This window comes from Xiphias gladius, chromosome 16, assembly GCF_016859285.1.
Source record: "Xiphias gladius isolate SHS-SW01 ecotype Sanya breed wild chromosome 16, ASM1685928v1, whole genome shotgun sequence".
In the NCBI taxonomy this organism is placed as follows: domain Eukaryota; kingdom Metazoa; phylum Chordata; class Actinopteri; order Istiophoriformes; family Xiphiidae; genus Xiphias; species Xiphias gladius.
The window spans coordinates 24309083-24424495 of record NC_053415.1 but is presented as its reverse complement, the minus strand read 5'-3'; the positions used below and the strand labels follow the sequence as shown (position 1 = coordinate 24424495).

At 42.5% G+C, this 115413-nt stretch overlaps 2 protein-coding genes across 4 annotated transcripts; one reads left to right on the top strand and one right to left on the bottom strand.

The window, feature by feature from the left end:
• Positions 1-1239: 1239 nt before the first annotated feature.
• Positions 1240-8727, top strand: ndufa10 (NADH:ubiquinone oxidoreductase subunit A10). Its single transcript, XM_040149431.1, has 10 exons — positions 1240-1411; positions 2673-2841; positions 3116-3331; positions 3609-3695; positions 3849-3970; positions 4233-4312; positions 4439-4493; positions 4582-4667; positions 4974-5082; positions 8507-8727. The coding sequence occupies exons 1-10, from the start codon at positions 1337-1339 to the stop codon at positions 8573-8575; spliced, it is 1068 nt and encodes a 355-aa protein (XP_040005365.1). The 5' UTR covers positions 1240-1336; the 3' UTR covers positions 8576-8727.
• Positions 8728-30153: 21426 nt separating this feature from the next.
• LOC120801996 (contactin-associated protein-like 5) lies at positions 30154-113058 on the bottom strand. 3 transcript variants are annotated; one of them, XM_040149398.1, is made up of 24 exons: positions 113011-113058; positions 91439-91549; positions 90130-90323; positions 82781-82931; positions 78381-78584; positions 77491-77675; positions 73962-74105; positions 70757-71024; positions 66645-66788; positions 66336-66495; positions 63596-63702; positions 61322-61441; positions 57480-57680; positions 52196-52352; positions 51107-51234; positions 49314-49484; positions 48195-48413; positions 46149-46388; positions 44012-44239; positions 41254-41387; positions 39181-39268; positions 38771-38971; positions 35822-35896; positions 30154-32467 (listed from the first exon to the last, which is right to left on the bottom strand). In XM_040149398.1, the coding sequence occupies exons 3-24, from the start codon at positions 90301-90303 to the stop codon at positions 32268-32270; spliced, it is 3699 nt and encodes a 1232-aa protein (XP_040005332.1). In that variant the 5' UTR covers positions 90304-90323; positions 91439-91549; positions 113011-113058; the 3' UTR covers positions 30154-32267. The 3 variants fall into 3 exon arrangements, with proteins under 3 accessions (XP_040005332.1, XP_040005333.1, XP_040005334.1); XM_040149399.1 differs by having other exon boundaries at positions 82781-82928; XM_040149400.1 differs by lacking the exon at positions 38771-38971.
• Positions 113059-115413: the final 2355 nt, after the last annotated feature.

The following is a 115413-nucleotide window of genomic DNA, read 5'->3' as shown; positions in this document are numbered from 1 at the left end:
ATTACTTTCTTGTATTTTCAAGTCTCTGGCGATTGCTCAAAGGCTCTGAATCTAAAGGCAGTGATTTTCTGCCAACAGCGAATCCACATTATGACAGTATCATTTTCTGCTGGCCAGTAGTGTTGCAATGACAGCCATCTTATGCGGGTTTAATGAACAGCATCTCCACCACACCTCTTAAACTACCTGTTCCATTGGTGAGTCATTACCGCACTAGCATTGTTTCAGCCATTGTTTAGACCCATCTTATGTAAATTCCAGTCCTGACATTAAAAACCTATTTCCATGCTGAAACAGAAACAATTGTAAAAATTAGTCTCGGGGTATTTAGGGTTTTCCCTTTGATGCAGAAAGAAAAGAAACTGAGATCATGCAGGTTGGGGTTCCACAAAGGGTGGCATCAGGGGACTTTGCCTCCAGGGTAACGCAGTTTAAATCCTGCTGTTCACACTAGCTCACAATAAAAACTCAGAGATACTTTAAAAAAAAATTTCAGCAAGAAATGCTGCCTCACCTTTTTGAGCAGCATTTCTATATATTTCTGTATAGTCCCGGTATATATACTGGGACTATATAGCCTATACTAGATCCAGGCCGGGTGTATGTCTGTATTTTCCCCGTGAGGTCCCCCACAAGGATAGATGGAGATGTATAGATAGACGTTCTTATGGGGAAAAGCATTTAGCACACAAGTATTATTATATAGATTATAGAGGACAAAAGATTAGGGAATGAATCGATTCGTCGATCAACATACATTTATTAGTAACATAACTATTAAGATAGGCTTCGTGTTTTCAAGCAAAATATGCCATTAGCTGGTTCCACCTTGTCAAATACGAGTATTTAAAGATTTTCTTTGTCACAGACTGAGTATATTTGAGTTTTGAATTACAGGTCAGGAAAAAAACGAGCTTGAACATGTCACCTTGGGCTCTGGGAAATGATCGTAATGATCATGATAGGCTTTTTCCACTATTTTCCAACATTTCATGGGGAAAACAAATCCCCATAAAATCCACGATCCAATTTTATTCAAACAGTGTAGGAGGGTTTTTAAATCAAAAAGGGTTGTTTTGTTAAAAAAAAAATCAGCTCGACTTATCTTTTAATGCCCTTTCATCGGCTATGTATTGTTATTTTATTTTTGGAGTTTAAAACAAGTTTTTTGGCTCATCAAAAATTGAAATATATTCAGGCAAATAACGCGACTCGTTCAAACGTATATTGTATGAGACAGGACTAGCCCAAGGCCCGATCTCTGACGTATAATTCAGGCGCTCGGTATCGGTAATTTCTCGGGTCAGGTCGGAGGGTTTCTGGAGGACGGTTAATCATGGCCCTGAGGGTGATCCAGCTGGTCATCCCGTCGGGAGCAGCCGCTTTCAAAGCGGTGAATGCCGTACAGAAGGTGAGGACAGAAAAGACACGGAGTGGGGCCCTTGTCTGGCCTGCCGCACGGTTCCAGTTCACAAGGGCAAGCTAAGTTAGCCAGCTAGCTTCCCATCCCAACAACATGTCGCTTACCCATTGGTTTGTTTATAATGTTCTTGGCAGGCCACAGCCAAGAAATCGACACAACAAGCGGTCAGTATATCGAGGCAGTTAACGGTTATATTAGTGAGTATACGGGTAATAATTTTCACCGCCGAGTAGGTCGAGATAACACCTTGTAGCTAGTCCAGAAATGTTGCTAGCGAGATTCATCCAGGAATTCGTCAGTTTTAAATTGTTTCTGGCCCAATTGTTTACCACAGCACTCCGGAGCTTAGTCAGTAAATTATTTCGTTAATCGCGTATTTAGTTGTTATTCGGCGCTGTGCTGCATCTTCAAGTGTGTTTTTCATGTTTCATGAAAGATCAAATGTTTGGTCCAAACCAACGTTCAACCATTACATGGAGTGAGTTCATAATTGGGGCTAGCTTGTCGTTGCTGACAAGTGTACACTTAGTGCCTAATGAAGTGACAACTGGTTGTCTACCCTCATTGATGTCAGAGGGGTGGAGAAAATATTAGTAAAATCTGTCATTATAGCGCAATACAACAACAGCCTGCAAAATGACCATAGAGTTGAAACACCACCTCTCTTTTACAAAGTTTCGATAAAGATCCTTCTAATCTTCGTGAAGGTAGGATTTGTTACAGCGCTGTAGGATAGACTGAATGAGTTGTTGAATGAGTAATGAGTTTTATTTACCGACTGCTGCAACTCTGCGATTTCTCTTTGGGATTAATATTTATCTATCTATCTATCTATCTATCTATCTATCTAGCTATCTAAATAATTAGACAATTAGCCACGTAGTACATCTCATATTAGTACATCTTATTAAGTGGGCAAGTGTGCCAGGGCCCCAGGTTGTCTGTGTGGATATTACTTTTTGCTAATTTTCATTAATTGCATTTTTTTTGGTACTATGTATCAGTAAAACACAATAAGCACTGAAACGTTAAGGGCCTAATTTTTTTGTCTTGTAACGGGTCTCTGTATCATATCTAGTTTTAATACTGTAATACTTCATTTGAGATGATGTTTACATAGTTCAATTCTCAAACAAATTTGAATTAAATCAAATTATCGAGGAATTAATTTACTAATAGTAAACTTGGGGCAGGTTGGTGTTCTGTGTTAACCCCATGTTTTCATTAAAGTGTGTTTTTTGTCATCCAGGCAGGTGTTCACACAAGCTCAGTGAGAAGCCTACGGTATGGGTGGTGGGCCTACGCACTGGGCGAAAGGACGACACCACGGTTAAAGCAGTACAGCAAAATCATCTCTGTGGATGGCAACTTGGCCTCAGGGAAAGGAGCACTGGCCCAGAAGCTGGCTGACAAGCTGGGTAAGTATCTGACTGCAGGGATCCTTAACGGGATTTTACACCACTATCGATATACAGTATCTGCGATCATCTAATATTGGCTGATGATATAGGCCAGCCAGTTTACTTGTCTGGCTCTACTATGAAAATAAGGTTAACTGACATAACATTAAATGAAATATGCTGCTTGTTGTCTTGGTGGCAGATATACAAGTGGGTTATTGGTGTATATAAAGGCTGACAATGTGGACAGCATTTGAACTGCATCCCGTCACTTATAATTCTGTATCTACAGGGATGCTCTACATGCCTGAGCCTGACACTTTCTACTTGGACAAGATGACAGGAGAGAAGGAGCCACTCTCTGTCGACTTCAATGGGATGTGCAGCCTGGAGAAGTTCTACACAGACCCCAAAGCCGCTGACGGAAACAGCTACAGGCTGCAGCTGTGGATGTACACCATGAGGCTGCTTCAGTACGCCGACGCCATCGAACACCTGCTCACCACAGGTATCGGGCACTCGGCGGTTCAGTGTAGTTTCCTGTGCTCAGCTGACAAAGGAGTCAGACCTGGAATTAGGTTGTTTACATGGCAAACGGTGCATTTGTACATATTTTTAATATCCTAATTCTGATTGTCCTATGCAATTATACAAATAAGTTTGCAGCATTTGTGATATTGGTAGATTTATTTCAGTAATAACATTTACTAAACAGTGTATGTTTGAAAGGATTTACACTGTATTAAGAGAATCACTCCTCTTCATCCTGATCTTCTGCGTTTTAGGCCAAGGAGTGATCCTGGAGCGTTCCCCCTTCAGTGACCTTGTCTTCATGGAGGCCATGTTCAAACAGGGCTACATCAGGAAGGAGTGTGAGTATGGCAGTGTCGTTGACCAAAAAGATGCAGACAAATGGTCTTGGTTTAACCTCCCATTAAAAATACAGCAGCACATTTCAAGCACAGCCATTAGCACAAAACAAACTGTGGACCACATATTTCAAACTAATGTCCCGTGGCTTGCAGGTGTGCAGCACTACAATGAGATCAAGGGCAATAGCATTTGTGAGTTCCTGCCTCCACACCTCGTCATCTACGTAGACCTGCCGGCTGAGGAGGTGCAGAAGAAGCTGAAAGAGAGTGGCAAGGTAGTGAGACACACTCACTGAGGCCACAGGACACTGTCATCTCTGTAGGAGACTGTAAATATGTGTTTCTCATTAACTTTCAGTAGAGGGCATTATATTCCATTTTCAGCTGGAACAACAGTCTCATCCAAATAAAAACAACCTCGGAGGATTGCATACACTTATTGGAGATGGATGGTGTGAAGAGCGATGTTTTAATCAGGAATTTTAGGCGTAGCTTTAATCACTCATACTGATTAAAACGGAATCTCTTTATTCTCAGTCCTATCTTCAGAATGTGCCCCTGACGTATTTGAAGAGCATTGAGGATGGCTACAAGAAGTCTTTTCTGCCCAAAATCAGGTAAGGTAAACTTATGAATGACAAATGTTAGAAATCAGGAATCAGCCATGGTTCATATTTGATATTTGGAAAACACTTCCTAGCCAAACCTAGTGTGTCTGCCTGAGGTTTGTGTGTTTCTTTTAGCGAAACGTCCGAAATGCTCGCTTACGATGCAACCCAAGCCCAGGACGTTGAAAGGGTAAGAGTGGAGTTTTTCGGATATTATTTTGACCCCTAAAATCTTTCAACTATTTCTGTAGACCGTATTTATTGTGTGCTGTCCACAGGTGGCAGAGGACATTGAGTATTTGAAGTTTGAAAAAGGACCGTGGGTGGAGCAGGATGACGTCACCTACCACCACATGAGGATGCTGTGAGTTCTTGATGAGCGTTACACATTTTCGCACTGAAATGCAAATTACACAGAGCGAAGATTTTCTACAGGTGACCTTGGATTCACACAGACGTATCACAATCTCAGCCTGTTTGTCATGCTCATTATGGATAAATGTGCAAAGAACCTGAAGTGAATTATGTAGAAAACTGAAAATGCAGATTTCTTCCGATTGCCTTTTGTGTGCTGTGCTCAATTCATCCATACTGACATGCGGATTTTCAGCACTTTGCCAAAGGCTGATTTATTGTTTTTGTTTTCTGTCTTGTTCTCTTTATTTTACAGCGTGGAAGACAAACAGCAGGTGGCAACCCTGACACACATACCGAGGTTCCTGCCAGAGATAACCATTGGGGCCCATGACTATGATGAAAAATACTATGCCTATAAATCGGTATGTAGAGAGAGTGTTCGTTCTCACTAACTACTCTGGCCTGGTAGCTTTCCTCAATGTCATTCCACGTCTTTCTCTCGTCTTCATTTTATGTATACCGAGGCTTGAGAAAGTATTCAGGGCCCTTCATTTTATCATGTTGTAGATAAACATTTAAATCGATTAAAATTTCATTTTTGCCCATCATTTTACACTGGTTGGCTCAAGTGAAAACATGTTCTTAGACATTTTTGCAAACTTATTAAAAATCAAAAGTATTCAGACTTTTAATTCAGTACTTTGTAGAAGCACCTTTGGCAGTGATTACAGCTTCGAGTCTTCTTGGGTAAGTCTCTCCAAGCTGTGCCACATGGATTTGGGCAGTTTATCCCATTCTTCCTGGCAGATCCCCTCAAGCTCTGTCAGACTGGATGAGACGTGTCTGTGAACTGCCATCCTCAGGTCTCTCCGCGGATGTCCTGTGGGGTTGAAGTCTGGGCTTTGGCTGGGCCACTCAAGGACAGTCAGAGACTTGTCCTGTAGCCGCTCAAGCATTTTCTTGGCTGTATGCTTTGGGTCATTGTTGTGGTATGGTATTAGCCAGGAAATGAGCAGTGAATGGTGTCCATCAGACATTGTTGTCTCATCAGACCAGAGTATGTTTTTCCTCATGCTCTCAGAGTCCTTTAAATACTTTTTGGCAAACTCCAAGCAGGCTGTCATATGCCTTGGCTTCCGTCTCGCCACTCTGCCATAAAGGCCTGATTGATGTAGTGCTGCAGAGACGGTCGTCCTTCCAGCAGGTTCTCAGATTTCTGCAGACGACTTCTGAAGCTCTGTTAGAGTGGCCCCTTGGGTTCTCGGTCACCTCCCTGACCAAGGCCCTTCCTGCCCGGTTACTCAGTTTGGCACAACTCTAGGAAGAGTCCTGGTGGTTCCAAACTTCTTCCATTTATCAATTATTGAAGCCACTGTGCTCCTGCGAACACTCACAGCTTTAGAAATGGGTTTTATACCTTTGCTCTAATTTGTACCTTGCCACAGTTTTATCACAGAGGTCTATAGAGAGTTCCTTGGAGTTCATGTCTTGATTTTTGTCCTGATATGCAGAGTGATTTGTAAGACCTTTTTATATACAGAGGTGTGTGCCTTTCCAAACTATGTCCAGTCAAGTTCTACGCACATCTCAAGGTCAATTAAAGCAAACACGATCTGACCACAATGTGAAGCGCCACAGCAAAGGGTCTGAATACTTTTGTAAATGAGAGATTTCAGTTCTTGATTTTTAATACATTTTTTAATAAATTTGCAAAATTAAAGAAAAAATGTTTTGCCATTATGGGTACTGGCAAAAATGGCAATTTGATCAATTTAAAAATAATTTTTAAAAAAATTCTACAACAATATGCAAAAGATGAATGGTTCTGAATACTTTCTGAAGCCACTGTATATATGTAAAATATTTATATGGAACCCCCTTACCAGTATTTAGCAGAACATCACTGGTTAGACTGAAAATCCCAAACCATTGACCTGCATTAAAATTCTGCAGCTCAGCACAACAGTTAATATCACATTGCCTGGCATTACAATATGGATCACTATTGTCGTTGAAGTAGCTTCATTTATTTATTTACTGTATTTGGTATAAACTAAGATTCCATTGCAACAAAAAGAAAGGCACTTCGTTATTGCAATGGATCGCGCTACCTCATGTCTCAAATGAATCAAAATGCTACAATATGCTTCAATGAGGGATTTATTTATTTATTTTTGCCATTTTTGCATAGAATAATTCCAAGTACACGAAATGATACTGAAGTATTTCCAACAATAAAGTACAAAACTATATATATTCACTGTACTATGTATGAGAGCACTTGTCACTCATACAGTCATCCAAGCAGCCAGTCATGAGGCGGCAGTGCAATGCATGAAATCCTGCAGATACAGGGCAGGAGCTTCGGTTTAATGTTCACATCAAATATCAGAATGGAGAGAAAAATGTGATCTCAGTGACTTTGACCGGGGCGGGGATGTTGGTGCCGGACGGGCTGGTTGTAGTGTCTCTGAAACTGCTGATCTCCCGGGATTGTCAAGCACAACTGTCTAGAGTTTTTACTCAGAGTGGTGCAAGAACCAAAAAAACATAATATTGTATCAACATTAAGCCCTAAACCGAGGATGGTCACACCATAGATGGACAAAAACCGACCCACACATTATAACAAATCCTTATCATTGAGCCTATATACATATACATACATATTCTGTATCTGCAATATGAAGCCTTACCACATCAATTAAAAAAAAAAAAAACACAAAAATGAAAAAGAAAAGGAAAATAATTAATTCGGTACATATTATTTTATTATTTTGTTTCTAATTTTACACTGTCATAGCAATACCGCTATGGATTATGGGTGACTTCCTGAGTGAAGTCCGCTGAGGTCTGCACCCCAAGTGGACTCTGGAAGTCTGCTGGAAGGAGACCCAGGTGGACTCGATGATTTGGACAGTTGTCAGCACTCGTGGACTTCCTGGGCTCGCGCCCATTAAGTCCACGAGTGTGCAAGAGCGTGAAGCACGGACTTTACAGGTGGATGAGTTGCCCTTTTGTTTTGCAGTTTTGTTATTATCTGGTGATTAGTCACGGTATCTTATGTTGAGCACTTTATTAAAACCCACAAAAACATATTTTTGAGGAACCCTGCCTTTGTGTAAATCCTCACCGTTCTTTTTATAACGAATATCTTCATGCCTTCTCTGACGTGAATCCTGTGCAGTACTGTCAGCATGATTGAACTCATTTTCTTCTGCTGAAATATTGAGCGACTCGTAGTTACAAGAAGGCAAATGTCAGACGCGGAAGATTCTACGGGGCTTTTGGTATCATCAGTCTTGCAGGGAAACATTTGGGTCTGACCTTTTCTTTTTATTGACTGGAGACTTTTTTTTTGTCTCCCCTGCTGCAAAAATCAAGCTGCATTATGCTACAGGAGGCTGTGACCCGACATTTTGTCGTGAGCCTGGATCTCGATGGAGAGAATGAGAAACTGTGACACGTGGCGGCATAATCTCCCTCAGCACATTTGAGTTGACAGAGTAAAGTCGGGGAAGGACATTTGCAATACTGATGTATTGCAGTTTCCATTGTAAATTTTATGGAAAAATACAGTCTGAGAGTTAAAAAACCTCGAGATATTCCATTTAAAAATCATCTGAGACAAATCTAACATCTCACACGTTGTAACAAGGAAATCTTTTACTCACTGATTACCTGATTATTCGGTTGAGTGATTTTCTGCTGATAAAATAAAACTTGTAAATTAAATGTCTTTGAATTCAGTATAAAAGTAAAGCATGTGATTCTGCTGGTTTTAATGTTCACTCTTGTTTCTCTACTTTAATTATTATTATCATTATCTTTTTTTAACCCTTGTAGCTCCCTGGGAAAAGGTATGCCCCTGGTTATAATGCGGACGTTGGAGACAAATACATCTGGCTGAAGTGAATGAGTTCACAGGCCCGTCACAATTTCACACCTTGTCACTGGCTGATCAGCTCCGTGGGTGAGCCGCACCACTCGTCCATTATTGCTCCAGTTGTCCTCTGTTGTACATCCTAAGTAATATGTATGTATTAAAATTATAAATTTGGAATCTAGTAAATGTCTTGTCTTTTGTTCTGACTGTGCACTCCAGAGATGATGGAGAGACAGAAAACGGTTATAAACGTACAGTATTTATCAATAATTATGACTCCTTTGAAGACATTATTTCTATATTGTCATTCATTATCCGTTTATATACCAGCCTGTAATTATGGGTCACCACAGGCGGAGTTGTAGTTATTAACCAGTAAATGAATAAACACAAATGCATTAGTGTGATTATAAACCGTTTAATAAATGTTTATATAGTGCTTATAAAAGCTAAATAAGGGCACTTAAAGTGTTCCCAATGTAGTAGAAGTCTGAAGTTTGGTTCTACCAAAAGTTTGTAACTCAAAAATGACCAATATCAAATTAGCAAGACAAATAAATTAATATACATAAATCTGATCCAATAAAGTCCAAAATACTCAACTCATTATGAAATATTTTATAATTTTTTTCCCCCTTTGATTACCAATTAAGACATATTTTTCCTAAGACACGGTTATTTCCCAATATCACCTCCCCTTTCCTGTCAGTGCTGTTGTCACCAGCCACTGCCCCCTTATCACTCATCGAGTTACGAGCTCCCAGCCTCTCGAAGCTCAACGATGTGTCGCTTCTGTTTAGTCTATTTATTTGGCCTTGAGTTTTATTTTGAAGGACTGGGCCCGAGCACTCGTCTTTGAAAAGGGTTGATTAGTTTGTGTTCCTATTTGCTGGAGGAGGCTCTTGTTGTAATCGGGAATTGATCACCAGCACAGATAAAAAGGATAAACTGGGCTCAACGGCGTGTGCTGGAGAGACGTGGATAAATCTCCAATGACTTACTTCCTGCTGCCAGATCTTAGCAAAGATCTCACAGTACGCCTTCATCTTCTGGCTCAGCTCTCTCTTGCCCAAAACAGACCAGTACAGGGCTCAGACTATAAAATCTAATCTAGCTGGACTAGATTGATCACAGGCAGATAGAGAACAGGTTGCAACACATCCAAGACACCACACATCAACGGCCTTGGGGACTCTGGGACACAAGACAACCTCTGAACCCCTGAGGATGATGGAATAGCAGAATATAATGTTAAGTGTTGAGGACCAAGAATAAATCAGGATGCACAGGATCACACTATATCACCAGATGTGAATTGCAATGTTAAATTCAACTTGGATGTATGGAAGAATTATACAACATTTGAGGCAAGGGCTGAATTGTGATGCCTTGCTTGGCTTTGGCTGGAATGGCCGAACGATGGTGGATTAGTTTGACCCCAAAAGGCTCATTCTCAGGACATCAAAAGCCCTGAGGACGTACAGAGAGACAGAGAGAAGCATTGGAGCTCAGTTTTCATGTGCAATTTGCAAGCGAGCAATTTGCATAATCCTTTCATTAAAGAGTGTTGCGTATGGCTCGTTATGTTACCAAAAGCAAAGAAGGAGAACGATCAAAGCTATACAGTTGTACTGGCACAAACCCGAGACAGTGTCTCCTTGTCTCTCCATCATCAGGACAACGGGAGTTTTTTTTCTAGCATTTCCAACATCTCTAGCATCATGAAGACAAGACATGGATGACCCCGATGAACCGTCCTCATTGATACATTTTCGCCATGGCACCATTTTACTCTGAATCCCTTTATGACGCAGCGTCAGGACCCGTTGACCAGAATGCTGTGCTGATTGCGATGATCGCAGTATTAAACAAAACCGCAACCTGTAGTTAATTGAAAATTATAATAATTATCTCACCACAAATGAGCCTCGAACATGCAAAAGAAAAAAGGATCTGCTATTTGCAATTAAATTCATAGGCCTAAAAGTATTCAAAGTGCAGTGATGGATTCTGAAAAGAAGTGGTGATTAACTTCAAACCCGTCATTATCCTGTCTTATAAATGAGCGACTCCTAATTAGCTTCAAGCTCCAGACTCTCCTCTGGTGCAAAACAGGCCTCTCAGAGCTCTGCACTTGACATGCTGAATGACAAAGGTGATTAAGTCATGCTTCGCAAGATGGTCCATGTTCTCAGAAGAAGTTCTGCTTTCCAGGACAGCGAGGTTGTTGTGAGCCAGGACAAGCTTTGTGACGGAGTCCATGCCCAGAGAGAAGTCTCCCTCCAGGACAGAGAGCTGGTTGAGACTCTGTAAACAAGTTGGGAGTTGGTGAAAGTTCAACCATCTGCAGAAGCGATGTTCTTCCCTTTCCAACACTTCAGACCTAAAGTGCCCCAAACAAGCCCAAGGGGAGTTCTGTCAGCGTGCTCCGTGAGAGATCCAAATACCTTGCGTTGAATGGCCAATCGCTGAGGGCAGCGGAGAAATTTCTGCCTGAGGATTCACTATATTTCAGGTGTGGAAGACAGTTACATCCCTCATAACAAGCTCAATCCACCCTAGGATTGATCTAGAATCTGCGAAATTATAGGGAAGGAAAAGAAATAAATAAATGCTGTCAGATACCATACAGTAAATACACTACCTCATTTTTAAAAAGCCACATGTAGTTACAGACCTAAATTACTGTACATCCCATGCAGACTGACTGATTACTGTAACACGAAAAGTGTGAGTAAAAGTACTTTCACAGGTCACTCGAAGTGCAACAGGGTAGGACATCAACCCCATACTTGGCCTGTACAGTCAGCAGAAAGCGGAGGCCAGATGCCTGCAAGGAGCTGAAAAGATGTCTACTTGCACTCCCGGAGCATCGGGCCTGCTCAGACAAAGTGAGTGTGAATAATTGACAGTACAGCGGCCTGGTGCAGTCACATTCAGCTAATGGAGGATGGAAAACATGAGCTCTGGAAAATTAAGGCTGGCACAGTATCCTGTTTGGTATAATGTAACACAGAGGTCTTATCAGCAGGGAGACTAGGCAGGGGAAAAGGTGGGAATTTTGGCAGGACAGATTTGTAAGTCTACAGACATTTCGGAAGGTGAACTAGGCGAGTGTTTTGGAGGCAGAGACGCCTTATCGGTTGAGGGAGACCCAGAAACTGTGTGGGAATTAAATGCAGCATTGATTGCGTCAGTCATACGTTTGACAGGGCACGTTGCCTCGAGGCCCGGAGTTTGGCGTAGCGTAAAAATCCGGACCCTGCACATATGCAGCCTCAGTGGGCCCACCTTCCCCTTTAAAACGCATCGATTGTCCTGCCTGTGTAAATAACTGAGTCAACAAGTAAACACATACTGTACATCTGTAGTGGTTATAGGGTGATCGGTAATGAAGCGCATTTAAGAAGGTCACATCCTTAAGTACTTGTATATTTGAGACCTTTCTTCACAAGATAGTGTAAGTGAAGTGCGAGTCTTTTTCCCTTTGAGGTTTCAGAATATTACAGAGCATTTTTTGTGTCATAGTTTTTTGGTCCTCATTACACCCTGAGTGTAGGACAGCGGTGGAAAGTCCTTTACTGAGGGGCGCCAAGGATTGCCGCGGTACTGCGTTTCATAACAAATGAGACTTCACTGGAATTATGTTGTACGTGCAGACTCACGGCCGTCGGCTCGAACATGTGCAGCCCGGTCTGTGGCAACATAGGAGTAGCATATTAAAACTTTGGAAACTTAAAGGCAGAATCCATATCTATATAAAGAAGAAAAAAAAAAAAAAAAGTTAGCCCAAGTGTTAAAACTGAGAAGACAGGATTAGACACTAGTACTCCCGGCAGCCCAACGTCTCACGGATTAAGACAGGCATACATGAACTTCAACAACCCCGGTTCAAATCTTCCCGGGGCAACCTTTGTTGGACCTCTCCCCCTCATTTCCTCTCATCTCTCCACTGTCGCTGTATAATAAAGACAGAACGTCTGAGCAGCCTTGAACTGGCGAGTCAAGAGTTTAAACGGTCCCCATTAGCCACCTAGATTTTTAAGCAAACGTTCGCTACCTTGCTAAGCTCATGGGATCGTGAATGTCCCACGCTTAAAGGAATAGTTCTTCCTTCTGGGAAACATGCTTGTTCACTTTCCGGCAGAGAGTTGAATGAGAAGAGGATCAATACTACTCTCATAACGTTCATACAGTAAGATAAAAATACTTGTATTATTTGTACAATTTAATACCCACTTTGGTATTTATATCAGCCAATTTTGCAACTAGTGCTCCAAATAAATCTGATTCTTTAGCTCCATCTGTTGAGATTCATGACTCTCTGACCCCGTAGAAGTTCACTGGTTAAATTTATAATGGCAATCTGATCATTTTCCCAATTATTTTACACTCTGTGCATGTATGTTGTTCCATTTTGACCAATTAATACCATCCTGTCGGTATTCATTTACTATCACTTCACTTTTTCAACATGGGCCGTTTATACTGTACTTCATCTAATCCCACCCTGCCCTGCTTTGGCTCAGGAGATTCAGAAACATACAGTTCAGTATAAATGACTATGAAAGGCTAGAATTTACGTGATTTAAATCACGTCATTAATCAGTGGCCTAAGTTTGCACCATGAAACTGAATGGGTTTCTAGGTTTTAGAGGTAAATGATGGCTGCAGGAGCTTTGTCATGTGTTAGGGATTTGGGAATTGACATCCCCGCGGAGCACTTCACCAAAAGCCGACTTTAAACTCTCATCTAAAACTCACAGCCTTCTGGATTAAAACCAATTTAACGCTATACAGCAGACCGATATTGAACATGTTGCACCAGAAAGCAAATTCTGTTCCATAGAAACGCCTTGGGAAGCCTCGCAGTGACTGGGTGATGAAGCTGAGGGAAGATTTACTGGTGCCGGGGGTTTATTTCTCAGCTGCGGTGAACTATGGCTGCCGCTCAGCATCATGGGAGTCCCTGAGCCCGAGAAAAGAAAACAAGCGCGAGAGGGAGGAGGAAGGGAAAGACACTTCAATCAATGAGGCTATTCACCCTTAATTAATCACCGTAACATAACTGCTTAATAAAATAATTTCCCCCCTCTTTTATTTAGAGCGTCTGCCTATATGTGGGAGGCTAAAAAGGAAGCTGGTCTGAGGGCATCCCGTCAGGCCTCAGCGTGGAGGCAGCAGAGGGCAGTGTTGCTATCTGGATGCGTGCAGTCTGAGTGTATTGTCTAGGAGAAGGTATTGTTTTGACAGTATGTATGTAGCTCTGGGCATTTGTGCCTCAGGGTAACACGACTGAAATACAAAATACACACTGCCGGATACCTGAGTTATTGTGTGAAATGGCAACACTTTATTTCAAGTCCCCTTGTTTAGCATCTATAAAACCTATATGGGCATTTTAAAATACATGTTGTGGCAAGCAGATTTAAATGTTTATTGATGTATTTGTTAATAACTATAACTCCTATAACTATAAAGCTGTATAAACAGATAATGCACGACAACACAGTAAAACACAGCTGTAATAATACAAAATATGTCTTCAGAGGAGACGTTCTAATTGTAGACATATACTGTACATTATTGTAGTTCTACTACATTCAGGGTGTTATAAACCATTTGTTCAACAATTGTCTTGAAGTAAAGTGTTGCCTGTGAGCTCCTGTGAAGACCTCTCTCTCTTCATTTCTGCTGTTTTGCGAGTTGACAGGAGCCGCTGGCTACTGAAATATTTTCCCCTCCTGCAGATTTCCATTGTACATCAATGTGGGAACACAGGATAAGTTGGTGTAGGGAGTGGATGGACGGATGGAAGCACAGGGGGGTGTCCAGGATGATTAACTGTACCACAGATGCATGTAGACTGTTCTGTCCGTCAGTCTAAATTATTCCAGTTTAGGTTCTGAGAAAATCATCTTTTTTTTTTTTTTTTCAACAGTTTCTTTTGGCAAATGGCTCTAAATGCCACAGTACCCATGAACCTTAGCAGCTGTTGCTGTAGACAAGCAGCCTGTCATTATTGAAAAGCTTTGCTTCGATGTTTCAGTTGTTAACGTTGCATCATAGTGGCTGACTTCAAAATTGACCCAATAGGCTCTATTAAAGTTGATTGATTTAAACTGCTGAATGCTGTGTCTGGTTCCTACAAAGCCCAAGCTTTAGCGTCCAGGGTGGTATCAGCAGGGTGTCCAGTTAAAAAAAAAAGAAAAAGAAAAGCCACAGAAAGTTTGGTGACTGGTTGTGTCTTAGAAAAATGCTCCTTGCAATCGTAGTTTATTTCTCTTCGTGAAGGATAAGGCCGGTGTTGTCCTATATTTTTCTTATAGTCAACAAATCTCGAGAAAAAGAACAAAACCAACTGTGTGTTGGTCCATTTCTCCAGTCTACGAGCTGTGTGATGCTAATTTATACTATGTATGACACTACATGTCATACAATGCTATTCATGGTACTTAGCCAAAAGCTCATTCCTTCTTATAGAGAAAATCTATCTTTAAAAAAAGGGGTCACAAAGATGGATTTTCATTTTTAAACAAGGCTAAGCTATTTCCTGAAGCAGCTGGGCATTGTAGTAATTAACTGAACCGCAACAGCAACTATGTTTTGAGGGGAACATAATCACTGGCCGGATTACTGTATTCGAGACTGAGTGACCGAATGAAGTGCTTCATTTATTAACAACAGCGGAGTCGCCAGGAGGTGGATGGTGGGCGTTTGCCAAGTTCGGGCAGCGAAAGCACTTTGGTTAGGGTCAGGGAAAGATTGCAATTTGGGTTAAGTGTACATAAACGTGGGGTGTCTGAAGTCGCCGTGAACTTTTTCTGTGTTAAGCCAGACCACGATCTTCTTTCTGACGTTAACCAAGTGGTGTGAGAGTCTTTAACATGACCATAAAAAAAAGCCTTGGTCACTGCAAGTGAATATTGTTCTGCGAGGTTGGATATTTTGGTGGAAGACAAAGACGCTGTCTGTGAACATTTTACTGATATCTTTTGGTATCAACTTATTTGTGACTTGCCAAATACGTGAACGAACAACATTTCCTCACCATGTTTCCCACCAAACGTATTTGCTGTTGCAGTTGGAGGAGACAGGGTTGATTTTTTTTTTTTTATACCTTTTGACCTTCAATGTCCATCCGAGCCTCGGGAGTTGTCTGACCGTAAAAAGCACCTACCATTGTCTACCCAGAAGATGAATGCAAGTTTTATTTCCGGAACCCTGATGCTCAAAAATAACGCCTCCATTTTTTACATCTCCACGTGGGCTCTGTTCTTGGCATATCAATGTGGTGAAGGCATCAGGGCTTCTCCCTGTTTACAGAGTTCCTTTTCACTGATCACACGGGCACCCAACACAGACTGAATGTAACAACATGAGCCATCTGATTGGATTAATATGTGTAAAAGAAGTGACAATAATCGATGTTTTCGGGCTGTTGTGATGTGACACGGTGGCAGAGTTCTCTGTCATATCCCTTGACAAGTCATATAATAGGGTTATTGATAATCTGTCACCTCCGGTACTTTGTGTTTTGTTGCCGTGGTTCGAGTGTGATATTTGAGTGAAAGCGCCTCCGGTTCTCATGGACGTCTGCGGCATTCTACTGCAGACTTTTCTCGCTGCAACGCACCATTAATCCGACCTGTTATTTTCACCCTTTCCGAGCCCACAAAGTGCTACTAAAATCTCCCCCTGAAACGTGTGTGCTGGAAGAGCTGTGTCTGATTAGTTTTGATACCTAAAAAGCTGCTCGGCCATCGTTCATCGGTGAAATACATCGTGTGATCGGAGCAAAGTTTCACCTTAACCGGATAACCATTGATCAGGGAAGATGAGACAGAGCAGCACAGCCGACAGCCTCGAGTTTAAAGCGAGTTTCTTTGCTGTTCAATGTGAAAAAAAAAAATGAAAAAAAAAGTGGAGTAGCTGTGTGTATGCTGGATTTCATATGTCCATGTCAAAACTTGCAAAGCTGGAAGGATTGTATTTTTCCCAAGCCATTGTTTTCTCCTGCGGGCATCTGCTGCTGGTTCACGGGGAAAATCAAATTACAGTGTGTTACGACACTTTTTCTTTCCGTACGCTGACTTCCTGCCTGCTATGCAGCAGTGGACATGTGGCGGCAGGAGAGAAAACAGAGTGCCCGGGAGGCCCTGCGGGATGTGCGGCACATGGGATGAAGACTAGGCTAATTTCAGCCAGTCCTTTGTGCAAAAAACCACCCTGGGTGCCCGTTTCAAAGTGTAATTGCGTTTCCTCCAGTCTCCTGAGCTGTCTGTTCCCGAGCTGCTTCAGTCAATTCGTGGCGACACTTCTTTCGACGTTTTAAAAAGATAACATCGATATGCCAGATGGGAGTATTGGGCTCAACTGAAGATTTCCTCATGATTTTCTAGAGGCGCGAAGAGTGAAGGTAGAGGAAATTGTATTGTATTAGTTGCATGGCAAATATCTGAGAAATGGTCCTATATACACGCACTCCATGTCACAGAGTCTTCTGCTAATTAATGTGTGTGATATAGGCTCGCAGGATAAATTGGCAGTCGGTTCATGATAAGTGTGCAGAGGACGATAATGTGAATAGAAATTTACTTCGTTATCTTGTGGCTGATACAAATGGTTGTATAGCAAATGTAATTTCCAAGCTATTTCCTTATCTTTGCCTTGCTCTCCCATATAAAATCATTGCTTCTCATGCTTGAGGAGCAATAAGATCGTGAGAAGAATGACAACTATCCCTTTCTTTCATCTTAAAATTGTGTGGGGTTTTTTTTTTTTTTCCCCCCCTCCTTCCGGATTCTTTCTCTTGGAGCACTTTAGCAAAAGGATATTCTGAAATAGTTGTAAGTGATGGACACGAGTAGGTGCCCTTTGCATCAGCTCACAGAACAAAGCAGTGAGTTGCCTGATTGAAAAGCTACAGCCGAGCCCTCTGAGGGGTTGTTAATCTCCCCCTGTGAGTGCTAGAATTATCGTGCTGGACCTCCTGCCCTTTCACTAAGAATAAGAAGTCAAGTTTGGGAATTAGACAGCACAAAGACATGCCTCTCCATTTAAGCTGCACAAGGGAAGAATTTTAGGTGAAATCTCATCTGCAAAGAACAAAGTTGGGCTGAATTTACCTACTATTTCATTTAATCTGGGTTTAAACCCAAATATTAGGGACGCCGGCTTTCCGGGGGAGATTGGGGTGGGAAGTAGAGGTTTTTCAAGCAGACGTGACTCCCAACCTGAAAGCCGGAGGAACGAACTGGTGTCTGTGTAGAATTCTGTTTGCACTAGAAGTCAAAAAGAGGCCGATAAACACATGCACGTATTTAAAAATCACGCTTGCTTGTTTGTTTAGCCCGTATTACATTTTTTAAATCTGTGACATTGCAAACACTCACTAACATTTTGCCGTTTACCTGTTTTAGGCGCTGAGAGAAAAACGGCACGGCTCTTGACGAAGACCACGTCGGCTAAAAATATCTAATTTTGTCGATATCCCCCAGCTCTAGCCCGTTCAGGTCACATTTCGATTCTGGTCATGAGCCCGAGCAAACAGTCAGATTTTGAGTTAACAAAATAGTTATTTCAAAAATCACAGATAAAGACTTAACAGCTTGTTATGTTGATCACAGAATAATCATTTTCTTATCACAAGCCAGCAACCTTGCTGTGAAAAAACAAACTCTCTTTCTTGTGGACGTAGTACGGCTTCACACAGAAATGGAGTAAACAGCTCTACCTACACATCTCCAGCATAGATGTGGGATTGATCTACCTGCTAGGCATGATTAGATGCTAATTAATGTTTCCAATGAACACAGTGGGCTCAGTAAGTTAATAAAGGCAAAGATTTCAAAGTTTTTTTCCTGGCAATGAAAATGAGAGGAAAACAGGTAGCACGAATAATCCCAACAAACTGATTCTGATCTTAAAAGATCATTTTTGAAGTGTCGGTGCTGTAGGAGCAGCATCCTTTAAAAGGATGACTACATGTCTGGTTCTCTCTGGCTAATTGATATCGACTCAGGCATTTTGTGATATAAATACAGGCTGTGCTTTCACCCGCTCAATCAAACACCTTGAGCATTCTGTGCTGAAATGTGCTGACTGAACAGAACCTCCCAATTGTTTTGGTTACTGTTTCCTAGTCATTTTGACGGCCGAAAAAGTATCAAATTAATAAATAAGTAAGAATAAATAAAACATAATGGAAACAAACGAAAATGAGAAAGACTCCAAGAGCAAATATCTCCAATGAAACTGCCTCATCCTTAGCCCTGATGGTCAGATGTGATTCGCCATTTCGTCTCACGTCATTGTTCCGTTCACAATGGTACGTTTGTGGCAGCTGGTCTCGGTTTTGGTGGTGGCGTTATTTTGCCGCAACCAATCAATAGTGACTTCCCGTGTTTGTCCCGTTGACGTCACTTACAGTTGATACGGAACCTGCAGAACGGTTGGTAGGAGCAGACACTTAACGTTTCCAATGCCGACTTAAGAAACTTAAGAGTCGTTATTTCCAAATAGTAAGTTGACTTAAAACAGCACTTCAGCTGCATCGATGTGATCCAGGCTTGTTGCCATTTTTTTTGCGGCCGTTGGGACCCTATTTTTTGTTTGGCTCTGGATATCTAGCTGCTCTCTCATGTGCGTGCTCATGACGACACCATGCTCGGTCAGGAAGTGGAACTCTTAGGAAGCAATGGTTACAAAAACGAGAAACCCAAGAAACAAATAAGCGAATAAAATTATATCCTAAATAAAGAAAATTAATCAAACAACCAGCTAAACTGGATCCAGAATTTTATACTCTAAATACGTGTTGCATAACTAAAAAAACAGATGTCGAACTACACAAAAGGAATAGAAAGGCTTGACTTAGATCAACCTTTATTTGGAGTTGTGTTTCGCGATATCCGACCAGTGTCAACATAGTCAAATATCCACTCTCCTTTTAGCTCTGTTTTGGTCTTCACCAGCTACCAAGGGAAACATCTGGCACTTCGGTGGCTAACTGGCACAAAATGTTCACCAGCGAGTTGCTAACTTCGCCTATCTGCCGTTTGGTGTTTGCTAGGTGCAAGTTTTGACTCTGAAAACTGCTGAGTTCTGCTGTGAGAAACAGACTGATGAGAGAGGTGAGTGTGAACCAAACAGTGAACTTGTGGGCCTTAAAATCACAACAAGCCGAAAGATGCTAATATGCTTCAATAGATTTTCCCATTGTTAATATAAAAATATTAATTAGTTCAGCTTCACTGATTATATTCTGATGATTATGCACATGTAGACGTAGCCATTTTGAGTGCAGTTTATTTTTAGTTCATCCAGGATAAACAGTGTTGTATGAAATGTGTTGTATCTCCTACAATGATCTGTATTGTTATTCCAGTCTGTTCTGTGCCTGTGCTTTTGTCTAAGCTTCTCAATTTCTCACTTCCACTTGAGAGCAAGCTGTTGGTTAATTGGATTTTTTTTTTTCCTTGGCAAGCAAGAGGAGACATGCAGGCTAGTAGGGGGTAGGGGGGGTGGGGTAGGACACACACACACACACACACACACACACACACACACACACACACACACACACACACACACACACACACACACACACACAGTAGCTACCCTTGTTAGGACATTGCATTGACTTCCATTCACTGTGGACGGCCTATCCCAAACCTTAACCCCAACCTTAACAAGGACCTTAGAAATGACGTTTTGCCTCATTAGGACCAGGCTTTGGTCCCCATGAGGACTACTGGTCCTGGCAAGGTCGATGTTTATGTCCTACAAGGTCCAAGAGAGGTCACAAAAACGCACACAGACACACACACCCCAAAATCAAAATGCATTAGTATTTGGCCTTGATACTATGCTACTCATGAAATTTGTCCACTCCGTACTTGTTATTTTCTATCATTATTGTTAAATTATTATTGATGGGAGGTTGATGTGAAAGTGAGCGTGAAAAGAAGCAGGTTACAGAGCCATTAACAGTATTTACAGATTTTACTGTTCTGACTCAGACTGCTTAGCCGACTCTGGACTACCTTGTAGCGAAATCTAGAAATCGCGTCTACGGGGAGGGACAGACTGAGGAAGGACTCTGCAGACTGATCATGACCTCCGTCTGTTTGTGTTTGTTGAAGAGACATGATCGCTGGCTACGATATGTGAGCCCGCGGAAGTCGAGTGAACAGCGCGTGGATTCTACTTTATTCAGTCTGTCGCCGACGGGGGAACGGACGGTAGCTAACAGCTGTCTGCAGATCGCAGACTGACGTCTTGTCAACACAAACGCTGCAGATGGACCAGTGAGCAGACTTTCAGTTTCTGTCCTGTCTGTTCTCTCAGTAATCATTAAAAGTGGATGTGCTGTGCTTAGTTGAAGCATCCTCTTCTGACAGTCCATGTGTAGTATGGGATAGCATTTAGCCTATTCTTTAAAATATGAATAATAATGATGCCCCTGTAAGTGAAACAGGCTTTTTATTATTCTTGCTCAACTGTTTTGCCCATGTTGGCGTAAAAAGAAAAAAAAAAAATAGATATACCATGAATTTGTTTTTTTTTTGCATTTGCCAGGGAAAATGAATTCTCGGTCCACAGTTTTATAACTGGGAAATGTGTTTACAGTTTAGCCTGTAATGTGCTCTTTAAACATTTTGTATTCAAGGAAACAACGGTGTTGCTCACTTGTTGAATGCGGAAGAAACATATGCTAGGATGAGGTCTGAGAAACGCTTCACGCAGCACTGGTATTTATCTGATGCGACCGAATGGTCAAGGCTCAAAATCGCATCGAATCGAATCCAAACCTCTGTTGCTGGCGGTTAGCAACGCGGCGATACACCCAGCCTTCGTTTTACCACAGCTGCGCCGGTTACTGTACGCCTTACTCTTCCCGAGCCTGGCCTCTGAAGTCATCCTTCTTCCTAAGGACAAGCGAGATAAGAGGCTGTTCCAGATAAATAAAAAACACAGTGGGTACGGTGCCAGGTGGGGAGTATTCTGTCGCCAGCAGCGGGTTACAGCTGGGTGGTCTGTTGTTAGAAAACAACCTGCCACTGTCACAGTTCCAGCAGTTTAAAGCCCCATTCAGATTGGGCTTATTCATCTTGTGGAGGTCGGGTGATTTCACCATTACCTCCCCTGGTCAGTGATTTTGATCCCATCGAGTGAATGAGGGTCATTTTTCACTCCCTCTCCAATACTAATTACAGCTGCAATTATTTATAGTTTTTTTTTTTTTTTTTGAACTCGCTGGTCCTCCTGCTGTAATTTAAATTCCACCTGGAGAGAGGTCCTTGTATTTTAAAGTGGATCTGATTTTTGTCTGCATTAGGAGTTGCTTGTCCTTCTATTTTTTTTTTTTAAAATCAGCTCAGTGTACTTTTGTGTGAAAGTGGATTAAGTCAAAAATGTTTTTGGTAATCTGATAGATGTAAAAACATGCTAACATCACATTTTAGCCATGTTTGCAATGTACCCATGGGTGTACAGACAACTATCACTTGATTACTTTGACACTGAAGAAAATGCGATGATTCCCAGGCAAGTTCCGAACTGTCGGGGTTTCTGTGATTCCTAAGCAGATGTATAAACAATGGACATCAGAGATCACGATATGCTCTGGAAGTGTAAATCACACTGAATGATATCGATGTGTAATTTCGATTTAAATTCACCTCACGCAGTATCTTTAGCTTCCTCTTTTTCCGGACCACGTCCGGCTGAATGTCCATGTCTATTACAGACCACACCCTGTAATTTTCAGATGGATAGAATCCCACCCAGAATGACGAATTACTAGTTTGACATCTAGTATATTGTGTAAATCCAATGCATTTTTACAATACCTTTGGTCTAACTCTTGTTGGTACCTGATTTTTTGTATTTCAGAATTGCTTTCGGTAAAAAACTACGAAGAACAAGTCCCGTATTCAAAACTTAAATTGGAGTCTGTTTAGCTCGCTGCATAGCTGTGCACCTACACACAAAATGAGGGCATAAGACTCATATTTTAGAATAAATGAGTGTAATTTTGCAGCTTAGTATTTTACTCCTTAAGTCATTATAAACAGAAGCAGGTTCTGCATTATTCTGTGGTACCGTGAGCTGAAAAAAACAACAGTGGAAGTAGCGCTAAATTGTATTTGGACCGACAGCTCAATGGATCTGCCCACAGGCAGCCAAGTGTGGGAGTTGTCGGAGGCTCGCAGTGGCCTTGCAGTGTCTGCCCTGATGTCGGGGCCTTCAAATGAAGCATTTCATTAGCTGAAACTTTCACACTCTCATTTGGCTCGACTTAGTTCCAGCCGTATCAGTGTATAAAGGCTCTCTTTTGTCACTCTTTCTGAAAAGCTGAAATATGTTCCTGTCGTTTTCGGCCCGTCCGTGTCCAGGATCTGATGTTCTACCAGCCTAAATAAGCTCGAATTAGCTTCGCTTGCCGTTGCTCACTTTTAATGTGCCGTGATTAGTTTCAAAAGTCTGGCTCACCCTCAAACCTGCTGGTTCAGTATCTGCAGGCTGTCATTAAACGTACAATGAGTACCTGAAATAAATTTGTTTGCAAGCTCAGTCAGGCACCTCGCGTACAGGAAGTTAAGTGTATCCTGTACACCACAGATCAATAAGAAGTTTGTTGGAAAGAAACTGTGTCTCCAACTTTTCTTCAGGCTATAAACAGTAACTGTGCTCCTTGGAGTTTGTGTAGGGGGGGCCCCCGAAGTCAAAATAAAAAGTCTGAATCTAATGAATAGGTAGTGCAGGTGATTCCAACAACTTCATCTCATTTTCTGGTTTGTTAGACAAATGTGTGTGTGTGTGTGAGAATGTGTTCTTATCTCGGGACAAAAAGGAGAGAGAAATTCAAGCACATGGAGGGCAACAGTTGGTGAATGGGACACATGTGAATCCATCTGGGCTAATTTAAAATGAGTACCAGCTGTGAGGCTGTTACCAATATGGAGTCATTACTTTATTACATTAATATTTCATTACATCAAACTGACAGAGATTCACTTATCACAACTTGTGTCTGGTACTGTATATTTTCTGCCCAATTTAACATGATTGGTATGGATAATTATGCATACTAACCTCATAAACACACAAATAGAGCCCCCTCATACAGCTCCATAGCCACTCAGCTCCTCTTTGCATAGAGCAATGCTGAAATTAACACACATACACCAGGTTCAATTACCAGCACCCCCCTCCGGTGCGCGGCCTGAGTGGCCAGGCCACACAAACTGACCCCTTCCTAGACCCAAACGATTGTCCGGTCTTAATCAAGCGCGCAGGTAAAGTTTCGGAGTTTCCAAGTAAGAGTGATGGCAGGTATCTGTCAAGGCTGGTGGTAAGAGCACGGGCAGGGGGGGCCGAAGAGCAGACAACATCAGATACTTTAATAGAACAGATGATGAAGACCAGGCTTAGAGGCAGACAACGGGTAGGAAAAAAAAAAAATACAGGCAGCAGGCAAGGAGACAGTCCACAGCATGAGCGGCACAAAGGGAGCCACACTGAGACATGTGCAACAGTCTGGAAAATAAGCTGGGAAAAAGGGGCTGGTGTAAATATAGTGGGGAGAGAGCGAGGGAAACGAGGAACAGGTGTACGTAGGCGGGGGAAGGCGGAATTGGAAACAGGTGAGCAGCTGGAACACGGGGAAAGTCCAAAGACATCTGGTGGGTGGGTGGACTATGGCAGGTACAGGGGCAGAATGGCCAACACAAACAGGATGAAAAGAAGTCTTGAAAACGGTGTGTTTCACTGTAACCCACTAATATCAATGTGCCTGGCTAACTAGCTTAGCCTGCAGTAGGAACCTAGCGTTACTTCCAATCAGCTAACTACATTATTTTTGGTGGATAAGTTCAGGGCTGGAACATTCATGATGTGGGAGCCGGTCTTAAAGGCGTCTATTTCTGAGTTTAAAGTAACGTCAGTGGCTCTGCCCTGCTCTCGGTCGAATTTGAGAAGCGTTTCTGAGATACATTGGCAGAAAACGTACTGTAGGTAGGCCTTCATCCGCTGCTGTAAAAGTGAAACGTGTTTTAACCGAAGAACATGAGTCGAACATGTTAAACCTGCCATAACTGATTTGTTTGTTTATTTTTTAGGGGGCAGTGGAAACACGCCTTGAAATCAACATGGTCGTATCATCGCCTGTTAGGTTGATATGGTTGGTGACCTTGTTAGCAAACGGTTGCTTATTTACATAACCAGCAGTTGTGGAGCAAAATTAGCATTCGCCAGTTTGTGGCCAACTGAAGACCGTCGCTCTCCTTCAGCTCTGCTCTTGGTCTCACTGACTGTGTCTGTCTGCTGTCCGGTGCTGAGCAGGGTCATGTACGGTGGCTTTTTAGAGCCGTTTTGCTCAAAACACCTGCCTGCTGCAGCCAAAAGTGACACTATGGGAGCAGCGAGTGAACCAAAGTACAGTAAAGCTGTGGGGCCACAGAGCTAAACAAGTACCTGGAAGTCAGCGCAATAGCTCTACGGCCACTTTAAGCATCCAAAGTTATGCTAAAAAGAAAATATATGTGGTCATCCTTCATTTTGTTCCCTTTTATTCATGGTTGGGAAAGATAAGGGTCCAGGTTAGATGAAATTAAAAAAAAGCGACTGGATGTTAACCTGTTGTTGAAGCGTGGGACGCAAACACGAGCTGCATATAAACATAATTCATAGGACAACGGGGTTGTTCTGTTTCCACAGCGCTTCAATTAACCAGAACGGAAAAAACCCCAAACACAACCGGTTAGACGGAAGGAGAGCGACCGACGCTCGACGATACGGCCACCAGAGCATGAAGTCATGGGCAGAACAGAACCACACAGCAAATCTCTCACACCTACAGGTACCAGCCTGTTGACACTGAGCTCTTATAGAGGTAAAGTGTAAGAGCTGAAATGTATAAACATGGGCTGTAGATTTTAGCAACTTTAGCATATCTATAGTGCGAACACACGCCTGTGTCTCTGTATATACATCCGCCTATATGCATGCATACGTACGCAGGTGCACTCACATTAGTGCTGGTCTGATGCGACTGTGTGTGCGCTTCAAATTGTTATCCCTTAGCGCTCGCTGTGACGCAGCGCTGTAGACCTGAGACTTGGGACTTGCACTTGAGTTGCACTTGAGCTGAGAAAACGAGACTCGTCTGCCCCGAAACTCGAAGACTAAACCTGACCTGAGGGCGAAAAGCCGCGGAGACGTGACCTCGGGTGAAGAAATGTTGAGAAATTCCTCCTGCGGCTCGGCCGAACCGCCATGAACAATTCATAATGCGGCGGGCACGCACGTGCACTGTGTCCACAATGTTTTATTTGATGCCTTTGAGAGTTCCGTCGTGTTGAAAGATGCCGCACACTTAATCCAGGGACCCTGCATCTCACTGTGGGCCCTTGCTGGGTTGTCCCTGGAGCTCAGAGAAACAACGAACCTGCAACAACGATGGGGATGGGGGGGCAGCCATCAGGGACAGGCCCTCTACCTCTACCTTCTGGACCTGACCTGACTTCAGTCTCAAGTTTAAACCGTTAAACTACCATCCTCTCAATTTTTTCAGAAATTGAATTCCCACTGGTTTTGTCCCCCATTACGTTACACCCTTGAAAAAACTGTAATGAGAGGTAATTTCCAAAAGGCCATTAAAGTATTTGTCGGTCTCTTGTGTACACTCAGACGCTAATTGTATAAGCCAGTGAATTATATAGCAAGCAAGGAGCATATGCGTAGCAACTATTAGCCCTGCTGGATAATACCTGCTTACTACTAGCAGCAATAATATGCAAGGGCAGTGTGTGGAATCATAACACCACGTCCAGTGGCTGCAGGACACGAGCTTGGGTTTGTGCACCGCAACTCAAAATGTAAACTGCATTTACTGACACCAAGGATGCATTTCAAAGCTCCTCCAACCCGACCGCTACTCAGAGCCAGACGACGGTCTGGAAAACAGGAGCAACACACGCTTCATCTTTACTCAATCAGTCAAAGTGCGGCGATTCACCGACTTGAACGTGGCTTTGTCATGTTGGGGGGCTGCGTCGCGATTTACTGCGCTGTGAAATCAGGTCCAATTATAACCTCATACATGATCTCGGAGACGGGAGGCAAGTATAAATTGCCAACGCCGCAGTGATTCACATATCCTCTGGAGGTATTAAAATAGTATGTTGTACTTGAACTGTGCAGATATCTGGTAAAATAGTTTGGACAGTGCCCTGCAAGATTTTGCTACGAATTAAAAAAAGAAAAAGAAAAAAAGGAAAAGTGAAGCCTTTGAAGGCAAAAAAGTGGGACATTTTATTTGCTTTTGTTTGTGCTCACATCGCAGGCACTCAGAGGCACACATAAGAAGAAAAAGGAGCACCACATGCCAAAAAGTTTTCTTCTGAATTATACGTACAGGCAGTTTTGAATAGATAAGCAGCACGAAATATCACATAAGCTACAAATCGTGCACGGTTTAGTCTGTCGGACGCTCTCCGGAGTCCCCCTGCACCTTGCGACCCCTCACATCCGGCGCGAGCAGGAGACGTAGCAGAACGTGGAGACAATGTTTGTGAGAGCTGCTTTTAAAAGGCCATTAGGTTATCGGCCAGTCCCTCATGTGCACTCAGGGGGCACCGGCTGGTATAAGCTACTGGCCGTAGCTGCTTTTACTATTGCTGGGGAAAAGTGCACATCCCTTTTCGGAGTCACTGAAAACATAAATCCTTATTAATTACTTCAAGAGGGGCCAATGGAATTATGTATAGAATTGCGGTCGTGCTGTAATTCAGTAAGTTCGTAAGCGCTGAAAGGAAGCAATTGCAAATGGCATCGCACAGAATAGAGAAGAGAAAAATCGTCCGCACCAGGGATCTCAAGCTGTGGGGCGAGACCTCACCTCTTGCCCCGCCAGGAGACACCCGCCACGTGGCGCTCAGCCCATGCGGCCAGTTGCGGCCGCGCACACGAACCTCTCGATCGGACATGTGGCGTTCATGTTTTTGTTTACTGTAACTCAAAAAATGGAAAAAAATGAATCACTGATTTCAGTTCTGCAATTCGTAACGATACATAGTGTTGAGACTGACACATTACTTTGTATGAAAATATCCAAATGGACCATTTTTTAGTGTATTATTATTTGATTTATCTTTCAGTGCAGCAGCTCCCCAATGAGGTTTTTATTGATATGATCACAACTACTTTTGCCTGTTAGCTATATTGTCATTTGGAGGAAAGCTTGGCCATGTGACTGAGTATAAAGACATGTAAAGTTATTAGGTTTTCACCGCTCCTCTTACAAAGTAAGGTGCAGTATTAATCAAAATTAGAACAGGGCGTATTTGGATGAAGTGAAATCAGTCAATGCGTTTTAAATGAGACAAAACTGTTTCCGGTTTTCCATTTAATTGCTAAAGTAGCACAGGCGTGGAGCAAGTCGTATATCCCCCGATCGTAAAAAGCATTAAAAAGCAGTTACCGCTTTTACTGTTGTGGCTGATCGGTATAAACTGCCATAAAGTGCCAGAATTCTCGAACCTAATTACCACTAAATTCATCACCAAGCCATCCCACAAAGTGTAATGGCCTTTCACCCATGGTGACACGATAAACACGAAGGCCCTTAAGTCACTGGTCAGGAGTGTTACTAGCTTATTATTATAAAAAGCCCCTTTTATTGCTGGACAAGATTTAGGTCAGCTACACGGTGTAGCTGTCTGTCCAGCCCGCTCTCACTCCCAACGCTTGTGAGTGTGTAAACATGACCAGAAAAAGGTTTAATAACGCTGTAGTCACTACAAATTGGTATGGTACTGCGGGATCGGATATTTTGATGGACAAACAAATACGTTGTCTGTGGCCATTTTTACTAATAGATTCAGCATCAATGTATTTTCAAATTGTAAATTAACAACGAATCCTCGTTATGTTAATGAAAACCGTAACCCAGTCGCAATAACGTTTTCTGTTGCAGTTTGGAAATGGAACTTTAAGGAGACAGCTCTCCCATCGGGCTGCCCAGCGTGTTAAAAAGTGACTCCCCACCAAGCGTCCGTATGTGGAGTGTTTAAAGGCTGTTTACATTTCAACAATTAGATGCAACGATAAGAAATAACACTGCAAATAGTCCTTTTTAAAAAAAAAAAAAGGAATTACAGCTCTAGAGCTAAATATTTAAAAAAAAACAAAAAAAAAACAAAACGCCAAACAATAAATCTTTTCACCTGCCAGCAAGGACCTTTGCCAAGAGGGCACTTTACGAAAGGTTCGTGCTTTTCCCCTCCAGATCTCAGCCCTACCGGTGCGTGTGCCCCATCCAAACAACAGGAGGCACTAGTGTGGCCACATTGTTCCCCCTCAGTTGATTCCCACCTGCAACCATAACGATTCAGTGTTCAAGCTGCTGATTCGGGGTTCCTGCTGCCACAGGAAAAAAAGACTCAGAGGTCAAAGTTTCGGAGCCTTTTCGTCTGACTCACCAGATGTAGGCTGTGGGTACAGGCCTGCCGTTGGCCACGCTTTCTCCTCCCCTTCCGCCTCCGGCCTTTTACCGTTTTTCCCAATCCCCTTCGCATTGGGAAACACCTACAGGATGAAAACGGCATGTTTGGACAAAGATCGGGACCGTGCAGTCACACGGTCGACGTACGCCTCTCACTGCTTTTGTGTGGCATTTTCTTTTCGCGGGCGAATGAGCCGTGTCAACGGCAGTGAGCGGCTCTCCACGTGCACTCGTTCCGCCAAAACGAGGTCCCCCCCTGCGACACTGCTTTGCAGGGGCACTGCCGCTGCATCCTGGGCTTGGCTCCGCCCGAGACGACGGCGATCGGTTTAAAGGAATACAAACAAGCCAGAGACCACCCACCAGCACTGACACCGCGCTGTGGAGACAGGTCTGGCTACTCGAGACTACACAGCCTTGAAACATCTCAATAACAGGTGAAGCCCCTTTTTAGAAGTTGAAGTCAAGTCATTTTACAACAGAGGATTAACAATATATTCACTTTTATTATTAAATTATACATCTATACAATAGATCCTTAATAAAACTGCAGCTATACAAATCATTATGAAGAAGTATCCACGTGATATTACCCATTGTAATATAACCTAAACACTCTGAGAGGTATGTTTTCATTCTCTGATACTGGAGATCTGCAGACTATCAGATCTTGAGACATATTTAGATTATAAGGACATGCACGGATAAGGTCCAGAGGCTCAGGACCCTATCTCTCCACCAGGCCACTCTCGTGTCACTTCCAGTCACGTGATCTTTAGCCATGGCGGCGGTGGGGCTCCTGGAAGGGCGATAGAGTTTGTCAGTCTTTTCGTCCATCCGTTCATCGGCGCGTTGGTCCGCAAATTGGAATCAAGAGTAAAGTGTCTTCACAATCGTCGGGTTGCTCTCCGTGAAATTTTATACAGACATTTAGGATCCCAAGAGGACGAATTATAATGACTCGTCCGACACTTTAGTTCATGACAGAATACTTAAAAAAAAAAAAAAAAACGAATGCCGCACTCCTGTCATCCTCAGATGCAGTTTTTTTTTTTTTTGGGGGGGGGGGCTTAACCCTTATGCTTAGCGCGTTAAGCTTGAAGTACAAATGATGTTGACAGAGACGGCTAACCTGCCTAAGAGCAGCTGAAGCCAGTGGTTAATGAGCTAAATCTGATAATACAGAGCTGAGCCCGACAAGCTGATTTGGAAATTTAGGCAAAGTCGCTCTTTCCTCTGGCGCCACCTTCAGGTCAAACTTAGTTTAACTTATTTTTTTGCCACAGTAGTGGTAAGGATCTAAAAAAAGTCGTCCATGCTTTAAATTTGGTTTTGGGGTGTGAAAGGTGCCCTCAAGAACTCTAGGTTGCTCTAGACTTTTTGTCTTAGGTGTGTACGGTTTTGTTCTTATGATCAACCAGTGTAAGATGTATATAAAAAGTATTCTGCTTGAAATATATAGAAAACGCTTCTTATCCCTGTAATCCAAATCGTAAATAAATAAACAAATTACGTCAGGTAACATAGTGGCCTTTTTTCGGTTGCAAAGAGCCCTAAGCACAGCTGACTAGCGCTGTAGAAATAATGGTCAAACTAAACTTTTTGTACCAGCGCTTTCTGATTTATAGAAAGATTGCAGCCTCACAGTCTAAGTCTGCACAAAAGGCCTCCCTTTCTCCTGCCATATCACCGAGCTCGCAGCTGCAATAAAGGAATCGTGACCTTTAACAGTGGCACAAATTCACTCAAGTACTGTGACAAAGTGTAGTAGAGGAGGTTGTGAGTCACACATTTTGCCCCCCGGAGCTTACCGCAGATGTAGAAGCTGCAAAAAAAAAACCAACTTGCTGCTGGGATTGTTTCTTACTACTGCAAACTTCACACGCCGGTTAAATTTGTTTCTGTGAGCACTAGCGGCACCAAACACTTTCTGCACATACAACACCGAACCGCTGCCTGTATGCCACGGGACACCAAAGATACCGACGGGGAGCTCCATGGCTCGCCAGATTGGTTCACACACACCGGTATCAGACATTTTATACGCAGGGTTTCTCAGCCCGTCCATGCTATCCCTGGCTGCCTGCAGAGTTTAGCGACGCTCATGAAGGCAGTCCGGCTGATAAACCCCTCACTGTACGTATCTGTGTCAATTACTTTTTAAAATTGAACTCTTATAACCCTCTAGAGTCATTTCTCGTGTCTGCTACTCTCATGGTACAGTATACACAGGTGTTTATTCTAGATTTTCCTGTACGGGAAAACTAATACACAAAGAATCAGCGCAATTAAATCAACATTAAAATCCGTGATTTCACAAATCGTCAGATAAATATCGCCAATCACGAAATATATGTGGCCCAAACGGTGCACAACGCTCGACTGGACCTTGAAACACTTGAAAGTGTTGCGCTGGAGAGGGATTAGACCTTCCCGGATCTATTGGACTTTTTAAAGTTCGTAAGTCTTCATGCTACTTCGAACAGTGCAGTGAAGAACAGCTCAGTGAATGAAACATTACTTGACTAATTGTCAAGTGGCAGATGTTGTGCATGGCTGTGAAATTCCAATTTCCTTTTATTCTGTGTGGCGTGGGTTGCAGAGCTGAATGACAATAAGGTCCCCTCTATGTAAATGCGACTGCCTTTGTGCAAATCAAACGAAACAACATCTAAAATGTTAAAATAAAAACTCGTATGCAAATTAGGCACTCATACAGTATAGGCAGTATTGTCCCATTTTCTTCTTCTACAACTTTCACCACCACTGAAAAAACAAACAGCAGCTAACGCACGCATAACTTACAGGCCTGGCCTACATTTCCTGACTTGCGAGTACAATTGAGTGAGTCCCACTGAAATGTGGAAATATTCAGCATTTGAGGGTTTTAAACAAAATGTTGTAAGTTGTGCGCATTGGGGATGGACGGCAGCTTCTGCTCGCTGCGCTCACGGTGTCCCTCTGTCCACCCCTGCAGAACATTCATCTTTTTGCTTTACACATTTTGCAATGACAGAAACCACAGCAGCTCGATTTGGACAGTTTCACCAACATCAAATACACTAATAGCTGTAAAGATTCAGCCACTTGCTTGTACTTGTACAGAGATGAGTTGTTGTAAGAAAATGCCGTAGCAGCACGTCCACCTGTTAATCCTTTGAAAGAGAGAGGTAAGTTTGCAACTTGGGGCCCGAGAGTGCACACTGCGGTCAGATGTAGTACTCCTTCATGCTGTCCCTGACTGAGTTGTGGAGGTGCATCTCTGTCCTGTAGTCTGTGTACATGCTGTTTCTGTGCTCCTCTTTGATGCCGCTGCCGCCGCTCCCCTGGGCCCGCCGCTGCTGGTAGACGAGGCGGCTCATCACGGCCAGGGCACACGCGGCGATGAAGACCACGGCTGTGACCACACCTGAGGACACAGCGGGGAGGTTGCGTGAGTGGGTCTCGGCGGACAATGCCCCAGTGTCCCCGTCGAGTCTCTTTCTCTGACCTCCGACCACTGATCTAAACCGCCGCCCAGTTACAGCTGTCACAGCAGTCTGATCGTTCAAAATTCTTCCCCTTTAAACCCAAAACCCCGCACTGCATGCTCAATCTTCAGAATACAGCAACCTCAAGACGCGCAGCGCTCAGATGTTAATTACTGGACAAAGATCATTAAATCAATGTCGGCATGTGCTTGCGAACACGTCTTGTCACTTTGACAACACTACCAAGCTGAGAAGCGTAACTGGCAGTCACGTGACCACACATGTGCTGAGGCTCTGTTACTTGATTCAAATTGTAGTTTATTACCAATTGTAGCTTATTCAGATACCAATGTAATCGCAGTGCTCTTGACTGTTTTTGCGCAGTATTTATCGTTCCTCTTAAGTCGATTACAGCAGAAGTGATTCAAATATGTAACGTTCGATATGAAAACACAAACGTTGTCACAGATGCAGAGCAAAATTTGATGGATTGAAGCGCCACGGAAATCATTATTTCAAGAAAGGGTGGTGTGTAGGATTTACTGCAGGAAAGCCATCAGGTATGAATAATTACCATAAGACAATAAAAATTACGAGAAGGAAGAAATCATTAAACAACAAAACGTGAAAGGATTAATTCTCCACAAGTTTTAAATATCTAATTGCTCTTTATATTACCAAAACATCAAGAAAAACTCTGCTTTGATCATAATACGTTTCCAGAGTCCATGACATGATAATGCATCAGTGGTGAAAATGTACGATGTTCTGATGATCTGATAAACATTGAATATTCATGCATTACCTCATTTGATGTAACTGTTTATTTTTTTCCATGCGAAATTAGTTTCTCTGACCAAAATAAGTCTATGCTTTTGCATTTTAAAATAGAAAGCTTTTTGGATTATTCAAACATACACGTTTACGCAGTGCTAACATACTGGGATATTGTTCGTGTCGCAAGAACGTGTCGCACAGTCATTTGCACCACGCATTTTGACGATAACACAATATAGAGATAAGATCCAGATTATTTGTAGGTTTTTTTTTTTAAATTAAATGGTACAGAAATGAAAGAAGCTTTATAGAGCTGATATTGATAATTTAAAAAAAAAAAAGCCTTCATCTGATCCTTGATCCTAAAGAAATAACTCTGGAGTCTCCACTGGTTGCCTGGAAACTGGACCCAGCCAAGAAATATTCCTGCACACAACCCCCCATAAGACAGGAGATTGATGGTTTTTTGCACTTTGGTTTTTGTAAGTAAATGAACAAATTGTAACGAACATGTTAATTAGTGAACTTTAGAGGTGCTGGAAGGCTGAATTTCTTACCTTTGAGCAGAGCCAAGCTAGCTGTTTCCCACTGTCTGCAGTCTCTATGCTATGCTAGGCTATGCTAACCATCCCCTGGCTCCAGCTTCTTATTTACTGTGCATGTACGAGAGTGGAATAAACAGTCTCAGCTAAGTTTTGGCAAGAAACCAAATAAGTTTTTTCCTAAAATGAAAATGTAAACTCACTGTGCACTTTATTAGGAACACCGTACTAATACTGGGTAGGGCCTCCCTTTGCTCTCAAAACAGCCTCAGGTCTTTGAGTCCTGGATTACTCAAAACTTTCCTTTGAAATTCTGGTCCATGTTGACACGACTGCATCGCATCATTTCTGCAGATTTGTCAGCTGCACATTCATGCTGCCAATCTCCTGTTCTACCACATCCCAAAGGTGTTCTGTTGGATTCAGATCTGGTGACTGGGGTCTGTTGACTGGTTTGAGACGACTTTTGCTTTGTGACATGGTGCATTATCCTGCTGGAAGTAGCCATTAGAAGATGGTAAATTATGGCTATAAAGGGACGCACATGGTCAGCAACAATACTCAGACAGGCTGTGGCATTCAAACCATGACTGACTGGTTTTGAGGGGCCCTTAAGTGTGCCAAGAAAACATTCCCCAAACCATTACACCACCACCAGCCTGGGCTGTTGACACAAGGCAGGTTGGGTCCATGGATTCATGCTGTTTATGCCAAATTCCGACCCGACCATCTGCTGCCTCGCCATAAATTCAGATTCATCAGACCAGGCTATGTTTTTCCAGTCTTCAACTGTCCAGTTTCGGTGAGCCTGTGCCCACTGCAGCCTCAGATTTCTGTTCTTGGCTGACAGGAGTGGAGCCCGACGTGGTCTCCTGCTATTGCAGCCCATCCGTCCCAAGGTTGGACGTGCTGTGCATCCTGAGATGCTCCTCTGCTCACCGCGGTTGTAAGGAGCGGTTATCTGAGTTACCGTAGCCTTTCTGTCGGCTCCAACCAGTCTGGCCTTTCTCCTTCTGACCATTTTGGCACCATTCTGACTAAACTCTGAAGACTGCTGTGTGTGAAAAATCCCACGAGATCAGCAGTTTTCAGAAACACTCAAACCAGCCCGTCTGGCACCAACAGTCATGCCACAGTCAAAGTCACTGCGATCGCATTTTTGCTGCTGACCGGAATCTGCATGATTTTGTTCCTTGCACTGCCGGCACGCGATTGGCTGGATGGATAAGCACATGAATAAGCAGGTGTACAGGTGTTCCTAATAAAGTGCTCGGTGAGTGTACTGCTTTTATCTACAGGCAGATGTTACATTAATCAAAATTCCATACTACGTCTAGTCAAAGTACCACAATAGTGGATGCCATCTTTTAACGTGTCGAAGTTCAACTTATGCGTTGTGTTTTGATTTGCTGACATAAAATGCAGTGTGTGTGGATCAGCCTATTTTGGGTCCTTGTCCAAACAAAATTCAGCTCATTCGTCAGGGCCTTACGTTGGGTGCCATGTCTGCCTGAAGACTTCTGACTTTCACCACCAAACTCCCCCAGAAAGCTAGTACCCCTTCTCCCTTTACCTAACTGCTATCTTTTATTTGAGGTTAGATCTGAAGTGTTTTTACCCAAATTGTCGAATTATTTCCTCAAAACGACTTGATTTGGTTTTGTGCTGCTCTCTCAGATCAGCTTGGGACGTCTCTATTGTCAACAACAATAAACCCTTTAATCCCTTAACATTGCCATCTTCAACGTAAATCAAATTTCAAACAAAACAAACCAACAAACAAAAAAAAAAAACTGCCTAAGTGGCAATGAAGTGATGAAAATGAGCTTGATCTAAGACTGAGTTATCAGGAGAACAGAAAAAAGTATTCAGACAGGGGCAGATGGAGAGAATGACAAATAACTAACAGCTGGGACTCATTTTCAATTAACCAAAAAAATAAAATAAACCAGCGCAGAAGAGAGGAAAACAGACCTGCTATCACAGCCAAATCCTTCTGGCTGCCATTGCCACGCTGCTCCTTATCTTTATTGGCTGTTACTGCTTGATCTGGAAAAGCAGAAACGAGAAAGAGGGAATTCATTAATGGCCCCATTATACAGGAGTGTAATGTTAAGATCTCTGGAATCTATGGTGGTCTTGTGTAGTGTGGCTCAATACACTTCACTGCTAAGCCCCTAGAATTACAGAGAATTATATTACGTGATAACCAAAGTAAGTTTAGTTTCAGTTTCATTTCTCTCCTCCTCTACTCGCAACATATTTGTTTTTTGTTGCTCCACCTCTCTGGTTGGTTAAATGACATCTAAATGTCGTCAACATCACGTCATCTCGACATCACCGATTTAAGTTTTCATCCCTAATAGAGATGCTCGGCCTTTACAGCCTGCGTTAGACCTTGGTCGGACGGAGGGTTAGCTGATGTACCGAGTGCTGATCCTCCCAACCCATGTCAAAATGTCAGACTGAATGGGGTATGAGAGTGGTCGGAAGTTGTGGCTCCGCAAGACGAGCTGTTTCGTGTAACTGCCAAAACAATTTCCATTATCCTGCGGATGAGAGAACTTCAGCCAACTCTGAGCTCCACCTGGTGCCTCAACAGACAGGACAATTAGGGCAGCATCTTAAAATTATATTTTATCATGTCACATTATAAAATATTACGGTTTTCTGATATGTTTCTGATGTATATTTATACAGCGATCAGCCACCACATTAAAGCCAGTCACCGGTTTTAATGTGGTGGCTGATACGCCGGGAGAACACGGCATTGGCTAGACTTAGGCAGAACCGCTCCATCCTGTGAGAGTCACTGGTACCGCCTTTTTCTCACCATGTTGAAGACTTTATGCTTTATGTCAAAGCATTAGCTGCCGCACCTTATTAAAAAGCTCTGACCATGACAGTGTGCTCCATTATGATTAATTAGTTGTAACAAAACAAATGCAAAATTGTGTTCTTACAATGAAAAAAAACCCGAACATCTGAAGTGTGAAGACATTTGTGTTGCTGTTATGGGGCTGGTGACAGCTTCATCAATGAAAATAGAAGTGCATCTGTTCCGTCAGGCAGACGACCGAAAAACACAGCTGACGTGTGTCTGGTTTGGACAGACTGTAATGTGCCCAATTCGCAAGTCAGTAGTTGCAAGCAGGTTCTCTCAGCTGCGACACTTAAATAAGAAGCCAAGCAGACTGATCGTTATGCGTCGAGATGATAGGTTCATTTTCCATTTCCATTTCCAGATACTTTCGAGGGCTTAACTCAGACAGGCCCACCATCCAGGGGGTCAAAGGGTGCAGACATATTTACATATAAATATGTGAATAATAACATAAATATGTGTTCAAACCACATCCCAACTTTTCATCTGATATCTGACCCCCCCCCCACTCTTACTGTGAAAATGGTCATTTGTCGCTGTCTCTCTTTCGCTCTCTCTCCATCCCTCTCTCGCAAACGGGCCCGTCGGTAAATAACCCCTCCTCCCCGTGCCCCCTCGGAATCGAAACCTGATCATGCGCAGGAGGAGGGATCGTTGTGCCCCCGAAAAATTTGTTAATCAAAACGTGTAAACAGTAGGGTCGGGGTTTGATCGCATTTCTCCAAATCCCAATCCTTTCAAATCTCATTAGGTTTAGCTTTCATGTTATAAATAACTACATGTCAAAGATTCAGTTTAGATCTGTGAGCAGCTGTTGTTGGACCGGAAGCCAGGAATACTATAGTTTTTTAGACCTAGCTACTACATTGATCTACATTAACATTAGTTAAGCTGGACAAATTAATTTTCACAACCTAAAAATGAGCTGGAGCGATTGGTATTGATTGTTCTGACACACTGATATAACAGCTGGGACATACCGGCTTGTACACCTGACCCCTCACACACTACTTGATCCAAATGATGGACCTTCTGATTCAGAATTATAAAATTAATGAGGTAAGAAAATATTGATTTTCATCAGCATAAAAAGCTGAACTGGGGCTCTCCTCTATTTAATGTGCTGCGATCAGCAGATCTTTTCTCTGGAGAGCCTCCGCTCGTTTGCATTGTCAAGCTACTTAAAAAAAAAAAAAACGGTTCCCTCGCGGACGTAGACTGATGTTACAGAGAGATCAGCCCCACAAGCAAAGAGTCAGCAGCTTGGAGAGAGGACATTAACCGACAGACAAAAGGTTTTAGTGTGGCTGTGACCGAATTAACATTCATTAGCTACAGCTGATGTTATCTACAGCAGGTGACGTTGGTCATTTTAACCAGCGAAAGCAGCGGTCAGCGTTTTCTATAAATGAGAAGCTGCTAACGTTACCTTCATGTTTGCAAAACCGGTCTTTGCAAATCAGGAGAGACAAAAGGTTTGATTAGAGATTTGTTAGCTCCGCTAACCCGGGTATTTTGCCAAACAGGAACCAGGTCCAAAATGGACTGTCAGAACCCGACCCTAGTAAACGGATTAACTGAATCATTTCTACGGGACCCTGACATGGACAGACAAGTGATTCCTTAAGCAGCAGTCCCAAGAGTGTAAAATTCTGTCTGTGTAGTACGTCCGATGTCTGCTAAGAAACAAAGAATTGACTCATACAAAAGTAACCCCTATTATGACCCACTAGAATCAAATCCAAAAAAATCCACATCCTGGATAGTATACCTTTAAGTGCAGCAGAGGGAAGGAGAGTTCAGGCAGGACAGCTTTAGACAAAAAGACAATTTTAAAAATTGCAGGAAGTTATATTTCGGCGATATGGCTCTGTTCTGGGACCTCCCTGCCCTTCTGCGTGCTTACAAGGAAAACCTGAGGCCGGGCGAGGCAGAGCAGCAGCAAGTGTTTATTTCTTAGAATGAAACTCAACCTGGAAATCACCCTTGTTTCGGCGCCGAATGGGCCAATTTAACAGCAGAGTGCGTGAGCGTTTTACCTTGCAGAGTGTGCGAGGTGGACTCCGCCAGCGCTCCACAGTTTGACTGGACCAATGGGCCCCGGATGGTGACCAGTGAGCTTCCTCGATTCGTGAGCGCTGCCTTCAGCGGTGCCACATGATTGAACTGGACCGAGGAGAGGCAGCCAATGAAACCTTTAGAGGCCGCCTGCGTTACGTCCTCATTGAGATTCTCCCTCCCTACAGAGATACAGTTAGGTGAAAGTATACGTTGTTACCGATGGTGACGAGTTCGATTTATTGAATTACGGTGATTTCTGAGTAACCAAGTCACAGATGGAGAAGGAACGGCAACAGGAAATGAAGAACGGGTAGGACGATACGACCACAATAAGGGGGGTGACGTCAGAGTTTTTCAGCAATCCTCTGGAAATCATGGGGGCACTTACTGGTGACTTTGCCCAATGTCAAGGATCTGATTAAGATCAGCTCTGCATCAGATGACAGCATGTACTTTCTGTGGATGTCCTGGTCGATCTGGTTGAGTGGAGAGAAATCAAATAACAAGCCGGTTACAAGAAATCTGAACCGAGGTAACACCAGCAGCAGCAGCACATTTCAATACATTATAGATCGAGAATTTTCTCTGCAGCCTCACACAGCTCCATATCCGCCCACAGTTAGCTTTGAAGTGATTTAGACCTTTTGCTTCTGCTCTACCATGCTGATTCTGATGCATCACTTAACTTGATGATCTGCAGTTGTTTGTGCAGGATTTCGATTATGTCTACTGCCGTTTATAAAATGCCTGAAGGAGGTACATCTGTAGAGCAGCTGTAGACCCTCGCTGCCGTTAAATGTGGCAAGTACAAGGTTCACTTGTAAGACCTCGTCGATGTGATTAGTTGTTTCATTGTGCAGAATTCGATCAATTAATATGTGTTGCACATCGTTTGTTGGACCTTTTTTGTTGCACTGTAACTGGTTCATTAGCCTATCATATAGTAGGCCTATGTATTATTTTATTGCAGTTATGTCAGTGACGTTTTTGTGGCAATTTCACATAAAATATTTTCGTTTTTAATGTTGACCAAGATGCTCATAGCTGGCAAACTCAAGTCTAATATGAATGCAATCTGGCTTTGAGATTAACAACATAATATTTACCCACTTCGTAGCCTTTTAGGGAAACAGTATCTAATGGTCTTCATCGGCAGGTGGTGCTTGCTCAGTTGACATCACCGAGTAAATGAAGTAAATGTGGAAATGTGGCCGTATAATAACAGGGGGTCGTAGATGAGGGGGGCGATTATAACCCCTGCCAGTGCACAATACTGTTCTGTGGCGCTGGGCAAATTCCACCAGCTAATGAAGACTGTTAGGTGAGACTGAAAAGGCCATGAAAGGCTTGTAAATGGACCCTAAGTTCAGATCGCGTTTTTTTTTTTTTTTCTTCAAACTGCAGATTCCAAGTTCAAGAGCTGAACGTTTCACTTTAATGGTTCTGAGATGTTTGTCTACTGAGAAAGCACTGGTTTTGGTGATTTTACGGGTTTAATCACGTCCAGATTTTCAGCTCAGTGAGCTGAATCTGAATAAAAAAGGGAAGGTTTCGTAGACATCTCGTTTAAATTTAATTATGCTTCAACAGCATATTGAAGTAGGTCCAAACTACCATTTGAGTGTGGATCTCCTTCACACTGAAATACAGTCATTTAAATACTGTTGAAACATCAATATATTGAACATAGACCTCTAAAAAAGTTTCACTTTTCAACCAAAGTTAGCCTGGTCAAGACATCTACATGTCCTTTGACCAGTAAATCACCAAATCAATGCTTACTGTTTTTCTTTCTCGACTCAAGGCTGACAGAACTATAACTATTTTGTTTTCCAAACGTTACATTTTGGGGAAAGCATAGCGCCTTACAGTTTCCCATCAACATTTCAGAAAGACTGCTTACATTGAACACAACTGCAAAATGTTGTCTTACGGTGTCTCGAAATTTGGATTCCTACAACATCCGGACGTCTGGCTAATGTTAGCCCACTGAAACCCCTTTGGTAAAGATTAGGGGGGGAATTTGATCATGGTTAAAGAGCAACTTAACACCCCTTGGAAATCTTCTGCTGACCCTCAGTGGTTGCACTTCTCACCCTGCTGCAGTAAAAGTAAAAGCGTACTCCGGGGTGCATCAGTCTACTCCCTGCTGGTTGTGGAAAACGGACTAGAAACCTTCACCCAGAAGTGCAGTGAACTGCTTTTTAGCCTGATGTTAAGTTATTCTCTAAATGGTACAAATGTGGACACTGCCCGCTGATATGAAACAGATTGTGGACACGGAGGGCCGGCACTGAAAGCAAACCCGCCTCCCTATCTTTATTTTACACTGCACTGTTTGAACTGCGTATCGCCTCCTGCATTGGCAGGAAGCGATACTGGTGCTGAATGAACTCACTTCTGCAGAACGGGACATCATCTCTAATCCTCCCGGGGGAGACTTTGTGTGCCCGCGACCCACCTGAACGTAGAGGTTTTTGCCCACTCTGTGGATTCTGATTCGATGAAGACGTCCGTCTGCCAGGTTGCTGAGAGCGGGGCTGAACACGTCCGGACTCCTGTCTGTCTGAAGGTGATACCAGATCTGCAGACTCCCTGGATACAGAGCATGAAAAGACGTGCAGCGCTCTCCTTTAACCAGGTCCCCATCTGAGCACTTTAGGATGATCACTTCCCTATTGTGTTCGATGCTCAAGTCCGATCCACTACACGAAAACTGTACTTTACATTAAAAGATCTTCTACTTTGCTTTCAAGTATGTGTGCATTGCATTATAATGAAACAATGGGAGATGAGAATACACCTACTGACTGAAATGCTGTCGCTGCCTGTTTATAAATGGATCGCTATATCTAAACTTCTTCAATTGCCTTTTGATATACAAATATTTATCTCCTAGCTCTTCACTCCCACACTGAATATGTCAATATGTGCCCACTGTTTCTCCCACACACACACACACACACACACACACACGCACAGTTGCCGCCAGATCAAAGATTCAGAGAGCTCTGCTTTGTCAAGTGGAGCTGGGTCAATATTATAATTCCCAGTCTGTAGGTGAAGAGCTTTGTGTTGTGATTCATTTCAAATCCTGCAAGTGCTTCTATAGATGAAGGTCAGTGTGGATGAAGTGTCTTCTCTGCCCTTCAGTGTTTACAGAGACCTGCGGAACATGGGCGTCCAGATTTAACACAAAAAGGTGAAATAGATCCTGACTCTGGCTAACAACTGCACACAGGTGTCACTCAATACGATGCCCTAAATTTTTGCTACAGCTGAGGGGCCGGCTCTCGGCTCAAAGCTTTGGGGCCTTTCTTGCTTTGAGGGCAGGAAATGCCCCGAAACAAGTGTTGGACACGTGAGGGCCTCCTCTGAAAATGTCCCCAGACTTTAAGCGAGACAGTTTAGTCCGAGCACAATCGGGTCTTTTTGTTGTTATTCTTTTACCGTCTGGTTTGCTGACATGAGGACTGTCAAACGTTTTCCCTCAGACAAATGAGAACTTTTTTTTAGCATAAGGGCTGACTGAAGTTCATTGCTCTGTAAGACTTCCAATGAAGAGAGAGTCTTTTCAAAGATGCGGTGGAGGACGAGAACTGTCTGTGAAGAGTCTCAGTCATGCAGGTCATGGTTTTTCTAAGTGCTTTACAAACCCATAGGTGGAAAGAACTGCAGAGGTTAAATCTGTTCATTAGCCCATTTTCATTTTGCACAAAGGTGTGGGGGCCGCTCCACTGTTAAATTATTGCTAGCTGTGGCGTACATTAGCTGCCTGCTCACTGTAAACTTCATTTTCTGTTCTGATCCTCACCTGTGAACATTATAACATGCAAATAAACCTGAAAAATAGAGAAAATATATATATATATATATATATATATATATATATAAAAAAAATGTGCTCAGGATTTTGAGGTGGCAGTCCAGACCCCCCGAGGCACCCATATTTGCAGACTGTTTGAAGGGCGTATCATATCTGCACACGTCCTAGCAATCGGGGATTAAAAAAAACAAAACAAAACACTACTATGGTAACTGGAGTGCATCGGGTTTATGATTGGATCTAATTTAAGTGGATTCAATTTTTCTGCCTAAACAGGATGATCCGTCCCCGCTTCCAATTGAACTCTGGTGTATCTCATTTCAAAGTGGGCCAACCCACTGTCAAGGAAGCAATCTCCTGTGTAATATTGTAAGATTATTTGGTAACCCTGTCAGACTGTGAGTGCAGGGACCGTTTCTACCCGTCTAACATACAGATAATATGTAGGTGCTGCCGATGCAGGACGATAATCACCACAGCTGTCCGACAAAACTGAGTGAGTTACATGACTGTTGGTGTGGTTTCACTTTTACCTCGTGGTTTGTTTTTAGTAAGTCAGTGGGGCCGGCATGAAAAAGAACTAAAAGGCAACGATATAAGATACAATATGAGACGATATTGAGTTTTTTTCTTTGGTTTGAAACCAGGGGAACCAAACCACAGGTGGGACCGTGTCTTTAAGCCCCGGTCACGACAGAAATTGGCACAGGGAAATTGATCCACTGTGCAAAACATCTGATCAACAGCGCAACTTTGCAGGTCAAAGTCCACCAAAGTTGAATTCAACGTGAAAAATTTGCACGGATTCCAATCAAGACAAAACTAAAGAAATATAATTCAAAATCACTGAGCCTCATTGACCTCTGGTTTTAGTTACTGAAAAAAAAAATGTAAAAAAAGATTTCATGACTGCTCACCCCATGCAACCGGATAACAACCTTCAAAATAAAGCCACATTTTGACCTCACAGTCATCATGTTGAATCACATCACTGTCATTTCAACTGAGGACTGAAGACCTGAGGGCAACATTGAGAGCCTCATATGTCAAAGAGTGTGTCTCCATCTCTGCACGGCGTTTCATCTGGCTGAACGTGAGATGGTTTCAAAGGCCTGTGGCTAGAGAACTGATGATTTCGTAGGAAATCAGAATATAAACATATGACAGGACCTGTTCGTTCTGGAACTGTTTAGCAGCGTTGCTTCTGTGGATGTAATTCGGCGGGAGATGCATTTGCTAACAGTGCTGTTGCTGATTTAGGCTAAGTTGCCGTTTTTTTCCAGCTCTGTGATGAAGGCTGGAGATCACATTCAAAGAAGTCTACAATCACTTTACCGTGCACTGGAGTCTTTATTCTTTGAGATACAGGCATAAATGGAAAATCTGTATGTACCGTTTTTGGCCAGGATGACAGCGATGTACTGATGGCTGAAGGTGCTGACAGTCAACAGCATGGCCGGCCTCTGGGAGGTCACGAAGCTGAAGGCGACGTCCTCTCTGGCCCTGCTGCTGCTCTCTGTGGAAACGCTGGTGGCCTGTGAGCTCCTGTTCTGCATCACTGAGAAGGGCTCCTGGAAGGTGTAGGTCACCGAGGACTCTCTGTCAAAGGACACTGACACCTCTGCAGAGGAAAAAGGTTTCAGTGCAGGAAGCTCTGTTAAAACTCTTTTTGAAACAGGATTTAAAAAAAAACAACAACTAAAACCCAGCTCACGGCCCTTGGAGGATGCCATTTTAATTACACCTCTTTATATGAAAATAATAGAACAGTCCACATAACGTTATCAATATGGGGCTTAGAAATGTAGTTTGTTTGTAGTTTTGATATTAACATTGAACAAAACCACTAGGTTTGATGGAAATCTGGCCAAATCAATGTCTTTCGTCGGCGATGTAGCGGAGCATATTTGCAGACCCGCAAGGACTCAGGTGGATTTACAAAAAAAGTAGCCAGAGACACTCACTAGTGTCCCTCCTTAAAAGGAAGCCTTACGTCCCCCCCCGATCGCACCGTCATAAAACAGTCACCAAGCCCGGGAAGCAGCGCTTTCCTGCGGATAAACTCCATCCCCCTGGCTGTTGTTACGTAGCCACGTAGTGCAGGGGTGTGAAATAACTGGGTATATTTAAAACACTAGTGGCAAGTTAAATCGTGATGTGAACGCACGATACTACAAACACACCAAAGCCCATGATTAAACAAAACAAAACAAAAAAAACCAACTCTGAACACAATGACACTGAGGTCAGTCACTAGCTAGTGAGAGACGCATCCCCACAAGGAGACGACGATGAGGGCTCGACTCGAACACGGCAGCGATTCACCTCTGGTACCTCAACAGGCGCTGAGACTTCAAACTCCCTTCACAAGCAACCTGGTCATCTGAGTTTTGATGGGAGAAAATGATTGTTCTTTTTTTTTTAAACTTTCAGATTAAAACCCGTATTTCCTGGGGTTAACGGAGAGCCGAAGGGATGGAAGCCACAGCATATGCCTATATACCGAGACGCCATGGCACCGCTGTCTCGCCTCACGCTGCCGCAGCGACACATTCACAACGAGAGTGCCTCGGTAGTAGATGCTAGCACATCCACCGAAGCAGATGATCTCTGCTGCTCAGCTGCGTATCATCGCTGGGTGGCTCGGTTCAACACAAGCGCTGGGCTTGAAGACTGTACCCTTGGTTTGCTTCAATTCCGTCAACAGCCTACGAATAATGCACTTTTTCCACTTTTACAGACAAAAGCACACAGATTCAAACCAAAATAAAAACACGTACACGCAGAAACACGGGATAAAACAGCCTATTTATCCCAGGCAGTTTTTGTCTTTCAGGATGCAACATTCGTTGTTCATGTAATTGCTTTGAATGTGGAGCACTTTCAGCACCATGTCAAAACTTCGGCGACACGGAGCTTTGAAAATCTGCCACCATACGACCGCACAACTGCGAGCATTCGTCTGAGAGGTTTCGTGACCTTTCGCTCCCAGAGAGACGTGGAGCAAAGGGCGACTCCGTCACCCGCAACCTACGGTGACTCTGTGGACGGATCCAAGTTGTTTTAAACCGGAAATATCTTTGAACTGAAGTTCGGATTCGCTGCATCCCGGAACGTGCGCCAATAGTGCAGCGGGGTTAGCCACGTTGGCAGCCCGGATTTGCATCTCCTGTCCTTCAGAATGCGTCTTCAGACTGTCTCTCCCTACTGTATCTACATTGCTGGTAGCTCAGCCTTCTGCTCTTGTCTCGGCGCTGGGTGCTGGTGGGATTCAGCGTTGCTGTCTGTGTTCTGTTCTGTGCTCCCATATTGCAGGAGATAATTTGGTCTAATGCATTTCAAATGTTCTCCGAGCCTGTGGTCAGGACAAGTATTAATTGTCCCTTGCATTACCCGCATTTTTATTGGTGCGCTGTAATGGAATAACCTTGGCAACGATCGATTTTTTGTTTGTTATAATCAACATTAATCTAATTAAGGAATGAAACAACGCGCGCAGCTTTTGTTTAAGCAAGCTGGCCAGGACTCACCTTGGTTACAGGTGGTTCCTCCGTAGGCAGACTGGGAGCAGTCGCAGATGTAGCCGTTGCTCTTCTCGACGCACCTCCCTCTGTTGTGGCAAAGGCTGCTGGAGCCGCTGCAGTAGCCGGGACAACCGGAGCTCACCCCCGGCGTCATCCTGGCGCGCTCCTCCAGGTCCAAGCTGATGCCGTTGATGGTCAGAGTCCTGATGCAGCCCAGGAAGCCTCTCTGCTGGGACGCCGTCCCCCCTTGGGAAGAGGACGGGCGTTAGCCACATCTCATGCTCGCTGGCTGCGCTAAGAAGCAACTATTATAGCTTTATAATCATGGTTCCCTTTAAGGCTGATGAGGATTTACGACAGGCATTTACTTAATTCCAGTGTGCATCTAGGGCGACTCTGTAGGCACTTAAGCACGTGACACTTCATTAAGACTAACTATTCAATGTAATGCATTAGGCGAGCTGCCAAAAAACGTCACCGTGAGATGCGCATGGAAAACAAATGTTTGGGACTTTGTGACAGCTCCTTGTATACAGTACGTTTCACAGGGGTGGGAGAATTTGGATGGAAAAGGTGTCGCACCGTTACGCCTATAACTTATCTGACAAAAAAAAGGAAAAAAGAAGCGGGTATAATCTCCTTTCATACGCAAAGTCTCCCCGCTTTTTTTCTGGTATCTCTGTCTCTTCCAAAGGGGGGGTTGGCATATCGGTAAGGGCTCACATTAAAATGTCAGAGGGGAAAGGCTGCTGGAGAAATGTGACAGGGGAAAGAGAGCAGCCACAGTCCTTGACCAGAGAGTGAATGGAAGAAAAACAATAAAATAAATGATCTCTGCACAGCAGTTTATAGGATAGGTGCTCACATTTTCAAGTCTATATTAATGCAACAGTCATGGGACATTTAAAGAGTTATTGTTAGCTGTAATCATTTCTCCTCCCCACGCTGGCCGATGAAGAGAGACCTTTTCAGTGTGACCATGTTCTTCGTTAAAAATGCATCAGTACAGCTATAATGCTATTATGAGACTTCAGCGGTCTGAACTCGACGTCCCAATCGGGCGTCTTCGTCCCTGGTTGTGTCCCTCGCACACAAGCGGGACACAAGAGGGGAAAGTTCGCACGCGTGAACCGACAGCTGGGGCCTCACGTCAGCTTCCGCTGTACCTCAGAGTGAATTTCGCCACAAAACGAGCACCGTGGACTCGGTCCGCCACTTCCTTAAAAGAATCGCTTCAACGGGGCGACCTGGAGAGCGCGAGCACTCGATTACAGCAGCCTGCAGAGGTGGGGGGAGCCGCTGGTTCTGGAAGTGCTTTTCCCATTTTGTGTCCCCAGTTCAATCATCGCTTTAACGATATCCTTGATGTTACTTAACATGGAAGCTAAGGACTCTCCTGGGTGATGTGACAATCCTATAGGTTTAATGTTATGGCCACTGGTTTGAATTATTTCACCTGCATTTCCGAGGAATCGTGTTTTGTCTGTCTTTCTGTCTTAGTGGACGGCTCTTAATACTACAATACCCATGTGTAGGCACGGAGAACCATTTCCACACCATTTACCTTGATTTACATGTTTTTTTTTTTTTTTTTTTACATCAAAGAGGCAGATATTTCTTAATGCAGTTGTTAATCAACTGGTCTGATGATTTAATGGGGAGAGTTTCGTGCCGATCTAATCTGTCGAAGCGCTCTAACTGTGAGCGACATAACATTGTCTGTGAGAAAATGAATGGGGCTTTTACTTTCAGCAACGGGGGCTCCCAAAATAGCTGAATTTTGGACTTTAATTCATCAGGGGGACCAGAAACATGACTGGGAATGAATGCTAATGTTGCTCTGCATCTACTACATGTGTAAATAGGCAACTGTTTGGCAACACTATGTCAGTGTTGTGTTTACAGCTTGCTGCACAGCCCCGCAGAAATGAGGAGGGAAAAAAAAAAAACTAAACAAACAACCTAAAAAAAACCCCAAAACAAACAATTAATGCAGCTTTAATTAAAGCCTTGTTTCTGGTGGTGGTACACTGTGCCCGATGAGGAGCCTACCTATGAATAGCTGGCTGCTGAGCCGCAGGCGGAGGTGTCCATCAGCCGGAGCGTCCAGGAAGCGGAGGGGAAGCTGGTCGACCTGCAGGGAGGCCTCCCTGGCGTTGCGCTCCGCCCTCACGTAGTGCCACTGTCTGTCATTCAGGGGGAGGTGGGACTTCACGGACAGGACCGCCGGACCGTTTCCCACATCAAAGGAGAAAGTCACCACTGAGGGAGCTGGGGGGGTACACGCACGGACACAGGCACGCACGCACACACACACACACACACACACACACAACAGACAGGCAGACTGAATGTGATATTAGAATTTTTTATGTTCTTCTCTGTCCTCCTTTTCTGATGCAATGTGGTACAATGCTGCTGGGAAAACTTGATGACCTGAATAGATTTATGAGGGGGCTCGGCTGACAGCTTGTCAATATTTCACAATGCCTCTGATGCAGCAGCAATACATAATGGCTACAAATATCCGGAGACCTCCTCCCGGAGGTTTGGTGGACAAAACACACTGTAATCAACAATTTCACATCTTTTTAACACCTGCGACACATAAACTCAACCGGTGCTGCTTTAACTGCCACTCCTGTCGGAGCTAACCGAATGTGCTGTGGGGTAAGCACAGGTTCATGTCCCTGAATTCTTTCATGCAATCCCAAAAAACCAAAGGATTACAACGCGATCCCTTACTGGTTCGGTTATTTAAAAAAAAAATCTAAATAAATCTTATTTGCAGCTTTTTATCTGATTTTTCTAAAATAGTAACAAGGTATTTTGATTACGTCCTGCCTCTTTATCCATCTGGTGTGTGCATTAAGGATTTCAGCTTCACCGGGTGGGATATAACGTCTCCCGTGACAGCTTGACATTGCCGGTGACTGTGTCATTAGGATTACATCAAGCTGTGCAGACCTGACAGCCTGCTTTCTGTGGGAAATTTAAATGTCAGCTACAGTACAGCTAACATTTCCACCTGAGAAAAAGCCGGAAATATCAAAGACGGCTTTGAAGCCGTTGTTCTGCACGGTGGCGTTTTCATGCGGGCTCTTTGCATGCCCTCGTCCTGCACTGTGTGCCCACTGCACGTCTCTTATTCCGGTCCGAACGTCCACTCACAGCTGAGCTCCACTCGGATGAAGGCTTTGAGGCCCAGGTTCTCGAGAAACACTCCTGAAGGAGCACTGGTCTTGAAGTAGAAGGAGATATCGGAGGCGAGCTCTGCCTGCAGGGTGGGGAAGTAGAGGTACGATAACTCCTGGTAGAAAGAGGCTGCATTCCATATAGACTCTGAAAGAAAGAGATAAAGAAAGGGGGGAGTTGTAAAAGGAAAGTAGAAGGAATGGAGGTAGGAGAGAGCAGGTGTAGCAAATGGGGTGAGTCTCGTTTGTCTAAAATGTCTCGTTTTTTCCCCCTCACTCACATCCGCAGCAATGAAATACAGGAAAGGAGGTATTTAGTGAAGCGAGACATCAGATCCGTCACCAATATTTCCAGTGTTGCATTCTGGGGTAGGAAGCAAACAGGAAGCACGCCGCGATTTCTGACGTCAACCTCCGCACACTTTGCACACGCCAGCGAGGAGGAGGCCGAGACTTTCCCTTCCTACCGGAGCACAGCCACCATACATGGAACCGCAGGAAGGCCACTGTCGGGAAAGCGTCGAAACAGATGATTTCTCGTACATGAACCAGCAGCCGCCGCTGCTCTTTTGGTGGCGAGACAAGACACGGTATCTCACATGATGATTTCTACCAGGAGCCAGCTTCGCAACGAGCTCTTGTATTGGAGCGCACAGAGAGATTCAATAGCTTTTGTTTGGACAGCTCATTGCTGCGGGATAATGTGAAACCAGGGTTATGATGATATAAAAAATATAAATTACCATAAAAGTATATCTGTTTCTCTAAAAAAAAAAAAAAGTCTGAAAACTTCTTATTAAAAAGGAACCAAGGACTGTTTCAAGGTAATAATATTGTCTATAGTTCTGTGGCGTTACTAGATATGCACATTACCTATGCTACTTCTGCCGTCGGAAATATTTTGCCAGGCAAAATATTCTTCTTCTTCTGCCAAGAAGGTTATTTTCTCACCCGTGTCTGTGTTTGTTTGTTTGTTTGCTTCTCTTTCAGCAGGATTACACAAAAACGACTTAAGCCATTTGTCCCAAACTTGTTGTGGGAGGGACCCGTAACCTGTTACATGTTAGTGCAGATCCAGTTAAAGGGGCGGTTACAGCAATGATTCCTTTTTTTTCCCACTTTTTTTGGTCTTGGCGGAAGTATGCGTTCCACTGAGGGCCACTCTAGTTGACATCTGCTCCAGTTATTTTTTCATTTACGGTGGATCTTCATACATTGATTATAAAACCAGTCCAGATTAGGATGATAATGTCTCATAATATGTAAAAAATGTTTAGTGGCCCGACCAAATAAAACTCAAATATCTCACATCCCAGGTACATCGTTTCTGGAAATATTGGTGATGTCTTCTACACACGTTTTGTGCATATTATCCGTTATTCAGCCTGACTTACTTGATGTCTTTAGGAAACTTTTGGTATCTCCACTTTAATTTAATATAAAACCACGGGGTTTGAACTACATTTGACTACGGATGAGCTACTAAAAATTCCCTGCCCCGTGTTCACAGCTCACTGTGGGACATGAAGCAGTAAATATCTACGATCTCTTTCATGTTCCAGAACTGACATCCGGCCAACCCCCCTCCATGAGTTTGTAAATACAGACCCACTGGTAGGTTTAGCAGATTTCTAGTGGTTGCATTCTGCACAGGCAGTGTGTAAACACCAGAGCACGAGGCATAAAGACCTCGTCTAATCATGGTTTGCCTCTGATCGGCACTAAGCCTCCATCTGCAACACTAGCTCCAGCACTGAGGTGATCACCTACTGTCTCCATAACAACGCAGAGGGCCAATGCGGTAAATGGCTTGCGAGCCCGTTCTGTTGGCGTCTCCAATGACTATCTGGCTGACTGGTAGGTGGTCTTTATAGGAGAGGATTCCTGTGTCATTAGCCCTGTGACAGACAAAAAAAGAAACAATTAACTAGGAACACAGAGCCCTCGAGGGCTGGATGACTTTATGGGGGTCTAGATAAAATCATCCAGTCTTCTGCATTAGCACAGAGTGCAGAGTAAACACATTAAAATGGGAGAAATCTATCACAATGCAGACAACTGCCTCTGGATATATACAAACTGAGCTGCATCCAGAGAAGCTTTGGAGTGGATTAACAAACAGAATGCAAAGACGTGCCTTTGTTTCTTCATTCAGTGCTTAGAAGTTATGATTAGTTGGATCATAATTGTAATATTATGAATCTGCCGTAATTAATCGCTTTGGAGCAAACACTGGTATGTGATACTGCTCGCACACATGCGATGCCACGGATAATGAGCTCAAAAAACTGGAGTGAGTAAATGACATATTGGAGTATAGATTTAATTCATTTTCAGGAAATGCATTCTGTAGATGTGGATAGGTGCAGTAGAAAAACACTGAACCAGGTCTGGGTTCTCTGTGGATTATCTCAGGGTGGTAGTTCACGGCTAAACCACAGAGCGGTTTTGAGAGCTCGCTCATCTTTTTTCTTTTTTTTTTTTTGTGGTCTAGTATTCATTAGTTGTCCCCTTTTTCTTTTCATTTTAATGTTTGTTAAATCATATTTGGGACCCCGTATCGATATCAGGACGCGCATCCCATAAGTGTGGGTTACATAGAGACTCGGTTGCCAGTCTATTACAGTACAGTAATGCAGTGAAATAAATCCTCCCTTCATGAGGGTTATAATTTTCAGTTTATGTTGAAACTGTTTTAGCGAGGATGTAGTTTGTGGTGTTTGTACACACAGACATATAATATATATACATTGTTGACGATCGGTGTACAGAGAGGCGCTTGTTATTTATCCTACTCTCAATCATATAAATGGGAATCTTGACTAGAAATGCCAAGTGTCGTGTGTCTGCTTTATGTACCATGCATCTGTATCAGCGTCACAGTTGCAGAAGTAGTTCATGTCCACGCAGTTCTCCTCCAGGCTGCAGGAGCACTGCTGGACCCCAGGCAGGAAGCCTCCCCAGTAGCTCCTCCTCTCTCCTTCGCGGTCCAGCCACCAGGACAGTGGGCTGCCGTCTGCAACAACACACCGGTCCCCACAGTCAGTCGCCACAGTGGCAGAGCTCCAGCTCAAGTAGGGCAAGGTCAGGTTTTGTATTTGGAGTTTGCATTGCATTGTTTTGCTTCGTAAAATATTATATACGTACAAACAAATACACCAAACCAGAAATCATATACAAAAAGATTTATCGATAAGACATTCGGAAATCCTGCTCTGTTAGAAGCAGCTGTGCCCAAGAAGCTTGCATAATATGAGACATGAGCAAATAAAACGGGAAATAGGTAAGTAAAGAAAAATAAAGAAAATAAGAGTAAATAAAGACATATAAGTCAACAGATCAAGTATTATTCAAGAGAGCAGTGGGAAAGACAAAAAACATTAATATCGGTAAAATTTTTCCCGTAAAAATACAGCAATACACAAAAAAAATAGTTAAACGGAGATACTCTCACATACAAGGACAGCTATGAATAGACATGTAGAAAGAAAAGCCTGTGCTCGAAGATGAAGGCTCACAGAAAGACCTTTCGCCAAACTCAAACACTTTACGTCAAATATGAATAAATAGAATAAGGTACAGAAAGTCAAGGAAAAGGAGAGAAAAAAGAGTGAACAATTGAAAACAACAAAAAAACTACAATTATCGGCAACCAGTCAAGTCGCAGTTTACATGCACTTCTGTCCAGACTCATAACATACAGTATGTAGTGAAGACTTTGAAGGAATGGAATCAAAGGTATTACGTGTATTTTGTCAAAACTAGTGAATGAATCCCTGAGTTGTGGACAAAAACATGCTTCGTGACGTTCGACCTCCAAAACCTAACGAGTTCGTCCCTTGAGTCCAAGCGAACGTTTGTGTCAAATTAGAAGAAATTCCCTCTCAGTGTTTCTGAGATGTCGCGTTCACGAAACTGCAATATGTCAACCCCGAAGAAAAAACGGTATGCCTCCGGCCACGGCTGCCGCCGGTGCGGCGCCATAATTATTCACAGAAAAGATCCGGTTACGGAGTTTTCAAGTCCAAACAGTTAATTTCTGATCAATCTTTTAAGTGGACCTATTCCCTCATGAATTATGCACTTTGAACTTCGACCAAATGGGCTCTTTTCCTCATTGCATAAAATGGATTTGTTTTGATTCTCTGCTCGCATTTCGTGATAACATTTCCGTGAGCGTCAATGAGGCTACGGCGAAGCCGTAAAGGCACAATTCATTACCTCCACTGTGAGGTTAAGTGGTCCAGCTTCAGTCATCTGTCACACAACGTGACCCTGCATTAGAGATGAGGCCAGCGAGCAAGGAAAAGCCCATTAAGCTAAGTGTCAGAATATATAATCAGGTGTCACATGCTATGCTGCTTTCTCCCTACCCATACATTTCTGCGGCATTAGGCAGGGCTTTTATGTATGGATACGTCCGCCATATTAGTCTAAGTCACAGAACGGGGGCTGGGACAGCGAACAATGCGAGTTGCCGTCAGTTCGTCAGTCTGAACAACAGTTTAATGCCACAGTCGGATCGAAATTGAAAAGATAAAAAGTTGCTTGTGTGCCATAGTGGAGCACGCGCAGGAGGGGAGAAATATGGGCGAGAACAACCCTGGCCAGCAAGCCGGCATTTGCATTACAAAGGCTGAAAATAATACACGCTTTATTGTCTTTACCCTCTGTCCCTGTCCTTGCACCCACTGCAGACACACCACTTCCCGTCTATTCTGCTGCCTGTTTTAAACTGCTATTCAGACACTGAACAGGTACACAAATAAGAAAAGGCAACAATCAATACTTCCTGAAGGAGAGGTCAGTCTCACTCTCTCCCTCAAATTGGCTGGATATTGACAGGACTTATTCACGGCAAGAAAGCAAATGCATCCCACTCCCGCCTTTTATTTTATCTTATAACCGCTGCACAAAGCCCCGTGAGCAGCCACGGTTCAAAAGAGTTGGGGAACAAGCGGCAGGGGCGGCGCTGGAGGAATACCCAGAGAGTCCGAATTTGAAATGCCGGCAAAAACTAAAAGTAGCAGTTTGTCCAACGTGATTTACAGTAAGGGCATTTAAACTCCATGGGAACATTTTTCTTTTTTTTTAGACAAGATACATCTCAACAGCTACTGGTTGGATAGGCCAACATCATCCTTCTTCTGCTGCGGCCCATCTCTAGCGAAGGACTTTAGTCAAACATGCGCGTCAAAAAGGGCCCCCTCCTTCCGTCGGCGTCACGTTGTATAAAACCGCGGCCGCGTCGGACCCGTCAGGCGGATAATGATGAGTGCGTTGTGGGTTTTAATGACGGCGGTCGAAATGCCGGGTCGCCTCGCGCAGCGTCAAGGGCTTCACACGGAAACGGCAGGATTCGTGTGGACACCGGAAACAAATGCCTAAACAAACGTGCTGCTGGATCGAAATAGAAATGTGAAAATAACAAGCGAGGCTGAAGAATAGGACGCCATGTGGAGCAGTCATTAAATTGCTGTTGTGAACATTTGTTACTTCACTTTAATGTTAAAAGCCACAGAGTTATCCATGAGCAAACTTAATTCATTATGGCTATTAAATAAGGAAAAAACACAAACAAGTGTTTAACAACGCAAATCAAATGTCAGTTGAACACCGTTACAAGGACATTAAGTGACTGAACATCTGTGTTTTAAGCTGTGTTTTAACAGCGGAGACTGATTTCAGCCATTCTTGGCACATACTTGCGTCTGCAAGGCCTGAGTAGGCTGCTTTGAACAGCTGCTGCTGCTGCTGTTTTGTTTTTTTTTACCCCTCCTGTAAATTAGCATGATAAGTGCAATTTTGTCCAATAATTAATTCGAATATGCCGTGATGTTCACAGTGATGTTCAAAGACACATTTGACCCTTTTCCACAGGAGATGTCTGTTCTCAGACAACAAAGGTAACCACGGAAAAAAAGTCAGTCTGTTTCCTGAAAGTGCTCATGCAGCTATGAAATAAAAGCTTGTATAAAAGCTTGTTTTCTGTCTCTCTTTGAAGTCTGGTGTGATAATGAACTTGTTTGTTTACACACACATGGCACCCAGGGAATAGCGGAAACTGGGACATCATGAATGTTTCATGATTTAAGAGCTAATGTTTGGATGTTTGGGACAGCATAGGTGCCAGAGCAGTTCAAGACGAATGCGCAGAGAAAGAGACTGCGAACCGCCTTTCCAGTTATTTTCTGAAAAAAAAGGAACAAGGAGAGCGAGGCGGGAGGGAGGGCACCGAAAGGGGAAGCAGCTCCCTATTTGACAAAACGCAAACCGCCTGACATCCAAATCACAGAGTAACAATGAACACTGCTCTGATGCGGCAAAGTAACGAACCGTAAACTCACACAACCTCCACACTAAGGCCACGTGAAGAAAACGAACCCCCCCCTCGTTCATTTGAACGAACTAGTGCAGTGCCCGGTCAGCACCTGCTTGTTATCTCATTAATAGTTCCATATTTTACTCAGTCATCTGATCATCATCAGCCCATTCCCACGCCGCCGCCGTGTTATGATATCGTACCAATAGATGGAGAAATCTCTGTCAACCGACGGAGCCAGACAAGCGGTGCTGCCAGACAAACGCTCATCCGACCGACTCCGAACTTCACCTGTGTTTTGCTCAGGACCCAAGGTGCAAGTGCAGTGTCGACTGTGCAGGTTTTTGGATGAGCTGTTCCCCAGAAACATAAAAAGAGAAAGGACTAAACAACAGTCGGTTAAGGGCCGGGGCGGCTGGACCCCGCGGTGGATGCTGTGGTGGTGGTGGTGTTGTTGAACCGTACTGGGTTATAACCGAGAGGTGTTCCTAATATTTTGTCTACCTTGATTCATATAAATGGGAGGGGAAAAATATTAGGAACACCTGTCGGTATAACCCAGCAGAGTTCAACAGCACCCCAAATAGCTGCCTCCAAAATGACCATAAAAATAAGTCAGCATCCTCTTCAACAGACTCAATAAAAAAACTGCACATTATTATCCTCATGAAGGGAAGATTTATTGCAAGGCTGCTGTATTATACAGCATTGGTTTTTATATTAGTGTACCTAATAAATTGGCGAGTGAGTGTAGATTAATTCAATCACTGTGTATCATAGCAACCCTTTCCCTGAACTGGAGAATCGGTATTTGAATCAGTAACTCGACTTAAAACTTAAAATGGGTCTGATGGGGATTTATTTCATCACTGGAGTAAAATGCAGTGAAGAAAATCACTGGCAAATGCATTTTTGCATCAGCAGGGAATATATTTGAAGCGATTTGCTGACCGTAACGACAGTCAGTAACAGCAGTTTAAGCCACTTTCTCACTCATTCATGGCCGTTAAAGGAAACAGAAAGTATACAACGGCAGAATAACAACGCTAGATGACATAGCGTGTAACTTTACATTACCATAACGGCAGCGGTGCATAAATTACTTGTTCCCCCTTTTAATAATCCTAACATATCGTGGTTGGGTGGGAATAAAAAGTAAACATAACGGTGCTGCCTTGCTGTCGCTGCGTCTTAAAGAAAGCCTCGCTCCAAGTGACCGTGCATATCAGTTGTACTGCTGTGATAAGCCATTTCCAATTTGCAGAGCTTAGGTCTCTGTCTAAAATAGTCTAAACACTTTGGATGATCCTGTGTTGGGTTTTTGTAGCTGCAGCTTGTTTTCCCTGGAATCCATGCTTTGACCGGGCGCAGCCATCTTTGTGACGGGCCGTCGATGTAATCGATAACGTCGGTGGCATGGATGAGCCGCTCCAGCCCTAAGTCCTCAGCAATGCACCCGGCAAGGTCGAAGTCGATCGGATGAGCGGTTGTCGAGAAGATCGAAGGACGGACGGACGGACGGAGATTCCTCCGTTTAGAGTTAGATAATAAGTGTGGCGATGCAGTGAGGTGGAGAAGGCTTCAAAGAAAAAAAAGTGTTGGAGGCACAACTTTTCCCCATCACAAGCTGACTTCTGGCATGCATTAATGTGGCCAAAACAAATACACGCAAGTGCATACTCCCGGTAGACTCCTTCGTCGCACGAATGCAATGTTTCTGCTGTCCACTTCGCGAATGTCGTGACCGAAGAAAGATGCGATTTCCGAGTCGTAAATACTACAGCTCAGCTTAGAGTTTGACATAAAGAGTAAAATAAATACCTTTTCTATTAAAGAGACGGGACTTCCTGCAGTTGTACACCACTTCCTGTTGGCACTGCTCTGACCCTGATACGATGGCGCGCAGTTGTTCAGCCGAGGCGCTGTAGTTGAAATTCATGACGTGAGGTTTCTGAGGAGAGGCGCTCAGGACCGTGACCGGAGCTGTGATGTTGTGGGTCACAACTGTCCACACCTTCTCCTCTAAAAGAAAAAAAAAAAAAAAAAAGTTCATCTGTTAGCAAGAAGCCACTATAAACACCCGCCCAGTTCACACATTTTACTCTGAATACAAAACGCAGTTTGTTGGCAGAAACCCACAGCATCAGATATCTGTAAAGGCAAAAAACGTGTCACTCAGTTAGCATTCTGTCCATGCCTCAGACAGAAAATCAGCGATAACCTTTTTCGCATTAATACATCATCTGCACATTTTTTGCATTTCCTAGAGCCAACGCTCAATTGTCACGGAGGGAAAACACATGATTTGTGTTTTTCAAAATTCATTGTTATATCAAACCATTAAAACTCACATCCAGGGGCCACAGAAATACAGCATTTCTAAATTCAGGTGTTAGCTACATTGTGCCGCCATCACAGAAGATGTTTTTTGTGTGTATCAATTTGGGTGAGACAGGACCATTGTGCAAAGTGTGTTGGACTGTCTTTCATGGAAAGGCCCTCTTTTAAAAGATGAAAACAAATATGTAATTTAAAGACTGAATGCAAAATGTCGCTAAATGTATATATATTATGTAATATATATACATACATACATACATACATATATTTATATATACAGTTAGGTACATAAGTATTTGGACAGCACAGTGACACAATTTTTGTTATTTTGCCTCTGTACACCACCACAATGGATTTGAAACAAAGCCATCAAGACTTTCAGCTTTAAATGAAAGGGTTTAACCGTTTAGAAATTACAGCCATTTTCAGAGGCTCAGAAGTAATTGGACAATTGACCGATAATCAGTTTCAGGGCCAGGTGTGGCCCGTTCCCTCATTATTTCATGACAAATTAAGCAGATAAAAAGTCTGGAATGGATTCCCAGTGTTGAATTTTCATTTGGTTAGTGTTCATGGGAACTCTGAATATGTGGTCCAAAGAGGTGCCGATGCAAATGAAGGAGGTCGTCATGAGGCTGAAAGAAACAAAACAAAGCTATCAAACAGATGGCAGAAACTTTACCAGTGGCCAAACACTCCTCCCTCACAACATCTAGCCAGGTCAAGAACACTCTGGAGGAGGTAGGAGTAACATTGTCAAAGTCTTTAATCAAGAGAAGCCTTCATGAATGTAAATACTGAGGGTTTACCACAAAGTGCAAACCAATGGTAACACTCCAGAACAGAAAAACTAGATTAATCTTTGCCAGAAAACCTCTAAGAAAGGCCTTTCCAGTTCTGGGACAGGATTCTTTGGATATATGAAACCAAGAATAACTTGTACCAGAATGATGGAAGAGAAGAGTCTGGAGAGGGAAAGGTACAGCTCATTATCCAAAGCCACCACATCATCTGTCAAACATGGTGGGGGCAGTGTTATGGCATGGCCATGTATTGCTGCCAATGGAACTGAGTCACCGGTGTTTATTGATGATGTGACTGCTGACAGAAGTAGCAGGATGAGTTCTGAAGTGTACAGGGCTTTACTATCTGCTCACATTCAGCAAAATGCTGCAAAACTGACAGGACGGTGCCTCACAGTACAGATGGATAATGACCCAAAAACACACTGCGAAAGCAACCCGAGAGCGTCCCAAGGCAAAGAATGGAGTATTCTTTATATCCAGGACTGGTTTTAATGTTGTGGGTTATGTAATTTCTTTGACTCATTTGTGTGTCATATTTACTAGAAATCAGTATTTGCCCAAATGAGGCGTTCTGTGTTCTTGGCTGAACCTTCTGTGTTGCTGGTGATATTTTCACCAATCTTTGCAGTTTTGCATCGGTGAAGAACGAATAAACGTACCTGTTCCCATGCATCAATTTTACTCCCTTCTCTATTCCCGATCTGTGAAGTTAAAAACCTTAACCATTCCAAAGATAAACCTTGAGACAATTCAATTTGAGTTTCCAATTCTCTCTGACAGATTTTATATGCATTTACTTTCAAACAAGAGTCAACAGTTTACATGATAAAATCAGATGAGGACTCCATCTTATTTCCATCCCCACTCAATTTTCATTGTGTGGACTTCATGTTTGCCTTAGAGGAAATCCCTCTCTGCTCTGTGATTATTCACTTTAGGTTGCGAGGCTTAGAGTTATTTACATCTCTAATAGATTCTTTAATTGAGGTCAAGTTGAGGCATCGCTGCTGCCGAACCATTCCGATTTGTGATTGGAAGACTGAAAACATAAAATGCTGGTACCATACAGCAATAGATGAGAGCGCTCTCCTCTGTAATGACATCACCGGTACATTAACCTTGCAAAGGACAAAGTAGCTTCGTGAAGTTGTGACAGCTAGCTGATGAATTCTGTCTCCAGAGTGCCAAAACTTAACTGAGTATGTTTTGTCCTATGTGTCAAGAGGACTGCGGCTCAGGTTGCGTCCCTCTCCTTGTCTGTCAAATGTCACATCTCAGATACGGAGCACATTGTGTACTTGCATTCAAAAGATTACACAGAGACAGAAGGTCTGATGGGGCGATAAAATGAAAGACCCAAGTTTCCAAATTCAAAAGCCCTTGGCTTCTGCACCGGTACCATGAAACTGATTACAGAGCCAAATTGCCAAATTACACTAATTGTATACTGTAGATAATTAACAGTCCGATGGGAATGTCAGTGCATCTCCGAGAACTCAACAAATTGCCATGAGGTTTAGTACGGATATTTGACTTTTTAATAGTTTTATTGACTCCTTACCTTTAACTTTCCTCTTCCTTTAGCAAGAGGTCAATGATTTCTCCTTAATCAACACGTAAATATCGGGACATGGTACTCCTAAAATCAACGGACACATTTCTGTGCAGTTTTATTCACATATTCCTGTTCACTACATGATGAATACTTATGTTTTTTGGTAGAACCATGACTTTGGCACCGCAATCAGGTCATAATCACCGATTGTACACAGGGACATCCGAATAGGTGAAATCCTGTCAAATTTATTGCACACCTTAAAGCTTTCCTGAGGATGAAAAATTTCCATGTCGGTCACTTTTCCATAGCACCAGTACTACTTCAAAATGTCAGCCACGAAATGAACTAAGCAGATGTTAATGTTTCCCAGGGGATTTCACCTTTTGACATTAATGACCACATGCTCTAATGAAAACTGTAGCCTCCGGAGGCCACTAGCGGAGCTTTGGACTAAGTTTGTTAAACTGTAATCTTGTCAGGACACTTTTTAAGCTGAGAAGTCGTAGCCTTTGCATGGCTAATTTCAGTGGAACTTGAAAAGCGGCAAGATCCTTCTCATGGCTTACGCAGCCAAGCGGTGCGTGCATTATTTGCTTAGGGCGCTATGATAACTTCATAATACATCATGTTATATAAACGTAATAAGTTTGTTTCCACCTGTTTTAGGAAAATAAGAGTTTATAACCCAATAACAGATTAAATGACTATTTAAGACACTGAATGGTGCAATGTAAGTAGATGGACTTTTACAAAAGATATTGAGTTCCCACAGATAAACTCTCAGGAACTGCTCGGAGTGACCGTAATGATTGCTTACTGGACGGTACACTTTCAGACAGCTGTTGTGGTATGGATCAATGCCGAGTGATCTTTAAGTGAGTGGACTCTGAACTTCCTGCCAGTCTCAGTGAAACTCGAAAAGAGTAAAGGTGACAACATGTGGACTAAAGTGATCTCACCTGTCATGTTGCAGTATACCTGTGTGGGCCCCAGGGGACCACTCCCATCTGGATCAATGGAGTAGAAGCCCGAGGAGCTGCCAATCAGCTTGTAAGCCTCACAGGACGACTCGTAAATAGCTGGAAGAAGCAGAGTGGGGACTGAAATCAGTTATTCCTCCACCAATCAGCCCACGCTCCGACAGCTTTCTCCTGGCTGAGTCATCTGACTGTGCACATATTTATTATGTATTTATTGTTTTCATATCTTTAAAAGAGTGAAGCGTTGGCTGTTGGTGGCATATGTTGCCGTTCTATCTGTAGCCACGTTTTAGCAGTTTTTGCTCTGATGCAGACAAGATATCGGCACAGCAACGATTCCTATCTGGATACTACAGCTATATAAATGACTACTGAAATGCCTGATCAGAATTTATTTACTGTAAAGTTCTGAGGTGTATTCACTGTCCAGTCCTTGTACGTCTAATAGTTACGGACGTGAATGGGATGTATGAACCAATTTCTTTCATTGATTAAAGGACATGAAATCCTTCACGTTAAAGTATCTACGACCAATCACCAAACGGGTTTAGACCGCCGCCTCGGCTCCTGCACAGCACATATACAGTTATAACGGTGGCAGATTTACCTCACAAAATTCTTACTAATGTTTGAAACAGTGGGTCCTTGATTTAAGACAGAGGAAGACAAAAGCAGGCCTCTGATTTCTAGCCCGTTACCGTTGTTTGTTTTTGTTGTTGGCTAAAATTTTAACGGTAGCTTACAGATTTTATGAGGTGTAGCCACCTGCATAATTAAACCAATGTTAGCGCCATGATTTGGTATAAAAATTCTGTCTCCGGTGGATTTATTAAGGTTTCCAGCTGACTCGATCTAAAACGAGAACTCTTGCATATGTTCTCGATGCGACATACACCGCGCTGCAAGGCTACGGGTAAAAGGTTCGAATGCACAAAGCCAGTATTCCCACCGGCTGAGGCTCCATGTAGAAGACATGGAAAAAAAGACACAGTAGTAGTAGTAGTTCTTCTTTTGCAGTGTGGAGCTAGTTAGTAACAGTATCATAAGTGTGATGATGAAAAATGTAAGCTCAGAGTCATATTTCATTACAACATAACCCTGTTATTAAACCGGTTACATTTGGGGACAAACAAGTTTTGATTTACGCTTAATTGTTTGTATTTTCACCCCCAAAAAAAAGAAAAAAATTGTTTCACTTTTAGTCGGAGTTTTAGTCGGAGTTACACAACATTGACATTCAGGTCAATGTTGTGTACTTGCCAAAATCCAATAAAGAGCAGGACAAAGCCAATAACTCTTTTACAGTATAGTACAGGTCCAGGCTGGCTTCCATGGGAAATAATACATACTCTAGGGCACCTGCTATTGTGGAGGTTCTTCTGAACATAGCTTGTAGCCCAGCAAAAATATTTTAAGTATGAAATCCTCCTTGGCTTTGGAAGAAAAGCTGGATTAGGTTAGTTCTGTGGGTAGTTCATTGGCCTGACGTGCTAAATTATGCATCTTACATTAGCACAGAAAAACACATTTTTCCTTTCACATTCGCCCTTGTATTTGCTGTTTTGGAAAGGCAAAAAAAAGACACTACCTTCCAAACTATGTCCAAACTGTGTCACTCATACTACAGCCAAACAGTTGATTGGTGATTAGTTCGAAATACTCAGGTTTCAGATATTAAATTCTGAGATGTGGTTGGAAAATGTGTTTCCGAGGAAGCTGATGACAGTTGAGTAGAAAAAAAGGGCCTATTTTTAATTCAGCAGCTGTTCTTTTCTGTCATGTTCCCTCCGATGTGCAAAGAACACTGCATTTGCCTGCATATAAACAAGAAATCAGATTTCTGGGGCAGGGGAATTTCACACATAGTTTCCAACATCACTCCCCACAGCCAATATCAAGGCGATGTTGGGGGATGTCAAAAAAATGACAAAAAACTTCTACATCTCGAGTGAGTGCAAATTCAGTCAGTCTAAAGCTATTTAAGGATATAGCAGAAAAGAGATTCTCAGAAAACTTGAAAGTGAGAAATAGCAGCGCTGAGCGTTAGGTCATGTCGGGTTGAAGCAGGGCACGTTTTGGCTTTGCCTCGTAAGGTGCACGAAGCGAAGAAAGCTATGCGCGAGACCGATGAAGACGTGTGGGCTGAACCAAATGACACAGCTCAGTAGGCCTAGAATAAATAGGGCGGTAAAGAGGCTGTAATAGCAGGTTTCGACCTAAGGTGAAGAAATGAACGTGGGACCAACTGCTCACAGTTGTGACATGTCGCTCCAGAGTATCCCGTTCCCGAGCAGTCGCAGGCGAAGGAGCTCCACGTCTGAGAGCAGTGGCCTCCGTGTTCACACAGGTTAGGAAGGCATCTGAAAAGACAAGTGTTTTTACAGTTCTGTTACTCTCATTATGGATAACTCTGATCATCACTCCCTTTGTTAATCAGTTGTCAGAGAAATATAAATATTAAAAAACAATAGAAATGTTTTTTTATTGTCTGACCAACGGTCCAAAACTGGACTGGATGCTGCTTAATTTTCCTGTCGGTTGACTAATTGTTTATTGTTTCAGCTCCAGTTTACTCCTAATACACCTTTATCTCCAAAATTTGCCAATTTTCCAGCACTTTGACCCATAGAAGAGCTGAAGCTAATAGAAGCAGCGAAAATGACAGTAATTTCTTGGCAGCAAAACAAAAGATCACGCAAAGCTCTGAGGGATTTGTATTCGGTATCAGTAGAGGTACTCCTTTTGTTACTGTTTAGAAAGCAGATCTTTTATTTATTAGGTAAGCAAGACCCCTGTTCATTGTTCTCTGCATTCTTTTGTCTGCTGTTATGAAAACCGGCTTTTGAACCCACCCGAAATAATAATTTGCTGTTTTTTCATGTTTTGTGAAGCTGCATTAAAAATCCCAAATCACCGTGAAATGATGGTGTCTCATGTTGTGCCCTTGTCTCAGTTTGAAAAAGCTCAGACATTGCTGCGTTTTTTTCTAAAATAAAGCATTACTGTCACCTTCAGACTGGAATGCCTGTTAATGGGGTTTTACCACAATGAGCGCTTCACAGAATTTTTTAAACCGCACTATTCTGATTAATAGTCCTTTCCTCAGGCCTCCTCCAGTTTCACGTAATTGCCAGCCTTTCGAGCGTGCATCTATAATTTCATACACTTTCATCTCTCACCTATTAACTGCAGCGGAGTGGGCCAGCCGCAACACAGATAAGGTTGCACCCATTGGTTTAATTACCATCAAGCTATTTTCTCTTCTTGTGTTCACGAGTGCCCTTACAGGTCATGAAATTACAGTAGCCAGCACACCTAAGTGCACACTGACCACAAATTGAGTCACAGGATTGAATTAGACACAGAGAAACGGAAATTAACACTGATAAAAGTTAATTTTCTCATACTCTAGGATCATTAATATGCCACAGTGAGTGAAATGACAGTAACCATCAACGCAATAAACAGCACATCAGCCTCACATCACATATCATGTCCCCATAAAAAGATTGCAGCGCAGAGGCATCAACTATATATCAAAAAGAACAAGGAAAAGTGTGGCTAATGCTACCCGCTTACAAATTTCTGTCACAGCAGGTTTTCCTAACTCTTAAATCTCCATAGATAATATTGTTTTCCTCTCCTTCTGAGAAGGAGCAAAACCACCTTTTGCTCATTAGATTGTGTTTTATGACGCAGCGTTTTGCCGCGCAGGCCTCACCGTCCTCAACAACCTTGTTTCCAGCAGCAGCAAAAGCACTCTAATAAACCCACTGTACACTACCTGCCCGTCACCAACGTTAGCATGTAGCTGATGCGGAAAGTAGAACATTTAATGTCGAAAGAGCCGGGTATTTCCCTCAGGAGTTGGACTAAAAAAAGGAGAGAATAATGGAGCATAACACAACTCCAAGTAATTACTGTCAGTATGTCAGTGCTGTGTTTACACCTTGTTGTGCTACCCCACCAAAAATAGCCAGAAAAATCAATTAATGCAGGTTTAAACCCTTGTCTCTTATGTAGGTACTAAGTGGGAAACTGTTCCTACAATGCTGGCCATTACAATTTTATATAAGATATAATATTTTAGGGATTTGTGTCCATCAGCTTGTTGGGGAAGGTCCTCTACCACCCTAGCAGCCAAAAAGTGATCACTGTCGGCTTAAGGATTTTTCTTTATATGATACGAATGGTTAGAAATCTGCGTTCATATCCACCTGAAAGAATTCACCAAGAGCTGTTTATGATATATAAACTATCTCAGCCCAATGTCCACACCACTTTTGCGCTCATCCATCAATATGAGTTTTATGCGTTTTTAGGGGAAAAAACAAGTCACTTAAACACATACACATAAAAGATGGGGAAAAAAACCATCTCATTCCATCGTCATCTGTCATTTCCTACAGTGCATCCCTTCGCCCACTGACATACACAGACTGGCAGTGCTGCTGTGTTTACATATCCTCAGACATCGAACGATCTGACAAAGGGGAGATTCTTCTCAGGCCAAATACAAGGGGAAGATGGCAGTTTGCATGTTTGTCTCATTCCTCTAAATGTTCCACGCCACATGCAGACATTCGCTGAGCTCATAGGTCTGCCGATCCCATTCACAGGGCCCGCAGCTGTGCAGGGTAATGAAGGATAGCATGCCACACAGGACAGTAGGGAGCAGCTTGTTAGCATAGCCCTCTGCTAGAGAAGGTGTTACTGAGTTTCTGTTGCAATTTAATTGGATGATCCTGTCAGCATGTTTGTCTCCATGGGACAAGATGTCAGTGACTTTCGGGCTGCTCTGCAGACAACATATTGCCATCCACAAATTAACAATGTGGGCATGAATAAGTCTGCTGCCAACTTGGAAAACGTTTCTCAGATTTTCGTGTCTGACAGATTTTGTCGTTTGGATGTCAAAGTTTTTCGGAAGATCTCTGTGAGATCTGTCCTCTAATTAAACGAAAGTGTGATTGAGAAATGCAGGCTACTTTACCTGTCTCGTATATTGCACGTGTCAAACTGAAGCTCGTTATAATGTCCCAGCAATCCTTGCTGTACATGACTGAGATTCATTGGCTGGCTGCTGATGAATATGAGCCGCATACACCCCTGGAAGGTCGGCGTCGGGAGCTGACAGTCCATGGTGGGACAGCCTGGACGGAAAGGACACATGAGGCTACCTTTAGTTTTACTGTACAAGCAGTATCCCCCCTTTTCAAGAAACATCTTGTTACAGTGCGTTTTAAAGAGAAGAAAAATCAGGTATCTTAATATCGCAAACACATTGTAAAAATCCACTAACCTCCAAAGTAAAAGTTGCCTCTTGGTTCCACTTGTTCCCACAGTTCAGTTGTGGAGCACGGCTCACCATCCACAGTCAAAGTGATCTGTAGATTCTTCGTGTCGAGACTTACAGAGTGCCACAGTCCATCACTTACTCTGTGACCTAAAGAGGAACATTTCACATTCGCAAAAACTGTTCAGTCGGCTGTGGCGCAGAAAGTTATTTGCCGTGGACCTGGAGGCTGTGTAGAGTTTCTGCCACTGCATTCTGTTTCATCTGAATGGGATACAGCGATAGTGGCTGTGTTTTTTTTTTTTCGGCAGCCACCAGCATTGGTGTTGTCAGGGCGGCATGCAGCTGTGGCCACAGGAGGACGTGACTTTTAATGACTCACTTCACCGGCGTTTTGGTCTAATTAAAGATACACTTTTGACACTTTTGAGGCTGATATCTTTGCAATACCTGCCTGAAATCCCCATGTTTCCGCCACGCACAGCTCCTTTTGCACAGTCGTTTTTGCATCGCAGAAACTGGAGACAGTCGAAAGAGCTTCCAGCCTCCTCAAAGACTCTGAGCCTCAAAGAAAAATCTCTCCCTCCTCCACTCCGCCACTTGTCAACCAAATTCTTGCTGCATATTTTATCATGTAGATTAGGTTAATGTGTAAATGAGGAAGTGTGACTCTAACGTGAGCTTCTCGGTGTTTATTATCTATTATTAGCAAATACTGTAGGTGCATACTACCAGTGGCATAAAGTAACTAAGTACTGCACTCAGCTACTGTATTTTATACGTCTACATTCTACATTTCAGATGGGATTATTGTACCTTATACGTCATTGCAGTTGTTTGACAGCTATAGTTACCAGTGTCATACCAGATTAAGCTTCTGAAAACCTATAATGAGCATATAAAATATGATGTATTGGTATGCAGGAAAAAGATTAACTCAACATTGTATAAAGTTGTTTAAATTAACTCAACCTTGATCAGGTGCTCATCACACAAATTTTCTGCCTGATGTTAGAAAAATGCATTTCAGAAAAACTGGATTTTTTTTTTATTGGACTCTTTCATCCAATTTGTTTCCTTCCTTCAAATGCCATAATTTCCCCTTCTGATAAAAAAAGGTCAAACCTGGTTCTCATTTTGTCAAACAATTGATCCCTTGCTAAATCTAATATTTGGATACCTAGGAACCAAAATCAAGCGGAAAATCTGTTTAAACCCAAAGAGATGAGCAATAAGCCAACTCAGCTTGATCCGCAAAGTATTTCTTTTAAATTGACAGTGACAGCTCATCTTCACAGAGCTGTAGCTTTCACAAGGACAATGCCACAGCAGCAGATGTGACTTGAAATTACCGAGCCACACTTGTGTTCCGACTGCACTGGTCCCAGACTAAATTTGCATCCAGATTGAGCTGTGCTGTGGCTTGCGAGCTCAGAGGGGACCAGACGGTCATGCAGAATAAACCATCTGAGTTATTTTAGTTAGGCTAAAATCAGATATGTTCGAGCTCTCGGGAAAACTTGAGACTTTCACACAGAGTCCATTGATGCCTGTCGCCTACAGCAGAACCTTTTATCGTGGAGTACTGTGAGCGCCATGGGCCATTTTTCTCCACTCCATTGACTGTTTCATGGAATAAACAGTGTAGTCACGAGGGATTGCTGGCAGGGCATCAGTGGGAGTTTCCTTTCCCCCCTTTCAGCTCATATACAGTATATCATGAGCTCCTTGCTGTCCTGCTGCTGGCCAAGCTCGGAGTGTAACAGCACTATCCAGGACACAGATCTAAAGGGTTTTATATCATGTCGGTGATCTGCATGGCTATTGCACTAAAAAAAAATAAAACGATCGCTTACTCCTCCTATGCATGAGACTACATCTTCGAGCCCCACTGCTGCCTCCCGGACACATGCAGTTTCATGTGACAGTTTCACGCCATTACTGCACCGAGCTGCCATGGCAGGTGCCTGACGCCTTTGACAGCATAACTGACAGCAGATGCAGCATAAGCTAAGTGAAACAAAAGCTCATTTTGAATGTCGTTACTCGTCGTAGACACTGGTGTATCCCTTGGTCTGACTTTAAGACAAAGATGTTTGCTTGTGTGAACACTAAACCTATGTTGTCGATGCAGATCATTTCTGGGATGAACAGAGGAGGATACAGATCAATATTCATTCCGCACTAACGCTCTTTTGCATTTGTCAAACATCTGCAATTACAGTGACCCTTAAGCTATCCTATCGTCCACGTGTCAGGCTGAAAAAGAAACAGTTTTAAACAACTATTTAATAAAACTGAAAAAATGAAACGAACAGGGGGTTAAATATAGAAAGGTTATCTGATTTGCAGCAACCTTGGCAGAGACCCGCAGCACAGTTTAATGATTGCACTGAGACACTTCTGCTGTGCTACATTTGACATTGCTATGAGGTATGTGATACTGTTGTACCTTTGGAGGAGGCACCTCCCAGCACTAAAGAGTCAGCGGCAGACAGCTCTTTTGACTTAAAAATGACCCTAACTCTACACAGCATGCAATAAAGATCTAGCGGCAGTGAGTCCAGTTTTCTCTGCTTGGATCTCACTGTTCTAAGGGAGACGTCCAGCTGCTCCCAGTATCATACACCCTTTGCCCACTGGACTCGGATCATTTCAGTACCCTGGTGTAATTAGGGAATTTACCCCCCCTGCCCCATGCCCGGGGTTGATTCAGTACGTTCACAGAGGACAAGTCTTCTTTTTATACACATTTGCAGACTAGATCCCGGGGATTATCTCTCAGTACGTTTAAAATGTTAATGGTCTCCGTGCTGAGTAGCTACATTAGCCCCCTGTAACCAACCATTTGTAACCAAGATGCTATCTTCGTGCTTGCTCAATAATCATTTTAGCTGTGACCTCCAAAAATGTACTTAAGAGGAAGCAAGACAAACAATCCTGATGAAAATAAGTGAGTGAATAAATAGATAAATCCCCAAAATGACTGCGAAGTCAATTCATGTCAAAACTAATATAAGATTACCTCTTTACTCTGATAAATTAATTTGCAGTGAAACTTGTCCCTTAGCTGTGGTTGTGTTCTCCATCTATATTTCCCTGCAGCCCGCCATCTGCTGAAAGTCTGGCTTACGCAACCAATCATAGTAATCAGTGTTATCTCTGCTGAGCAACCCCATGCTGAGGATTGGACAACAAATTTGAGAAATTCTTAGAAAATAATTATTTTTCGGGTTTATTAAAGACAAAGTAAGAAAGATGAAATGACTTGCACCTCTAATTTTGGATTAAGGTGCCTCTTTGTATGCCTCAGCTGAGCGAAGCACAAAAACAAGCAGCCTGGTGGACTTTATGCACTTGATTGTGTAAATAGGGCACTTCGGGGTCAGCGTGCCCACGTGGACGTGTGTGTCTCAAGTTCCCCACAAATAAGAAGGAAAAAATGCACCAGCATACTCTTCTCGAAGGTCAAGTTTGAGGTTAGGTCTTGGGTTGTGTTTCCTTTGCAAGATTTCTACTCCACTCTTCTTCCTCCCAGGGTTATTTAGTTAATGCAGAAAATATTGTCAGTGATTCACTTAGAGGTGCACTGTGGAGTTTTCTTGTAAATTAAATGAAGTTATATTCACATTCGGTGTTTGTCACCCAAACGCATCGCGTGTATCCTTGAGCTCTATGCAACGTGTCGAATGCCTTTCCGTCCACATAAAACAAGAATTTCGAACCCAGCATTTTGGACATGTTTTCATCTTCTCCTTCCCTGTCTTTGCTGTCGCACTGTAGCGTTCCCTGGCATGTTACCACCACGTACATGTAAGCGAGACAAACAAAAGAGCGAACCAATCATAAAAAAATAGCTACAAAGCACCACTAGTAAAATACTCCACAAGGAACCTTTAAGCAAAAAAAAAAATGCATTAGTTTCATCCTACTGTACAACATCAGATTATCTTAATTATATATTGACAATGGAGCTTCTCTTTTCTTTTTAACCAAAAACAAAAGGAAAAACCTTAAATATTCAATACTTCAAATATACTTTAGGTATGACCCAGAGAAGGTTTATGTTTTGTAAATGTTTTTGTATATGTGTGTGTGTGTGTGGGCTGTGGACTCACCAGTGGAGACCTCTGATTTCTGTTGTCCTGAGCTGTGTAGGGTCAGATACAGTCCAGTGTTGCTGATCAGCAGCTCCAGTCTCTGGGGCTCCGGGTTCATCTGCACAGAAAGCAGCAGCCCATCTGGGTTCCACGTCCTGAACTGGAAGCGAACAGAGAAGCCCCCTGTGGCAGACACTGCTGATGGAAGCGACAGGAAGCTGCTGCCGGAGCTCAGAAAGGTGCAAGCCACCAGCTGGGGCTGCGAGCACGAGAAGGTCACGTTGCCCTGGAGGACGACAAAGCCAAGGAGGCAGATTTGCATGTATCCGCAGCTATGTTAGGAAAGGCTTGTCTCATGTGAAATTCATTGTGATATGTTCGGAAATAAATGCCGTGGTGATATGCGCAAAAAGGGGCCAGATGGCTAAAGAACCATGAGCAAACCCTTAGCCTAACCCCAACCAGAATCATTAGATGAAACCTTTGACCAGTTGAACTGGATTATTTGTCATCAATTGTAAAATACAAATTCATAATAATGATACGGCTCTCAGAATTTATCGTGTATGATATGAAAAAAATTCAACCAATTTTAATTTACAAAAAAAAAAACATGTTGATTTAAGGAAGAGTTTGACATTTTGGGAATTATGTTTATTTGTTTACCACTGAGAGTTAGATGAAAATTGATTGATGAGCGCATCTGAAGCTCCCCAATTAACACGTTATATCTCCTTTATTTAGTCTTTTCATTTTACAGGGTGTTATGTGGTGGAAGTTACCCTGCCTGGCTAGTTGGGTACATAACCCCCTGTAAAACCACAACTTGTCATTTTTACTTTTCAGTTGTTGTACAGATTTAAAAAAAAAAAAAAAATAATAATAATTAAAAAAAAAATATATATATATATATATATATATAAGTTATTTGTGAGATTTAAACCTTGGACAGGGTCAGGCCAGCCAGTTACCCCTGATTCCAGTCTTTATGCTAAGCTAAGCTAAACAGCTGCTGCCTGACGTTCATATTTTCCATACAGGCAACAGAGTGGAATTGATCTTCCAATCTAACTCTTGGCAGGAAAGCGAATGAGCCTACATATTTCCCAAAATGTCGAACCATTCTTTTAAGAATGTCACATCCAGCCAACAACAAATGACAACGCTTTTCGTTTTCCTGTTGTTTCTCCTGTACAATCAAGACAAATTTTCCTTGCATAGTGAAGAAATCCACAATGCTCAGACGCTCTGTAAACATAAAAAGAAATTCCGGAAAGGTTAGAGCCAGTGTGAATCCATGGATTTATCTGAAATTTGTTTGCTCTAAACCAATATCGTAGAGCAGCCCAGATAAAAAACCATTTCAGTTTAATTCCATGCCATGCAGAGGTTGTGTTGGGAACATTCAAACTCAGACTGGTCATGTCTTTTGAGGTCAGAGTCCTATCAGTCCTGGTGCCTGCAGGGCAGCACAGAGCAATCACAGCTCTTTGACTCTCAATGTGATTCCTCCATCAACCTCAGGGAGATTGTCCCATTGAAATTCCATTACAGCTTCCATCACGACAGGCTCTCTCTCCACCTCTCTGCTTCTGTTGTCAGTAAAGGCTTTTTAACGCAGCAATCAGACATTAAATGGAGGGGGTGTCTTAGATGAGATGTAGCTTTTGGCTCTTTGGCTGACCAGTCTAATTCGCGTAGGAGGTTGACTCTCTAAATGAATCCACTCACACACTTGTGACTTAATGATATAGTAGTTAGGATTGCAACGGATGTAATGATTGTTTTCAAGTTATCCTGTCCGTCCAGTTTTTGACCAGATTACTTTAAATCCGACTAATCAAATATAATCGGATCACAAATCAGCTGAGAGAAAAACAACAAAGAGAAAAGAAAAAAAAAACCAAACGAAAAAAACCTGAAGCATCAGTCTAACCTCACGAACCTCATATGGCTCTGGGGATGGTGATATTGGTCTGTCGGTGGGTTTGATAGACAGAAATATCTCAGTAGCTATTTAGATGGATTGCTATGACATTTCGAGTGGACATTCATAGTTCCCAGATGATGCATCATAATAACTCCCTCCGTGCTTTTCCTCTGGCGCCACCGCGGTTTGCGGTTTTGAGTGAAGTACCTATCCGGCAGATTGTCATGGAGGTCCTGACTTTTTATTGAGCACCATCGTCAGGTCAAAATTTTAAGTCGTCCAATACTTTGGTTTATGACAAAAGACCCGTGAAATGGATGACATTCCCATCACCCTAAACTGTACTTCGCGTTTAGTGCTAATTAGCAACCGTTTGCATGCTAATTGGCGAACCTAAGAGGACACACATAGTAAACATTCTACCTAAACACCATTATGGTAGCAGTATCACTGCGAGCATGTTAAGCATGCCGATGTTAGCATTTAGTTCAAATCACTGCTGTGCCTAGCTGCATGTGGATATTTACAGTGTATTACTCTTTTATTCATATACCGTTGTCTTTTTTATTGTAAAAATCACCCTCTTATTAATCATTGCCTGATGAGACTGCCTGTCTTACAGGACACATTTTTACATGAAAGTACATTCAACCCACATATATTTATACCGGACAGCTGTCATCAGTTAATTTCTGGCTGTCACTCTAAGCAGAGACTCCAGTCCGCACTGTAGCTCTGTACACTTTACTGCTAAACCGTAGAATTCCAGTGAATTCCAATATATGATTATCAAATTAAGCTACATTACACTCTGACTTTTGTCCTCTCAGTGTGCTCACCCACTTTCTCTTACTCACCCACACTCGTGCCCTTTCTGTTTCCCTCCCTCTCGCTTTAAAATATTTTGGCTTGTAAATGGCAAAGTGCTTGTCCACATTCCTAAGCTTTAAAGGCAGTAAATCTGTGCTTGTAAGAGCAACACTGGAACCACACCGTGATCCAGGAAATCATTTGGACAGACTCAACCTGGATCTACAGGGCAAGCCGAGGATTTTTCCCGATCTGTTACAAAAGTGTCCGTCTTTGTCAACAACTGAGCCAACCAACAGGCTGATTTTGGCTGATTTTAGCTTATCATGGATGTATCTGCAAATATGTCCTGTGAAGTTAAAAAAAAAAAAAAAGTGTCTTATAGAAATGCAAAATATATGTTTGAAGTAATTTAGAAACAGTGTCGCAATTACATAATTTTTCACCAGCTCCGGCGGAACTCCGAAAATCTCTCAAACTTACCACACTGTGTATCTGTGGCTTGCGTCTCTTTGCCAGGTCTATGATATTGATCCCGTTGTAGTAGAGGTTTTCCATGCAGCCGCGGAAGTTCTTCCTCAGGAAGGTGCCAGGTTTACCAGGCAGCGGGATGCCTCCGAAACTCAGCTTTGACGAAAAGAAAACAGAAGGGGGTAGACCACTTATCACTGGTTACAGACAACTGATCCAATATAATCAAGTATAAAAATACCTACTCATGGATGCTATTTTCGTAAAAAATGATAGAAATAGATAGAAAATGTACATTCTTTCAGTATTTTACTGACCATCACCAGTGTAGACATGAGGCCCACACACGTATTCTCACCAGTTACTGCATAAACAGCTGAGCCAGTGATTCAGCAAGTGAGAAGACAACACCCACTCACTGGATCCAAACATACAGTGCTTTCAGGGACTATTCAGACCCCTTCACTTTTTTCATATTTTGTTACGTTGCAGCCTTATGCTAAAATTGTTTAAATTAATTTTTTTCCCCCCATCAATCTACACTCAATGCCCCATAACGACAAAGCAAAAAAGAGGACTTTTAGAAATTTTTGCAACTTTATTAAAAAGGAACAACCGAAATATGACACTGACATAAGTATTCAGACACATTATTATGACAGTTGAAATTTAGCTCGGGTGCCTCCCATTTTTCTTGATCATCTTTGACATGTTTCCTTGCCTTGACTGGAGTCCACCAGTGGTAAATTCAATTGATTGGACATGATTTTGAAATGCACACAGATTTTTATTATAGGATCTCACAGCTGACAATGCATATCAGAGCAAAAACCAAGCAACGGGGTCGAAGGAACTGCCCGCCGAGCTCAGAGACAGGATTGTGTCGAGGCACAGATTTAGGGAAGCCTATGAAAAAAATTCTACTGCATTGAAGGTTTCCAAGAGCACAGTGGCCACCATGGTTCTTAAATGGAAGACATCTGGAACAACCAGGACTCTTCCTAGAGCCGGCTGCCCGGCCGAACTGAACAATCGGGGGAGAAGGGCCTTAAGAGAGGTGACCAAGAACCCAATGACCACTGGTCACTCTGGCTGAGCTCAAGACATCCTGTGTGGAGATGGGAGAAACTTTCAGAAGGGCCACCATCACTGCAGCACTCCACCGATCATGTGTGATCCAGTGGCCAGACGGAAGCCAATCCTCGGTGGAAGAAACATGAAACCCGCTTGGAGTTTGCAAAAAAGCACCCCAAGTACTGTCAGACTGTGAGAGACAAGATTCTCTGGCCTAATGAAACTGAGATTGAACTGTATGGCCTCAATAATAAGCGTCATGTCTGGAGGAAACCAGACACCGCTTTTCACCTGCCCAATATCTTCCCACGCATGGTGGTGGCAGCATCATGCTGTGGGGGTGTTTTTCAGCCGCAGACACGGGGAGACTGGTCGGGGATGAGGGAAAGCTGGACAAAGCAAAGTAGAGAGATATCCTTCATTAAAACCTGGTCCACAGCGATCAGGACCTCAGACTGGGCACTCAGCCAAGACAACACAGGAATAGTTTAGGGACAACTCTGTGAATGTCCTTGAGTGGCCCAGCCAGAGCCCTGACTTGAACCCAATCATTCATCTCTGGAGAGACCTGAAAAGGGCTGTCCACGAAGGGTCCCCATCCAACCTCACAGAGTTGGGGGGGAATCTGTAGAGAAGAATGGCAGATAATCCCCAAATCCCCATATCAATGTCATATTTCAGTTTTTCCTTTTTAATAAATTTGCAAAAATTTCTAAAATTCTATTTACACGTTTTCCTTATGGGACATTGAGTGTAGATTGATGAGGGAAAAAATTAATTTAAACGATTTTAGCATAAGTCTGCATCATAACAAAATGTGAATAAAGTAGAGGGGTCTGAAGACTTTCTGAATGCACTGTACACTCTACAGTGCCTGTATGAATGCAGTATGTGTACTTCTGGTCAGGGGCTGTTTTTCATGGTTTGGTGTTTGTCCTTTGTTCCTACAAAGGGAAATCTTGATGCTACAGCAATTTGGGGAAGATCTTTTCCTTTTTCAACATGTCAAAGCCCTCATGCACAATGTGCAATCCATAAATTAATGGGGTTTTTTTTTTTTTTCAATTTTGGTGTGGCAGAACTTGGCTGGCCTGCACATAACCCTGAAATCAACCCCATCTAACGCCTCTGGGATGAACTGGAACACCAACTGTGAGCTAGGCCTTATCACCCAACATACAGCAAGTGCCCGACCTCACTAATGCTCTTGTGGCTGAATGTGAGCAAATCCCTGCAGCCAGATGCCAAAATATTTCTGAAAGCCCTCCCGGAAGAGTTTAGGCTTTCATAGCAGCAGAAGAAAGGCAATAGTTTTAGTCTGACATTTTTATGTTTGGGAGTCCACATGCCTTTGGTCAAGGTCCAGGAGTAAGTATGTATGTTGTATTTCAACACTTTTTTCAATTGCAAACTGCATCTTTGATGGTGACATTTCAGGAATTTACCCCTATTAACCCCTACCCCCTTAATTACCGTTGCTATGCCTGTTAAATTCAAAGCCATTTTTTACACAATGGTTTCACACTGATTTCAGACAGTGGCAGACAAAAGCAACTGGCATCTCATTTCTAGCCAGTAATTGGGAATTTTGCTGGCTGAAATGACAACTTTCACTAGAATATTTCGTCAGCTCTGGCTAATTAACCTTAACTAATTAACCTAATTGAAAACACTGTCTCAAGCTGATTCATTTTTAAAGAAGAACCCTGTAAAAGTGTTAAATATGCAATTGATTGCTGCATGCATGATATGATGCTAAAAGGCTTTGGCTAAAACTAACATTTGTGTTTTTGGTATTGGTTTTGGTAAAAAAAAAAACACACGCCATATTTCAAACTCTTTATACACAGTATACACAGTGTACAGTCTGCTCTTAGAACCCCATGCACACCATTACGTCTTCTGGAGAAATGGATTGGAATTTTCTAAACTACGATTGGACAATTGCTGTCAATGAATTGATGTGGGTCTAAATTACCTAAAGAGTGCATTCCTCATAATCACTTTTGTTAGAAAATGGTTTAATTATGTTTGGAGCAGTTAAACTGGAATAAAAAGAAAAAAAAAAATGCAAATTGCGTGTAATTACTGTTTTCAGTGGCTTAAAGCAAAACGTTTCCGAAGCATTCGGTGTGGAGTGAATTTAAAACGCTTTGCAAAAGTTATTAGATGTTGACAGTTCACTTGGTAGTCTGTTATTCCTTTAAGATCATTATGCATTATGGACATGTCAATTCAAAGCATGTCCCCTCTCCAAGGCTTACACAGACTAGACTCTGTACCATCGAGCTCCAAGGCTCATTACTAACTGGCTAATTAGTAACTCCACAGCTCATCGTTGTGTTATCAATGATGGGTTTGTCTGTCCCTCACTGGATAAATTCATTAAGGGGTACACTCACATTTAAAAAGCTGTTCTCGCTATCTTACTTCCAGTTTATGTAATTTAATCAACCCATGGACTCACCTCATAGTCCACCTCCAGCGAGTGGCCTTCTCCTTTGGTTTGGAAGTGCTGTGTGTGGGAGTCCACCGTGAGGTTAACTTGCTTGTTGAAGCGCTCTATATGAACAGAGTGCCAATGCTGGTCGTCCAACAGACTGCCCACGGTGACAGCAACTCGACCACTGCTGAACCTCAGCCTGCTGTCGTCTGGAGATACACAGGGGAGAGAGCAGGAGCACAGGGAGAAGCTTTACGTCTTCCACGGTGAAGCTGCATGTGCGCGAGGGCAGACAGGCAGAGCTCGGGTGTAAAACAAGGGCAAAAAAACCCATATTCACATACAATTATTCCCGATCCATTCATCCAGATGATATATACTAGTACAGAAACAGATAAATTGTTAGGAAGGTAGGTATATACTGCTTAAATGGTTATTTGGACAATGAATAGTCAGCGGAATGAGTAACTGTTCAAGTCATTTATCAACTAAGACTCCCAAACATTTGCTTGTTTAAAGTTTTCAATGTGACCATTTTCTTTTGTTTTGAATCAAATGCATTTGCTTTGAAAACAGCAATCTGACTTAAAGATACTTTCGCTTCTACAGACTTTAAAAAAATTTTTTTTTTTAATGTCTCACCTGACAGATTTATCAATTTGAGGACATAACTTTGGTCTTCGGTATGTTGTAGAAAAACTCTTTTGTCATTTCTAGGTGGAAATGAGGTGAGATGTACACACGACAACCATCACATTGCTATGAGAATGCATCTAAAATACACCCATTTTAAAGGCTTCATAGCTTCTCACTCTAGCAATGACTCCAAAGTCACCACAAAGACATTCACGTTTAAGATCAAGTTCATCTGTAAATGAAACATTCAAGGGAGAGGTCTGGGAAGCACAGCTCACCTAAGTTGAGGTAGAGGTCCAGCCGTCCTCGGTGAAGCTCCAGGGTGATGTAATCTCCTCTCTGCCCCTCTCCATGCAGTAAAACACCCTCGGCCTGATGACTCTTGAACCGCAGAGAGATCACGTCCTTCACCGTTGACATTGACTTCTGGTTGAACCGATACAGCAGCGAGCTCCTGCCGTCAAAGTCCGCCATATATGACTCTAAAAGACAATCAGAGTCACTCTTGAATTAGCATTAGATACCGTAAAAACTTTTGGTTTATGATAAAAAAAAAAAAAAAAAGTTCTACATGATTGGGAAGATGGCACGAAAATGTAATTACTGTAGTGTCACCCCTACAAGTCTGTTTCACTTTTAATGAGACGGGGCCATTCTGAAAATTTGGTGTATTTTAATTAATGGGAAGACAGCCATATTGCTTTGCTTGCTCTGAAAATAAGCCCATACATTGACTTGGCTTGATTGGCTTCATTTTTTCTTTGCATGTTACAGGCTCAAAATTGGATTCGTCTTAAAATCAAATCAAAAATAATTACAGTACCAACATGGGTGTGAAGCTATTATACTACCACTACTCTTGCTACTACTGCTACGAATACAAATACTGTTGGTGCTAAGACTGTTCTTGTTTTCCTCAATAAATGCTCTTTTTCTTGAATTTCGTGAAGAATTTGTTGAACCAAAATTAACAGAACGAGCATCCTAAATGGGCAACGTGTTGTGTTTAGATGGTGCCAAAACTGATGGCGTGGGAGTTTGGGAAGCAGGAAGAGGACGGATAGTAAGTATTTTAGCACGCAGGATGGTGAGAGCGTGGTTGTGGCATGCGGCAGCAAACACTGCGAAGAGGAGCGAGGACAAGTAACACGACAGAAAAAACGAACGCGAGAATCATACAAAATGATAAAGCAGGTGAGAATGAGACATCTTCGGCAGAAATTTCGCTTCTCGTTGTGAGAAGACAGTGAATTTACGGCATAGTCACTGCCCCCGGCTTTTCTGTTCAGTAATGCAAGGGGCTATGAATCTCAGCTCGGTGCACCGTGATAATCCAGTCAGTACTGTACCGGTTTCCTGTAAACGTATTTAAGTAAGATTCTCTAACAATCTGCACATCCTGTCCACAGTGGTGTCAGTAGACCCTCTTTCCCTTGGAACATTGATCTTGGCTCCATTCCATTTAGGTGAGCCAGCTCCAGGGCTCCGGCACTGTGCACGCTCACTCCGTGACATGGCTTAGCTTGCCACTTAATGAAATCGAGCCGTTGATACACTTTTGCTTTGCCTGCCATTTGGACAAGTCAAAAATGTCTGCGGCGCAAGGTGTCCGCACCGGCTTAATGCACAGACCTCGTAAGGTCTATCAGTTCTCATACAGCCCGCCGTGAGACGTGCAGCTCTGTTAATCACTGTGTGAATGTGATCTAGCTCTGTGCTGTCGCACTGCAGTGGTGCTGACAGCCAGGCCATTACAGCAATCTGAATGAATAAGGCAGAGTATTTTCCACAGTGATGAGGACCTTTCTGTTTACAAACCTTTTTGCTCTACTCAGGGAGCCCACACCGACCGACTCCCTGCCAAACTAATCCGGGAATCTAAATCTCAATGATCGTGTCTCTGTTTCACTCTCCTCATTCATATACAATGGAATCCAGGGAGTCCCGGGGAACGGAGCCGAGATCAGTTAATAGTGTCACCTCTAAATAATGCTGCTTCAGAGAAACATGCGTAGCGCACTACTGCGCGGTCTTCAACGCAGAAAGGATGAGTGGCGTAGAAATGTTACCTGCCCGCGTCCCTTTTTCTGAGCCTGTCTCGGCGGATCAGGTCATCCATCAGTTATACCGTAATTCACACGGTATTTTCAGGGGTTTATATAAACACAGGCAGACACGTGAATCCAAAACGATAATGAACAATGAGGGAGCGTATGAGTCCACATTAGTTTTATACCTGCTTATCTAGCATTAATATATCTCACAAAGTGTGGTGGTTGGTCATCATAAAACTGCTCACTGGGATATTCTGACGGTGTTTCACGGTGCAGTAATTCACCAGCTCATCTAGTTAGTGCTGCTTCACAACGCGTGGGAGAGGTGAATCCCCATTACATCTATTTTTATTGAGGACTGCTCAGGTTATTACATACTGTGTATGTGAATAATTTTTCCTTTTATCGCATACTGTACACTGACAGAGGTCCGCTCTGTTTTTACTATTAAATGTTTTAGGACAGCTGTTCCAAAATAACGGTGTAAGAATGTTATTTTGAGAATCCTAACAACTTTTCTCAACTGATGGTCAGCCGGGCACTAACGGCGACGCACGTCAGCGGCGCCAGCATGTGACTTTAAAACGCATGCACCTGTTCTGTCCTGCAAAGGCGGAGCGCAGTGACCGCGGAAGCAGTGAAGCTGAGGAAACAGGGTTTCAGAGAAAAAAGTGTTTTGTGCTTGGCTGAGTTTCAATAGGCCCGAGTAGTATTCAAATGTATACTGAAATCAATAAAACACCTTGATTTCTCATTTAATACATTTACCTATGTGATTTACAGGGGAGCTTAATCAGAAATTCACATAAAATTCACTACATTCAAAAAAATGAGATGGCTGCGACTGAGATCTCCTAAAATGGCTGCATTAAGCAGCAGCTAAGCAGTTTAGTTTTTTTTTTGTTTTTTTTTTCTTCTCCATCATGAGTTAATTTAGCTACTGGCTTATCTAATTATGTGGAATAACAGACCGAATATCCAAAATCTCAGTTCATCAACATTGTTGTATTTCTTTTTACGGATAACAACTAGGGGAAAATCTCTGACTAAACTTAGACTTTAGCTTGATATAGCCCTGTGAGCCTCTTTTTATGGCAGAGGGTGCAGTAGGTGTGGCGATGAGTCCTACAGTAGACAGATTACCGGGCCAAAGTGCTCTAACTGCAGCCTGGGCACAAAGCCAGAATCCACTAGTATATAACTACGGAGCCAAAGAATAAATACTGCGTTGTAGTTTTTAGGTCCATTTTGTATTTACTGCAAATTTAAAAAGCCGTTTTTCACGGAAAATACACATTCCTAAGGTAGATATTTTCTTTTAAATAGTAAAACAGGTGTCAGAAAGTCAGCTACAGGCGACCAAACATGTAGTTGCAGTGTTTTGCCTTTGTAGAGCAGCGTTGTTTTGCATGGAAACCCACACACCGGTGGTGTCATCACGGGCTGATGCTCCGGAAAAGCTTTGGCACATCCCGTCTACTGTGCTCTGGCCATCGCATCCGTGCGTAAGGCACATCCGGAGCGTATCACGCGTCAGGTGGCACAGCACTAGCTGAAGCTAGCCACTCCGAGCTGCACTTCATGAGATGGCCCACTTAGTTACTACTCTGGCCTTTTTTTGTGTCGGTTATGCGGGACACCTTTTTTTTCTGTCATAACTGAGCAATGACTCAGTGAAGAGAACCACATGAATAGACTCTGAAGTATAAAGCCTTTTATACTGATATATAGGCATTTAAGCTGTGACAACCACAAAACATTTGAGATCTCAACATTTTTTTCCAATTAAATTGGTATCTTGTTATATGCTTTAAGACGACAAGGTAAAAAAGTAATGATGGGAAAGATGAACAAGCAAACAAAATGTGATTGATTTCGGTGTTTATCGACCCACGTGTGCTAGTGAGAGTGTTAGCATTAACACTGGCATCAATATTAGCACCTGCATTGTTTTTATACCAACTGTCTGCACTTTGTGCTTTTGAAGGTCATCGTAGTTCTTCCGAATCATACTGTGCTTTGCAGCAATATTTAGTAAGAAAATCAGCTCCACTTTGGTTTCCTGCTATCTTAATTTACACAGGGCCTGTCAGACATCTTGTAAGAAAAACAAAAAGGGTTTGACAGATTATAAAAAATGGGGAAAGTGTTTGTTTTGGAATACTTTTGTTTTTTTGCAGTGTTTTTACCCTCCGTGTATAAAACAATATTCCCTGGCACTGTGAGGATGATACTGAAGTTTATCATCCTAGCATTTTTTCTAACAGCCGAAACCCAGAGCAAAAGTATGACCAGGGTTTCCAACATTGTGTTAAGCTGCTAGCACAGTGCTTTTAATTTAGACTTCTATTCTGGAAGTGCTGAATGCGAGGAGATCACTCTGCATTCGTTTCCCACCCTGGCTGTGTTTAGATTAGTCATGTCACTGCCGGTCTGGAGTATTAAACAGTGGGTTAAAAGCAGGTGGAGAGAAAACAGTCCCCATTACTCTCCGTCAAGAGTCTGGCTGCAAAGATGGATGTATAAATGAACAAATCCTTCAAGGTGGTGTAACTGCGGAGGTTTGCTGTGTAGAATAAGTACTTTCTTAGTATGGTATTAACTGCAGGCCGGATGTTACTCACTGTAGGAGCAGCCGTACACCTCCACCCTGAGGCCCATCCAGCCACTGGGGTTCCACTCGAGAGGGACGAAACGCAGGAAACGCGTTCTCACCGGGTGGGACAGCTTGTTCTGGACAATGGCCTCGGAATTCACGTTCCCGACAAATGTCTGCTGGAACAGAGAGGGAGAAAGAGCGTGGTTGTGATGGCACCGTAAAACTGATACAGAGCAAGTGGCCAGTGCTCCGCTGAGGGAAACGGCAAATGACCTCAGATCTGAAGTGAATAGTAATATTATCACCAGGGAGTAGAAAAGTCTGTTTTTAGCTGAATACATGAAATATAAGCAGAATAAGAATCTACATCCTTGAATAGCACCCACAACAACAAAGTGCTTACGTGGCTAACCCAAGGGCAATATCTTCTTCCTAGCCCTGAACATACTGTTTAATGTGGAGTGGTAAGAATCATCATGTGGTGGAGAGATATGAATATTTTCGTTCAAACAGGTCCAAGTGAGACGGAGGAAAAATGACCACTGAGGCAGCCAGGGGCAAAATAAGCGTCTTGTATTGTGTTTTCTCCCTGCGGAGCTACAAACAAAAACCTCTGAGTCCAGTTGTGATAAGTCATTCTTCCCTTTTCTTTTCCAACCCTCTGCCACTTCCTGTCTGCGCCGAAAAACACCAGGGGACATGAATAGAGAAACAGAGACAGAATGAGAGATGGAGACGGGCAACCTCACTCTCAAATGACTGATTACCAGCTTCTTCATAACCGATTCGAGGCAGGTGACACATCAGATCAATAGGTACTCGTACTTTTAAGAACAAAAAAGATAGATCATTGACGGCGGAGCTCCGGGCTTCCATGAATAGCTCAACGCAGTCAGACAAGGACAATAATTCAGCTTTCTACAACAACAAAAACACAGTGACCAGCGGTACAAATGACCGTCCGAAGCTTGGGAGACGCCGCAAAACAGAGGCATCATTAAATACACCGGGATGCTGCTTCTTGGTAGATAATCAAGGCAACGGTGTGACTGTTGTGGCTGTTATTGTGATTTATTTCACCGCTTTCCCATTTTGAGCCATTTACTGAGTGGAGCCTTGTGGCTGAGTCTTAAAACATGTACAAGCTAGGCTAATTTATACATGCACAGTAATTCACAGGAGGGATTAACAAATTGCACTGGGGCTTACACGTTTGGTTGAGGAAAATGTATTACTCTAGCACTACGAACAGCATTTAGAGCAAATGAAATAAGAGAAACATGTTGGCCTTGAAAAAACAAGGCATACATATTCACGCCATTAAGGTCTTCTAAATGCTTTCAGCCAGAAAAATCAAATGTAGTCATTAGTGTTTTACTGGGAATCGGGATGACGAAAAAACCTGCTGCTGTGTTTGTCATACAGGGGCCTGGCCATGGCCTTGTTATTTTCAGGCTTTATGTAAGACACACTGCAGTAGAAGACAACAGTCTTCTAGTGTATCTTGCATGAAAGCTGTCATTTAAAGCCCCTGATTAATCAAAAGCAGTCAAAAACTTGCACGACCTTCTTCATCAGGACTCTACGGACGTTGTTTGATCTGATTTGACTGACAGTGTGGGCAACAAGCTACCGACTGTCATCAAACTCCGATTCAAATGTTGTTAAACTTGGCTCTCGGGATACACGACATCACTTTTTTCCTCATGAGCCCTGCCCACCTCAAACCAGTGAGAAAAGCAAGAAATCTCTTGTGAAAGACCCAAAACCGTTGTAACTTTGACAAGGAAAAATGTGATGCCCACGTAGGACAACATTGCACATGGGAAGAGAAACCAGAAACAACGCCCTGCGGTTGTACGCCTCCGCCCACCAGTCAAGCTCCGGTTTACATCCACGTCTGTCCAGACTCACATAATATGTGTAGTGAAGGCTTGGAAGGAGTTTAGTAAAAGGTATCAAATGTATTTCGTCATGATTAGCGTATGAATTCCTGAGTTATGGCCAACAACATGTTTTGTGAGGTCACAGTGACCTTGACCTTTGACCATCACATTAGTAATAATTAGTTCATCGTGTCAAGAAATTTTAAGAAATTCACAGAAGGCATTCCTGAGATACTGCGTTCACGAGAATGGCACAGACGGCGGGCGGACAGCCCCGGAAACATAATGACTCCGGTTATGGCTGTCGCTTTGATTTTCTTGGAATACGAGAGCATGCTGTCGAAGTCAAGGTATAGAAAAATATTTTCGTGTAGGGTAGTGTAGAGCTTGTGAAACTCTTCTTGCTCTTTCTATCATAGTTATTAACCCGCTCTTTACACTTGAACTCCCAGCTGAACTTCTGGAAAACCTAATGAACCAAGTGAACTCTGATTGAGGCTGCAGCGCAGTCATTCTAACCATTCACCGGCTAACAACGCTCACACATGACAGCATGAGTCATTAGTATTCGAGGGTGATACCGCCACAAGAACACCACTGAGGCTGTCCTGAGCTATGACGTTTGTGTTTCTTTCCTCTTTGGAAAAACTTACAACAGAACATCCTGTGTGCTCCAGCTGGGAGATGAGGCAAAGTCTCTGAATAAAAGCCTGGGGGTGCAGAAGATTTTCCAGGGGGCCAGAGGACCGAGATTGGTCCTTATCCGCATAAACAATCCCAAACCCTTGCTGACTTCATTATTTCTATTTATGTTTCTGTCACTGTGGAACAGTCTCCCTCCCTGTTCATTAAGACTCTTTACTCTTCCTCTCCAGTGATGAGCTCCCTTGTGTCAGTTTTCCTTTATGATGCATACAGCCAAGGCAAATAAGTTTATTTTAATCAATTCACTCGGGGATAAATCCTGCTGCTGGAGATAAAGATGCGGCAATATGTTCCAGGAGGTCAGTGGCCAGTTAAACAGCCTTAGCGTACACATAGTGAAAGCTATGAGTAGTTACGAGTAATGACCTTGCCATTTGTGAGAATACTACTTCAATCCCTGATCTCCAGTTGATCAGCCACATGTCCCCTGACCAGGATCAACACAAGGTCTCATATATTTCTTCAGTATCTTCGCTAGAAATGACTCAGGTCTGATATCGCTAATGCGGTGTGCTCTCCGCACGTGGGTCTCGCCTGTAGCGACATTAAAGGCAACACGTTCACAACGACAACGTTAAGATGATGATCTGTAGCGGGTATAATATTATAATATAAATACCATGTTCACAGTCTTAGTTTAAGGTGTAAGTGTGCTAACATTAGCTAATTTGCTAATTAGCAGTAGTAGCAAAATATTGAAAAACTACATGTAGCACAAAGTGAAAAGTCCCTAAAGTCAGCAGGATCCATTCTCCGGGGGCCATCAGTGTCTGTGCAAAATTCAATAGCAATCCATCCAACTGTTGAGAGATCGGGCTGTATATTACAAGCACTATCAACATGCAAGGCCAATCTTAACTGTTATTGCTTTTGTTCTGTAAAGAGAGATCTAATTGGGAGCACCTCGTTAGAGCCCCATCTACCTGAACCCCTAACGCGCAAGACAATTAATGTTTAAATTTCCCCCTTACAGAGGAATTTTTTTCACACGTTCACACGCAGCCATATTTCGAAGAGATTTCTAAATAAGGCCTTCTGAGGATAATGATGTTAGTCTGCGCCCACCCCACCCCAGGCCCCCTCCTCGCCAACCCACATGCACACTCCCCCCACCCCCTGCTAGCGTACATTCATCTTCCCTGCTATGAATATTTGCAAAGACCATCATGCTAATTTACCATGAAGTTAACTGAACACAGCATACAGGGAACTAGATGAACATTGGCTCGGCCATTTTTTGAGAGTTTACTTTCAGAATATCGTCAAGCACAAGCCTATTTTTTAACATAAGGAGAGACATTCAAGGGTAAGTCTTTATAAGTCAGTCGTTCTTTGTGTCTGACAGCACATAAGGTGATAAAAGTCCACATTTCATCTAATCAAAGCTTCAAGAGACAGAAGTCATTTTCACAGATTTTCTCCCCTGGTTTGGACTAATTAGGTTATTATCAGCTTGTAAGAGAGTGCCATCCTGTTGTTTCACATGTTCCTCTTGTACTTAATAAGGCTTTTGCTCAAAACACTCCTACAGACGGAGGACTGACAGGAACAGGAAATTTTCAATGTTTGCGCAGGGAGAAGAGGTTACATGCATGTATGTCTTCCTGTATGTCAAAGCCTATGTCTGATTTGATTACCGTTTCTAGCGTCTTTACTTGTTTTTGGACGTCTTAATACCCAGCGGAGGAGCTTAAGGATGACGATGTCGGTGGGTCATTAATTTCCTCCAACGCTTTAGTTGAGAGCAGGAGGACTATTTCTCTAGAGCTCTGCTTTACCACCAACAACTGGCCAAAGTTTTGGCTTGGCAAACATCAGATTTAATGATCTATCGAGAAGAATGTTAGTCATGCTCGCAGAAAAAAAAAAAAAACAACTTAGATTTTAATGATCCTCTAGCACCATCCTCAGGACCAACGTTATCATATATTACATCATGTTACATGTTACTACGTATTTTAATGCAGACTACTGGAGCAAATTTAAAAATATCAAAATGATCAGTATTTGTTTGTTCCATACCATTTTGTTTTGAAAAATCGCAGCGGCTGAGGCATGCTAGTAGGATTGTTGACCCCTAGCCCAGTTTTTTTAATGTACTTTCTATGGAGGTAATTTGGCTCAGCATTGGCTCAGAATGGCTGAGAGCTAGCAGTCATATCAGCAGCTGCTGCTCTCTCATTAGTCCCCCCGTTCAGTTCGGTTTCTGACAGTGAGCTGTTACCTTTGAGCTTCACTTGTTAAAATGCCAGGCGGATGTGGGATAGATCAGCCAAAGGCCTCGGTGAAAGCTGTAGTTAGTCAGCTCGGGTGTGTGTTTCATTAGAGAATGCAGACTAATTGGTTGCTATTCATCCTGCATCCTGCATCTCAACAGCCAAGTTAACGTGCAAACCAAAGAAGAACGGGGAGGTGTGGGGTTTAAATTTTCCGTGTGAGTGTGCATTTAATACACATCAGTAAATGTGTCAAGCGTCACATCCAGTCACGCCCGGCTGTAATGTTTGCCAGGTTTCAGAGGATGGTCCCTGTTTTGACTGGTATGGTACAGCACTGTATACTCTGTCTGAGTGCTGCATGGATTTTAATATTTGAAAGAAATCTGGCGTCTTTCTTTTGTCTCTCTCGCGAGTCAGTTACATAGGACAATAGCTGCAGGTCATGTTGACAATATCGATACAAACTGCCTCATCTTCTCACTGCACAGCAGCCTTAGTTCCCTTTGCAGACCTAATGATATGAGGACTGACAGTGTGTGGAAGAAACTGTGAGCTGTTTAACACAATATTTCAAAAAAGTCAGTCACTGGATAACACACACATTAATGTCTCGGTGAACTTCACCACATACATATATCCTATTATTTTTGAGGAGCTGTACACCTCTATATTTTTTTTTGCCGCTAATTCAAGACGGAGTTGTGTTATTTTGTTTTTGTTTACATAAACAAATCAACCTTGGGTAAAAAAAAACAAACTATTGGTGGATATATTTAAAACCTCCTAACCGAAGAAGGAACTATTGTTTTAGTTATTCATTGTAATTTATTTGTTTAAGCAATTTCTATCAATTTCTATCGAAGTTGAAGTTTGCGCAGTGCAAACTCTAAAACCTGTTAATTTAGTTGTTTTGGGGAGTATAGACTTCAGAACTACCCATCTTAAACTGATTGTATGCTAACTTGTTTAAAATGGCTGGGTCATTTTCTAAAAAAGCTGGGGCACTGAGCTTTTAGTCAGAATTACTCAAACAGGAGTAAATGGCTTATTTGTTGGGGACTACTTTCAAATGCGGATTAATACACATTTGTCGCGTTAGTGACATTCACATATGATTTAATACAGTTTGTTATACGTATATTGTTACACAGCTTGTGGAGGAAGGTTCTGACTTGGCTTCAACTTGGCTCAGAGTTAAAACCCTGTTACTCAGCCTCGTGATGTTTGGTTTCATTTCCAATTCCTGCGTTCTAGTGTGCTTTACAAAATGCATTTTTAAATATGGAGGAACATAAATAATTCAAAACAACACACAGCACTAGACAGAATGTTCACCCTCACATATTTGCGCTCTTTTAATTTCAACACAATGAAAAAAGATCACTTTGCAGCAGTGACATGCCAGTGGGCAGCTCCACACTATGCTAATTTGACTGCGGAGTAGAAAACACGCTGAAAAACAATTTAACATCTTGTTAGAAGCCTTTGACATTACTGGGGCAAACACAATTAAGAATTAATGACATGTGCCAACACCATGCTTTTTTTTTTTTTTTGGACTGTGAGTCCTTGCACAGGCTGGCGTAACATGTTGTGACATTACATGAAGGATAAAAAAAAAGAATTTAAAGAAAAAAAAGCAGTTATTGCGTTGACACCGAATACTTGCAACACTTTGAAAAAGCGTCTCAAAAAGTGAGAGGATATGTTGCCTGACAATGGACTGCGTCGTCATCAATACAGTAAATTGGTCCACAGAGCACAGCACATGAAAAAGAGTTATATCGTGTGACAGAAGGCTACGTCTGATTGTTACTGCCAGCTTTTATGATCTGAGTCTGACCATAAAAATCCTGCAAAAAGGTTACATAAATACAAATACAACAGTGTCCAAGCCCTCTTACGTTATTCACTGATTGTTTGACGGTTTTAATTACTAGTTCAACATTTTGGGAAATATACTTATTCGCTGTCTTGCAGGAGAATTAGACAAGATCGATGTTACCTCTCCCATGTCCGCGCGTTAAATATGGAGCTACAGCCGGGAGTTGATTAGCCACTGGAAGCAGTTAGCATGGTTTGAACTGAGAAGTTCCAAAAGTTTCCCGTAAAAAAAACGAAACTTGATGTTTTTACATTTCAGTTTGTGCAGGGATTAAACGATAAAGTTATTCAGGGAGGTTTAGCCGTCCTTTAAATAGAGTCATGCTGCCTGTTGTTGGGATACTAAGCTAGGCTAATCAACTCCGGGCAGTAGCACCATACGCACCGCTCCGTGCACTCGTATGAAGGCGGTATCAAGCTTCTCTTTAAACGGTCGACAAGAAAGAATAGAAACAAATTCCTTTGACCATAAATAGCCAAGAATAACCTTTAGACATTGCTTCTTCTACCCTAAATTTCTGTCCATCCCAAATTGTTGACTCTCTTTTCATGAGCGAAATACAGTAAAACAAAAAATGATACTAATTTTAGTTGGATTCAGTTGCAAACAGCAGAAACCAGCGATGAAACCAAAGTTATGCAGAATGCTGATCAAGTGAAACATCCACGTGTAGACTCACCCCTACACCATCCTCATGCCTGTACTGTTTCCAGGCCCGGGCCGTGTCACTGTAGAGCAGTAGGTAACTGCTGACCCAGTCCCAACTGTCATAACGTCCCTGTGTGGCCACAGCCGTCACCTCCATCTGCTCCCTGAGGTCCACCTGGAGCCAGGGCTCTTGGTCAGTCACCATGGGGGACCAGCCTCCTGCTCCTGAAGGACAGCAGAGAAATACAGCCAGAGCGGATCCATTAAATATGAATTCTGTCGATGAACAGCGGATTGTTGTGGTTCATGCTCCGTCGCCACTGGGCTCAGATTGCAAAAATGTATAAAGTCCTGATGCATACACAGGGAATGTTTGTACATAAAAGGCTTTAAGGTGAAGTTACACTCCAGCTGCCGCAGTTGAGGTCCTCAGTGCTTGGAAAATAGCTGAATCATTTTTGAAATGTATACAGCATCTACGAATGTGCCTGCAAGAAAAAGTTTCGTATTTTCCCTAAATTCTAAAGAGTATTATCTCGTTAGCATCCCCCAACTGTAGCTCTGATTAGGTTCTGATGGCATATGCAGGATGCTCACGGGAGCTGTAGTTGTTGAATGCTATTTATTCCCTTTTACTTGAGGGGCTTCAAATTGTACCAGAGGAGTGACTGAGGACAGGAGATGATGACAAGACAGTTTACCGTGTCACAATACATTTATAATCAAATCAAAGCAATATGGCTGTTTTCTTTTCCTTATGACTGATTTGAGATTTGGAAAGAGCCACAGTAAAACTATTTTTATTGGCATCTGTCTTTTATTAGTTCTATATTTCCTGCCTGGACCCCCTTGCGGCCCTGAATTTTCTCTGACTCCGACTTTTCTAGGACTCGGTGAAAGCCAGGACTCCCTTACTAGCCATGAATCATTTAAATAAAAAGATTAAGTCACTTTCTTTGCTATATAACTGCCACTACATCTGTATTGCGTTTTTTTTTAAATTTGAAATTTTGTTTGAAACTTATCTTACTTCACTCGTTGAGTAAACACACACAGCTATCTCTTTCTCATCTCTTTAGAATAGAGAAGCTGTCTCCATCAGAACTGAAACCTGTGATAAATGCACCAAGTTCTCATACTTCATAGCTCATTTGCCACCGCCTTCGAAAACAACCCATATGACCATTACAAAAACGTTTCATATGAGTGTTTTCTGGTCCGCTAACTTGACGTGTATTGTGCATGTTCGTTGGTAACCGCTGCTACAGCAGGTGGGTGATGCGTAACTGGAGCGTTTAGAAATACTGACTCTAAGCAGGGACATTGGCTCTTGTACTCACCATCTCTTCTGTTGAGCTTGGCATTGTAAGCGGCATAACTGACTGAGGACTGAGAGGAGCTCTGAAAGGATGAATGGGGTAGCGCTGATACTAGAGGACCATTGCAATTATCTGTGAAAGAAAATGAAAAAAAAAAAGAACAATTCAGATGCCATTAATGTCAAAACGTTCATAATTCTTGTATAATTACATATACTGTAGTTTATACAATGCACTTCACATGCAAATCTGACTATATAAAGGATGGTCCTGAAGGGGTCGCATTGCTTGCCATGCTTGGAATTATTCGGCCGACAGTAATAATAGAAAACGCATCCTGGAGTAGTTAAATACGTTGGTTCAAAGTGCACCTTTCCCTATTGGCGGAGGAGTTTTAAAGCAAAAAACTGGGGAAATAACAGAGCTGCCTCACTTATCCAGTTCTCAGATGCCTCAAACAGTCTATTAACCCATGCGGTGACCCTTGAAAACCACACAGAAAACACTATGACTCCTTTTGTGTGTATGTGTGTGTTCTTTTTAATCCTGCAGTGTGAGATTACACCACGTCCAACAGGCAGGAGCAGATTAAGAGTCCAGCGATCTAAAGCTGTCAGCCTCATCTTCCTCTGACCCACCCTGCCTGCCATAAAAGCAGTGAGTCGTACAACAACACCCTCTTTGCTTTTTGGGTAGACTTGAGTGCAGCACTGCATTAAGGCCCGTGTCTGAGGACATAGAGAAAACTGGCACCAGCCTGATTATAATTATCCTTGTGTTCTCTCCATCACCGTGTAGTTCACTCTTTTGAGTGTGAGAGGCTTTTTGTTTTTGGATGCCACACTAGTTTGGGTTCAGATGGATTCTGAGCACATCTGGAGTGGCAATTGGCCATCCATCTGGCCGACAAGAGCACAGCAGAAATGACAGCATGAGCTCGTTCTCCTTTTGGGTGTCCCTGTGAATTTCAACTGACCTGATTTGACTGCTCTTGGATTGCTTGCCAAGAGATTCTTCTAATCCTGATTTCAAGTGTGACTAAAGTGGATCAAGCTGTTTTGTCCAAGACTCAAATTATGGCTGAGCTGTAATGCAGTTGCAGATTTTCACTGGGGAAATGAGAACATTGGCATGACATCTTAACGCACCACTACAAGAACTGGGGTTATTATGCAAGCAAAGCACTTTTAATCTGTCAAAAGTCTCAAAGATCCTACTTTTGATCTCTAAAGGGGAGCTCTCACTCCTCTCATCTCCCATTCAATCTGTATCTATCCATCCTTTCTTTAACGATTCAAATCCAGTTGAAAAAAAAAAAGCTGAAAAAAATCTCATTGATGTGAGATTGCACCTCAAAAGTGTGTTCGATTGCTTTGCGCCTCAATTCCATCTACGCTTGACACCACCACATACAACAAATGAGAGCGTGACAGCTTAAAACAGGCTAAACAAGCCAACGATATTTTGATGGTGTAACACATGTTCTCTAATTGACAGGTTAACCTTAACTCTCCTAGCTGGCTGTGTGAGTGCAGAGAAAGTTGTTGTTTTTTTTTCTTCCATGTGCAAAATGATCGTCTTACAGGTCCCGTTGTTGTTTACAGACTTGGCCTGGAGCCAAACGCCTGACTGTCAGTCAGGAAGACTTATGGATGGAGGCTCGCCTGTCTGCGAGTCTCGGGGGCTTGAAACTCATAGTCAAATAAAACCCCCAGACATCAGAATGCATGTACATAACTGTTAGCTGTACGTCCGACTGCTAGGATGATGGGGTTTTTTTCTAGTACAACAGAGTGGCCCCCTGCTGGTCTAGAAAAACAGGAAATGTCATGTTGACAGTTCCCTTATCCCTCAAAAAGACCATAATCAACAAGGTGTTTGTCAGTTTATCGTATCACTTCTTGACATCCCTACCCCCTGCTTATTGGTTACTACTGAACAGGTGAGGCGAAGTAATTTCCAACAACAGCTGGGCACTCCGGTTTTTTTAGCGAATGTTACTCTGACAGGAGTAGGTAGTGCTTTTGTTGGGGACTACTGTCAGCGGCTGATTAATAGACATCCGGCGCTCTAGCGAGTATTTCCAGCACTAGAACGGGGTATGCGGGATCAACTCAAAATAAACTGCAGCGCCGGTTTCTGCCATAATGAAAGGGCATGTCACAGTGTGGCACACTGATGTGTTTTCAATAGTTTTTGGACGACAAGGAAGTTCAGAGGGATGAGAAACAGTACATCAGGCTTGGTTACACAGACAGTACTTATTAGTAGGCTCAATTCTTTGTTGGCTTTGGTCTTTTCATAGGATTTACAGAATATTGCCACCCTTATCCTTTAGCGCTTCTTTCAATATCTTTGGAACATTTACTATCCTTTCATTTTAAAAAATAAAGGATGTCCTCTTTTTAACCATTTATTCCCCAATGAATCTCTGCCAACATGCTTAGATTCAGGGCGGGCTTTCATTCGGCTCTTTGGCCTGTTAGATGTTCATCATTTTTATCAAAATCTCTGACATATGGCACAGAAATTTGTTTCCCATAAAATGATCTTTTGAATTCAAGAACATCATCTATTGGAAAAATGAATGTTAAACAGAAATACTGTCTGTCTACAGGTTAAATTTTTAATTGGTATAACATGAAATCCTTGAAACCACCCACTCTTCATGGTCAAGTTTACGACAGATTCAGTGTTTGAGAGTGGACTCGACTCAGCCATACTGTACATACAGCTGTTTTCCAAATCCGCTCCTCTGCTCATTAGCAAGCCCGCCTTAATCTGAGTGCACAAAACAGATGCTGTTCCACAAAGGAATCAATTACCACAACAAAGTGCTTTTTGTACCACACACGGGCAGGATATTTTAAGGCCCACTAGCAGAGGCATCGCTGCACCTGATGATGACTACACGCCCAAATCAAATAAACATGGCTCACGAGATACAGTATGAGGAAGCCTGAGTCTCCTCTCGGATATAGAGTCTCAGGAAATGTACAAACAGTTAGATACGCAAAAAAGCCAAAGGGATTTTGTGAAAATAGAACATGCGATAGAGAGAGGCAAACAGTAGAGCAGAGTAGAGCAGGCTTCCCACTTTGACCTGATCCTCTTCACTGGGTGGCTCAAAACCCATGTGATTAAAAACAGTTAGAGTGCAGATCACATACATAGCTTAAAGGGGCATTCAGTACTCTACACATTTGTCTGAACTCTTCAACAAATCAACTGTGACATGGCCTTCACTACACTTCAGAGGGAAATATTGTACTTTTTACTCCATTAAATGTCTCTGACAGCTGGAGGTAACCGTTACTTTGTACATTATATAGAATAAATAAGATCAAATATAACATATATACACACACATACACATATACATACACACATATATAAATATATATACATATATATATATATATAAATATATATACATATACACATATATCTGAAACACACCAATATGAAATAAATCATTAGTGCCTGTTGCAAGTTACCACAGCTCATCTTTTCAAGTGGCTTGATTTTTCTGACACATTTCCACAAAACGTACGGCCTTAGCTATGAAACAGGCTGTTTGTATTTTGTACTCGAAAATTTAGTTTTGCAATTTGTCAAGGTTGTTGCCGATTAATATTTTGTGATAGATTATTGTGACTAAATGTGTCAGCAACACAGAGCAAAGTCTACAGGGCCATTAGAGAGAGAGTATTAAAAACAAGAAATTTGTTACCTAGCCAGTCTCCACTTCAGGAGTTGTTTCAACTGTTTCTTCACTGGTTTTGATCAACAATATGAGATACAGTATGCTGCTAAAAGTTTGCTTTGATTTTATCCTGTCATAACAGAAGAAAAAAAAAAAAACCTTAACATCCATAACAAAAATCAAATAAAGAAAAAGATACACATTCAATTCAATGTGAAACATGGACATTATAACTTCGGGGCGCTAATAAAACCATTAAAACCATATGTATAGCACCCTTATAACGGTGATAAACCCCACAAGAGCAAAGGCAGACTGCTGGAGGGTGCATAAGTTCAGTTAACACACACCACAGCGTCAATGATATCAAAGGGTACAGCGATAGTATCTGGTAACAAAGCGGCCTCACACCCCTGTGAGGTATTGATAAAGCTACATATGATACCCCGCATGGCCTAACGGGCTTTGGCGCTCGGTGACCTCTTGCTCAGCGGTAGCCTGAGATGAGCTGAGGTATTGGCTGACAATTAGTTCCAAACACTGGCCGAATTCAAGGAAGCACTAGTCAATACAAATGATTGAGAAACACTGTACTGTAGCACTTCATTTCTCTGAACGCTGCATACAATCTGGAGGGACCAATAAGCATTTACAGGCAGCCTGCAGGATGTTTTACTGGACTATCGACAGCTTTAGTGATTATACACATCTCATCTGCCAAACATGAATTATTCAACCCTCATTCAGGAATGTAGTGAGATGGGGTTTGGGTTAATTTTCTGTTGGCTTATAGGATTTCTGGGAGCATATTATACATAGCATGTATACATCTTGGTAAAGATAAGAGAACAGAGGGATAATATCTTGTTAAAAATGGGGTAATAATGGGCAACAGTGAGTAATGCCGTGGTTATTACAAAGGTAGTAACTATTGGGGACTAATGTCTTGGTTGGAAGATTGATGATAAATTTGATAAAATTAGGTAACGGGAGGGGGGGCTTAGTAAGAACATAATAATAATAATAATAATAATGTTTGACAACAGACTAATTACCTCTGCCAAGGAGTTTATGTTTTCACCCGTGTCTATTTGTGGGTTTTTTTTATTTGTCAGCAGGATTATGCAAAAAGTACTGAAGAGATTTGCAGCAAACTGGGTGGAGGGATGGGGCACGGGCCAGGGAAAAACCCATTACATTTTGGAGCGGATCCGGATCATTTACTATGAATTGGAATTTTTGTCTCTGAAGTGTATGTTGTTTGACATTGGCCTTGGCCGAGGTGTGTGCTCTCTACTGAGCACCATTCTAGTCCTTTTACTGTGTGTATTGCATGATTTGATTGTTCATGCCTCCGTCCAAAAGTGAGCGGTGTGCTTTTTAACTGGCCGTAAACTCGCATGACGTTTAATACAAATCGTATCCATCCAGCATCATTTGATTATAAAGATAGCTATAAAAGGGCCTTCAAGTAAAAAGGTCCAGTATTGATTTAGTAGTTTGACTTTGGTTGAGACTAAAGGAAAACATCTTTGGAGACAGTAGTTCCTCTGAACAAAAACAGAGAGACTGCCTTAAATACCAGTTATGTCTAGAAGGAACGGTTCAAGGAGGGGAGTTTCACTCCAGTGCTTTACATAACGTCGGGTGGGCAGTCACTCAAGACGAGACACATTTATAGATAGGATGCCTGTGTCACAGTGCAGCCCTAAGTCTGCTCTGAAATATTTTTCTTCTTCCAAGCTGCTGCAACAGGCCGATTAAGGGCTGAATAAGCCCAACCGCGACACACAGCATAAGCGTATGCAGACAATGTGACAATATACGCCACACTGTCGGTTATTTATAAGTAGCAAGAAATCCTCCAAATTAAATTACTTGATACATCGTTGGTCCAGGCGATCTAGATGTTGGTAACTGATTAAAACGGGCTTAAGTGGTTACTTCTTGATGGTCAATGTTCGAACAGTGAAGACAACCTATTAGGGACGTCCTGAGCCAGAGGATTGGTAGCCAATAATAATAATAAGCCAATAATAATCCGATCCTTTCTTCACTTCACAGTGAATAATTCTGCTCTGACAAACGAGGCTTATACATGGGTTCACTAATGCTGCCTTCATTTCATATCATTTAAACCGTGATCATGAGCCGCCGAGTGGGAAAAACGGTTCACGTCAACCTTGTAATGCGAGTCGGTGACGTCGGCCATTTCTGACACTGACAATATCTCCAGGCGGAATGGCTGCCTGTGAAGTGCCACTGGCAGTCACATCAAAATAAAATCCAATATTAACACGTATACTATTGATTCAGCTCATTTTATAGGAGCTTTACTATATACAGTTGTATCCGGTTTCACTTGGTAATGAACTGCCACACATACAAAACCTAAACAAAGGTATCTAATTTAGGCGGTTTATCTTGTGTTACTACGGCGTTACTACTTGGAATAATGTGTAAACACTAACACTTTTTTGTTTTTCCCCCATTCTGCCGCCACTGCATGAATGCAGCAGCAGCTCCAGCAGTAACAAAGCTCTCATCCCCTCTCTTACCAGAAAAGGGCTTCTCATTCATTAACCATCGCTTTCCGCGTTACAGTTATGGTTTTGAACCAGAACCTTGAGTATTTGGATCAAGGAGTTCAGGAAAAGTAAGGCGGGCAACATTTAGAAGACCACACTTGCTATTTCAAATCAACATTTAGGTAAATTTAAGTATTGGATCGGACTAGGTATGGCGACATACCCAATGTTATAGGACTTTGATTGTGGTCACGGCCAAATACCTGATCCAGGAAAATATATTGAACCAATGAATACCTTGATTTCTTATCTGTTAATATTTAGACCAGTGTACAGCCAACATGCATTCATGTTTCCTGTGCCGCAGTGTACTCCTTTGATTCGAGACGCTGCCGTATATAATTTCAGAAGTGGCCATTTTCTGTTTTTCTCTGAAATGAATTGAACATAGTTTCTGAAAGTGCAGCTTCATTTTCTGTACCGCTGCATGCTGATCCTGTGAACCAGCACCTCCAGATTACAAGTCTTTTTAGGTTTTTTTTCTTCCTTCTGTTCCATATGAATACAAGATAATCAATAACAAATCATAGAGTGTGAACGTCCAGGACCATGTCTAATACACAGATAAGCGCACAGTGTAATTACATGGAATAATAACCCGTGTTATACAGAATGTGAAAACCAGCTAGGCAAGACACAGACCTCAGCATTTTTCTCCTTTTGATTTAACGCTAGGTTTGTTCATTCTGGAGTCTGAATCTTCAAAACAGGATCTTTTTTTTTTTTTTTTTAAGATTTTTTGTCTCATTTTTTGTCATTGCAAACATCCCTTGCCGATTATTGCATCCATCTTATTGGCACAGTCGATAGAAAGTGGGTGTTGATAATCCTTTCAAACCCTCTGCCAGTAACACCGAAAATAAATAGAAGATGAAACTTTCAGACTCTATGGCTATTTGAAGGATATTCATTGCACTCTATAGATTGGGAATCGGTGCGGCTTCACTGTGTGACCAAGACAGCTGGAAATGGGAAGGCCCTCACTGGCGCCATATTCATCACAATAGATTTTTTTCCCCGCTCCCGAGAGATTAGGCAGAAATTATTTCTCCAAATCGTCTTATATCATGTATCCATTGTGTTTTCTTCTCCCTCGTTACAATCAAAAAGCATTTTGCTCTGTACACCGAATCTGCAGCTGACAATATTGTAAAAAGCTTTCCTTCCACCCGTGGCTTTCTGAAGACTGAATTCTGACAGTGAAAACACGCATGCAGCACGGTGTCTTAACAGCTTCCAATCCACTAAGGGTGATATATCCCTTTAATAGCTCTGGATGAATTAGACACTGTAAATAATGCTGTAAAGCTCTATTAGATCTATGTATGACTTTTGCTTCCGTGTGCCTAAGTAATGCTTCAGGTTTTGAATCGACAGAATCAGCTAATAGCAGACATTCCTCTCTGATAATTATATTGATAGAATAATTCTAACCCGTGTTTCCAGAAAATGTATTATATCAAGACATACTATATATATCTATATTGTGACATGAAATTTTATATGCTGTGATGCCACACCGACTGTAGACAATGGATAGCAAATGTGTGCGGTGTGATGACAGCAGCATCTGTCTGAGTATCATCTCCACACCACAGAGCCAAATAATTCAACAGAACTGGATAAGAAGAAACAAAATGCTCTCACCAAGGTAAAATAAAAACTGCAAGTCTCTTCAATTACTGTCTCAACAGAGCCGCAGTCGCTCAGATCAGCGGAGAGAGCTCCGAAACGCTGTATTTACTCATTTTAACCAAACACGGTAAACAGGTAGTCCTCAGCAGCCGTGCTATTTATTCACCCCTCAGCTCTGAAAAACAAGTCATTTTGATAGAGACGGATTCTGATGGAAATATAACCCTGTTAGTTTTTCACATGAGGTAAACCCAGTAATGTGTCCAGAACCAGACAAAATTGGACAACAGTGGCCCAGAAATTAAAATACTCTAAGTAGGAACGTAGCACTAGTACTACTGCACTAGTACACAGTAGTAGAAAATTGGCCATTCGTGAGACAGTTGAGTTTCAGTAATTTCTGAAACTAATTTGCTCTCATCAGGATTTCCTGATAAGTTCAATGACGGTTTTCAAAACGAAAACAAAAAATGCTGGAGTTACTTTTCTGCTTCATTTTCATGAAATTGCTGCCGATACTCGCCGTCGTTTACCTTCCTGTTTAGTCACTTTTGGTGGCATTTTGAGATCAAATTCTTTTAGATAAGAATAGGATAGGAGTATTTTTCTTATTTACTCGAGAAAAAAAAAAAAAAGCAATAACGTAACAAAATAAAATTGACATAAAAACACCCAACTTTGATACATATTAGGTAAAATAGGTCTTGTACAATCAGTTCACACTCCCCTGTGGGATCAGGAGGATGAGGAGAGTGATCCTTGTGACTTAATAATATACTGTTTGTCTATATACTCTCATTACGTTGCATCATATGTCACGCGATTAAATGACAGCTGTGGCGCGGCGCGAAGCCAGTGTCTTAAAGATGTTGAAAGAGCACATTCCTTCCAGTTCGTTTTGCCTCAAAGAAAGAAGTGTAGTGTATGTTTAAACATGAGGAAAAGTGCCTGCGCTGCCGCACCATGGTGTTCTGCCTCATTTACCTTTTGATAAATTCATCAGGCCTTGAATGCATATAGCAGTATGTGTTCCTTGAGTGTCTGCTCCGCATTCATTAGCTGAGGGAATCTGCAGCTGTATCATGTCGTTCTCACACACACACACACACACACATGCACACACAGTCACTTCTGCTGTTATGCTGAATGCCAGCTCTGCTAGAGCACATTCCAGGTGCTTCAGATGGGAAATAATTAATTGTGAAGTATCTGCCTACTGAGCTATCTTGAAGCATGAAATTTTAAGTAAATATATGTGCGTGGTGCTCTGCCACATGGGAAACAGATTCGAGCTTATGAAAGATGAATGTCTGGTGCAGCGGTCTCCACCTGCTGTGTGGGAATCACTATAATTGTAGCAATATTCCTCCAACAGACCCGTAGTGAAGAGGGTCATATCAGCTGGTAACGAAAGCCTCTGCTTTTTCCAGCCAAAAGAAAACTTATTAAAAAAAAAAAACCCTCATATTTCCATTCATAGCAGAAAACATTTCCTTCAAAAGAAGCCCAACATATGCCATATAAGAAAAAGGCTACATAAAAGGCTATAAAAGAAATATAAGAAAATGAAGCTGCGCGCATTATTTGCTACCAGAAAGCTTTGGCGAAAGTGGGTAACCCATCAAACCGTTGTTGTCCAGGATGGCCTGCAAATACCGCTGCATCTGTGCTTCCAGTGCAGCACAAAACCTGGATGATTACATCAACTAGACCCATATGTGCTAAAGCAAAGGAAGTGACATTACTTTTTGAATGACTTCAACAAGGAAATTATGCATTTTTATTTTTTTTTTTAGCCGTAACGCCCACAATTGCCACATTTAAAGTATTTCTATTCAATTTGCTGTTTGCAATTCCTTATTAAGAGGGTAGCATAGGGCTAAGGTATCAGCAAATAGGCCAGCTACTCAGATTAAGACTGCCTGTAACTGAACATTATGTACCTATTCGTGCCCATTAAATCGTGTCTGTTCTATTAGCCTATTTTTATTTCATGCGTTTGGGATTCAGTATTTGTGAACAACATTCTCCAATCAAGACATGTGAAACAGAAAACTGGAAATACAATTAGTTTAGATCAACAGATGAATTATTCAGAGGTAGACATGACTGTCGGTCCAGTCTTTCTGTAACACTATTTAACTTAATTCACGTTAACAACAAATTATAGATCAAAAAGCATTTAATCTGACTAATCACTGATCTACTGTTACTACTACAACTACTGAACTACTACAATATCATACCTGTAAGACAATTACCTCGTTTCAAAATTACTTATTTACATATAAAAAAAATAGAAAAATACTGTCATATACCGTATATTCCAGTGAAATGTTGGGATGGTATTAAGGTATGAAAAAATAGATACCCCCCAAGCTTAAAAGCATTGCCCTACAAAAATAGTACAACAGCAGCAAACTGACAAATGACATTGGGAAAAACAAAAAAGGTGTCAACAGTGCCAAACAGGAAATGGCTTTCACCTCGGTATCGATAAATGTGTAACATTGCTGAAGTTACACATTTCTAGATACAAATAATGCTGAAACAATTAGTCGACTAGTCAGCCAACAGAAAATTAATCCCCAACTCTTTTGTTAATCGATTAGTCTTTTAAGTCATTTTTAAAAATGCCAAACATCTGCTGGTTTCACCTTCTCCAGTGTGAAGATTTGATCCCTTTTCCCTCTTTTACATTGAAATAGCTTTGGAGTTTTGATTGTAAAAAAGAAAAAAACAATTTCAAGACATCACCTTGGGCTCTGGGAGATTGAGATGGAAACTCATTAACTGTTTTTTTTATGTATTTATTTATTTATTTTACATTATACATAACACAATACTTGTCATAGTTTCCTTTGACGACATTAACACTGCAGTGAAAAAACCTTGCAGCTCTACACAAACCCCAGTGTAGGCTTACCAGTGGCTGGCGAAGAAGACAAAGCATGCAAACTGGACAACTTGGAAGTTTGAGAAGGCGTATTCCTCCAGTTCTGGGGGAGGCAGCCTCCAGCCCCAACGCCGGGCTAAGCTAGGTCCTTGACTAGTCTCCTCACTGAATGCACCAAGACAAAACTGAGGCCAGCCCGAACATCCAGCTCCTGGCAAGAAAGCAAAGAAGTCAGCCTCCGAAATGTCCGAGGCAACTGAGCTTTACTGGGTTAAGTAACTGTACTGTGATTAATGAATTTCCTCTTGTAATCCCTTACACCTCTTCTTACTGAAAAAGCAATCATATTTACTCAGTACTGTAGTAATGCACATGGTCTTTGTGTTACCGGGAATATTCTGGACTCACTGGGCACTAGTAAAAAGTACGCTAATTTACAATCCAGCATCCTGGCATGGTCATCAAAAATCTGTTTACATTTACTCATCTGGCAGACGCTTTTATCCAAAGCGACTTACAAGCGAGGCAACTTAAGGGTCAGTGTCCTGCCCAAGGGCACTTGCACACACAGACAGGAGGAGCTGGGGGTCGAACCGGCAACACTGCGATCAGTGGACACCCCGCTCCACCACCTGAGCTACAGCCACCCAAATACCTAATTTAACCCTAATACCTATTATACAATTAGTTTTTTTTAAATCTTTGTTAGTGTTATATATTGTTAATAAAAACTGAATATCAGCCGATAAATTGTTATCTGATTTTTTTACACCCCCATCAAAAGTTGCATTTGGTGATGGCGGTTTAACGGTGTGGGAGATGTTTTCTGGGCACACCATGGACCCCTAAATACCAATCAATCATGATTTGAATGCCACAGATCATCTGAGTATCGTTGCTGACCATGTTCATCCCTTTATGTCCACAGTTTACCATCTTCTAATGGTTACGTCCAGCAGGATAATGCACCATGTCACAAAGCAAGAGTTGAACATGAGAGTGAGTTCAGCGGCCTCCCCAATCACCAGGTCTGAATCCAACAGAAGACCTTCGGGATGTGGTACAACGGGAGGCTGGCGGCATGAATGTGCAGCTGACACATCTGCAGGAATGATGTGATGCAATCATGTCAACATGGAACAGAATCTATGAGGAAAGTTTCCAACACCCATGCCACAGGGACCCGAGGCTCTTTTCAGCGCCAATTTAGGCCCTACCCAGTACTAGTATGGTGTTCCTAATAAAGTGCTCGCTGATTGTATTTTACTGGATTAACAAAATAATTAGAGAGGTTAAACATTTCAATTTCAGTACATCTGTGCTGATAGCTCATCCGTTGCCAGTCATTTGGCAATTACTGTAAAGGCAATGCTGACACAGTATCAATTAACTCCTGATGAAAGATGACAGACTACATGCTGACATATCCAACAATATGTCATTTTCTCTTTGTAAAGCCAGAGAGTGTGCAGAAGGACCTCTGAGAACCAAGTGTATCTGCCACCTGATAAAGGCCACACAAACCAACCTTGACACATCTTTGCCCTCCTCCTTTTGTTTCTCAGTGGTAAATATGAGAGCAGCTTTTTGACCTCCAGGAGCATCTCGCCATTTCATCTCAGCACAGCTTGTCAGACCCGATCACAGCACACATTTGAGAACCGCAGGACTGTCATAAATGAGTAATGCAGCTGTCAGTTTAGCTCAGTTCCTCACCTTAACATAAAGTGCTTAAACACCAACACGAGCCCGGTGTCACACTTGCCCTCAGAGACCAAAGATAGACAAACAGATCAAGTGAAGTCATGCCTCTGGTGTATTGATTTACCGAGGAATTACTTTTTGTATTTTCGCATGAAAGCCAGAAAGGAAACGGAGCATTCACAAAACATTCCACAAGGCAGAAAAATGTCGTTTGAAATGAACAGAGGATTTTGCTGTTCGTAGTAGTAGGGGGTTAAAAATTGAAAATCTTGTCCCGAAAACGTTTATCCCCTTGGGAGCATGTAAGAATGTGCTCACCAAAACACGCATTTAAATTTGACAAGATTAAAAATCAGATCACGAGTTGCGTGTCTTGTGCGCAAAGTTGTTATTTTTGGCCTGAAAGTGAAGTTGAAGCAAGACTCAGGGAGAGTGCAAAATGGTAAGGTCCATCCTCTGGGGAACGTCAACGTTCCCAGTGACATTTTAATCAGTAAATTTGGACGATCTGCCCATTCTGTGTAAAAGTGCAGATTTGGATATGAATATCTACAGGAAACGTCATGAACAGGGGACCAGTAGTGGAACAAAGTGGAATCTCTTTTTGCCTAGCTGCCGTGACCCAAACTCTCCATCCCATTTCCTTATTAAAGCACAAATACAAATTTTACATTAAAACTACCCTGTGTGTGTCAAAGTTTCCTTCAAGGGAAACTACCGACTGACTACCAGTAACGAGGACATGTGGGAAACCGGATCAAAAATATGAATCAGAAAATGGCAGGTAGAGAAACGTCAGAATATTCCAACCCAATCTGCTAATACAACCTTTTGTGGCATGCAGGTTTCGCCACTTACAGAATGAGCTCTTATGTCCCTGCTTGTATGTCTTATGTCTGTTCTTACGTTGGCAGTTTGTTTTTTAATTGCCATTGTTTGTTTTTCAACCACCGTCCTCTTTCTGCTCTGGAAACACAGATAGACCGACAAGTGACGCAGCAAATGGAAACTGAAACATCTGTCTACTCCCAATTGCTGTCAGAGGGCACTTGACTCAGTTACAGTAGAGACGCTGCACGTGTTTCTGTGATTTCAGGAAATTCCACTTGAAGGAGAGTGCTTTATGAAATCTGGCCTTAACTGTAAAAATGAACAATAAAAAGTCCACTCGGCTGCCAGCGTACGAGGTCCAGCCAGCTGGTGGGAATCTAATGCAGTCTAATGAAACACAGCCGCAGTAGATCCTCGCGTCAAGGAGGTGAGAAGGTTCAGTCTTTGTGGGAGCTGTGTTAAGGAGCCGGCCATTCGACTGCGTGGTCATGTCGGAGGATGCAGTGTGCGGTGCTGCTCAAGTGTAGTGCCTTTACACCGAGAGGTGCGCTGCTAGTGTCTCCGACAGCACTACTTGTGCCAATCAAGCCACGGCATCAGAGCCAGTTGATGCTGGGGCCGATCCACGTACGCCACTGAGGGCAGGCAGAGTCTCGGAGACCCCCTCAGCAAGGTGTGTGACAGCTAAGTGAATGTGTGTATCAAAGAATGACGCTTGACACACACTTGGTGTTCACAGCAACCTTTGTTCGTAGCTTGTATCTTTCTGTTTCTGGTATGATGTGTCTGAAAGCAGGTGCTGAGGGCCAACAAACAATACATTACAATTACGCACACATTTTCCTGAACAGGACAACAGGGTAACAACTAGCGCGACCGCGGATATTTTCTTGATCGATCGATCGATCGATTAATCATTCGGTCTACAAGATAATTAAGAAATTGTGACTTCAAATTGCTTGCATTGTCCATTATTTAGACCCCAGTGATATTCAGTTCACTGTGGAGGCGAAAGGAAAAGCAGAAGCCTTCATATCTGAGAAGCTGAAAGCGGTGAATTCTTGTCATTTCTGCTCGGGAAAAAAATAAAATAATAACATGTATGACTGATGGATGATCAAAATTGGCCTAATCCCCAGAGATGATCGGAAGCAGCCGCACATGCAGCGACATACAGAACTGCACCGCGTCCGATTTCAAATGAAAACCCCGTGGAGGAAAAAAGAAAGAGAAAAAGAGCCCCCTGCCTTCAGCCGGGGCTTCGGCGGGCGGCGTGAGGGCATTTCCAGGCAGGAGTCGACCCACAAGCGGCAGCCGTCCAGTACAGTACGGCTCCGGCCAGTCAGCAGTTTCCTGGTCACCGACGCGCACCAGCACGTTCGGAGACCGAACCCCGACCCCCCTCGGAGGAAAACGGGAGACGGAAAAGCGGTGTGCGCCTCGTACGCCCGGGCTGCGGGGGGAGCCCCGCTTCTCCGGACTGCATCGGACTTGTGCAGGGGGGGACGAACCTGCTCGCTTGACCTTCATCATCGCACGCCGAGAGTCCAGTCCGCTCGGCGGCAACGCGGGCGGAGGGGAGACATCAACTTGTCCACCTGCGTGGTACTGACGCGAAGGAACCATGTCTGAAAAACAGCCTCTCAAGTAAACTTCAATTGACCAACAACAGCGCGGCTTAAAATAGTCGCGACCCCCCCCCGCAACAACAGGGGGACAAAAGGTACCAGCCAGGCGTAAAACTCCGCCGGTCTGAGCGGCTCCCATCCGTCTCCATCCCTCAGCCCCGCCGCCAGCTTCCACCGGCGAGGCGGGAGAGAGGAGAGGAGCTTACAGGTGAGCTCGGGCGAAATACTCACAGTGAGTGGCGGCGGACGCTCCGCCGAAGACGCTCAGAGTGTAAAGGGTAACCATATGCAGCAGAAAAAACATCTTCCCAGGCCTGGTGGGGTTTATCCGTGGGTCCGCAGAGAGGGGTTACAGAGGACGAGGTTCCTCCTTGCTCCTCCAGCACGGAGGGATAGAGGGAGTCCGGTGTGGAGGAGCAAACCGCTTCCACGACGACACTCCCTTGCTGTGTGGTACAGCCTCTCTCTCTCTCTCTCTCTCTCTCTCTCTCTCTCTCTCTGACCCCCCCCCCCCCCCCACATGTCTCTTGCAGTCTGTATTAGAAGAACAAGAGCACTGTGATGCCCAAGCTTTGCAATAAAAATGCAGAACAACGGCAAAGATCCACAGAGAAAAGCTGTGTCTGCAGCAGGCAGTCCCTCTGTATAAGCCCCTGTGAATTCAGATAAGTTGACTGTGGAATATCATGTGTGGTAGCCTGTACGCCCGGAGTGGCAAAGTGTGCTTTCGGGTTGATGGTGAACCCGTTCCCACCACAAACTACAGCTTTTCTGTTTGGATCACAGTGAAGCAGCTGCAGGGAATGAGTGCTACCATGTTGCCGTGTTTTGTGCAGAGAGCAGAAAAATGGACTGGGGGTTCGGTTTGAAATTCAGATTCAGCTTGGTTTCGTTGGCATGATTCTACGACTCTGTGAGGCTTGACCACGGTCACCGTCTTAGCCCGGTGCGTACCGTGTACTGGTAAGGAGTCGTTTATAAAGGTTTTGTAAGCTGTAATCACTGGCATTATTAACCGTTAATGACTTGTTTACTAATGCTTTATAGATCAGTGATGAGCCATTAATAACAGCAAGGTTTGGTTTTTTTTTTTTTTGCGCCAGGTTGGTGAAAATCTTCCAAGAGCATGACACTTTGCTCGCGCTTAAATTCCCCTTCCAAGCCGTCAAGTCTGTAGTTATAAATCTTAATTAGTCATGAATAAAGGATTAATGGGTCTCTCGGTTTGTAATAGGCCCTCAGCAAAAGTTTGCCACTCATCTATAAGCGTTAAACAAAAATCATTAATAATGGGCTCTACAACGATCCGTCAACTCTGTAGTTATAAATGTTGGTAAGCTGGTTATAAATGGACTTTGGTCCAGATGTCCTGCAACCCTTTTTCCAGAAGGTAAGTGGTCAAACAGTCCATTGGAGAGGTCTCCCTGACGAACTCAAAGTGAGATGCCGGAGGAGGATTTACCACGAACTGACAAGCCAGAGGTTACGCTTAGTAATGTCTTATAAGTGATCTATGAGTATGAGTAACACAGCCATTAATTACAGCCTAGAAGTGGTACAGTTTAGTGTGTTAGTATGATAATTAGCATTAAACACAAAGTATAGCTGAAGCTGACGGGGATGCCACCGGTTTATACGCAAATACCTATAAAGCTTGAAGTAAGAAGTGCAGAATATATTCGAAATTGTGTCCTAATGATGGGGCCGGGTGGAATGACAAGGGATCGTCAAAGCCAGCGCGCAGTTCACCCGTCTGGGGAACACGAATGTCTGCGCAGAATTTCGCGGTAGTCCGTCCAGTAGTTGCTGAGATGTGTCACGCGGGATCAAAGTGGCGGGGACCGATGAACATCGCCATTCCTAGAGCCGTGTTTAAAACTCTGATTGTAACGGGAAGAGCGAGAGACGACACGTGGTTTGGACATTACTACACTGTATACAGCATGTAGCGATACACTGCTATACGGTATATGATAGTATACTGTAATAAAAGAAAAACAAAATGGTTGGAACAAAAACGTTAAAAAGAAGACCAATATATGGGATATAGTTTAACAATTAAATGGGTTGGTGATAGCGAAAACCATGTAGGAACAGACATGGTGAGAATCAAGAGAGGAAGCAGAACTAAAAGGGGCTAATTGCAGTTTTACGTGTTGCTCCGCTGGTTTTCTCTTCCGTCGGTTTCACGGGTTTTATGTCGTGGTCAGTGTTTCTCCAAAGTAAAAACGGAATTTATGGTCTGGTCTGAGAAATATTCTTGGTCTTTTAGTTTCCTTTTACTAAAAAGAGCTCGGTTCTCGTGTCTCCGTACGGGCAGCGTGAGTGTATCAGAAGGTGTTGCTCTGTCTCTACATCTTGCTGGCAGAACTGACTCAGTCTGTTTTCTCGGGTTTGCCAGGTTTTTTCTGTGAGAACCGGCCTCAGTGGCCAATGCGTGGTCACTTGTGCGGTCACTCAGTCTTTTTGGGATTTAATTTCTTTCTCAGTTTCTGATTGCTCACGCTGCCCACGTAATACCACTCTGTAGTGTCTATTCAGTGCTACATAAATAGCACTGAAGTTTACTTTGAGTTTATGTTGTAGGCGTCCAAGGGCTGATGCACTTTTCTTTTATTTGGCTGTAAAGTAAATTGGTTTTTCTGAGGCCGTCTGCTGTAAGGGGGGGCTAAGCCTCATGACCAGCTGGTTAAGGGAACTTCTCTCCGTCCTCTTCTTTTGGAAACACATAACTTTGTAATGGTGCAACGTCCGCCGCTGTTGTTCCGTGGAACCCACATTTGACTACCGCATAATAAACTTTTGGTCTGATTGCGGGTTTTCCCGTTTTTTTCGTCAGGTTCAGTTCAGTACACTTAGCTTGGATTAGCAGAGTAGCGGTAGCATCCAAGCAAAGGATAAAATTAAATGAATAAATAAATCAAACACATTTTTGAGCGGAGGTGGACCTCAACCATTTCCTTGGAGTGATTCAGAAAATCTTCTCATGAATTCATCTAGTCCTTCTTTTTTTTTGTTGGCATTATTATAAGTAAGTATAGTTTTGATAAACTATGTTGTACAAGGTTTACAAAGAAATATTCAAAACGCTATGAAAAAAATAAACAAAAGATGCTTTAACATGAGTATAGAAGACACATTATTCAACACCATGTACACTACACTACACTATACGACTTTTACTGAAATCCACTATACCCCTGAAGGTAAAGGAAAAATAAATATGATAAAGTGAAACACTGAATAATAATCTTCTATGGTGAGAGCCATAGAAACAGATCAAATTAAATAAAAAAATAAAAATAAAAAAAACAGAGGAGGCAGAATTTGAAGAAGCTCAGTACAGTTTCATGTGTTGTTCTACTGCTTTTCCCTCAGGCTCTGACACATATTGCTGCTTCTCTGGCAATGTCAGTTTATTCCCCGAGTAAATGTTGAATTTTGCTTTGGCGTGAGAGTGTGTCGAATTTGTATTTCATATTTCATAATGACAGGCAAAAAAAAAAAATCATTCCAAACATATCCCAAAAAAAGAAACAGGACGAGATATACATCTGTTTATCATTTGAAGTCTAAGTGTAATGGTGAGGAACACAGAAGAAAAGCCATCAAGTAAAAATTAGAAAGGCAAGCTCACCCTCTGCAGAGCTTTTCAGCACCACAGTGGCAGACATACACTTTGGAAATAAATGTTCTCTCTTTGGCACGTTATCTCTTGGGATTAGTGTGGGGTTTTTTTTAAACTGTATCTGTGTGTGTAAATAAAGCAAGACTTAATTCTTCAGTCCAATGTCCTATAATTGCCTAGAAATGAACAGATATTGAACTGTAAACTCCCTGCAAAGACAATGTAATTTGGTGCAAGAATGGGGAAAGTGAGATAATGCACTTCCAGGAAATTAGATCCAGTTAACTGCAGTGTAACCTTCAGTCATTATTCAGTGGACTGCAGGTCTGCTGAACAAGGCGAGAATGCAAAACATATTAGCATTTATGGAGAACAGTTTTTCAAATATAAATACATAATCCAAGTATATTTACTGTGCTTGGGTTTAAATGGAGCAGTTCTTATAAAGACATTCCTCTGGAAATCAACTTCAAATTAACCGAACGGTCTCGGATCTTTTACTTTATCTGCCTCTTAGCTGCGAAACGCTATGTTCAGTGGCTAGTTGCTGACCTCGTGAGCTGTTTGGTGCTGGGCAGGTAGCATACAGTGGGGTTTTTTTTTTTTTTGGATGATAACAGCTGCTCGCTGCAGCTAAAAATATTACTAATGAGAGCACTGAGACCTAACCAAAACAGGAAATTAGTGGGCAGTGAAAACAAAACACTGAGTCAAAAGATGCTCGAAACATTTCACATTCATATAAAAACAAATGTTTAAAGCAACTTTAAATAAGTTATCTGAAAACACCTTCCACCAATCACATTGCATGTTATTACATTTTTTTTCTCTCTCTATTTTCCTCTGTCTTTAAAATTAGTTTTCTTTTCTTGCATTATCTTTGTCCCTTTAATTAAGATCGTGGAGAGATGGTACAGTGGAAGCCTTCATTTGGAAAAGTGAGTCAGTCAGAACAATGAAACTCCAGGATGTTCCCCTGCGTTTATGCATCTTGATCTGAATGCACAACTCCCTCGGCTTCGTAGGGGATACTGTGAATTATTATTTATTGTGCATTATGTTATATTTATGTCTGTCACTATCCCGTACTGATAACAAACCTTAGCCGACTCCGGCCGTGCTTTACAGCAACACTGTGCGGCTTTTTGAAAAGGAGAGATAACACATTCTGCCCCTTACAAACAATACGTTGAACTCATAAGTGCTAAAACACACCCTTGCTCATAATAAGACTTACTTGGTCTGGTGTGGCCAGTAGCTTGCGGTGGCTAATGTGAGCTAATGTTAGCAAACTTCAGAAAGACGTTGCTGTGTAAGTGATATTAGTGAGTCTGTTTGCTGACTTTATGACTCTTTACTACTTGTGCTACTGCAAAGCTACATTTTACCGTTTCCATTTTAGCATGCCGTTATGCTGTTATTGTGACTTTTGTAGTTTCCCTCTTGTTTTTCCTCTGGAATGCCCACTCAGATAAACTCAGTTCATTACTCGTTTCATTGTTTGACATTGTGTGGGACGGTTTTTTTTTAAGCTTCCTTAGCAACAAGAGCGTTTGGATCACAGTTTTCTATGTCTGATGTCCAAATGTCACGTACATATAGCTATGATGGGCCCCCGCAGCTTGGGGCCCCCGGGCAGTTGCCTACTTTGAATGATGAAGTCCACCCTTGAAAATCAGGAAGAGATTTTCATCGCAAGCGTGATGTGTAATTGTCTCAGCCTATACTTTGTCCCCCCAGATAGCCTTAGCAGCACCATTTCACAGCTGACTAGTGGACAAAAGCCCGAATATTCCAGCATTTGAAGCGGAATTAGACTCAGCTTGAATGGTCATAATGTTTTCACTGTATTTTCATGTGAGCCTCTCTGCTCACATTATGCAAACCTCGTACTCACATTCAAAGTGCCTGCAAGTTTAGTCATTGAAACAAATGTTCCAAAATGTTCCCCTCCTCTGTATTGAGCTCCAGAGAGTCATGAAAGGATCAAAGGAACATGTCGCTGTGAGGAGCTGAACATGAGAAATGCTACAATGGCGAATGGAAATGGCTAACTGACATTGACAGCCACTTCATTTTAATTGCATGGATTATGGAGCTCGTTTCCAAAGCTAATGTTTCTTGTTTCATTGCCTTTCATTCCTCCCTGCTTTATTGCTCTCTCTATAGCTTTTCTTTCCACGGAAAAGCCAATTAAGTCCCTTCATGCTTTCTTCTGAATCACATGGTTCTTTTTGTTCATTCCAAGAAAAATGCCCACTTGGGACGTGTGGAAGTGGTCGTCATTACTGACTAGAGGTTAGCAGAACAATCTCTCCTTAACACAAAAACCTAGATGAAATAAAAATGGAAGTTCTTTGAAACCTTGTACCACAGCCACTGTTCTTTCCGACTGATCGCATGGTCTCCTGGTCTCGGCGGTGACAGAAGTTTCCTGTTCCTCTGTTGCAACCTGACAAAACTCCTTGACTTTATTCTCTTTTGGAGACAGCATCCAATTTCAAAACAGATACACAGAAATGTAGCCTGTGGGAGTGTTTGAAAAGCAAATCAAGTCAAGAGTTGCTCTGCAGTCATAAAAGCAAGTTTAGAGAGAACAAACAATCACGAAGAGACAAAGGATGCAATACAGTATGCAAAAGAAAAAAAAAAAAGAACTTACAAGATGCTAAAAAAAAACCAGCAACACATTTTCAACAGGATGGGTTAAGCTGAAAATAAAATCCTCCAATTAGCTAAGCATTCATTAAATCGGGAGTTCGACATGATTTCAGCTTGTGACCCCATAAAAAAAAATTTCAACACCTTGTCAGAGGCTGCATGTGTTAAATCAAAGAGTTCCACTTCTCACATTGTTTAATTTGAATATTGTTAAATGCATGATAAGCTTCAACTATCCAATTATTTCAAAATAAAAAGCGAAGGTAAAATGCAACAATGACAATTTTCTGTAGCAGCATAATATGTTTGTTCTTACTATTCTTTTAATCGGGTCACATCCCCTCAGTCCCTTGCAGATCCTTTGGGGGGGGGGGGCAACTGCAGATTACAGGAGAGAGAGAGAAAAAAAAATCCTCTATATTATGATAAAATCATTCTATATAACAAATAAAAAAATGCTATACTAAATCAAGAAACATAACAGGAACAATTAGAGCAGCTTTTTCATCCACTGCCAGTTAGTCACTGCATATGACAAGTGCATGGGTTCCATCCACTGTGTAGTCATCATGGCTTGAAAGCAGTTTAATAAATTACCTGAAATGAGGAATGTACTCATGAACAGCTTAGGACCGTCTCATTTTTCATTCTTTAATGTAAAATAAACCATTCAGTGTATGCGCACGTTGGGCTGTGTGCAGCGGTCATTCAGTTTACATTCAAGCTAACGTGATTTCCACCTTTAGCACCGGCATTGTTATCCGCTATGTTCCCTCGTCTCAGATTGCGCGCACAACAATACGCTGCTGTGTATGGCAGGAGAATGATATTTGGCTGGGGATTTGCCGAAGTAACTGGATGATGTTTTCATAAGACTCGGTCTACGGTTCATAAAAGCTTATTTAATTTAAAATATTAAATAATCTATGAATGAAGGAATGACGTTCGTTCCTCCTTGACCTCCTTTCATCACTAAGCAGAAAGTTAGACTTGTTTTTGCACCGCCATTAAAGTCTTTTGTCCAGTCAAAATGGACACAAGACATTTAAATATCCAATCTAACACATATAATGATTGCAGTGCATTCACGCAGCAGCTAATTAAAAAGGACCCACAGTACAGCTCGCTCTCATGTTGATGGAACAGATATTCTTCACTGTTTTAATGAAGTTTTTCATCTCTTGTACATTTGTACACAGAGTACCTCCACACCTCCCAGCAGAAGCTCATTGTCACACATCAATGATTCTCCTTGTCCTCATGGAAAGTTTCAGCAGTGCTAGTTGTTTTTATGCTATTTGGCATTTACAGAAAAGTGCAGGCCTTAATACTTGCAAAAGTTTTAACAAAAGAGTCACAAGTGGCTAACATAAAAAAAAAAAGAAACCCTGTCATTTAAAAAATATTTTCTGGTTCTTTCGACTGGAACTGTAGCAGTTTCGGTTACATTCATTACTTCCATTCCTCATAAACAGAAGTGAACGGCTCTAATGGCTGTGAGATAAGATCAGTAATTTTGCAGACTATCTCACTAGGATAAATACCTGCTGTAAAGCCCTAATTTTGACTGTGGGAAGAAACACCTTATTGCGGGGTAAATAGATTCAAGGTTCAATGCATTCATCGATAAATGATGAACATTTCAGTGCTCTTATACAAATCAATTGACGATTACAAAACATAAGATATAAATACCCATAAAATGAAACCAGAGGCCAAAGCAACAAACTTCTTGTTGTATGGTTTAATCTCCTGCACCAATGCTAAGTTCAAACTTTGGTGTGTAATGGTTTTGAGCTGAGGGAACCAACTGTTAAAACTCCCTTGTTAATACATAACCGGTTTGAAGTGGAGTAAAAGAGGTATGTTGATTGACATTTCTAAAATTACATTTCACAAAAATATCACACTGCCAATACTTCAAATTACGTAACGATATGCCAAGCACACCCACTTCACACTGTGACTGGCCAGCCTTTCAGTCCGCCTTCCGGTGTGGCCGTTTGGAACGTCTGCGAACACTTTGATTTCCCATGTGGCCGGGCGACACCTTGTATGCACCGCCTCTTCTCTAGTATAGCCCGACCCAAGGGTTGTAAGGTCGCGTAACCAGAAACTTCCCACTCATTTTAAGCTGCATGAAGAAGCCCACTAATTCTGGAAAACCCATACGTGTACACATGACTAGGGTCTTTACCGGCTTAGACATTCGGCAAAGGCGGGGGTACACGGTAAGACTGTTGAGCTGGTTATGAATGTGATTTGGGCGCAACTACTGGTTGCACCAAGTTGGACGGGGGTCTGTTACAGTCTGGGTCAGTTGGTTGATGACGGTTGGCAGACAGGCAAGGATTATCTTAAGTCTTAAGATCCAGTTTTGCTGGAAGTTGTTCTCATAAGGAATTTTTTAAACGTGATATTTGTGAATGACATCGGCGACCGATGACATAATTTGTGTGTCGCCCGAGGGAGACACACCAGTAAATATAAAGCTTTACCTGAAGTTGGCTTCATTCTAAATAGTTCAGTCATCCCTACGTACCTCTGTAGGATATATACGATCTGCATTGTCCACGCCTGTCCTTCTAGGATCTCACCAGACTTTATGCTTTTTTTTCCTCTTTTTTAAAGGCCTTGTCAGCACGAAGCTCACTGCATATGAACAGCGCTATCTGCCGGGTGCTGTCCACGTTTGTTTTGGCACAAGAACTTGTGGCGG

What these genes read in the sequence shown, in the direction of transcription:
- LOC120801996 (XM_040149398.1), bottom strand. Translation starts at nt 90,303, where the DNA reads ATGGTGACTGACCAAGAGCCCTGGCTCCAGGTGGACCTCAGGGAGCAG. An exon ending in GGTATACTGCAACATGACAG is followed by an intron (nt 57,681 to 61,321) that starts GTGAGATCACTT and finishes TTTTTCTTTTAG; the next exon opens with AGGAGAAGGTGTGGACAGTT. An exon ending in CATCCGAGTGGAGCTCAGCT is followed by an intron (nt 48,414 to 49,313) that starts GTGAGTGGACGT and finishes GTACCCCCCCAG; the next exon opens with CTCCCTCAGTGGTGACTTTC.
- ndufa10 (XM_040149431.1), top strand. Translation starts at nt 1,337, where the DNA reads ATGGCCCTGAGGGTGATCCAGCTGGTCATCCCGTCGGGAGCAGCCGCT. An exon ending in CGGTGAATGCCGTACAGAAG is followed by an intron (nt 1,412 to 2,672) that starts GTGAGGACAGAA and finishes TTTGTCATCCAG; the next exon opens with GCAGGTGTTCACACAAGCTC. An exon ending in AATACTATGCCTATAAATCG is followed by an intron (nt 5,083 to 8,506) that starts GTATGTAGAGAG and finishes TAACCCTTGTAG; the next exon opens with CTCCCTGGGAAAAGGTATGC.